We start from the raw sequence: 144,179 nt of genomic DNA, 5'->3' as shown, positions 1-144,179 counted from the left end.
GTACAAATTAAAGGGTAAATTCCCTTGAGGTCTGCAATCGTCCATCCAAGGGCTCCCTTATGTTCTTTGAGAGTATAAATGAGCATACTCTCTTATTTTTCATCAAGGTGAGAAGAAATCACCATTGAGTATGTCTCATCTTGACCTAAATAGACATATTTAAGATCGGCGGGCAATGGTTTTAGGTCAAGATGGTAGTGGCATTATATCGGCTTGGGGGAAGGTCTCAAATTGTGGTCTCCACTAGTTAATTTCAAGTGTCAAGGTCGCATCAAGCAAGGAATCTATCTCCCTAATCATGTCATCATCTAAATCAGGGGAGTGGGCCAAGCACATCTCCAAAGGGTCAAAGTATAGAGTTAAAGGTGGACTATCTTTCATGAAAGAATCGATCATGTTAACATTGTGGGTATCATCAACATCCTCTGATTGTTGGCTCGTATTGAAAAAAATGTTGAGCTCTAATGTCATGTTCTTAAAATATAAGTTCATAACTCTATTCCTACAATTGATAATGGCATTTGATGTATCTAGGAATGGGCGACTAAGAATGTCAGGAATCTAAGTGCTCATGTCCATGATAGGTTGGGTATCTAAAATGATAAAATCTACTGGATAGTAGAATTTATTGACTTGGACCAACACATCCTCAATCATCCCTCTTAGTACACGAACTGAACGATCAGTAAGTTGTAGTGTGGTCTGGGTGGGTTTTAATTCACCTATACCTAACTGTTCATAGACTGAGTAAGGGATCAAATTAACACTTACCCCCAAGTCAAGGAGTGCAAGTTCAATCCGGTGATTCTCAATTACACAAGTGATGGTTGGGCTACTGGGAGCTTTGTAATTTTGTGGCACATCTTGCTTGAGGATGGCACTTACTTTTTCTGTTAAAAAGATTTTCTTTTGTATTTGCCGCCTTTTGGTAGTGTATAAATCTTTTAGGAACTTGGCATATGAGGGGATTTGTTTAACTGTATCCAATAGAGGAATGTTAATCTTCACTTGTTTTAGAACCTCCAAAATATCCTGAGAGTTAGACAGAGGTTTTGGTGCAATTAGCCGTTAGGGGAATGGCGCAACTAGCTTATATGCTTTTTCCTGTTCGTCCTCTTGTAGAGCAATGTTAGGTCTATCACTCTCAACTTTTTCTGAGTCTTTAGGCTTTTCAGCCCTCTCCGGAATAGTTTCGTCAATTATCTTTCCACTTCTAAGAGTGGTGATAGACTTAGCTTGCTCTATATTATGCGAAGAGCTTGGGTCGCTTATTTCACATTGCGATTTTGGATTGGGTAAAGGCTGGGCTGGAAAAGTCCATTTCTCCCCAATCGCTAAGTGTGACTCAATCCTTTGCATTGACGATGCAAACATTCCCATTATTGTTTTGAGATCCAGGAATGCTTGCATCATATTCTGATTGAATAGCTCTTGGTTTTACATGAATTTTTGAACCGTATTCTCTTGAGGCCTCCTTTGATTAAGAAGTTAAGGGCCTCTTGAGGATTGGCCATTTTTCCATTCCTCCAACTGAAGTTTGGAAGGTTCCTCCAGTTGGAATTATAAGTATTTGAGCTGGGTGTGCTGAATGGGTGTTGGTAGTTGTTTATGGTGTTTGATTGCTCGTTTAACAACTCTTGAAACATAGGAATTGTAGGACACTCTTGTGTTAAGTGTATGTTACTAGCACAAATACCGCAAGCGACTTCTATAACCTCATTGGGTTTGACTGTTTCCACCTTCTTAAGTTCCATGACATCAACTTTTCTTGTGAGATTGGTCACCCTTGCACTTATGTCATCTTCTTCCTTTAAGATGTATATCCCTCCCTTCTCTCTTGACTGAGTAGGCTTAAAAGTGGTGAACCTTGGGGAGGTGTCCCAAGATTGCGCGTTCTCTGCGAGTGAATCGAGATAATCCCACACATCATTGGCCTCCTTGTTCATGAATTGACTGTTACACATCATCTCCACAAATTGGCACATGGGTGAAGTCAATCCATTATAAAAAAAACTTATTACCCGCCAGATTTCATAACTATGATGTGGACACGAATTCATGAGGTCTTTGAACCTCTCCCAGCATTAGAAGAAGGTTTCTTCCTTTTTTTGGGCGAAGTTCATGATTGTCTTCCTTAAAGTGTTTGTATTATGAAATAGGAAGAACTTTTTAAGAAATTCTCGGGTCATGTCAGCCCATGTGCCAATAGATCACGGTTTTAAGGAGTGCAACCATAACTTATCCTTCTCCTTCAATGAGAAGGGAAACAACATCAGTCTTACTGTGTCTTCAGACACGTTTGGAAAGTACAATGTGACGACTATCTCGTCAAATTCTTTAATGTACAAGTATGGACCTTCAGAGTCTAGTCCAAGAAATTTAGGAATGAGTTGTATCACTCCTGGTTTGAAATCTACGTTTGTTGCGTTAAGTGAAAACACCCTGGTGTAAGGTGTACTCACTCCCGCCTATTGTAAGTAATCTTGTAAAGTATGAGGCGGGGGAGCATGATGCACTTCATTCTCATCTTGAACCTCCTCAACTGGATGTTGAAGTTGATTTGCAGCCATTACTTCAATTAACTCAGAGGATCTTAAGTGATGCCTAATCCATTGACCAATAGGCAACCCTTCGACTAATCCTCATTCACTTAAGAAACGTCTAGTGTTGTCATAGACCCACTCGAGCATGAAACACTCATAGCCCTCAAGTTTTAAACAACTAAAATCTAAGAAAAAGAAAAGTACAGAAATAAGAAATCTGGAAAGAAAAGAAAGTTGGAAAGAAGTTACTGGATTGGAGTTGCTAAGATAGATTGCTATAAAACATAAAACAATGTTAGTTTCTTTTTTAAAAAAATTGAGAAATAACTAACCTAAAAACACACAAAAAAATGGCCCTAATCCTAAACTAATTCCAATACTAATCAATCTCAGAAAAATGTAGCCGAAGTCCCCGGCAATGGCACCAAAAACTTGTTCACAACCCTAAGTACAGGGTGGCGATGTAATAATAACTCAGTGAAACCGAGGTTGAATCCACAGGGACTTAACTTGTATGTATTCTGAAAATAACTAGAACTAGAACGAGAATAAGATCTAAACTAGAATCTGGAATAAGAGAGAGAATAATTGTGAAATAATTATCAATAATAAAAAGAAAACGAGAGCACCAAGGATCCACTTGTAGCTATTAAGATGCTACCTCACTTGATTCAATAAACATAACTAAAATCGAAGTCCTATCCTATCCAGTTGAATGATAGAGCAGTTAAACCAAATCCAAACTTTTCATTGAATTAGTTCCCACATGAAGTGCCATTGTGATGATCGTTGGGAATTCAACCATCCACCATGCCTAGGAGACAATGGTGGATTACAAATTTTACAGATCTCACAATTACAAAATAAGATAAGAAGATATCAAAAGCTTTTCAAGCATCTATTGTGATTGAAGTCACAATAAACCTTTCGCGCTTCAACCACACCAAAGCCTTTCTTCGGTCGGACCGAATTAACTCCTTTCAATCTTGGAGCTATTTGTCCACTTTCGGTCGCATCGAGCTGGGTTTCGGTCACACTGAACTGGGTTTCAATCTCATCGAGTTAGCTTTGAATTTCATTGCTGGTTGTTAGATTGTTTTGTGTGATTTTGGTCGCTCCGAGCTTGAGTTCGGTCGGACTTCTGTTATGGATTTTGTAATCTTTCCAATCCTTTATTTTTTCTTTGCACTTGGTTTTCTTGGATCTTTGGCATTTGAACTCTTCATTCTTGACCTCCAAATCTCCAAGCCTTACTTTGGTAATCTTTTGAGCATAAATCTTCCTTTTAGCATTAATTTCACCTTAAGCTCTTGAAATCACCTCGCACATGAAAACATGCATAATTAGATCAATTAAGCATTAGTATGTTTATAAAATCAAGGAATAAATATAGGAAAATATGTAATATTTAACACTCAACAAAGACCTTGATTGAGCTCCCAAGGGTGAGGTCACCTTTTACCCAATATTCTTCTTCTGCGGTCTTCACCTATCTATCCACCCTATGGTGAGAGAGGTACTTCACTACCTCGGAGTTGCCCCGAGGAAGCTGAACCCTAACATTTGGTGAGCAGTCTTTAGCTGATGCATTCTTTGGGAATTGGTTGGAAATTCTAAGCTCACAATGGATGAGCTCCTCTACTTGTATGAGGCTAAGAGCAGCCCTGGCTCTCATGAATGTTATTATTTCTCTTCTTGGCTGGGTAAGGGTCAAGACATTGTTACCAACAATCCATCCTCCAATAAGCCCTGGAAGAAAATGTGTTTCCTTACAACTGGAGAATGGGAGGCTCCTATAGCAAAGCTGGAGGGCTTACAAGCTCGGGTCCCTACCTCCTTCGGCCTCCCAGATCGGAACACATACCGAGCTATTACATATTAACTTTGTTTACTTTCTCTTTTAGTGCTGGTGTTTAGTTCTTTTCCTTTTATAGCTTTTTCTAGATCATGGCTTAGTCTTTCCATCTTTCATCTATGCAAGATTAGGATTGCTTGAGAGCAACCTGCTGCTCAGCGTGACTGTAGAAAGCTGGTCACTCTGCAGCTCTTATAGCAATTCAGCTTGCTCTAGCAGGTAAATCTCCTAACCTGAGTCCACTCTTGGCTATTGATCTTTTAGATAAGCTTTCACATGTACTGACTTTTCTTCATTGCCTTCACAACAATGTTGAATCGTCCTCACTCCTAGAAGAGGAAGCTTCTGTCCAAGGCTGAGCTGGAGAGGCTAAAGGGTGCAGGGAAGAGGGTGACCCCCTCGAATCCATCTCTCGCCACTCCTCTCAAAACTGTCGCCCCTACCTCCGACCCATCGACAAGCGAGGCACCTATTAGCACTGCTCCAATAACATATTCGGCTGGGACTAGAAGGAGGTGTTGTCGTTGTGCCCCCAACGCTCGTCCACTGGAAGTGGTCAAGCTGGATGTGCCCTCCCTTAAGGGCTAAGAGAGTTCAGGCAGAGGAGGCCCAGGGCACTAGAGGTGCTTCCAAGCACCACAACTCGACCCCCGAGGAGGCTGCTATGGGGGGCCCTTGTCTTCCTCAATTTTGAGGCATTTGGTCATGCTCCTGAGCTGGGGTAGGTCCAATTACATAAGGAAGTAAACTCGTTGTTGTTTATGTGTCCAGAGCATTTATTATCAGCAATGGGGAACATGGCCATTGAGGTATATTGGTAGCAAGGAAAATGTAGATTTTTTTGAAAATTTTCTTTTACTAACCTTTGTCTTCTCTCTGTTGCAAGATGCCCTCGAGATTATAGCCCTCCGAAAATTTTCTCTTGACCTAATGGCTTAGGTCAAGGAGGTAGACCACCTACTTAACATTGCCCGGACTAACCTTGAGGCGAAGGACCAGGAGCTGGTGATGGCCACGATGACTATGGAGGCACTTCGCAATGCCCTTCACTTATCCGAGGAGGGGCAGGAGGCCAACCTGTCCTACCTGGTAGAGGAATGTCAATGGTGTACTACCCAGATGGCCAGGAAGGATGAGTTAGAGGCCGAGGTGGTGGAGTCAAGGGCGAAAGCAATCGAGGTAGAGGCCGGTATCTCATCCAGAGACACAGCAATGGTGGAGGCTTACAAAGTTTCTTAGGACCATCAGGAGATGTTGGGGGAGGTCTTTAATGTCGGCTTCACCAACTGCCTAGAAGGGATCCAAGGGCGGTTCCCTGAACTTAGCTTATTATGGCTAGATGAAGAGGTAGGCTCAGCGGAGAATGTTGCTGCTATGGACGAAGTTACCGCTGGTCAGGTCCCCCCCAAGCTAGAGGGACCTTCACTAGTATAGGTGATTTTTTTTATCGGATTATTTGCTTTGGAAGGATTTTTTTCCTTTATTAATGAACAAACTTTTGTTCGTATATCTGCTAAAGTCTGACTTCTGCTTGTATGTATACATATAGTCGTCCCCCCCCCTCTCGAGCTAGAGGGACCTCCGTTAGTATAGGTGATTTTTGTTGTTGTTTTTTTTTTATATCGAATTGTTTGTTTTGTAAGGATTTTCTTTTCTAAGCCAAACTCTACAAGTACCTTAGGCATGCTCTGCATTTCAAGGATGAGGCAGGACTCATCCCTCTAAATCCTTCAGATGGTATGTCCCTTGTCAAGCTATACTGGTGACTCTGTAGGGTCCTTCCCAGCTCGGTTTGAAGGCACATGAGTCAGGCTCATTCCTATTTAGGATGTCACGCCCCAAACTTGAAAATTGGGCTCATAAAATTTTCGATCACCGAATCCGGCGCCGACAGCCTCCGTAGTACCCCATTCTCGGCTCCCAGCACCCATATATCAGGTTCTGATCCTGGGATCCTACAAGGAGGATTTTCCAATGTATATTTATCTTGTAAGAAGCATAACCACAAGTATACCCAATTCACAAAGGCAACATCATCATCACATATCCACTAATATAAACATTTGAATATAGCGCTAAAAGGAAAATACATGTATCAAAAATCAAAGCTCCAAAAGACAATTGCGCGTTCCAAGGTCAACGCTACTGTGAGCTAACGCCACCTGCATGCATCTATCGTGCATTAGCTTATAAAAAACTTAGAGGGTGGTGTAAGTGTGCGCGCAATATAAGCGTGCTCAGAATGTAATATCAGAGTAATACGAAAACATGCTGGTGAATCCATGAATACTATTAGCCTATCCAGACTATGTAATGCAAAAGCATAATAAGCCAATATCATATACTAAGGAAGAATTGAAGATCAACTATGCAATGCGGAGACATAGTAAGCCAAATATCATATACTGAGGATGCAATGCAATATGCAAATCCTAACAAGTCCACCAATACCGTCAATCTCATATAGGCCATATAAATGCAGAAACATAGCAACCCAAAATGTCATATGCCACGGATGCAATATACGGTGCGAATGTAATGACCAAGCTGGAGTGTGAAGTCAGGATGATAGTATGTAGTATTGCAGGCTATGGGGTCCATTACAAGGGATTTCTACCCAAACCAATCTCATACCTAAATTTGGATAGCTAAACTCATTGTGATAAACTCTTGATCTCAGGTTAGTCACACACCCCAACGGAAATCCTAGCCATTGCAAAGGTACACAACAATTAGTTGCGCACCACCAGCCTAAGTAGATAGTGAATGAATGAATGCATGATCAAAATGCTGAGTATATAAGTCCACATATTAGTATTGTACATCTCTGGGATCATCATCGGGGTCTAGTACACTCAACACTACCTGCCGCCCCATCAAGTGCACAACTGGTTAAGTAAAAGAGACCTCACTATCTGCCTGGCTAGTAGTTAGCCAATATCTACCCAACACATTGATAGCTAACCCATTTATGAGCTGGTCAAATTTAGCCTACCTATGCCTACTCCCTCAGGCGAGTAAGGCCACACCCCATTCCAACCGACCACGACACAGTGGGAGACGTGGCTTACTGCTATTTGGAACTCGGACGCTTATGTATCACTCGGTCTAAACGTTGGAACGTCTTCTGGCCACGGAGGTTTAGGGACTTTCACCCAGGGACATTTATGGCACCCCATGTAGAAAAAGATTTTTGGTGTCCCATCTTGCCATCCACGATATGCTTGTGGAGGCCACAACTCTAATGTCATCAGGGCATACAGTAGTCATATCATAAAATGTAAGATGCATGAGTCACACAGTCCAATCATACATCAATCCTGTGCATACTATGCGCCCATGTGGGATGACTCCACCTATTAGGGAGTCCCATGAACAACCAACCCTATGGCATATGCAATGGTCAACCACATCTCATAACAAACATGGAGATGATGCTTATGGGCATATATCATGATGATATGCTGTCACATACTCATAATCGGTATTGATAACCGGCACCGATAATCAACATTGATAATCGGCCTCGATAATTGACATCGATGATCAGCATCGGTCTCAACAATCGGCCTCGATAATCGGCCTCAACAATCGGCCTCGATATCCGGCCTCGATAATTGACCTTGACAATTGGCCTCGACAATCAGCCTCGATAATCAACCTCAATATTCAGCTCGATATCTAGCCTCGATAATCGACCTAACAAAGGGCCTAAGGAAAGGTCGAAATGTGGACATTTAACCATCATCACCCATCAATGAGGACATTTAACCAACATTGCTCCCAAGGACTGGTCCAAATAGAGCCACACGCATAGTGGGCCCATGGCCTCACACAAGGGCCCAATATACATCACCATGGGCCTTACTCATGGGCCTAATATACATCAAATGGGTCGCAATACATGGACCTCATATACATCAAATGGGCCACATCCCATGGGCCTCAAATACATCACAATGGGCCACAACCCATATGCCCCAAACACATCGTAATGGGCCTCTCATACGGGTCCAATATGCATCACATCAAGGTGGGCCTTAATGGATGGGCCACAAATACGTCACATTGGGCCTCAATGAATGGGCCATAAGTACATCACATTGGGCCTCACGAATGGGCCGCAAATACATCAAGGTGGGCCTCATGGATGGGCTACAAACACATTAAGGGGTGGCCCATACAGCGCCATCCAGATCGACGGTGTGCATACACAGGACAAAAATCGAGAAGGGCCCACGCGGCACATTCATCACGGTGTACACTGCACAGCACTGTCTAGACGGGCGATGCAGATATAAAATATACATCATGGTGGGCGTTACACAGCACTATCCAGACGGACAGTGCAGATGTAAAATAATTACATCAAGGTGGGTCCCATGGAACTTACTGACGTCACTACATCAGCTTATTTAGCTGGTGTGGGTACTCCAGCCAATCCGCATCCCAGATAGGTGGGTCCCACGTAGGCCCACCATACAATATTATTTTTATAATATACATATTATATTATTAGTATATAATTTATATATTTTTTTTATATTTCAAAAGCCCAGCGTCCAGGCCACCTGGACAGTTAGCCTGGATATGAAGCATGTACATCTTGGTGGGCCACACCGTCTAAGTGGACGTTGTAGATAAAACACATATATCAAGGATGGACCCACGTGTTGGGTGCACACGTCGCCAAGGTGGGCCCCACATGCTAATGGATGGATGATTTGAATTTAGCATATGCCTCATGCTAGTCGGGTCCTGCACGGATGGACAGCACAAATAAAACATATATATCATGGTGTGGATCCCACCGTCCATTGCTGGACGGTGGTGATAAAACACAAACATCAAGGTCGGATGGGATATTCAGCACTATCCGGATATGGACAGTGTGGATAAAGAATACATACATCAAGGTGGGCCCACCCCACACGTGTGGCATGTGTGGGTGGGTCCCACATCCTGAAAAGGACAGTTTGGCTTTAACCATACCTCATGTGGGACCACAGGACTTGCTGACGTGCAGTACAGCAGCTTATTGCTACGTGGAGGTACTCTAGCCCATCCGCACCCACCGTCCTTTGATTAGACGATGTAGATGAAAGACATCAATATAAGGTGGGCCCCACGTCAAATGGTTGGACGGTATAGATGAAACACATACATCGTGCGGGACCTAAAGAACTTGCTGACATCATCAGCAACTATGATGGATGGCTGGATGTAACGCATGCATCATGTGGGGCCATCAGGGCTTGTTGACGTCCTACCAGCATGGCAGTCGTGCTATGGGTGGTGTCCACATAGATGGACGATAGATACAACACATGCATCATGCGGTACCCACCGTCCAGCTACTGGACGGTGTGAATACAACATATACATTAAGGTGGGGTCCACATGTACGTAGCCCACCCTGATCCCAATAGGCCGATGTTTGTGCCTAACATCTCCAGCTTGCTGCTGGATGGTACAGATACAACACATAAATCAAGATGGTCCACATGTGTGGACGGTGGATGAAACACTTACATTAAGTGGTCCCATGTGTGGACAGCATGGATAAAAATACATACATCATAGGTGGGCCATGAAATGTGGGAAAAAGAGAGAGAGAGAGAGGGAGAGAGAAAGAGAGAGAGATCGGCATAGTGGAGGGATCCTGCCACTATGGGCCCCTCTTGATCACAACACATACATCAAAGTGGGTCCCATCATAAGCGGGCCCTTAAATGGAAATCAACGGTGGATCACCAACCTATATCACTTCTTCTTTAGCTCCTTGGACTCCTAAACTCCATGGCTTCAACTTTAATGGAAGATGGTGGAGATTGAATGGCTAGGATGAGAGATGAGAGGGGTAAGAAGTGGGCCACACACAAAGCTCTTCTCTCCTTAGGAAGCTTGGACATTTCCCTCCTTTGGGTTGCTTGGAAAGAGTGAGAAATGAGAGAGAGATGTAAGGGAAAGGGATGGGTGTGATGGGTGAGTGATGGGTGTACTTGACTTGAGGGGTATAGGTTGTTTGACTTTGGAGAAAAGAGAGGTATGGGTGAGTGATGAGTGTACTTGACTTGATTGATGTGATTGATTTGACATTTGGTAGAGATTCTCTTGCACGGCATTTTTCTCAAAATAAATGCGGCCCACAACTCCTGGCCTGGGTATTGCATCTGCGCGCGAGACGCGGTATTGGAACCGCGACGACAGCGCTGTCTCTAGGGTACAAGTTTCGAGTCGAATTGACTTAGATATACGAGATGCGACTCAGGGTCAGGAGAAAATGCCAATTATAGGTCACGGTTTACCAGAATTCGACAGGAAGGATCGCGGGAGTCTATGGAATGGTACGGTCTAGGATACAGGTCTTATAAGAGAGACCTCTCAAAGTACTAGGTCTCTCACCCCTGAATCTTCACTGCTTCACCCTTGAATTGTACTGTCGAGCAGCTCTCTATTGGCAGGTGGCAACTCTCATCTGCGCGTTGTTTCTGAGTTCCTCAAGTATGTCGAGACTCAGTAGCATTTGTGCATCGTTCTCCTCTGGCCAGAATAGTTCAGTTTGGTCCGAGGGCATCCCGATTTCCACTAGGACCATTACCTTTGCACAGAAGGCTAGTGAAAATGGGGTGTCCCTAGTATTCATTTGAGCAATAGTCTGATGTGCCCATACGGCATGCGGTAACTCCTCAGCCCAAGCTCTCTTAAATTTCTTGAGCTTAATCTTGAGGTGGCTCTTGACAATTTTGTTAAACGCCTCCACCTAACAATTAACTTATGGTTGCTAAGGTGAGGCGAAGGTGTTACAAATGCCAAGCTTCTCACATAGTCCTCGGAACCTAGCGTTGTTGAACTGCCTGCCATTGTCAGCAACAATAGTGTGGGTATACTGAATCTGTAGATGATGTTCTTCTAAATGAAGTCAATCATTTTATTTTCGGTGATCCGAGCTAAGGGCTCAGCCTCAACTCACTTTTTGAAGTAATAGCGGGGACGATGCCAAACTTGGTGTGCCCCTTACTGGTCGACAGGGGTTCGATGATGTCGACTCCCCATAGTGAGAAAGACCAAGGTCCGCTCATTAGGGTCAGCTACTCAGGCGATTGTCGTGAAACCACCACAAAGCATTGACACTTGTCACATTTTCTCATAAACTGCTTAGCATCCTCATATATAGTAGGCCAATAATATCTCTGTCAGACTTTTTTATGTGCCAATGCTTTCCTTCCCGAGTGGTTTTCGCAGACACCTTCATAGATTTCTCTCATTACATACTCAACATCTTCTTGTCGTAAGCACTTCATGTAGGGTAGCGAGAACCCTTTCTTATATAGGATGTCTCCCAATTTTGTGTACCGAGCATATCGATATCTAGTTTTCTGAGCTTCTAGTTTGTCTTAAGGCAACTCGCCCTGTTGTAGGTAGTGTACGATCGGATCCATGCAGCTCAATTCATGGTTAACCATAAGGGACACTTTCTGGTCGGGATGATTGTTGCTCGACTCATGTAGGAATTCAATCAGGACAATCTTAGTGTTGTCGATATCAATGGTTGAGGCTAATCTAGCCAAGGAGCCAGCATTGGCGCTCTTGGACCTTGGGACTTGTATGATTTTATTCTTTTTAAATTCCTTGAGTAGCTCACGAACCCTGGTTAGGTAGGCGATTATCTTTTTGCTTTTGGCTTGATATTCAGTGATCACTTGGTTGACCAATAACTGCGAGTCGCTGTAGATTTTCAGTTTTTTTTGCTTCCATTACCTTATGGCTAATCGTAGACATACTAAGAGTGCCTCGTATTCGGCCTCATTGTTGGAGGCTTAAAAGCCATATCATAGCACGTACTCAATCTTAACTTAGTTGGGTGAGGTTCGGATAATCCCCGCTTTGCTTTCCTAGGCATCCAAGGATCCATCTACATAGAGGGTCCGTGTTTATGGTGTTGCGCTCTAGTCGATCCCCTTTATGGGCGGCTAATCTGTAGGGACAGTAAATTCTGTGATAAAGTCAGTGACGGCATGCCCTTTGACGGTTGTCTGAGGTTGATATATGATGTCAAATTTGCTGAGCTTAATCACCCACTTGGCGTGTTGGCCCGATGCCTTAGATTTTAGTAATACTTGGAAGAGGGGCTAATTAATCAGGACGATGATGGTATGTGCCTGGAAGTATGACCTGAGTCATCGGGATGATGTGACCAGGGCTAAGACCAGCTTCTCTATCTCTAAGTAGCGCGTTTCTACGTCGACCATGGCTCTGCTCACGTAGTAGACTAGTCGTTGGGCACCTCCATCCTCCTTGACTAGGGTCAGGCTAACAACTGTTGGAGAAACAACTAGGTACAACAATAGATTTTCCCCTTGCACAGGTTTCGAGAGCAGTGGAGGGGACCCTAAATAAGTCTGAGCTGTTAGAATGCCTGCTCGCATTGTTCTGTCCAGGTCAGCTTCTTAGTCCCCTTCATCTACTTAAAGAAGGGCAAGCACTTTTCTGTGGCTCGAGATACAAATCTATTCAGTTCTTCCACTCTACCCGTGAGGTGCTAGATCACTTTTGTTGAGTTGGGTGAGATCATTTCTACAAGAGCCCAAATTTTCTCTGGATTCACCTCAATCCCTCTCTAATGGACCATGAAACCTAGGAACTTACCCGAGCTAACACCAAAGGCACATTTTCTTGGGTTGACTTTCATATGGTATCTCCTTAGGATCCCGAACATCTCTCGAGTTCGTCACGTGGTCCTCATCTATGATACTCTTGATGAGCATGTCATTAATGTAGACTTCCATAGTTTTCTCGATCTACTTGACGAATATCTTGTTCACCAGTATTTTATACATTGCTCAGGTGTTTTTCAACCCAAAGGGCATGACTCGGTAGCAATACAGTCCCGTGTGTGTGATGACGGCAGTCTTCTGCTTGTCGTGCTCGTGCATGCCGATTTAGTTGTATCCTTAGTACGTGTCCATAAAATTGAGGAGTGCATACCTAACAGGTAACATCTACCAACTATTCAATCCTTGGTAGCAAAAAACTATCTTTTAAGCAGGCTTTATTCAGGTCAGTGTAGTGCACACAGACTCACTATATCTATTGGCTTTTTTCATCAGCACCACATTAGCTAGCCAGTCAAGGTAGTCTACTTCCTCAATGAAGCCATCCTAAAGGAGCTTACTGACCTCCTCGTTGATTGTTGTATATCTTTCCATATCAAATGATTGTATTTTCTATTGAACGGGCTTGTGGTCGGAATCTACGTTTAGTCGATGGACTGTGGCTCTCGAATCTTTCTCGGGCATGTCTTGATGAGACCAAATGAATCCATAGCGTGTTCTCTTAGCACGTCTACTATCTCTGCTCGGAGTTGGGGTTTGAACAGTGACCCGACCTAGACTGTCCGAGCTAGGTATCTTCGGAAAGTTGTGCTGAGATGAGGTCTTCCATAGGTATTCCTCCTTGGGGTCAAGGGAGGTGACCCGCATCGTATGTTGTTGTGCTCTTGCTCAAAGAGCTGTCAAATAACATGTTTTGGCCTCGTATTGATCGCCTCGAATTCTACTGACCTCATGCTTGGTCAGGAACTTCATGGCGAGGTGGTAGGTAAAGACTACGGCTTGCATGGCATTTAAGGATGATCTACCCACAATTATGTTATACACCGAAGGGCAATCTACCATGAGAAACCTACCATGATGGTGACTTGGTTGGAGCCCTCCCCCACTATCATTGATAGAAGGATGCTCCTTTTTTAGGTCACCTTCTCTCCTACGAAGCCAAGTCAAGGGGTCCGCACAGCCCCCGGTCTTGATCTCCCCGCCCCCATCTCGTCAAAAGTGGCTTTGAATACAATCTATGTCGAGCTGCCTATGTCGACCAACATCTGATGTACCTTGTGGTTGGCAATGGCCATGATGACCATAAGTGCGTCATCGTGGGGGTGTTAAATCCCCCTAGCGTCCTCCTTTATAAAGGTGATCGTGCATGAGTCTATCATGGGTTCTTTCCTAGGGCAGCCAGTGAGGTTTAGTGTATCGTCCTCGTTGGTGATTCTTACATTCTGAACATGATCTCGTTGTGCTCGGCTTGAATCATCGTCTGCAGCGAGTCCACCAAAGATGGTGCAAATTTCCCTAATCGGGTCATTGTCATTGTGCTCCTCGCCCTACTCTTACTTAGGACCTAGTCAGTCTTCTCTCTGCCTAGCAACAAATTCACGCATGCATCCTCTTTGAATAAGGGATTCGTTCTCTTCCTTGAGATCGAAGTGGTCGGCTATGTTATGGTGATGGTTGCTATAGAAGTGACAATATTTCATCTTATCTCTTTTCTCTGGATTAGCCCTCATCTTATTTGGCCACTTCAAGATCTTTTTCTCTTTAACCTCCATGACCACCTGGTTAGGTGTAGTGTTTAATGGAGTGTACTAGTGAAACCGGCTTTCGGGGACTCGATTGGCTCAGGAAGTGTTGCTCTGGTCATCATCTCTTCTTCTTTTAGAGCTCGCACTAGATCCCTCCTTATTCTCCTTCCCCTTTCAGTCTCTTGTCGAGCTACCCTCACCCTGGATGTCTTTGCGGTCGCCGAACAATTCCTCGGCATTAAAGTATTTCTAGGTCAGTTGATTTTCTCGCCTGAGCCCAACCATCATTACTATAAGGGCTACTTTGATGGAATAACCATCTACCTAGGCGGCCTAGGCATTAAATTGGATGATGTAGTCTTTCAATAGCCCATTCTCCTTCTAGGTTACCGTGAGGAGGTGGGTTGCTAGCTTCCTTATATCCTTGCCCTCGATAAATTGGGTAGCAAAGGCAATACTGAACTAAGTGAACAAGCTAATGGATTTCATTTTTAAATTTTTGTACCACTTTCAAGCTGCTCCGATCAATTTCAAGGAGAATGCCCTAAACATCACAAGTCCAAAAGCGTCATGAACTTCCATCCATACTTTGAATGATTCAAGGTGCTCGGTCGGGTCTCCTAAACCTGAATTGGTCGATATCTAGGGCATCTAGATTCTAGGTGGAAGGTGGGCTTGCATGATGTCATTTGTAAATGGCGGCGCAGTCTGTTCGAGGAAGGCGTCTACATATGTTGGGGCTTTTTCTTGGCAAGCCTATTGGATATTATCGAGCTAGTCTCAGATCTCTCTAATTTCTACCCCCAAGGAACCTCTTTTTCTACCATAACTTCTGGGCCTTACCTCGAGCTTGTTGCCTCTGGTCCACGGTATGGTGTAGGTCTAACATTGAGCTCGATAGTTGTTGGGGTTCGCACTAAGGGGATAAGGCTTCCGCCAGCTCGGCCCGACCCTTAATGCAGCTTGGGGCATGATTGCATTGGGCGAGACTACTTAGTCGCCGCTTCCACCTCCTCGTATTGATTGGGTGGGGGCACCTGTTGCCTTTCTAACAACCTCTTGATATGATCTACATTGTCGATCATCGCTCCCAAATGGTTCTCGAGGGAGATGAGCTGACTAGCTCGGTTTTGAAACTTCTGCACCACTGCTTGTGAGGGTAGTTAGGATTGGGGCATTGACTGTGAGGTCTAAGCCTCACCGGACTTAGCCTGGCGGTTGGATATGGCAGCAACAAGAGCTCTTCCCTTTCTTTTAGCCATCGGAGAAAGAACAGGTGGTGGCTTAAGCTAGAGATGGTGAGAACTTGGATTTATTGTCATTCCCACATACGACGCCAATACGTTGTCACTAGAGTTTCACCAAACAAATGTAGTTGATCGTGAATGTATGAGCACTGATGGATCTACAAAGATCAGAGAGACGTGGACAATGGGGGGTGCCGGTAACTGGATGTGGACCCTCTGATGCCTAAGTTAGGCTGATATACTTAGATTTTGGATTAGACTATGGGTTTGGAGCATACCTCTTCTCATTTGGGGTAGTTGTAATTATAGGGGACTTGGACGGTTTAGAAACTATCATGTATTAATGGGATACGCTGGAGAGTCGCTATTTGGGTAGGAAACTGCTCCCAAAAGTGTTACCGAGTCTGCCTCTACTGACATGATCTTCGGCCAAGATTAGGTCGGGTTCTCTTTTTCTGGATTTGAGGCATAATAATCCCCTCTAGGTTACTTGCATCGTCTTGGCAGTGGTTGGTTGGGTCAGCTTGGAAGGCAGGGAAAGCTCGGATCTTGAGCTCCTTGTCTTACGGGTCATTCGCCTGTGTTGTAGACGTTCTTGGTGAGATGAATCTTTCCCCACCAAGCTCTGTCCTTGGACAACTCAACTCAGGGGCTTGTCCCTTCATCAAGAGAGTTGCTCATTCTGCCTCTAATCCCTGTGCTCTGAACAACTTAGCTCGGAAACCTATCCTAGGCCTTCGACCACCTCAGTTTGGACTCTCTTGTAGCTAGTCAATTGTTCTTTTCCGTGTGAGGGACCAGTTCAGTTTTCCCATAACAACACCTATTTTGAAACAGCTGGACTTTAAGAAAATATAAAGTGGTTTATGATTCTTCTCACGCTAGGATTACAACAGTTCTTAGTCAAGAAGAAAGACAAGTAGATTTCATCAGTGATAGAAAGAATAAATCTCGGCAAAACTACTTGACCTATGATCTGAAATATTCAGTTTGAGAGTTCATTTAGTCATCCCCATTAAAGAGAGCCATGGCAAATGAGCGGTCACTGTGAAAAGTCCAAATCCAACTGCTAGAGCCCCAATATCTATATTAAGGGCCATTTGGGAGCGTAAATAGATGTGAATAGGTGGTAATTGATGCATTTTGGGAGAAATGTTTTTGGTATTTATAAGAATCAAATACACCAAGGACTTCTTGGTTTTATTTATTTATTTATTATTAATTACATTAAAGCCATAGGATTTCATTTCACATGAATTTCGATTATCATGGATTTTCAAGTCATAGTCATCTCTCTCACTACCCATCTTTCAATTGCAAGCTATCAAACACAATTTAATGATTTTGACTACTGAATTCCAATAAATTCGAACCATAGGCTAACAAATGCAACTATTAATTTAAGTCACATGAATCCCTTGATAATTGCCAATCCATATAAAGCATAGGCTACCAAACGAACATCTGTTGTAATGCACCATTGTGCATTCGAGCAAACCTCCTGCTGTATAATCATGTTTAGAGATTAGCCAAGTCCACACGCGTGTAGAGCTCTATAGTCGTGCTCATCTACAAGCAAGCCCACGTGCGAATATGCTACACATGTGCAAGATCTGATGTTTCCATCAGGTGGACCACACCTTTTCTGGCTTAAGAGTCAGGATGTTTCACTGTTTTCGGTGGGCCAGAGTGTACAAAAAATTGGACCGCCAGAAAAGGAAATTTGTCCTGGCTGTTTGTTCGTGGAGGGGAGTTATTTGATACTCGGTTTGCCTATGATGCTCGATACGCAGGCACTTAGAAATGGCACACGTGTCATGTATTAATTCAAATTAAACAATTGGGTATTTTTCATTTTTAACCATCCAATAAATGTCCACCAACCAATCTGATAATTCAATAATCAACTAAGCACAAATTTTTGTTCATGTCACATCTAAAAACTGGTAAACGAAATTTGGACGGTTTACTTTGAATTACTTCCATGAAACTTATAAAATTTAATTTGTAAGTGCAGCGTATCATCCATCACACTTTGGCAGAGTATCAAGTTCTTCTCTTTGTACACTGTCGAATACGTGAGTAGCCGAACGGCCTGATTCATGGACGTGGAATGCCCAGGGGCACTGGAAATTCCTGTAGTGGGAAGCTATGTGGAACTCACATGCATGCCCATGTCAAATCCACTCCGTCCATCAGTTTTTCAATACCACAATAGTATAGGAATTTAAAAATCAGGCAAATTCAAAGCTCAAGTGAGCCACATGAAATGAAACAGTGGGAACGAAAACTTCCACTGTTGAAGCCTTTCTGAAGCTGACCATAATGTTTATATGCCATCCAAACCGTTCATAGGGTTATTACTGATCATTTAAATTGTAGGCACAAATATTGTCCCTGATACAAAAATTCTGTCGTCCCCACAAAGTTTCCAGTGGCAGCCGTTCAAAACCAGCTGTTTCGTCTGGTATGGCCCACATGAGCTTTGGATCTTCCTGATTTTTTAGATTCCTGCCCTATCGTGGTATTGCAAAACTGATGGATGGAGTGGATTGGTCACAAGCGTATCTGTGGACAGACTTCAGGAACTTCCTGTACCTGGGGTCACAGATTCAGTGTTCAAGGTCTAACGTCTAAACAGTGTGGAAAACCTGTGGAAAAGCTCGGATCTCACACGCTTGCCATTTGAAAAGCATGCTTGGTCAAGACTCGCGCGTGTGGGCTTGACAGATCTCTCATGCGAATACCAGCATCTTAAAATATGTATTATATTGCAAAATGAACGGTCACGATTAGCGTTGCCTGGAAGACTTGGTGGGCATTGTTATAGATGGTCTATATATCACTGGGAAAAATCTCGTCCATTGGATGGATTGTGTGGTTGCTATCCTGAAAATTGGTAGTTTAGCGAAGGGTCCACAATCAATGAGAAATATCAACTGTCCATGGGATTTTAGACAAGGGGGATATTTGCCATGATTCATGAAGGATGGGTCGAAAGGGACGTGTCTAGCTTCAACATTTTCATTGTGGAGGCTAGAAACCGTTGCTTAAGTTGTGGTGTCTCACACTCTTACACGTGGCATATTTTTACCTCCATCAAGACAGTCCAAACGGTGGGACCCCATGCGGATGTAGTAGAGTCCTAAATTCACAATGTATCAATTATCTTAACCATATGATTTGCCTGTTGAATTTGAACCGCTAATCATTTTATTTTTAGCCGTTGATTTGGTAGCTTCAAATTGGATGATTAGAATCGTTTGATCAATGTGAAACTCTAAGCTGTGCCCCACCAACATTTATCCGTACAATTTAAGACAGTCTGGATAGACATGGATGTACGGTATATATGCAACAGCCGGTGGATGAGACATCCAAACTTTAGAAAATGGTGGCAAACAACCACAATTATCAAGTCACCTAATAAGGTGTCTGTCGGTGCCATTATACGTACTTTGGCATTTAAAAATAAAAAATAAAATAAATAAATAAATAATTTTTTAAAAAAAGGATATAAAATCACGAATCCAGATGCAAATCAAAATACAATTAAGATTGGTTCGAAAATTAAAAGAGAAAAAAAGGCAGACACTAACAACTAAGGATGGCTTGATAGAGACACTGCATAAGTGAAGATGGTTTCCATCTTAGCTTCAAAGAAACACAACCACGATGAAAGATTGTTTTAGCTTAGAAGCAAACACATCAACCTCTATAAACCCGTGGAATTAAAACAAAGAAAATGGAAGTATTTTTTTTTCCAGCTGTGCTATGGCAGCTCGCTTGACGAGCCTTTATCATCTGACTGTCATTGCAAGTGTCAACGTTTCTATAATGGTTAAGATCTTATCCATTAATAGAGTGGACCAATACGAATGGGTTCCGGCTAAATTGAAGGGCAGATGTGTAAGCTCTTTGGAACCGATGATTACATCCTCTTGATGGACCTTTTTGACATGGCACTTTTCATAAATAAATCAATCACGATATCAATGGATAGAATACTTTTAACTTGAGAAGTTGAAAAGTTGAGCCCACGTACGATTGTAACTTATTTTATTGAATCTAGTGTCATTTGAGCACATTGCTAATTAAGTGCATTCTTCTTGTATCAGTATGAATGTGCAGATACATAGACATGTTGTTTATATAATAAACTCAACTGAAAACTTCTATCCTAACATTGTTTTGCTAGACTTGTAGATTTTCAATAAATTGAGTCAAGGATTCCCTTTGTGATAATTTTAGATTTCACTGTTCATAAAAATTGTATACTTGAATGGAAAGCCATGTATATTTACTGTGAGGATGAAGCTTGATCTTCCATCCCTTATTCCCTTCTAGAGACCTAAGATGGGAGGAGAGGTTTTTTATTATACGTGTAGATGAGGAAATTGTTGGCTCCCAGTTTGTTTTGGTAACGTGTGATGTGTGCGATGTGTGCGGGCACACCAGAACTGATTGTGCGGCTCGATTCAAACCAAAAAACTTGACCCCAGCACTAAGATAAGCAGATATGTCGAGTACGATCGTATATCACTGAGACCTGAGAAGATCGGTCACCTATTCAACCACTCACAAGATAGTTATAAAATAATCAGGTGATTATCGCAGAGTGAGGTTCTTCCTCCGAAGATAGGTTGCACATTGCCTTCCGTACAAAAGGACTTTTGTATGCTGAAACAATCAAACAAAAAAAAAAAACTTACCATTAATCATATGCAGTGTTGTCATGTGCGACCACGCATTCGCATATGCATACACTAGAGTGGAAATTGCATATGCGACAATGGCATATGCGATTTTTGCACATATGCAATCACATATGCCACTCTTGCAACAATATGCGATAGAATACGCGACACATGCGATCGCATACAACATATGGGATCGTGTATTGGCCAACAATCAGAAATCTAACCGTTTGATTTTTTATTTTTTATTTGAAAATTCAGTCTTTATACATAGATAGCCAAATCCCCAGATCATCTAGACTATCCGGTACTGAATGTGGGACCCAGATCATCAAATCCCCAATTCTAAGACCTTATACATAGATAGCCTAGCCTATACCAAAACTCGTTTAACCAAACCCTATATTCTCGTGTAACTCATTGAGCCTATCCGGCCTATTCTATAGACACTGCATATAGAGAGTCGTGCCTAACCTCATGTCGGAACCTTAGGTTAACCCAATCGAACTATTCTCGAACATCTATTTTAGTGGAGGGCCCCATGGAGAGTGGAATTCGAGCTTAGTCTGTTTAAACATTTGGCTTATCAGTCTGACTGATCTGAGTAGCCTAGGAAACCTGAGAATCCATGCTTGGTTAGTCTGACCGATAGTTTTATTGGTTCTTGCCGGTTTAACCGATATCCCCAGTGGTCTTACCATTGGGCTCGATTTCTATTTTGTCAAATGCCCTAGTAAGTTGTCCACCCGAACCCTTGGTGTTATAAAAGTCATTAATTTCGACCTCCATTTTATTTTTCTCATTTCTCAACCATGGGAGAGAGAGTAAGAGAGAGAGAGAGAGAGAGAGAGAGAGAGAGAGAGAGAGAGAAGGTGATCTCAAAGCTCATTCCGTCGGTTGACTTCTGCATCCAGGTGATCTCCATCATTGTAGGCGGCTCTGGTCTCTTCTATCATAGAAATCCTCGTGTCCAAGCCATATAAACCTTGTCCCAGCCTAGCCCAAAAGTGGGCCTTCTAGCCCTTGCATGTAAGTTTTCCCCCTTGTCCTCATCTATTCGACAATTATTACTATGGATTCCTCACTGATTCCTTAGATTTTCTAAAATCCTAAGTCTAAGACTCACACATGTCTGATTCCATGTTTTTTGGTTGTCTCGAGGTACAAACCAACCACATACGTGTGCCGCACAATGGCATAGTGGTGTCCGATCGTCCAATTAAGGCCCGATGTTGACATTCGCATCATTATAGCTAGTTGATTTAGGTAATCTAGTAAAATGACTACCCTAATGGTCCTAATTTGGATTAATTCTGGTTCTAACTGCAAACTATGTTGATAGGATTAAGTTTTTCCTAATTTCCCTAGGCCCACAATCATAAAACCCATCGCTGTCGTGAGTCGCCCACGTCGAAGCGTTCATAGCCTAAAAACCCTAATAGCAATCAGGTACAGATATACCCTTTAAGATTTTCTAACATTGTAACTTGGTATCTATCTAGTAATTGTATATATAGTGGTTCCTTCTCGTGATGCATGATGTGTTGATATATACGTAGAATAATGTGTAGGTCACTTGAATAATGCTAACATGCTTGAACGTTGGGTGTATCACTGCGTTATTCATGTATAAGTTGCTCGGATGCTGAAATGGTTGTCTTATGCTGTGTTGAGTAGATGTATCCATCATTTATAAGGGCTTCGCATGTAAGTTAGCCATTGCATTATAAATTACTCTATGAAAACATGCCCTAATACTCATGGCCTAATCCTATGGAAGTAAAATGAACTTTTGGACACATCATGTTTCATGATTGGGCCATTTTATGGCTCGCCTAAGGAAAATCCTTTTTTGTTATTGTGTGTCCCTGGCTAGACTCTTAAATAAGGAAATCGGCTCTGAAGGGAATACACCTTTCTAGTTTCTTGATATCATTTCATATTCTACATATCATTACATTCTCTTATTTATTATATTCAATCTCTTATTATTCATTTTCTATATATCGAAATTAAATTCCAAGTCAAGAGACTCAAAATATTTATTTATTTTAGTTTGTTACAACTTACAACTTACAACTTATAAGAAGATCCATAAGATTCAACTTTCAAGAATCAAGAAGTTTGTTACAACTTACAACTTACAAGTTACAACTCAAAATATTTATTTATTTTAGTTTGTTCCCCATTGCATTTTTCTCTATTTACACTTATGCCTAACAGGTGTGGATGTTCAAGGCTCCCTCTTTCCTATCTCCTTTGGGATAAATATATATTTATAAGTAGTCTAGGTTTCAAAGGGAACACTAGTTACGGTGTACCTCACCTTTATGGGCTCGATATTCCCTACACTATCAAAAGTCTATGCAGATGCCATATTCATACACCTAAATTAACTTAATCCCTCTACTATCCGATGGTATCCATTATTGAACATAATCTTGTTCCAATTTAAGAGTTGAAGCAATGATGTTTAAAAATCCATCAAGCACTATAAAACATTTTCAATGGTTAAAATAAAATATAAATGGTTAAAAACCTCTAATTAAGCATTTGAAACCACATAAGTACCATGCCCGAATAGAAATCCTCTTAATGGATAATTTGGTCAGTAAGAACTAAGCATAAATGAGTTCCCCTTAGTAACCAATGGATCCCCATGTTGAAATAAATGGACCATGACTACATCCTTGATGTATCTACCCAACCATATCCATATGACAACTACTAATGTAACCTGGCAAAGTGAGCCAAAGCACACAATACAAGGACCTCATACTCCCCACACTTTCTCAAGTCTAAGGATTAATCAAAGCTAATGCATGACCAGGTCAATCTGATCTTGAAATGATGTTTCTCAATACCTCTAATTTGATAAAATCCTCCCATATAAGTTCTCCGCTAGGCCTAAACACAAGAACCTATATTTTGTGAAAATTCACATTCCTATGTAGAGTAAGGCCATAACATAGATATCTTGATAGCGAACACCTTCCATCCCAACTTGTCACTAGGTCCCTTACAAAAGATGACCAATTAATCTTTCACGGATTGCCTAATCTTACCTCTATGGTCATGAAATTTATGATGTTGATATCAATAAAACACAATTTTTTGTTAGCTACTAGTTGTTGTGTTCAAACTCACTTTCTTTATGGCAACTAGAGGAATCTCTTTATAACCCATAAAATATAGTTGTTTTTTTCCCTCACATTAATTATAGCATGCATGATAAAAACTAAAGGAAAATATTCCTTCTTTTCCTCATCATTAACAACATCAATTCCTTTCTTTTTGGTGGCCCACTAAGTAGACAGCTCTTGTGACATCTGGCCCTCCAATACTCGAGTATTTAACATCCTTGGTTGTCACTATTAGATATTTTTAATTTAGTATGCACTCACTTGAGCATATGCACGTGCGTAGGATGAGAAACCTAGGGAATTGGCAGAACCTTTACCTTTGGGAATGATGTCTGTAGTTGACCCGGTGAACTCGAATGACTAGGAAACCCCAAGTGAACTCAAACCTTAATAGCTCTCAAGTGAGCCAGTCATGTTCCGTAACAATCAACTAGACTATCCAGTACTGAATGCGGGACCCGGATCATCAGATCCCCGATTCTAAGACCTTATACATAGATAGCCTAGCCTATACCAAAACTCGTTTAACAGAACCCTACATTCTCGTGTAACCCGCCAAGCCTATCCGGCCTATTCCGTAGACACTGCATATAGAGAGTCGTGCCTAACCTCATGCCGGAAGCTTAGGTCAACCTCGGAACCCAATCGAACTATTCTCGAACATCTAGTTTAGTGGAGAGCCCCATGGAGAGTGGAATTCGGGCTCAGTCTGTTTAAACATTTGGCTTTTCAGTCTGACTGATCTGAGTAGCCTAGGAAACCTGAGAATCCATGCTTGGTCAGTCCGACCGATATTTTATTGGTTCATGCTGGTTTGACCGATATCCCCAGCAGTCTTACCATTGGGCTCGATTCCTATTTTGTCAAATGCCCTAGTAAGTTGTCCACCCGAACCCTTGGTGTTATAAAAGCCAATAATTTTGACCTCCATTTTATTTTTCTCATTTCTCAACCATGGGAGAGAGAGTAGGAGAGAGAGAGAGAGAGAGAGAGAGAGAGAGAGAGAGAGAAGGTGATCTCATAGCTCATTCCGTCAGTTGAATTCCGCATCCAGGTGATCTCCATCATTGTAGGTGGCTCTAGTCTCTTTTGTCATAGAAATCCTCCTGTCTATGTCATATAAACCTTGTCCAAGCCTAGCCCAAAAGCGAGCCTTCTAGCCCTTACATGTAAGTTTTTCCCCTTGTCCTCGTCTATTCAACAATTATTACTATGGATTCCTCGCTAATTCCTTAGATTTTCTGAAATCCTAACTCTAAGACTCACACATGTCTGATTCCACGTTTTTTGGCTGTCCCGAGGTACAAACCAACCACATGCGTGTGCCGCACAATGGCATGGTGGTGTCCGATCGTCCGATTAAGGCCCGATGTTGAAATTCGCATCATTATAGCTAGTTGATTTAGGTAATCTAGTAAAATGACTGCCCTAATGGTCCTAATTTGGGTTAATTCTGGTTCTAACTGCAGACTATGTTGATAGGGTTAAGTTTTTCGCAATTTCCTTGGGCCCACAACCGTAAAACCCATCGATGTCGTGAGTCGCCCACGTCGAAGCATTCGTAGCCTAAAAACCCTAATAGAAATCAGGTACAGATATACCCTTTAAGATTTTCTGGCAATGTAAATTGGTATCTATCTAGTAATTTTATATATAGTAGTTCTTTCTTGTGATGCACGATGTGTTGATTATATACGTAGAATAATGTGTAGGTCACTTAAATAATGCTAACATACTTGAACGTTGGGTGTATCACTGCATTATTCATGTATAAGTTGCTTGGATGCTAAAATGATTGTCTTATGCTGTGTTGAGTAGATGTATCCATCATTTATAAGGGCTTCGCATGTAAGTTAGCCATTGCATTATAAACTACTCTATGAAAACATGCCCTAAGACTCATGGCCTAATCCTATGGAAGTAAAACGAACTTTCGGACACGTCATGTTTCATGATTGGGCCATTTTATGGCTCGCCTAAGGAAAACCCTTTTTTATTATTGTGTGTCCATGGCTAGACTTTTAAATAAGGAAATTGGCTCTTAAGGGAATACACCCTCTAGTAACAATTAGAATGAGCCACTAGTTTTGGGGGACAATTGTGACTTATGCTATCGTAGTTGCGATCACTATAGGTATCTATAGGGGTTATGCACGATTGTAGGTAGACTCACATGATTTATATTATTAATCATAAATAGGAACATCGTCGGTTAGAAATGCATATCTTGAGGGCATGAAGATTTTACCATGTGCCTAACAGTATGGATATACCATCAATGTACTTTACTGGCTAGTTAGCTCATTATGGGGATTTTTGGTTTAAATACCCCATACTATGACGTGATTGTGGCATAAGCCTGTACAGACCAGATTTAAAGAATTGTAACCCCAAATCCACCTTTTCATTATTTAGAGGATGAAAACGCCCATTTTCCACAACTAAGCCTCGTATGGTGGGCTCTTGTATCAAAAAGTGAAAGGTCATTTTTAAAAGGATGTGGGTCCCACCTAAAGCTAAAATTTGGCCCACCCTTTGACCGATATGATTCGTTCATTTTAATCAAACAATCATGAACCGATGGAATGGTTTTTCTAGATATATGTTTAAAGCTCTTTGTGGCCCACAACTACAATAATTTGTGCATTAATTCTTAACTTTTTTTTCTTCTATGCAGTCCATCTGTGATGAGTTTTGCCCCCAAACTTGGGCCGACTAAATAAAATTAAAACCCCATACATGTGGACACAAACTTAGGCCAACTATATAAAATTAAAACCCCGTACATGTGGACAGGATGGATTTACTTCTAGACAACCCAATGGGCCCTACATAAGGTGTAGATGGATTCAAAACATGGGGCCCTTCCGCACGAGGGCCATTTGGCTGCTTCTTCCTTGTTTTTTTTTAGGAGGGGAGGATGGTGTTTTTTGCTTCTTTCCTTCTTCCTTCTTCTTTTCTTAACTTCCTTTATAGTTATTTTTTAGGTTTAAAAAAAAATTTGTATAAATGGTGGGAGTTTGTAAAAGGGAATAAGGTGTGGAAGAATATTGTAATTGATGAATTTTTATAATAGAAGAATGATTCAATGCATGCATTTTATAATGAAAGCATGTTGTAATGGATGAATGTGATGAATGTTAAAATGAATGACTATTGTAATAGATGAAGTTTTGTAATGGAAGAATGCTGAGATAGAAGTATGTTGTATGGTGGATCGTCAAGATTTACTGTGGATCACCCATATTTACTTTAGATCATTGATATTCAATTTAAGTTAGTGATGTTCACTGTGTACCACTGATATTAAGAGTAGACCGTTAATATTCATTGTGGACCACTAAAATTAAGAGTGGACAACTAATATTCATTGTGGACCGTTGATATTTCTACTATGAATAGCCGATGCTACTAAAATGGTCATAACTCTCTCATTACATGTCTGATTTAGGTGATCTTATTCTCATTGGAGAGATAATTTGATGAGCTTTCAAATGGCTTTGGAACCAACTCATTTAGATACCGTTTGATTGCCCAAAAGCGATCCCAAAGTTTATCAACATTACTGTGGATCGTTGATATTTACTATAAGTCATCGAACTAACGAAAACGATCATAACTACCTCGTTACATGTCCAATTTGGGTGACCTTATGCTTCTTTGAAAGGTAATTCGATAAACTTTCAAATGGATTTAAAATCATCTCATTTGGACATCATTTTACTATGTAAAAGTGGGCCTCTGTAAATATCAGTTATTCATAGTGGATGATGAACCTTGGGCTCACTTTTGGGCAATCAAATGGCGTCCAAATCAGATGATTCCAAAATCACTTGAAATTTCATCAAATTAAATTTTCAATGAGTACAAGATTACCCAAATTAGACATATAACGAGGGAGTTATAGCTATTTTCGTTAGATTGATGGTTCATAGTGAATATCAGCGATTCACGATGAATGATGAACTTTGGGCCCAATTTTGGACATTCAAATGGTGTCCAAATGATATGATTTTAAATTCATTTGAAAGTTCATCCAATTACATTTCCAACGAGTATAAAATTATCCAAATCGAACATGTAACAAGAGAATTATTGCTATTTTTGTTAGATTGATGGCCTATAGTGAATATCAATGATCCACACTGATCTTAATGAAATTTGAGCCCACTTTTGGGCAATCAAATGGTGTCAAAATGAGATGATTTTAAAGGTATTTGAAAGTTTATCAAATTACCTTTCCAATAAGTATAAGATCACCCAAATCCACAGTGGAAATATAAGTGGTCCACTATGAATATTAACAACTCACTCTTAATATCAACGGTTCATAATGAATATTGATGATCTACACTGAATATCAACGATCCATAGTGAAAATATTGGCGACTCACAGTGAATATGGGTGATCCACAGTAAATATTGATGATTCACCATGCAACATTTATCAATTACAACATACTTCCATCTTAGCATTCTTCCATTACAATAGTCATCTATGACAACATTCATTCATTCTAATATTCATCACATTCATACATTACAACATTCTTCTCTTACAAAATTCATGCATTACAAAATTCATTCATTACAACATCTTTTTATTATAAAAATTCATCTATTAAAGTAATCTTCCACACCATATTCCCTTTCACAAACTCTCATCATTCATACCAAATTAAAATAAAATAAAATAAAATAAACCTAAAAAATAACTTAAAGGAAACCAAGGAAGAAGGAAAAAAGGAAATGAGCCAAAAAAAAACACCATCCTTACCTCCCTTGAAAAAAACCAAAGAATGAAAAAGGAAACGACCAAATAACCCTCATGTGGAAGGGCCCCACATTTTAAACCCATTTACATCTTATATGGAGCCCACTGGACCCATCCACATGTATGAGATTTTAATTTCATGTTATCGGCCCAAGTTTGAGGGCAAAACTCATCATAAATGGACCACATAGGAGAAAACATTTCAGAATCAATGCATAACATTATTGTAGTTATGGGCCACAGAGAACTTCAAACATAAAACTAGAAAAACCCTTATGTTGATTTATGGTTGTTCAATTAAAAGGAATGGATCAGATTGGCCAAGGGTAGGATGAATTCAATTTTGGGCAGGGCCTACGTCTCTTTTTAAAATGACATTTTACTTTCCAAGCCGAGAGCCTACCGTATGAGGCACAGTTGTAGCAGATGGGCATTTTTATCATCCAGAAAATGAAAAAGTGGATTCAGGGCTATAATTCCTTAAATATGGTTCGTACGAGCTTTACCACAACCATGTCATAGTACGGAGCCATCTGGACCAAAACCCTACTATGGGTGTTGCATGTCAGCTAGACACGCATCTCTGACTTGGATTAGTACAAACTGGTTTGGCGATAGACTAGGCCTCTTTCAATTGTAGATATACATTCTAAAGCATAAAGATTTTACCAGGTGTCTAACAGTATGAGTGTACAATTGTTGTACTTCATTGGCTAGTTAACTTACTATGGGTGTCGCATATCGAGAATTGTGCCTCCACAACTTATATAGCTAAATAGGCCAAATTGTTGTGAACATGTTGTCGTGAGCAAAACATATTTGATTGAAGATACGCATCCGAGGCATGAAACCACTCTAAGTGCTTAATTAAATGACTTGCACTTTTAGGCATTTTACCAATTGATAGTATACTATGGGTATCCATTTTCTATTGAGGACTTTACCGAGTGACTAATAATGCGAGTGTGCATTCTCATACTTTTACCAACCGATTAGCCATAAGGGGCCACTCACATGTCGGCCCGATGCTTATTCTTAATCCTAGAGTCTAATTCATGTGGTGTATGTTTGATATGAACTTAATTCTTGTGGATATTTATTGTGTTGACTCACTTGCATCTCTTAATTGTGTGCATCAATAACATATAAAACTCGCACGTGAGCATGATTGTTTTGTTGTGTTGTAATACTTGGTTATTATGCTATAGGGATAATCTTGGGGGTACTTCACTATGTAGGCCTATGACACCTTTTATTTGACATATATAAGTGACTTAGGAGTAGGATGTAACGTCGAAAGAGCACAAATGAGAGCGTAGGGTTGTGTTGAGAGTCGTGAAGCTCTCTTCCTTCTTCTTCTTCTTCTTCTTCTTCTTTTTTAATTTTTTTTTAGGTCTTATGCCCTCTACATTTTGGACACTCTATTGTATATCCCCGATTATGGGATTTAACTTATATACTTGTTGGATTGTATTTTATAATTTTTTGATTTTGGTTATAATTATACTCGTCTTTTTATTAGCATTACAACGATTAATTGTGACTCTTATTGTGAATTTCGAGCCAAGTGCTAAACTGATTATCCAAACGCATGTGCATTTCCACCTCATGCATGGCTCGTGTTTAAGCTAAAACCCACAAACTCAAAAGTAGGGTTGTTGTACTCAAATAGCAGGTTCTGGGGCATTATAGCTCTCCTGCTTCCCTCTCTGATGATAGCCTTATAGTGTGATTTGGAGAGGATTCTCTGACTTACCCTTTATTAGAGATAAATCAAGGAGTGTGCCTTCTTCATAGAAGGATGATCGTCATTAGACATACATTAATCAAAGATCACAAGTAATATCCTAAATATTGAAAATTCTATTTTCATCTAAATGGGAAATAGATCTAAACATTCCAAATCTAAAAAGTTTTCAATTTCACTTTTGCCTTTCAAATGTACCAACAACACCTCATTTGGGCCAAAAACCAGAACATGCATGAGTCTCTTGTAGATGAAGCTTGTTGATGCAGTTTTATGTTTCACCCTTGCCAGACCACTGGACGGTCGAATACATGCACACAAAGAAGACAGAGGATGCCCTGACTGTAGTAGGGGGACTCTCTGATACATAAGTTAAAACTAGGAAAGTTGAGTCCAGTTGATCGAGTTTAGGCTGCATCGGTTGTACTTACCTTTCACCATCAGAGTGGCTCATATTTATAGCCTTCCAGAGTTAGTTATGTAGAGAGAGGTATTTCTCAATCATGGGCGCAATAGTCGTGTACATTTCTCAACCGTTACGCAAGATTTCAGGAGGGAAAGAAGTAGTCGAGATTCTAAATTATCTTGACAGAAGGTTGTGGCCGACATCGATGAGCCGAGGTTGACCATTCGAGCTGATCTATCGCGCTGATCCTTATGACTAACTTAAAAAGAGCATCCCTAGTCGGCCAAGTAGTTGTCTTGAATAGGTCGACTTGTATCCAGGCACCGAGCACAGAATTGGGGGCTTTCTTAGTATAGATTTTGTTTCCTCTTAACTTGTCATGCATGGTCGACCCCGAGCCGAGCAGTATGGTGTACAATTCCTGGGGAGTTGTGACTTGGCTTGGAAGTTCCTCGGAAGCAACCGATCAGAACTTACTCTTTCGTTCTATCGGGCGTTCGAGCCGATCAGCTGGATGGACATTGTTGGCCAAAAGCAGTACATCCACAGACCATAACATCAAACATCTACAGCAGCGAAGTCGACCAGCTTGCGGACGACGAAGCCGACCAGCTAGATGGACATTGTCGACCGGAAGGAGTCGATATGCTGCCCTTGACATCAGACATCCAAAGCAGCAAAGTTGACCAGTTCATTGAGAGTGATCAGGCCACCAAGACCGACTTACTTCTCTGGATATTATATATTGACGCTTCGTCCAATTCCAGACACGGCGGGGCTGGGGTCATCGTCGAGATCCCAGACCTGACTCACGTCTAGTATGCTCCATGGTTCGAATTTCACATGTCGAATAATGTTGCGAAATACGAAGCATTACTAGTGGGTCTCAAGTTAGCAGAAACAATGGGAGCTCGAACTCTCGATGTCTGCCATGACTCCTAGCTTGTCGTTAACCAGGTTACTGATGAATACCAGGCCAAAGAGAAAAGGATGATGGAATATTTGCAGAAGGCCCGCGAATTGATGGGAAAATTCCTCATATGTTGCGTTAACTTAATCCCCAGGTCGCAAAATTCTAAAGTCAATGCACTGTCAAAATAGGCCTCCACAACTGAGGACGATATCCCAAGGTCGATCCCGATCGAATTCTTGGCTGAACCAAGAATTAATGAGCCCGACCCGGAGACTGCTCCTCCGGTAAATGTGGTTCTAAGCTAGATGGACCCGATAATCGACCATCTTCGGGATGGCAGCAAATTACCCGAAGACCATCTTGGGGCACGTAGGCTCAAGTCTAGGTCTACTCGGTATAGGATGGTTGGAGATATCCTGCAGAAGAAAGGGTTCTCTTTACCTTACCTCAGATGCCTCCGACCTGAGGAAGCTGACTAGGTGTTGAAGGAAATCTATGAAGGAATTTGTAGTAACCATTCTGGTAGGTGGGCCCTCGCCCACAAGATTCTTCGACAAGGGTACTTCTAGCCAACCATTCAAAAAGATGCCAAGCAATATATGCAATGGTGTGAGAAGTGTCAAAGGTTCGCGATAGTCCCTCACCAACCTCTCGAGAAGCTGACTCCCATGACTGAGCCCTAGCCATTCGCTTAGTGGGGAATTGACATCGTTGGCCCATTACCTATGGGCAAAGGACAGACCAAGTACGCGGTCATCATAGTTGATTACTTCACAAATGGGTAGAAGCCAAACCATTGGTCAAAATCATCAAGCAGAAAATCACCGACTTCGTCTAGAAAAATATCGTCTGTTGGTTTGGGATCCCCCATACCATCATCTCGGACAACGAAAAACTGTTCAACAATGAAAGATTCTGAGGCATGTGCGAGAAGTTCGGCATTCGCAACGTCTACTCGTCACCTCGGCATCCTCAAGCCAATGGATAGATAGAAGCGACCAACAAGATCATAAAAAATCATCTCAAGACCAGGCACAAAAAAGCTAAGGAAGTGTAGGCCGAAGAGCTCCCTTACGTGCTCTAGGCATACAGGACCACAGTACGAACGACTACTGGAGAAATCCCCTTTTCTCTAGCCTTCGGAACAGAAGACGTCGTCCCAATCGAAGTGGGGCTCCCTACAATGCGCGTTCGGTCCTACGATGAGTCTCAAAACGCCGAACAGTTGGCCACAAACCTTGACCTCCTCAAAAAGACAAGAGAACGAGCACAGCTTAGAGTCGTGGCTCGGCAACAGCAGGTCACCCGATACTACAGTTGCAGGGTGAAAGTACGAAGGTTCCGAACAGGTGGTCCTCAGCAAGACCTTCCAAAGCACCAAGGAGACCGGTTTGGGGATCCTAGGGCCAAACTGGGAAGGGCCCTACAGGATCATGGGTATGCCCTGGCTCGGTGCTTATCGGCTCAAAGACATGGAGGAACGACATCTGCCACACCAATGGAACGCCGAGCACTTGAAAATCTACCACCCATAGACCGTCTAGGTCATGAATTGGGATCGTGTTCTATATTCCTACTAAAATTGCAATAAAGTTTTTTGGGAATGAGGAACGTTTCATTCAACATACTGCCTACTTCTTTATCTACACAGGCTACCAAGGACCTCCCTTAATGCAAGGGAAAATTCCCCTCTTATCAATAGTTTAACTCTTAAAGAAGAGGTTAGGCTATTAACCATTCTTATGAATGGTCCAACCTTTAGAGATGAGGTTTGACCATCAATCACTTCCCCTACTTAACGTGATCAACCACAACGTGGGGGAGAAACACCCCCCCCGGTCTGCTCGACCCCTCATAAGGAGGTTAGTAATACCAGTATCTACCCTATAAAGATTCATTAACTCTGCCCAGCTAATGTTTTGGACCTACCATTATAAACTACGTGCAACCTCGACGATTAGATATGCAAACATCTCAAAACAAGACAAGCCAATAACAAAATTTCCTTTTTTCATTTCATAATATTAAAGATTCAAAATGGGGGGGGAGGGGGAGAATGAGGCTCATTTACCTTGAGAAGAAGGCTCGCTGACTTCGGCCTTAAGCTGCGCTGGCTCTCCTATCTTGGGCCCCGGCCGTGAATGCTCCTCGGTGACTTCGTCGCTGAGGAGGGCATCCAGATTCAGATCAGGGCATAACCCCTTCACATCCTCTATGTAACATTCATAGCCGCAAGTGTAGACCACCTCTACTTCGTCGGCCCTTTCCTTTAAAGATTTATACTCCTCTACAGCAACAAGCTTGATCACAGGGATAGCCGCCTCAACCTCAGACAGCCGAGCAGTCATGGCCGCCTCGACCTCAGCCAACTTGGCTGCTGAAGCTGCCTCTATCTTCAACTTAGCAGTGTCGGCTTTCAGCCCAGCTGCATCAGCCTTGACAGAGGAAAGGTGTGCCCTTACCCTCTCCAGCCCAACCAAGGTCGAGTCACGGTGCAACTTCGTCCCTTCCAGCTCGATCAACACTAGGCCCTCCTTATGTCATGCCTTATTCAACTAGATCGCCAGAGCAGTCCGCTCCTCGCTAGACTATTCGAGAGCATTTTGCAAGGCCTCAACCTCAGCATTCTTCGTGAGAAGTATCACCTCCATTTGCTTGCACTCGTTCGTCACTTGCCTCATCTGCTAGAAAACGACTACGATTGCTAGAACGGATTGAAAACCAAAAAAGGTATGTTAACTAGACGAGAAACTAAAGTTAAAATAATATCAGTAAGAAGATATACCTTGTAGCAGAAAGAAGCCACGCTCATCAAAACTACATGCGGATGTGTGTTGACTAGCTCGGCGATCTGGTCTTCCGGAGCATGTCTGGCCGCCCAGTTGACCAAGCCAAACATGTGCTACCCAGGATGGCGAGAGACCGGCGTCCCCTCCTTGACGCCCCGAAGACTCGAGGTGCCACCCTCCTCTGCATGGGCTGGTACCACAAAGGAATCGGCTTCCTCAGCTACTTGGGACTCCGCCTCCATGGCCATTTGAGCCTCATCCCCTTCGGCTGTGTGAGCCTCGAGCCCTCGGGGAGCCTCTACAAGGACCGGAGGAGCCTCCTCCAAATCCACCACCTCCACAGTAGTCGGTTGTGAAGAAGTAGCCTGGATGCAAGTTTCCCGTGTCCTCTTGCCAGACGCAGCCGAGACTGACAGTCCTACCGAGAACCCCCCAGCGTCAGCGATCACCTAGAAGGTTGGAGGAGGCACCTTCCTTTACACTTCTATCTTTCTCATGACCATCTCCTCGATGGGAGGAGGACATATTCTCTTGACCGGTCTCGGCGGCTCAGCTATATTTGCAAAATAGAACACTATTAGTGAAAGTCCCTCCAACCCAAGCAAACCTACAGTACACATCTTACCAGAAGGGGCAGTAAGGGCAAGGGCAGCAAAAGAAATGGGTCGATCGAGCCCGAATCGTAAAGGGAGTTTCGGGGTAATCAACGCCCCCCAGAAGCGGACTTCTTCGTTCTTCACCTTTGCCCTGTCCGCCTACCTATGCAGTGGATCAGATAGGTCAGGACGACTCTTCAAGAATACTGCAAAAGCAGAACGACCAGCATAAGTAGAGAATAATAAGACAAAACATGAGAGAATCTAAGTTAAACTCCTTAGCAATATCCGACCTAGTGTGGCAAACTTGTTTGGGAGTTGGGTGCACAGCCGGGGCAGCTCTGCAATAGGCACTTCCTACTCTCCTAATGCCCAAAATGATTTATTCATCCAGTCCTTGTTGAAGGACAGAAGACTAAAGATGAGAGCGTGACCTCTATTCGCCCACGCCAAGAAGTAGCACCAGCTCAGGTGTTTTGGATGACACTTGGGCTAGTACAAGTATACGGACTCCTCGGTCATTAGCTCATTGTTACCGAGTTGGAACCAGAGGATGTATGTCGCCAAAAGCACCCTCCACGCATTAGGGATGAGCTTACCCAAGGCTAACCCCAAACCGGAGGTCACCATTCGCACAAATTGGTGGAGCGGAAGTCAAAAGCCTACACTGGAGGGCGATGAGGAAGATGGCCACTTCCCCTTCATCGGGATCTCGGGGACCTCACTGAGCACGGGGGCTCGAAGCCCTACTAAGTCTGGAATCCATAACTCAGATCTGATTCTGGCCATATCAATCTCCCTCAACGACGACCCTCCAGAGCCTACATCAATAGGCCGCTCAATTGAGATTTGAGCAACTACCCTCTTAGAAAGGCCCGAAGCCATCCTCCAGCTGCGTCCCAAGGGCACTGGAGAAGATGGTTCAAACAGAACCCTGGATATGGAATCAAAGCTTCCCCGATCTGAATCGCCCTCGAAGGTGTAGATTTCACACCCTTATCCGACATATCAAACATGTTGAGCAGTGAAAAGGAAAAAATGAAAAAAAAGAGGCAAGAGGAAGGAGAAGAATGACCAGAGAAGGAGGAGAAAAAAAAAAAACTCACTCTGGAAATCACCTAGTCCACAAAGTCCAGAGTAGGGAGCCAACACCTCCAAGCAAAACAAACTTAGTTAAACACGTCACCAATACTAATCACTTCACGTTACCCGGATCCTATCAAACATTGACCTCTTAAGGGCATATTGTTGACCATATCGATGCAACCTAATACGGTCCTAGATATACATGGGGAGAATCAAATTAAGAAAACTTCGTTGATTAGAGCCACTTTGATAACTAATATAACTGATTCCATCCCGAATTGAAACTCAAGCATCAACATGTGATCCTGTCCTCAATGGACCAATCTAAAGGCTCCTTGATCCAGGCCAAAGCAAGGTCAATCTTAGTCATTAACCAAAATTTCATATCTTGCCCACAATGTATAGTCAGCTTTTATCCAATATGCATGGCTTGTCCCTAGGAAGGGAAAAAAAAAGTTAATAATAATACTGAACAGCTAGATTTTCCCGAGTTGGTGAACAGAAATTTGTCCGAATTCTATGGTTAAGATTAAAGCCGGAAGTATGGTTCGGAAAGCCCAGGTTCAGGCTAGATCAGGGCACCACATATTAACTGGATTTAGACTTTAACCGAACTAGATCTATATAACTAAATTGGTACTAATGGACTAACAAAACTGGCCTGAAATTGGAGTCCAAACCAGTCCACAATTTGATAAAAATTGGCCCAGATATAAAAGCCTAAACCAGAATGGATATCCGGCCCATGGCTAAAGCCCCGTAATACAGATTGACAGTGGAAATGGACCATAAATAGCAATTCGTCAACGGCGGATACCATCATTGATGGTCTAAAACATGAACTTAAAACAAATAGTCTGGCCCAATCCAAAAACTTGAATAGTCAAAGCTGACTAGGAATCGTAACTAATAATCTTAAATAGCCTCCTGGCAATACACACCATATCCGTGATTCCTAACTTCTGCTAGCACCACAGTCCAGGAGAAAGCAAGAAAGGAGTATTGTTGAAGTCACTCTACCAAAGCTTGTTATTGTCACCAATGGCCATCCTCCAACTAGTCATGATGGAGATCACCAAACAAAGGCACTCAATATTGTTGAATAAAACAACTATGCCAAACCCAGCTTCAATACCGGTCTAATCATACTGTTGATCTTTAATATCGGCCCAACAGGACTCTTCATCTCCAATTTCAGCCCAATCAAACCGTTGTTCTTCAACATTGGTCTCATTAAGACCAACCTTTGATTTTCAATCCCTCCTAAAAGTCACCTGTGCTTATTATCCTAACCATCTGATTGAGTATAGGGCTAGGAAAATGAATGGTGAATGTTTGATTATAACATAGGTTCAGTAAAAAAATAATAGAGGTGCAGCCTTTGATTTGTACTATACATAATGTGGGGTCCACCTTTAGCTGCCACTTCTGAGATGACGGGCTAGGAGAGAAAAGGGGAGCAATATTAGAAGAGTCATTGGTAGAATGACTTAAGGTTTATAAATATAATTAGGTTATCCCTATTTAAGAAAATAAGCATTATGCATGGTATATAATTTTAACTTATGATCACATTTGAGTGTTCCAAACATGAATCATGTGATAACAGATTATTTTTAAAATCTATAATGATGTTCATAATGACACATAAAATTATCAAAAAAAGGGTAATCACCATTGAATAGAACTTATCTACACCGCATAATGGCAATCATACAATAATGAGAAATTGTCACCTTTATTGATCAATATCTATCATCTAGCATGCAATTATAAAACATTCCAGACAATTTAACTGGTGTGGAACTGCTAATTGTCTGATCAACTTCAACATCAGCCGAAGAGTCATAACAGCACTCCACTAGCAACTAGCCATTGGCAACATCAAAAAGGAATGCCCCACTTGCAATGATCAATCCGTTTGATGGTACCACAAGAAAAACAGAAATTATATGTACAAAAAAGGTGGCATCCACATGGGTTGCAAGATGGGACCCTCATAAAATCAGTAAATCATACCCAAAAAGAAAACCATTCCAATTGTCCATGGAACCAAAAGCTCCAAGAGCTCAAACATTAGAATTACCTGCATGACCCCAAGCCAAACTCAGGCCATTATATGTTCAGTCCTCATTTCAGATCAACATATAGGAATAATCATAAAGGAAGCAGGACTTATAATACCACAAACAGTTTAACATCCTTGATACAACCCATAAAAATTGTTACTTGTTGCACATGAACAATAATCCCCAACTCATAGATCAATATTGCAGAGTTGGTGGTGAACGGAGCATCAAGCTCAAAATATACACAACTGGATCTAGTAAACCTACACATCTTCAAATCTAAACTCTCATTTTGCATCAAACAAGGGTTTGATCTCTGAACCCAATTTTTGACACGGCATCCAAATGGGGCCAAATAGAAGTGCATTAAACTTTCCGGTAAACACTGATTAACTGAGATTCACAGGCAGTAGTAAAATGAGATAAAAATCCAGTCACTTGATGAGATAGAACAGTCGACCAGAAAGCCTCCTTCATGAAGAATATAATGGCTATGATACCACATGTTATCAGGTGGTTTCAATTTCCCAAGACCTTTATGCATCTGAAACCATGGAATTTTAGTAAAATGAGATAAAAATCCAGTCACTTGATGAGATAGAACAGTCGACCAGAAAGCCTCCTTCATGAAGAATATAATGGCTATGATACCACATGTTATCAGGTGGTTTCAATTTCCCAAGACCTTTATGCATCTGAAACCATGGAATTTTTAAGCCAAATGTCTGCCTGTTTGAGCTGCCATTGTGGTACCTTGTTGAAGCTTCAAGAGATCTTGGTTCTTCCTTCATTACTCTCATTTACAGCACTCTAAGATTGGGAAAGATGGAAATGAGTTGATGACTAGGACTCTGTGAAATAAAAGTGGGAACGAAAAGTTCTAACCCGTTGTTACTCATAAAAGTATCACACCTCTCTCGGAGTGACACACTTAATAAAAGTATCACACCCCTCTCGAAGTGACACACTTAATAAAAGTATCACACCCCTCTCCAAGTGACACTTCATAAAAGTATCACACCTTGCAAGATTCCACACACAGGACAAGCGTGATGCACTGTAACTTGGCTATAATGTTAGAGAACACAAGTCCAAAAGAAATTGTACTACACTAGGAGAATATTAAAAGTTTGGGGAGTCGTCTCTCTGAGGAATAAATCCCAAATGAAGAGAGTGACTCATGTATATAGAACTAGGAACATTCTATATATAGCCTAGGTATGATACTTGGTGTTCGTCCAATATTTCAACATCTCTGTAAACCTTCTAAATTATCCTTCCCAGGTCTAGCCAAGCTGAAAAGATATATAGTATCTTCCAAAGATTTCTACACACCTCTGTGGTGGTCTAATCGTTCATGATATTTCAAAGAAGGCAGAAGTATTTAAGGAACTTCGAATTAATCAAACGAAATAAAATTTATGAAATAGAACAACAACAACAACAACAACAAAAAAAACAAAAAAAAATAGTGAAATAACTGACAATTGAGGGGATTGCCATCAATCAGATGGTTTTCGTTGGGACTCTACGAATAAATAAGGGATCAATCTTGCTATTGTTTGTACGTCTATTGAAAACCAGAGATTTTTTTTCCTACTTCTTTATTGTAGAAATATCAGTACTCAACTATTCTGAGGGATTTTGTATGCTATGTCGAAAACTTGCTCACTTTTCTGATTTGTATGTTACCAGTAGGTCAAGAAAGATTCCGACCACAACAGGAAGCAAGATCGGCCACCATTCTCATCACTTTTCTGATGGTTGCAGTTGATGTTTCTCACACAAGCTATTCCACAATGCTCGGCCCAAGGCTTGCACAGTAAGCTCTCAGTTTGTACAAGTGGGACCCATGGCATAGTAATGCAAACCATTGTTTGAACAGACTTGCCACGGATTGCCGATGCCCGAAAGATCCCCCAGACCGAAACATCATAGCCAGAGAAGTGTAACCTTTTTTCTTGTTGCATTTGAGCATTATGTGGTGTTCTCTTTTTTAAGCATAGGTTTCTTTGCCACAAATTTAAGAATTAACCTTTCAAAACTGGGATGCATGTGCCAAAAACAGTGAGGCCCTTCACACCAATGGTTTAAATTAATCAACCACCGACCCCACTAGAATCAACTGAAAACACAAGGTGCAGCCCATACATTTGGTGGGAGAGAATTGTAACTACCACTTTTCACACTAGCATAAACACCACAATGAGTTCACAGAAGAATCCCAGCCAGCCACCACTTGCCTCTGCATAAGGCTGTAAAGGGGCTGGGCAGGCCCATTGGGCTACCAATGTCAGTCCACAAGCCAGGGTTGGGTCTTACTTTCAAACTCATGGACCAAGGTTGATGCTGATTTGTCAAGCCCAGTAAATGAATTGACTGGGAACTAGCTAGAGCCGATGACATTTGAGGCTGGCTGGAGCCTGAAATGAGGTCTGAATCTGAGCAGAGAATGAAAAATAACCGCAGTTCACATTATAGTATGAGATTCGCGTTGATAGCATGCATGTTTAGTGCTCGAGTGGAGCGAAGATGGTTAGTCAAACAAGGCATAACGCAATGGTCAGTGAAAGAGTTCCTAGACTAAGCTTGAGTTTGTGGTGTGTAGAATATCCATGGTGGAATCCACCATATCAATGGATTGGATCTTTTGAACCATAGGCCACCGAAACAGAGCAGAAACACAAGGGTACCATACAGTGGCTGACCCAAGCATTTATGCAATACCTCAACTGCCAAAATGAAAACAAAGACGTTGATCATCACAGAGAAAACTTGCCAAGAAATAAAAAAAGCTCTTCCGAATTTCATCATTTATATTCATGCTTTATAAAGCCATTGCCACCTTTCTTCATCCCTCCATTTTGTTGCAACAAAACCGAAATAGATACAACAAGTAGAAAGAAAAGATAAATATTATAATTTCCCCTCAGATTCAGTTTCTTTCCTTTTGATACAGGAAAAAAATAATAATCTTACTAGATCATGGCCCACCCCAGCCCACTCTTTTGGGGTGTGCTCAATGTTACAAAAAGGAACCCTAGCCTCGGATACATTGTGATCTACACAGCAGTTGACAAAAGTGAAACTCCGTTGCAGTTTTGATCTAAAGAAATGAGGAATACCTTCTAGTTGAAATCATTGATCAGATCAGACGTTGAACCGAAACAGCATTACATCACCTTCCTGTACAATGTAGTCTTTCCCCTCGGACCTCAACTGCATTAACACAAAATGGCCCATGTCAATTTCCATATGGTGGTTTTCTGCATGTTGACACATGAATGCACACTTATCAGGATCAGGGTTCAAAAAATCCGTATTTAATGCAGGTGTTGGTTTTTCAGAAAACCAACACATGTCGGCCAATATGAAATGTGATGGCCAATTATTCTGAATTATGCTTAGGATGCACGACTATTCTCTACATGAGTTTTTATAAAGGAATGCCGTAATGCAGGAAAGCTACCAGCACAGCACCTACTTACAAGTCCTTTCTCCCTTGCAGCTGCTAGCGAACCAGCTGCAATGAAATCATCATACGCCACCTGAACACACCCACAAATCATACTCGATTAGAACACTACAATATAAGGTTCCTGATTGAATTTGTGAATGAAGTGTCCCTTTGGTGTTCATAGTTCCAAGGTTGATAGGATGCACTAGGGTCAAAAATTGTTGAAATAAGAGTGGGAGTTTTGCCCCTCAGGCCTAAACCACATTTTTGGGCTGGTAGAAAGCAGAAAGCCAGCATACCCAAGGCAGGTTGGGTTTTCTGCACCGCCCCAAACACCAGACCCACTAGATTAGCTTTGGAAGCCCTGTCAACCATGATATGAAGTTACACCCAATGCAACCTAAAATAAGCAGCCACATACATGCATTCACTAGTCAAATCTTACAACTGTATCAGCATTGAAAAATCCTAATCACAGACCTTATATGGAGAATTTTATGAGGTTTCAGAATGATTTCCTTCAGAAACATAATAACTTATTTAGAAAGGCCACTCCTAAGTGCGTGTTTGGATAGAGAATTACGATGGTATTGTAAAGTAATACCCTTGCATCGATTGGATACGACCTGCAGCAGTTAAAATTTGGCTGCTCGATTATTGTGACGCTCCATTGCTGTATTTCACCTCTCTGCTGCCAAATCCAGGAGAGGATTATGCCCGGATTTCAAGCACAGGAGAATTGACTGCTGCAGAGTCTGGTGTTTGACGGTCTACAAATGGCAGTGCACATCTGCATGGCCTATAGGTTTAAACAGCCATTGCAAGTTTGCTTCTACTAAATGAAAACAGAGGGGAGAGGTGGAGGAGAAGCACTGACTTGGGATGATGGAGCTCCGAACACAGACCTGCAGCTCCCATCTCCGGTCACCGGTGTTCGGAATAGCAGGTGCGCAGCTACAATCACCTTCATCTCCGGCCTAACTCTCTTATTACGGAACTGAATCGCATTCTGTCGGCTTCCTTTGCCGTTTATGGGGCGAAGCCTCACCAGACGTGGTCATTGAAATACAGAAATGCACATAATCTGGGAGGGTGGCATTTTATCCACTTAAATCATGGCTAGATCATAACTGCCGGTGGTGGCTGTGGGTTTCTTACCCAATGCCCCTTATCAACCTAGCCCGTGTTTAACAGAGGTCACTTCTCCCCCATATGCACCGGAGATGGGGAAGACCTCACATGCATATCAGCCCTCCATGGAGGTGGTTTTTGTCATCAAACTAACTTGTGTAGATTTCCAGATCTGTTCATCGCTTAGGCCGAAACAACTGCAACCAGGGCCTCACAGGGTCATCTTCCTTTCCATGTAACTTTGGCCAATGTTCATTAACTAAAGAGATCGAACTTGCTAATGCTGCAATCTTGCCAATGCATGCTGAACAAGATGGCTATATTAAAAGAACGTGGTTATGCCCTTATCTGAACAACCACCATCGAGGCGTGCCACGCATAAGCAGATTAGATTGTTGAAATATCTAAATGCAGGTTAATGGGCTAGAATCTTGAAGTAGCCCTCTAACACATTGGTCTCTATGTAAAGAATGGATTAATTTAATGAAGCTGAACATGATCTGATTGATTTTACTCCATGCTATGCCTACTGGACTGTTGTTGCCAAACCAGTAACATGAATGGTTATGATGTCTTTTTATGTACCATTTATGGTTTACCGGGGCCAACTTGTGTGGGGAAGCCTAACGATGATTCGTGTGGGGAAACCTAACAATGATTGGATTCCTGCAGGTAAAGGTAGGAAGATGAGCTCCGTTAGGTCCCATAAGACAAAGGGGGGAGGGTGGGCTTCTTCTAGATCTTCCCACTCTGTAGGTTGGGTTTCCTGAGGAATGGATGGACGTCAACTTCTCACGGATTTTTGGACGTGGGACAGTGCGTGAGGTGGCTATTCCTAGGGTTAAGGGGTCAAGCTACCATCAAGGCTTTGCCTTTGTTAGAATGGAGCTGGAGGAAGATTGTACGAAGGCCATTGATGGCTTGAATGGTAAGAGGTTCAACAGGACAGAATTAAGAGTCTAGGTGGCCCAATTTGGGCCTAGTAAGGTTAAATAGTAAGGGGGAAAAGGGGGAGAAGAAAAGCCATGGGCCAAAATATCACGGTAAGGGGGTCGCTTTTGTTAGTAGTTCTTCCTTGGAGGTAGTGATGGTTGGGAACTCCCAGGAGGTCAATCCGATGTTGTTTAAAGGGGCGCTATTGGGGAACTTCAAGCCGGGTACCCTCGGGTCTTCTTTGGCTCTTGATCCTAATGAGGGTCGAATCTAGTCCCAAATCATGTTGAACTCATTATTACAAAGTGAGTTTCCTACCATCCCTGAGCCCAAGTTAGTTTTTGGTGTCAAAGTCGACCATTATTTTCAAACCCTGTGTCGTCAATAATGCTTGGGCCAATTTGAAATGGTGTAGGCGGCTTCCCTTGAGTAAGGATTCTCTTTAGTTGATCTTGTTCTTTGGCTTCATCTATCCCGTAATCTTCTTAAAGAGAACTAACTCCTTTGTCAGCTGGAGGAGTTGGTATTCTAGGTTTCTCTCCATCCCTCAATTACTATTGATCAGGCCGTGTTTTCTGGCCAACACAGTATCTGGTTAGGTGGGAGGAATGGTCCTTGTTTGGGACAGAGGTCGTCTGGTTTTCCTTATTCGATCTACCTCTTGAACTTTGGTTTGATGATGCCTTTGTGGCAACGAGCTCCTGGTTGGGCGAGGTGAGGATCATCGATGAGGCTACAGACTGTTGGTACGAATTGTGGTGTGCTAGGATCTGTGTCCGTAGGAAGAAATCCTCGCTGACCTTGGAGTCTATTGAAGTTAAGGTCAGAGAGGTCAAATTCTTCGTCCAGGTGCAACGTGTAGGTGGGGTGGTTCTGGTTTCAACCTCTACTTCCACCAATTTTCATGGTAGTAGGGCTAATTTTCCTGCGTATTCCCAAAGGGGGAACGATGTACGCGTTCCTGTTCTGTACTCCGCAATCCAACAGACCAATAGTCTCCCACATGCAGTTCGTTTGTGTCTCCTTCAAACTATGGGGGTTTAGGTGCCTGCGTGGAGTTGGCTCTAATAGTGTTCATGCTCCTTACAATTGTCTAATTGCATGGTGTCGTTGTGGCCATATGTCAATGATCGTAAGCGATGCTTATATGATGGGATAGGACCCTCTAGTAGGAGTGCCAAGATTGATTTCCCGGGGCCCCTTCGAGATCTAGGGTTGCAATCTTTGCCATGTGGAGCCTATCAGGGCCCACCCTAGTGTCCTCCCACTAGCTTCGTAGGAGTGTTACACGTCCTGTAGTGACAGTGGTTCCCGAGTAGGCGTCAAGCCAAATGACCTCAATATCTTTGTATGTGCTTCCTTCAGCATTTAATGGGTCTACTAAGTTGCCTTCTCCAAGAGTTGCATGTGGTCCCTGTGGATGTTGCCGCAAGCTTTAACGCTCTTTTTTGGTTCGATGCGTGCTCCTTTGCCTAATGTCATTAAAGTTGACAATTCGAGAGAGATTAATGTTGTTGCTATGTATTAATGGCGCCGCATACCCAACCTATCAGCATTAACCACATGTTTCGTCGGTTGTCAAGGGTGGCTAAGCCAACCCGATTGTCAATGAGATTTCTCTCCCACCTACCTAGATGATCATTTTGAGGAGAGGTCGACCAGATCCTCTCTCCCAATAGAGGGAATGTATTCCACCCCTCCCTGAATTAGAGATTGTTGCCGAGTTAAGTATGGTGGTGGAGTCAATTAATTTGTTCCATTCCTCTCATGACTCTTCTCCTTCTTTAGCTCTCAACCCTTTTAATTTGCTTCCTAGAGTGGGTATCCTCTACAGTGAGTGCTCCGAGACCCCCTCTCCTGGTCATTTAGAGTTTTTCTAGACCCCCTCTTTTGGGATCAGGATAGGGAGGCTCGTTACTGCCAGTCGAAGTTTCGAGTGGTCCTAGTGGATGCCTTGGTGGTCATCCCTTTTTGTCTAAAGTATCACCTCCAGGTCAGCATAAGTCGGACTTCCGGGTCCCTTAGTTCACATAATGGGGGCCTCCCCGGTGGTTGTTTCTAATGACTTTGAGGCACGAAGCTTACTCTGTCAGGAAGAAGTGGAGGTCCTTACTGCTATAGTTAGAGGGAAGAGATGTCAAGGATGTCCTTGGCCACGTGGGTTGACTATTAGGGGTTGTTTCGCGGATAAGGTGGAAGATTATGTCGAGTTATTCCTTACGGTTGAAGATAAGGGTATTAGAATCTCTCCAAAGATGTTTTAGCATCGATCTCCACAGTCTGGGAAAGGTTGTATAGAGAGGATTAATCTTGGTGTAGGTCCGAAAGGGAATTGGAGGGTATTCCTAAGATGGAGAGGAGTGGAGGGGTTAGGCTAGTACCTTAATGAAGATCATACCTTGGAATGTTTGAGGGTTAGGGTGCCCCGATAGACACATCTAAGTAAAAGATGTGTAGGAGATTTAAAGCCATCATAGTTGTTCTTCAGGAAAAGCTCCAATTGGATTCTGATAGAGTTTGTTTGAGGTCGTAAAGCGGTCGACTTAGTGGTCCTCAAGTCAGTCAGGTGGGCGGGTGGTATCATCCTCCTATGGCATCTGAGGCTTTGGGCTAAGGAGGATGTGTGGGTTAGTCGATTTTTAGTAAACGCAGTTTTCTGAGGGGTCTCTTTAGGGTTTAGATGGATCTTCTCTAGTGTATATGGCCCTAATTAACCTTCCTTAGGGCCCTCTTTCTAATCTAGGAGTTGTCATAGACTTATGATTGGTGGTTGCTTCCCTAGTGTGTAGGTGATGATTTTAATGCCATCCAGTTTGTCCATGAGAAGTTGAATCATAAAAAGGTTTCTAGCAGCATGAGATGTTTTGTCGATTGGATTTTGAAGCACGACTTGGTGGACCTCCCGATGGGAGGCGTGAAGTTCACCTAGTCTAATGGTCAGTCAGTCCTTGCTATGTCCCTTCTTAAACAGTTTTTGGTATATTATAGATGGGTTCAACTTTTTCCTCTTTCAAGGCAATGGGGCCTTCTAAAAATTGTTTCCAATCACTGTCCTATCCTTTTTGAAGTTGAGGAGATGAATTGGGGCCCCAAGCCCTTTCGATTTGAGCTTGCTTGGCTTGAAGTCAAAGGTTTTCAAGACCTTATTATCAATTGGTGGTCTTCATTCAATGTGTTGGGCTGGATTGGTTTCTTTTTATTTAAGAAGCTTCATTCGATGAAATCCAAGCTTATTGTTTGGAAGAAGGAAGTTTTCGCCCAACGTGAGCTAGAGCTGGATATTCTACTTAGCGAGATTTAAAATCTTCATGTCAAATAGGAATGCCGCATGTTGTCAGCCAAGGAGAAACCTTCTAGAGATAACTTATCGTTTTCTTATCGCTCCAGGTTGTTTGAAGAAGAAATAAAATGGCGTCAGAGATCCTAGAAATTTTGGTTGAAACTTGAAAGAGGGAGATAAAAATACTAAGTTCTTTCATGGGATATCCGGTAATCGGACTAACGCTAATTGGATTTATTCTTTAATGGTAGAGGGGGTTAAGGCTCTGATAAGAAGTCCATTTGTGGTGAGGCTGTGAATATTTATTTTTATTTTTTTGAGTTACTTTCGGATGAGGGTTGGGAAAGGCCGGTCTTAGAATCTTTCGACTTTCCTTCTGTTTCTTTGGAGCAGGCCAGCATTCTGGAAGCTCCTTCTTTGGAGCAGGCCAGCATTCTGGAAGCTCCTATTTGTCTTGAGGAATTGAAAGAGGCAGTGCGGACCTCGAGTAGGGATAAAACCTCAGGTCCTGATGGTTCTAGTGACTTTTTTCCAAACATTTTGGGATTTAGTGCAATATGAGGTGTTAGCCTTCGCAATAGATTTCTTCGATTCGGTCTCTGTCCCAAAGGAGTTAGGATGCACTTTCCTGGCCCTTATTCCAAAACTGGATGGCACAAATAATTTGAGGAACTTTAGGCCTATCAACCTAATGGTTAGCCCTTATAAAATCCTTGCCAAGGTACTTGGTCAACGAATTAGATTAGTTCTCTCTCTCTCTCTCTCATCTTGCCTTAACAGAGTGTATTCATCTCTAAGAGGCAAATTACCGATAGTGCCCTCATTGCCCATGATTGTACTGACTCTGTAATCGCATGGGAAATCGGGGGGTGGTGTGCAAGTTAGATCTAGAAAAGGCCTATGATATTAGATCTAGAAAAGGCCCATGATAAGGTTAACTAGGGTTTCCTTGATTATTTGTTAAGACAAATGAGCTTTGGAGATAAGTGGAGGAGTTGGATTTGTTGTTACATTTCTTCAGCTCCTTTTCTATATTAATCAATGGCTCCCCTTCTGCCTTTCTTAAAGCTTCTTGGGGCCTCAGGCAAGGGGACTCCCTTTCTCCCTTCCTCATTGTTATTGTTGCGAAAGCCTATCCAAGGGGCAATTTGAAGGGTTATTTCAAGGTTTTGAGGTCTAGAATTAGCCTATCCCTATCAGTCACCTTCAATTCGCAAATGATAATGTTCGGTTTTGTGAGGCCAATGATTTGATGGTGTCCTTTTTGCAGATAGCTATCAGGTGGTTTAAAGTGGTCTTGGGTTTGAGCACCAATCTCTGTAAAAGTGAATTCTTGGGCATTAATATATCTTTAGAGGAGATGAGTTACCTTGATGTATTCTTTGGCTGTAAAGTCATATCTTTTCCCTCCTCCTATCTCAGCCTCCCTCTCTGTCTAAGGAAGCCAGCCTCTCATATCTAGGACATAATGGCTGAACAAATGGAAAGGAAGTTGAGCCCCTGGAAGAACAGGTTGCCTTCTCTAGGGGGTAGGCCTACTTTTACCAAATTGAACCTTTCCAATCTTCCCCGATATTTTATATCCTTATTTTGATGCCCGAAGTCAGTGATAGAGAGTATTAATAAGCTTGGAAGGGATTTCTTGTGGCAAGGAGGTGCGGCAAAGGGTAAATTCCATCTCCTTAAATGGAGTGAGGTCAGTTGGCCCTATTCCAAAGGGAGTGTTAGGATTCAGAGGCTGGAGGAAGCTAATTTGGGCTTGTTGGGTAAATGGCTGTGGTGTTTCAAAGCAGAGGTTACAACTTTGTGGAGAAAACATTGTTGCTTCTAAGTATGGCACCTCCTCTAGTTGGTGGATCAGGGGCTCCTTATACTGGGCCTCTTTCCTCAATAAAGTTGTGGCCTGCGTTGCCCCCAAGGTTTTACAAGGTTATAGCTTTGTCGTGGGGGAAGGTTTAGGGTGAGTTTTTGGGACGACATCGGGTTTGGTGACTCTCCTCTGAGATCGGTCTATCCAGCCTTAGCTTTTCTTTGCCTTGAGGAAAACATTTGTTACTATATGCTTTTCCCTAGACATAGGTAGTGTTTGGGTTCCCTCTTGTAGGAGGAACTTGAATGAGGTTGAATTCAGTGATCCGCTTAGTCTTCTTTCTCGTTTGCAAGGGATAGCACCTTCCCCAAGATAGGTAAATGCTATGGTGTGGAGTTTTGCTAGTTCTGGAAGGTTTTGGCGAGATAGATGTATTAGCTCCTTTCTCGATCAATTCAAAGGGGTGACGACATTCCACGACTCATGTTTGATTGTATGGGGTTCCTTTAAGATTTTTGTGTTTGCTTGGTTGGCAGAGAGGAGCAAAATTCTTACCATTAATAACCTATGGAAGCATTCAATGATTTTGCCAAACGTGTGCCTCCTTTATCTCCAAGACGAGGAGTAGGTTGATCATGTCTTTCTTCATTGTCCCTTCGCTAGAGAAGTGTGGGCTGGTATCTTCAATCTTTCAACAATATTGGGTTACGCCATGTTCAATTAGTGCCTTGTTTAAGGTGTGGCATGCTTCAGGTGGTGGAAGTCTCGGGCAACATAAAGGGAGACTTGCACAGTTGGCAAGGTATTCCATAACAGTAACGATGGCCATAACGGCCACCATCGTAACTTTTACGATACAGGTCGTAGCAGCTGTTACCGCCCCATAACGGCCGTTACATTCTCTTTTTTAATTGGAAAACTTTTTTAATTGGAAAAAAAAAAAAACCAAAAAACCTATATATACCTCATAAGGTTGAAAAGAAAGTTTGAAAAACCTGTATCTACCTTATAACAAACCATTACGAGGCTATTATGGCCTTTACAGGCGACATAACGGGGCCATTAAGGGCAGTTATGAGTTATTTTTTCCCATAACGGTTGTTAAGGCAATTACGACCCCGTAACGTGTAACGGTTGCCATCGTTACCTTTACGTAACAACCTTTATAACACACCATGGTTGTTGGCCTTCCTTTGGATGGTGTGCCTTGAGAGGAATGCTTGTTGTTTTGGGAACCTTATAGCTTCCCGGTTGGGGGATTGTGATAAAGTTATGATGCATATATCTGCAGGGGTGGTTGGGTTGTTGTATCAATATTTTGAGGCATGGATTGTTTTCCTTCTTGTTTTGTTTTGTTTTCTCTATTGTTATGTTTTCTCTATTGTTTTGTTTGGCTTTTGTCCTTAATTTGCTTCATCTTTCAAAATAATAATAATTATTATTATTATTATAATTATAATAATAATGGGTGTAGACCAAGGTATTCTGTATCAGTAACGGTGGCCGTAACGGTCACCACCATTACCAATACGAGTATCGGCCGATACGGGGACGCAACGACCGTTACAACGTCTGTAACAGTTGAAAATTTTCTTTTGCCCAAAACATTCTGAAAAAATATCTACAATCAAGTAAATATTCTAAATATATATTCATTTTTTGTTTTGGACATGTTTATGATAAGTGTAACGATCCATTCTTTGGTCAGAGTGTTGAATTGGGCTATCTAGTGAATTTGTGAACATGATTATATCTCTAATGTTTACACATCACAATCAAGCACTAGAACTAGAAATCAAAAAAAGGCATAAACACTACTTTCTCAAATTTTGTTTTTTTAAAAAAGGCTATTGGAGCTTCTATTTGCTCAAATCACTTCAATCTACAATTTTAATATTAAAAACTATAGTAAGAGTGGTCGAAATCTATTGTAAAATGACCTGTGAGAGTTTTTGGAATGAGAAAAGTGAAAAAAATGAGAAGAAATTTTGATTTAGATGGAAAAAAAAGTGGTTGTTTTTCGACTGTTACGGGAGTAACGGTCGTTATGCCCCATAATGGCCTTTACGGCCATCGTAACGACCGATATGGTCCTAAAAAACCAACTACCCTGTTTCGCCCCCATATTGTGTAACGGTCGTGGTTGTTACCTATATGTATCGGCCTTTATGGGCATATTGTAACGGATATGGAACACCTTGGTGTGGACCGTACTAGTTATGTCTACTTCCGACTTGAGTATAGGAATGTGTATCCAGTACACATTGTCAATGGTCCTTATCCAAACATGGTTGTTTGTTGTAGTCCGCATTTCGGGTGAGCACTGACTCTGTTCTTTTCTTCTTTTTTTTTTTGGAAATACGAATGGTCTATATGATCATATCCAAACATGTGGATTCGGCCGCCACCATGTTACAGACCCTTCTAATGCCCTATCCAAACGCTGGGATTTGGCAACTGATTTATGCCTAAATCAAAGGACAGTTCAATAATAATAATAATAATAATAATAATAATAAATAAATAAATCAAAGGACAGCTGTGGTAATTTGTAATCATTGAATTATTATATTACAATACTGTCATGATTCGCTATCCAAACATGCCCCAAGTAACAAGGGCAAGGAACTTCTGAGAAACCATGTCCAATACTCCTAGGCATAGCCCAAATAAATAACAAAGCATTTTATGTTTAATTATTATTATATTTATTTTTCAGATACTTATAATATAAATAATTGATATATAGATTTTTAGTTTTTGGGATTTGGTATATGTAAATAATTAATATATAATGCATATTATTTTATTTTTGGTAAAGACATGTTGGCAAATCTGTACATACTCGTGTGGATTTTTTATTTTTTATTTTTTGGAGCAATTAACTAAGATTTATATTAAAAGAACAAAGGAGACAAAAGGAGCAAGACACTCTCAGAAATACATAGAAACAGATGATAAATGCAAAAGGACGGAGGGAGCTCGGTTAAATGAAGTGCTTAACCAGACTGCATCACTGATCCACATAAATAAGCACATTCATTCCCAATCTCCGACGCTAACAAATCAGCAGATCTGTGATGAGCCTATGCCCAGATGATAATTGTCCCTTTCATCCTATCCTGCAGCACTTTTAAGCATATCTGAATGCCCTTGAAATTTCTGGAATTCCTCTCTTTCCAAATCTCCCAACAAATAGTGAAAGGTTCCTTTCCCAACAATAGGACTGATGCTCCAGCTAAGAAACCATCGAAATCCTATTGACATGACTACTAGAACCAAACCATATACATGTGATTATTAAGACTGTCAAAATCTTACTGAGATGACTCCTAGGACCAAACCATATGTTATTTCTTCTGTCTCCTTTATCTTTCTTACTAATTATACTTATGTATTTTTCATTTAAATATATAAAACTTATTTCACTCTTATATAAACTAATATCTTGTAGAATGTACCTATCACTGTTACTGTGTAACAACAAGGACATGCCTCTATGTCGGGTTTTCCGAGTTCGCCATTTCTGACACATGCATCCATGATACCAGCAGATTTCCATGTCCAATTCACGAAGATTGCAACCCTTCTTTTTCTTTTTCTTTTTTCTTTTTTTCATTTTTTCCATCAAGATGAGGACCCATCCATCTAAACATGTTTAAATCCTTTAATTGTTTTCAAGCTTCAAGCATAAATATGATCCATTTCTCCCAACCCTTCTCTATCATGGGATTTTGTTATCTGCATTGGGAAGATGCAGTCCACTGTTATAGCTCCATGAGCTCTCCATCCGGTTTGTCTTTTGACAGCTCCTAACCTCTTGCATTAGTGTGTTATCATCTTTCACTAATGTATTTATGTCTGTTATTGATTACTTAATAGTGATTCACATGGCATTGTTGGTTTACTTGGAAGAAAATGTGGCACACCTGAGAACAGGCCATTCATCAAGTTGGGCCACCGTTACATTCCCTGGCATGAAAATTAGTATGATTTCCTATGTTTATGTCCTTTATAATCCTATACTTGGCTGACCTGATGAGTAGATCAACATGAATTTTTGGCTAGCAATAGTCCAAGGTGAGTCCCACCAGTGTTTGACGTATCGGTATCGCTACAAGTTTCACTGGCCGGGGATATGGAAACAATATCGATATCGCCAATAACCAGAAATGAGAGGAAACATTGGGAAAACATGAGCCAAACAGAGGAATTTTTCAGTAAAACTTCAATAGATGCTAAAATACACATATTTGCAAATTTAGGAATCAAAAAATTGCAAAAAAAATGCATAAATAATAAGTTTCGATTTAATGGGGGCCTAAAAGCATGTGTTGTTGTAAGAAATCAGTCTAACCATCCCATCAATCCCATCTAGCCATCCAACCTTCCCTCTAAACATCCATCAATATTTCAGAATATCGACAACACAATATTTTGCGGACAAATCATCAAATTTTGGAAAGGGAAACAAAAGATTGTGGTCTTGATATCGCCCATGTTACGATAACAATAATATCGGAATATTATCCTCAACAATTTGAACACTGCACACAACCATGTGCCCATAAATAATTTTGAAATGTAAGTTGTTTAATAAACAGATTTTTTAAGATATCGATACATTGGCAATATTATCGAAATATCACTAATACACTAGCGATACAGGCAACACGCCAATACCTGGAATTTACACAGTTGAAAATATTGGCATTTCAAGTGACACCTGGAATTTACACGGTAAAAAATAGTGGCATACATTGGCGATTCTTAGTGGTGTATTGCTAATGCCTGAAATTTCTAATACTATCAATGTTATCAGCGTCACTACCAGTGCTATTGGTATTTCCGAACTAGAGATATGGATAATATTGGGGATATTTCGATAACATCAGGGGTACTCCGAACAAAGGTCCCACCTACACGGATCTCGCACATTGTACGTCACATTAGCTTGTGTGCTGCAAAGAAAACCCTCAATCTCACGTGAGAAAATCATGTGAACACCACTCCAGATTTTCACACAAATTGTTGAAACTCCAAAGTGCAATCAGATTATTTTCAGGTTAGGCTTGAAATGAGAGCAACTGCAATTTCAGGGCTACTTCCTCATCATGAATACTAGGAAGCATCATTACAATTTGGCATTTTCCCTTGACCAAATTGAATGTTTGCAATTCAACTGTGCATGTAGATGCAGCTTAAAGATATATCTACCATACGCTGAAATGGAAAATTAAACGGTATGTGGATAGCTCTTACAGTCTCAGCTCGAATGAAGCCTTTTTCAAAATCAGAATGAATTACACCAGCTGCTTGTGGTGCCGTCATTCCTAAATGATCAGAAAGAGTACAAAAGCCTTGTCATGATGATATACTGGCTCAGAACACAATTGGTCATGGATATACTCAGGGGTGTCAATGGGCTGGGCAAGTGTTAACCCAAATCTGACCTAATGATAGAAAGTCTGGGTACCAAAACTAGAAGCTTATCAGCCTTGAGCCTGGCCTGATATGCAATGTCTATATCCACACTATAGACATGCAGCAAAGAGACATACTAATGCACATTATTATTAACATGGCCCAGCCTGACAGGAGCTAACAGACCAATAAACTTGACCTGAGTTGCCTCTCTACTTTTAGACCCAACATGGAGATCCGATGTTGGCACCCTTGTACTTAATAAAATAGGGAACCAGATCCAACCTGCAAGTATAGTCCATGCTTTTGTTTCCTGTAAATAACATGGAAATGAATTTTTTTTTAGCAATGGGAAACAGTTTCGAGGATTGCTCATCAGATGTGACGTACAAGTTTTGAGACTTTCACCTTCTCTCCTGATGTAAAGTAAGTGCGAAGCCCCAAAAGTTGATACGTTGCTCTTATAAGGGTCCCAAGACCACTTTCATCGACGCCAAGAGATTTTAAGTACTCATTTCTTTCTTCAGGTGAAAGTTCAGTAAGCTCGGACTCAACCTGTACGACACATTCATGCTATTTTAGACAAATCAGCTGTACAGGTTACAAAAAGCATCATCAATGCTAAACTCATTGGACAAAACATAATAGGTAGGTTTGCACAGTGCTGATTTTTATAGAAGGTGAGATAGGACCAACTCCAAAAGAGAGTGCCAGGAAGACATGAGTTCAGTGCAAATAGGATATAACAGGTACAAGGAATATCAATGGATGTGTGACTGTACAAGGCATCACTTTAAGCAAGGATATTGGTACTTACATTTTCCTAAATGTTTAATAAGAAGCATGCAATTTCTTTTGTTATCATTGTAGGATCTTTAGGTCAAGTGATTGTTTGCGCTTGCTTGTGAGCGCATGCTCGACATGCTTTTGCGGATAGATTTATGATAATGTATGCATACCTATATGCGTGTCAATTTTCTGGATGAAAATATAAATAATGTAAAACAACAAAACACAACTTCAAACTACTTTCATAAACAGTTCTTTTTTCTTGAAAACCAGCTTGCGTGTTGTGTGAGTTTGCCTTTCTGTAAAGGTTATTTGCAATCCAAAAGGCAACAAAGAGTGATGGGACAGCTCAAAATGTAGGTTTGTAGGACTCTCCTACGATGGGTCAAGCTTGGTTTGTTGTATGGTGCAGGACATGAAATTCAAATATGATGTGCAAGATTTTCAGGCTTTGTATCACACTAGTTCAGAAACAATTACACAAAATTCCACATCCCACACAAAAGTTCAAACACTCAATCAAGGGGAATCTTATGCGGATCCAAGCCTACACATGCTAGGGCCGGATTAATCAAAATTATAAACCAAATAAGAATCAAAGGAGGTTAAATTCATCCACACATGCATAGAAATAATTCCCCCAATCCAAGGGATTCAGAAATTTCAATTCGGGGAACCCTAAGGTTGAAGAAAGGGTATAAAATTGGGGATTTGAATAATTTAGGGTTAGGTTTAGGGATTTTAGGTGAAAGAGGAGTGAAAGAGAGGAGAGAGACAAACCAAAAAAGTACCACACGTGTAGATAACAGCAATGGCCCAGACGCACGTGCGTGTGATCCCGGCCGCACATGTATAGGGCCCACTATTCAGAAAAGGGTCAGCTTGGCCCTGGTCAGCCAGGGGTAAACTCCAAAACCCCCAAATATCAACTCGATCCGATGCACGGTTTGTGCGTGGTGCTCCACCGAATTTTCAGCCCTCCTGCAAGGCCAGATTCCAGAAATCTGCTGTAGAGAGAAAAACGGCTACAATAGAAGATGGATTAGAAGCGTAAATGATTGTAGGATAAGAAAAACATGGATGAAAGAATGTAGGGACAAATTGGGATAGATGTGACTTCGCACCACAGTACTTAGCCCTTCGATGAAGGGAGGGCTTCACACCCAATTGGATTTCCACAACTCGAGAGCTTAGAGGAGTAGGAAAACGCAAAATTTTTATTATACTTCAATGAATAAAAAGAACAACAAGGGGTGTCTATTTATAGGGAAAACCCTATACCCAAAAACTCGCGCCATGTGCGCAACCTATTACTTGGCGATGAAGTAAACTAAAATAAAAACTAATCAAAGACATCTAAAGCGTTCATAATATTCTAAATAATATAAATAAACAAAACCTAAAGTATGAACTTAATTCAACTAGTGGACCACGATCATGAGATCTCATGATGGGCTTTGCTTGACTATCGGGCCCACTCTCTTGAACTAAAACTCCGTCTTCTAACTAAGAGGCCCTCCCTGGACGTCGTCATCAAGCCAGATCGGCGGTGGGGCCCTCCCTCTCCTTCCGTACATGCGTAGGGGACTGCGTGCGTGCACGTAATGTCCCCATCAATTCTCCCCGGTTGCGAACATTTCGCCACTGGCGAAATAAAACTCCCGAACCGCTCCAAGATGTCAGGATCAAGTCTCGGAAGCTCCTCCTCAGTGAGTCACGTGTTGTCTGGAGTTGGGCGTGACTTCCCTTTAACCAGGTACTTCTGAAACCCGCCGTCCGACGTTGAAACTATCTGATAGTCCAAGATATCCTCTATTTCCTCTCTGGGTGCGTGAAGGCTAGGTATGGGAGGTAAAAGGCTGGGAATTAAGGTCAAGAAGAGTAGATATGGAGGTAGAGGCTGGAAAAATGGGCCGGGACGGATAGGTATAGGACGTAGAGGCAGGGAAAATGGGTCGGGAAGGGTAAGTATGGGAGGTAGAGGCTGGGAAGATGGGTCGGAAGGGGGCCATGGATCAAGGGAAAGGTCTACAGAATTAGGATGGTTAAGCGAAAGGCTGGACAATGCATCAATGGCCCCTTGAAATGCAGCTAGATCCTCCACATTAAATGTGGAACTAATTTCCATGGAGGGTGGAAGATTTGCCACATACGTATTGAGACCGTTTCGTTTTATAATTTTGAAAGGTTCAACGCTACGCGCATGTAACTTACGAACGGCCCCTGGAGGATACCGCTCGGACCTGATGCGGACCATCATAGAGTCCCTTACATTGAATTCCTTGAAACATTTATGCCGGTCTGCAGAAATTTTGTAATGTTCATTACTAATAGTGATCTTCTGCCGGATTCTTGATGCCATGAATGAATGTGAAGCACAAAAGACTCTACAGGCTCTGATGGCCTATGGGACAGTGATATAGGGACAATATCAATAGGTTTCTCAGGTTTATAACCAATAACGACTTCATAAGGACTGAGACCTGTGGACCTATCGACAGAATTATTAAACGCAAACTCGATTGTAGGTATTACGGTATCCCATGTTCTGGTGTGCTCTATATCCCTCCTACGGGGAGACTCATTCGGCAGATCATCAGGACAGACATCATGAAACTCATCCACTACCAGAACAGCATCAGTGGGTAACTCTACACTAACCTCTAGTGCACTCTCTCCAGCCACAAGGCCGCACATGTTGTACCCCTCAAAATAGTAGTCTTGATGTCCCTCATGGGGTGGGTGCACGGGTGCACGCCCATAACTGATTCATTGGCCAACTCCATTCATTGCTCTATCCTCTTGGCCACCTGCCTGAGATTAGACATCCACCTCAATGGTGGGGTTTGTCCCGGCAGAGGCCTTTAGTTGGGTAGTGCGCACATCAAATTGATCAAAGCGTTGGTCTATATGTTGTTCTAAGCGCTTACCCACAAACTCGATCTGCTGGGACAGTTTGTTTAGTGACTCTTGCAATCGTTCCATGTTTAGTGTAGGGTGCAAACCAACCACGACCCGTACGTGAGGGCATACGACTGCTAACTCCACCTAAGACTTTCTATGACGACTATATGCAACTAAATAGGACTAAATGATCCTATGAGACTCTATATGAGGAAAACTACATAACGCTACCAAAATCCTGTAATATAGCTGTCAAAATATAAGTTTTTTTTATTATTTTAAGAAAGAACCTAGTTTCTAAAAACGAAAAGGGAAAGTTTTCAAAAAAAAATTAAGAAAGTTTCTAAAAAACAAATTAGGAAAGTTTCTAAAAAAAACAAATTAGGAAAGTTTCTAAAAACGAAAAGGGAAAGTTTTCAAAAAAAAATTAAGAAAGTTTCTAAAAAACAAATTAGGAAAGTTTCTAAAAAAAACAACCTAGTTTCTAAAAAAAAAAAAAGAAAAAGGAAAGTTTCTAAAAACAACCTAGTTTCGACTAAAAGATTAAGGAGAGTAAACTAGTTTCTAAAAGAGAAAAAGGAAAGGAAATTAGTTTCTAAAAACATATTAAGAAAGTTTCTAAAAAACAGAAAAGGAAAGTTTCTAAACCTAAAAATAGAAAGCTATGTTAATTTCTAAAATATTTCAAATAAGGGGATAACAGAAAATTTCAGCGGCTTATTTCAGGGTTTATGGACCTCTAAACAGCCATATATGATGAGAATTGATGCGTAATGGATATAAACAACTAAACCCTAAACATGTAATGCATTCCCTTATAAGAACCCTAAGCTCTGATACCAAATTTGGTGCAGGACATGAAATTCAAATATGATGTGCAAGATTTTCAGGTTATATTACACTAGTTCAAAAACAATTACACAAAATTCCACATCCCACACAAAAGTTCAAACACTCAATCAAGGGGAATCTTATGCGAATCCAGGCCTACACATGCTAGGGCCAGAGTAATCAAAATTATAAACCAAACAAGAATTCATCCACACATGCATAAAAATAATTCCCCCAATCCAAGGGATTCAGAAATTTCAATTCGGGGAACCCTAACGTTGAAGAAAGGGTATAAATTTGTGGATTTGAATAATTTAGGGTTAGGTTTAAAGATTTTGAGTGCAAGAGGAGTGAAAGAGAGGAGAGAGACAAACCAGAAAAGTACCACACGTGTAGACAACAGCAATGGCCCAGACGCAAGTGCGTGTGATCCCGACCGCACATGTGTGGGGCCCACTATTCAGAAAAGGGCCAGCTTGGCCCTGGTTGGCCAGGGGTGGACACCAAAACCCTCAAATATCAGCTCAATCCGATGCACGGTTTGTGCGTGGTGCTCCGCCGAAGTTTCAGCCCTCCTGCAGGGCCAGATTCCAGAAATCTGCTGTAGAGAGAAAAATGGTTGCAATCGAAGATGGATTTGAAGCGTAAATGATTGTAGGATAAGAGAAATATGGATGGAAGGTGGGGGCGAATCGGAATAGATGTGGCTTGGCACCACAGTAGTTAGCCCTTCGATGAAGGGATAGCTTCGCACCCAATTGGATTTCCACAACTCGAGAGCTCAAAGGAGTAGGAAAATGCAAAATTTTTATTAAACTTCAATTAATCAAAAGAACTACAAGGGGTGCCTATTTATAGGGAAAACTCTATACCCCAAAACTCGCGCCATGTGCGCAACCTATTACTTGGTGATGAAGTAAACTAAAACAAAAATCAATCAAAGACATCTAAAGCGTTCATGATATTCTAAATAATATAAATAAGCAAAACCTAAAGTATGAACTTAATCCGACTAGTGGGCCATGATCATGAGATCCCATGATGGGCTTTACTTAACTATCGGGCCCACTCTCTTGAACTAAAACTCCGTCTTCTAACTAGGAGCCCTCCCTGGACGTCGTCATCGAGCCAGATTGACGGTGGGGCCCTCACTCTCCTTCCGTACATGGGGGGGGATGCATGCGCGTGATGTCCCCATCATTGTATCAGGCCCAAGGGCTCAGCCGATGTCAAAATTCAAGCTTGTTTATTAATTGGGCCAGGCTCGGCTGTGTCTAAAAGTTCTTCAGCCCATTTAGAGTTTTCAAGGACATTTTCATCTTGGGATGGGCTCAAGCCGGTCTGTTTTGAACTGTATGAGTGCAGGTCAGGTTCAAGCCAAGGTTTTACTTTTTGGACTGGGTTTAGAAAGAACATGACCTGGCCCGTCGACAGCCCTTAAACAGTATGAACAGGTTGCCATTTATGTGATGACATCACCATGTTTGTCATTTTGCAAATGGTGTGGCAAACTCACACCGTAATGGACAAACAACGCAATTGGAGAATAACTTCCAACTTATGTTCGTAAAGAAATTAAAGAGGCGCAAGTGAGAACCCAGAGAGACACGTATAACAAAACCATTGAACTTCTTTGTAACCTTGTAGATATATTTCACAGAGCAAGCCAAAAGGCATCTCTACACATACATTTCTACATGCAACCACATGTTCCAACTAGCACATGCGAGTGATATCTGACCCATGCGACAGGTTGGCCCCAGTGTGGCTGACCTGACCCAAAGATCACCAGAACTCAGCATGTGGATGTACGGAAAAAATGGAGGGTTTAAAAAATGACAACAGTGCACATTCAATGTTAGCATGTAGCCTTCCTGATGACTGGACCAGACTGATTTTTAGGCAAGGACATCTAAACTGCAAACCCATCTAATGCATGGCTCGGGCCAGGTTGGCAACTGCCACATGTAAGAGCATTTGAAGAGGCATATATGGGCTTAGCAAAACTCTATTTCTGCAAGCAGGTGAGGTATTCATGGCAATCCAAAAGTCGTATTGAATTTACATCTAGACTCTGAAGTACTCTACCTGTGCCGAGATTGTTACCAGGCCTGATTGCAACTCAGATGCAAGGTTAATCACATCTCTGACATGAGGATTGTTACCAGGTTCAGAAAGATCAGATTCTGCAACATTAGCTACATATATGATCGGTTTCATTGTGAGTAAACAAAGATGCCGTATAGACTCCTTTTCAAAATCTATTAAAGCAACTGATCTAGCTGGTTTTCCATCCATGAGTGCCTGTTGAATTCTTTCCAGTGCAGACCTTTCTGCTTCCTCCTGAGGTTCACATAAAATTGTAATCAAATGTCATGGAACAACTGCATACACTTAAAAAGAAAATTTTAAGTCTGGACCAATGAAACTTCAAACACATGGAAAATATTTTAGACATCAACATTCAAAATCCCGATAACCCGATTCCAGTCTTTTAAATAGCAAATAGTGTGTAGCATATCGTTCGCCCCTTTGAAGCGTGAAGCGTAAGCTACATACAACTTCTGGATTTTTAATCGAGGTGCCTGGTTGCACCAATGTCATGATATTCTATACCGGATTAGACTGATTAATAATGAAATTTAACAAAATTTCATGATTTTAGGTGCAATAAAATGCAACCTAAAGTAATAAGAAAGGGAAATGATTAAGTATAAAGGTAAAGAAAGAGCAATGAAACTGATTTAATATTGTTATTTAGATTATTTTACTGAAAGCATTAAAAAGGTTAACTAATTTTTATTGAAAATGGAAAAATGTAACAAATCATTGAAAACATCATGTGAGCTACATAGCATGTAGCGTAGTCTATATAGCATGTAGCGTATGCAAATTATGATGTAGCATAGGCTACATGTGACGTAAGCTATTTTCATGAGCCACATAGCGTTAAGGCTATGCTACGCTACATAGCGTAAGCTACACGCTACATAACATAGCCATTTAAAACACCGCCAGATTCAACTAAATCTACAGCAGGCTCAGCTAAAATCAACGAACAGTGGGCTAGCAGAATACAGATTTAACTCAATATTTAATAATATTTTGAATTACAATATAATTCATTAGTTCAAACTAAATAAATACAGAAATGTTAAACCTTTAGAACTAAATAAAAACACAAAAATGACCCTATCTTTTAAAAATCCAGAATAAACATTAATATATTCATGCCTAGAACTGAATCACTCCAGTCAACCAAATCATGGCCAGGTTTCGAATTGACTCGATGAGTTTTAGAGCTATGCTGACATATATTACCTTCAGTTTTGATGGTGAATCTTTCCCTTTGCTCTTCTTGAGTTTCTCCATTCGTTTCTCAATCTGCATTTCTTGTAAAAGACACAATTCAGTCCCATTAGTTCACCTCATTCCTAGCATGTTTTGATTAACGAAGTTTGTGTTGATAAGGATTATCAGTATGTGGGACTTTCAAATAGTGTGAAGATATTCTCAGGGGGTGTTTCTCTAAAAGGAATTATTTTCCTTCAAATCCTTTTGGATTTTGGAAGGATCTGAAGATGTGGGACCCCCAGCTCCATGTCATCAGTATCCTGGTCATTTTGCAGGAACACCACACTTCCAAGGTTTTTCCTTGTCTCCCGGCCAGAAGGAAAACCATTGAGTTTTCTGGATTCTTTCGCCACAAAACAAGTAACATGCCAATAGGAGCCCCACTTGTCAGAACATGTTGGAATTGAAAACATGTTTAATTCATCAACATGAACACCCCCCAAAAACATTACTCGAATGAAAGTTACCTTAATTGCATAAAACAAGTTCTAACTTGCATACCTGATCTAGGTCAGAGAAAACCAGCTCTAAGTTGATGACATCAATATCTGATTTTGGGTCGATTTTCCCATTCACATGAACAATGTCATTATCCTCAAAACAGCGGACAACCTGATAAGGATAGAGCCTATGAGCACTGTCATAATTGCCAATTTTGGATAAGGGGCAGAGTCTGTACAGACAAGAGACCATCTCCTTCATTGGTGAAAACCATGGGATACCTCGTGAAACGAAGGTGATAACCCACTAACTGGTGCAGGTTCCTTTGTTTCCACAAAGGTAAGCCCACTGAGCATGCATCAACAAAACCAGTCAAACTTTCTTCAGGATCGAAAACATGGTTTTGCTTTTGACTGCTCCCAAGAATGGATGCTAGTATGAAATAAATGAAAAACGTGATGGATGATCAAATTGTAACCACCAAAAAGAAAGAGATATATGAAAACAAACAGAACAATTACAGGAATTTTGATTTCAAAAAAAAAAAAAACCTTGACTTCATCTAAGCAGTTATATTTCCATAAAATATCATAAACATCACCAACATGTGTTTCTAGCATGGCTAATAAATTGGTTAATTTCTCTTAGTACTTAACAGGAACACCATGAAGTGCCCTTTCAGAAAATAGAGGTTAAGTAAACATAACAATCATATGCACCATTGCAAGTTCACACGTATATGAAGCTTGCATAACTAATTTACTTTTGGGATGGAAGAAAAAGAGAAAGCTGAATACTATTGAAAAACTTAACTCTAGAGAGAGACTTGCATTTGAAACAGACCATGATAACAATCGCCTTTGGGGTGATCGGTAGGATAAAGGAATCCACAGGGACCATTTACACCCTTTCTTTTTTCTATTGCACTGAAGCAAAACCATGAAGAGTCACGATGGATGTCATTACAAGTTATACTAGCTTTTCAGTTCACTTCCGTAGCAAAATCCATTCCGCTTCTAGCAAAGAGCAGCATTGCGATGTCCAGTAAAGGATATTCGAGTATACAGCAGTGTCCAAGTGATGGGACATAAGAAATATGCAGACAAAAACATTCTATTGGACCCGACTATTGTCTGCATTCAGCAAGATTTGCAAAATATTGGCGACTCATCCACTGTACATGTGACATGCCAGTACGGCAATCGAGAATGTACAAATTGCTGACACTGTTGGGGATGAAGCATAGCCAAAAAATCACAAAGATAAACAATCTTAGTCATCTGAATTTTCCCGTTGAATTAGATTCATTGACCAACTTATTTTTACCCACCCATTTATCGGCTACTAATTGGCAGTTAAAGACCATTCATTCAGAGAAAATGCTCCATCCAAAATGGTCCAAATACTTGGACAGTCTAGAATGACATATATGTATGCCATGTGTGCTATGGATATGGATGTGTAATAACAATTTAAAAGAATGGCTACAAACACCAAACCAGTGTTTGAAATTGTGAATAGCATTTAGCATAGTAGTCACCCTTCTGAAGCTTGAGGCATAAGCAGATAAGCTACATAGCGTGTAGCATAAGATTCCCACAATGGGCTCTCCCATTGTCTTATCTCAGGTCTCTCAAAAGTGATTGTTGAATCAGACTCCCAGCTGGCCATCAATGTTTTAACGAATTTGTGCATCCAGGCTGGAAATGGACCTACTGGATCCACAAGATTGATAGATTAAAACGTTTGGGACAGGTGCATTTCGCTCATATCTTAAGGGAGGGTAACGCTCCAGCGGATGCCATGGCCCGTTTGGGAAGTGGTAATCAAACAGCCGCCTGGTTTGCTCAGTTTTCTGCTCTCCCACCTGATGTTAGGGGTCTTCTCTTACTAGACAAGGTGGGTCTGGGGTCGATCAGGGAGCACTAGGCTTTTGTTTCCCAAGTTTTCTCTTGAATTTTCTTTTTCCTTGTTGTTAGTCATGATAGGCACCCAGGTGTTTATTTTTTGTGCTCCTGGTTAGCCCGAATGTACATTGGCTGCTTGATTTGAAATGAAATCATACTTTTAACCAAAAAAAAAAAAAAAAGCTACATAGCGTGTGGCATGAGCTACATACTGCTAGATTTTTAATCAAAGTTGCGCTTGGTTGTACCAATTTCATGATATCCTGCACCAAATCAAACTAATTAATAATGAATTTTTAACAAAATTTCATGATATTTTGAGCACTCAAACACAACCTAAAGTAATAGGAAAGTGCAATGATTAGTTAAAGAAATAATAACGAACTGATTTTTAATATTGTTGCTAATACTATTTTACCAGAAGCACTGAAAGATTTTTTAATATTGAAAATAGAAAAAATGTAACAAATCATTGAAAACATTAAGTGATATTAATATTGTAGTGAAAAATAACTTGCCATGTGCTCTACGTACAATGTAGCATAGTATAGCATGTAGCATATGCAAATTATCATGTAGCCATAGGCTACACGCGACTTAAGTTATTTTCATTAGCTACGTAGCAATGAGGCTAAGCAGGATATGTAGTGTAAGCTACACGTTACAAAGCGTAGCTATTTAAAACACTGCATAAAACATAGCCCATCCTATGTTATTTAGAAAAGAATGTCTAAGCCAGGCCAAGTCTATTGATTTCTATGCTCTCTATGCTTAATAGGAGCTTTTTATAAAATTTAAATAAATAAATAAAATTAAAAAAAATTAAAAAAAAAAAACTATAAGGAGAACTACATTAGAAAGAAAAGCCCCAGAGAGCAGCTACAAGCTTAAAACATTACAAATAAAACCCTGCCAAGCACCAATAACCCCTCATTTCCCATATTCGGAAACTCATCCAAGGCCAACGCCCAAGTACTAACTAGGCAATTAACTCTATCGATGACTTGGATAAGCAATTCACTTTTATTATAAACATTCAGTTGCACCACTCCCCTCCAAATGTCCCAAAGAATGGTGAGGAAACTGATTCTCCCTAACAACTTCCCCCTATGGCCTGCCCAAGCTATTAGAAGCTGATCCATATATCCCAGCATTGACTACACGACACTATACAGACTGAAGCGCCAACCCAACAAACCGAATTCAAATGGGCACTGAATAAAGAAGTAGCTGCCATTTTCAGCACTCTTCAAACTAACAAACATCCATTGATCAGAATCATATTCCTCTGCTGAAGATTGTCGATTATGAGAACTCTCTCCCAACCAGTGTTCGAAGTATCGGTATCACTACAAGTTTCGCTGGCTAGGGATACGGAAACAATATCGATATCGCCGATAATATCGTTGATAACCGGAAATGCAGCAAAACATGGGGAAATTGGTGGAATTTTCAGCGAAACTTCAGGAGATGTTAAAATGTATATATTTGCATATTTAGAAATAACAAAAGTGCAAAATGAATGCATATATAACAAGTTTCCATTTAATGGGGACTTAAAAGCATGTGTTATTGTAAGAAATCAGTCCAACCATCCCATCCGGCGTATTTAACCATCCAACCTTCCATTCAAACATCCATCGATATTGCAAAATACCAACAACACGTGATATTTCACCAAGAAATCACCAACAATTGGAAAGAAAACGAAAGATTGTGGTCTCAATATCGGGCATGTTGCGATATCAATACTATCGAGATATTATCAATGACAAATTGAACACTACATACAACCATGTGCCCATAAAAAAAAAAATTTAAAAAAATGAAATAAAAATTTTCCTAATAAACAAATTTTTGATGATATCAATACATTGGCAATATTATTTAAATATCGTCAATACACTTATGATACAAGCATTACCTAGAATTTACATAGTCGAAAATATTGGCGATACATTGGTGATATTGATGCATTGGCAATACAAGCGACACGTAGAATTTACATAGTTGAAAATATTGGCGATTACATTAGCGAATTAATACGTTGGCGATACTTAGCGATACATTGCTAATACCTAAAATTTCTGATACCACCAGCGTTATCGGTCTTGCTACCAGTGTTATCGGTATCACTGAGCCGAAGATAAAGATAATATCGAAGATATTTCGATAATATCGGAGATAATTCGAACACTACTCCCAACCAACAAGCCAGCCAAATGTGATAACCCCAAGAGGAACCTTCACCTTTCAAATCCCAAGCAGTCAGAGATCGTCCCATTGACCCAAAATATCCTAATAAAGAGACTTTACAAAAACTTCACAAATGGGTCCAACAACCAGTGTTCAAGTTGTCGGCGATATTATCGAAATATCGCCGATAATATCGGTATCGCTAGTCTTGCGATACCGAAACCCCCTTATTTCGTTTCTCTTTGGATTATCGGCGAAATATCGCAGATATCGGTGAAAAATCGGAGATATTGGCGAAAATCCTGGATTATCGCCGATAATATCGAGATTTTCGCACTGTAGCTACCAACCACGATCCCTATCACGGGAAAACTGTGGCCAACAACCCATAAATCCGTGAGAAAACTCCTCTTTGAAAAAATCGAAAAAAATATCGGAAATAAGAAAACCCCTCTTTCGGAAAAAATATCGGAATCGAGAAGATCGCCTACTTGTTGATCAGATCGGAAGTTGGAGCTCGGAAGAACGCATCGATCAACAGCACCCGGTGCCATTCCGTTCGGATTTTCAGGTTTGGAAATCCCCTTTTTGCATCAACCCTCTTTCAAATATCTCATTTCTTCGGCGAAGATATCTCTTCCACGAAATTTTGGGGTTTTTTTTTTTTCTTTTCGTAAAGAAAAACCCGTAATAGATATCGGGTTTGTTTTTTCTTTTCTTTTCTTACCAGCCTAACGAGGCATGCGCACCTACGCACATGCGCACCTTTGTACACGTGTCATGGGAGTATAATCCGGACGGTCCATGTGATGCGGAATCACCTGAAACCTCGTAGGGGCAAATTTCATAACGATCTAAAACTCTGGTAGGCTATAGAAAAGAGAAATGCAAATCAATAGATGAAACATTTTTTCTTTTTTCATGGCCCACCAAAGTTTTGGATCAAAGTAAAAGTTAGGCCTTACAGGTTTCATGGGGTTCTGCATCACGTGGACCGTTCAGATTTTATACTCCCATCATGTATGATGGCCCACCAAAAAGTTCGCACCAGTTACGTACGAACGCAGTGAGCATATATCAACCCATTACGCAGAAAACAATCCGCGCGTGTATAAAGGCAGCCCGGCCACCGCATGTAAGGCCCACCATGATTTATTTATTTTATCCACTCCGTCCATACACGTTAAAAGATAATTTCAGGCCTTTATATAAAAAAATTTGAGGCATATCCAATGTTCAAATGGACCACACCATAAGAAATAGTTGAATTGAATGTCTACCGTTGAAAAATATTTGGAGGGCCACGTAAGTTTTGGATCAAGCTAATATTCGTGTTTTCCCTTCTTTCGTGTCATTTTAAACTTTTGAATGGGTTGGATTTCAAATAACGTTATGTCCAGCCTTAGGATAGTTTCAATTGTAGGAATCACTCTTGAACTGTTTTCTGTGGTGGGGTCCAGTGCAGATTTTTATCTACCTCATCCTTTCGCTCATGGCCTAAAATGATATCTCAAAATGGATGGACGGTGTGGATACAACACATACATCGTAGTGAGGCCTACAGAACATGGTGACGTCACCTCAGTAGCCGACCGCTACTCAACCTGTCAGTATCTAAGCCGCGTCCACGCGGATCGGAAACGGATTGGCTATTCCCCTGCCACCAGCCATTGCACTGTGGGTACCACCATGATGTATATGTTTCATCCATGCCGTTCATCTATTTTTATAGATAATTTTACGGTATGAGACCAAAAATGAGGTATATCCCAATCTTAAGTGGACCACATTACAGGAAATAGTGTTGAATGAACATTGACCATTTAAAACTTTTTGGGGCCCATGAAACTTTTTGGGGCCATCCAATGAACATCTCGCCTCTTTTTTTTACTGTAAACATGTCTTTGATAGTATATTAGATCCATGAAAATGGTGGGACACACCATGATGATCAAGATGAACCGATTTTTGAGTGGGCCACAACTTCAAAATCAATGGGCAGCCGATGGAATACTTAGTGTACATGTGTGCCAGCCAAAAGAGTGGATTGATCTGATTTTCATTCCAGTTGATCATCATGGTGTGGTCCACCTTTGGCACGTAACCAATTTTGTACAATTGTGACACTTTTGCTAGAAAGAAATCATTGTATCAGAAAATAACATCCAGGCAGGCCCTAGTTCAGTTGAATGGGGATAATTTCTTTAAATTTCTACTCAACTTCTATTTTTGGGCAAAAAATAGAAAGCTCCAAAAATGATATTTTGCTGATTGGGTCAGCGCATGCTTTTTGGCCCCCATTAAATGAAAACTTTTAATTTAATATATTCTTTTTGTAAATTTTTTATTCCTAAATATGTAAATATATGTGTTTAGGCATGTCCTAAAGTTTCATTGAAAAATTCCACGATTTTCTCCATGTTTCCCCCTTTTTTTCTGCATTTCCGGTTATCGGCGATATTATCGGCGATAACGATATTATATAAATATCCCAATAAAGAGACTTTACGAACACTTCACAAATGGGTCCAACAACCACATTCTCTTATCCCCAATTTGATGATTGATGACCACATAATTAAGCAACACCATTAGATTTTGATACCCTTCCTCCTCTTCCTCATCTGAATTCTATCTGAAAACTAGAGCCTAGACGAACACTGTTGCCTAACCTCTCTAAGCATACGATGATTCTAGCCTATTTGTGTGATCCTAGGTTATAGAGCCTTCCAAAGGTGTCACAGAACAGAAAATCACCAGTTCACCACACCATCTATCTTAATCTGATTAACAAACCATTTTCAACATCGCAAGCAACTCATTGAAGGACAACTTTCAAAAAAGACAAGACTACTCACCAAATTTTGAAGCTTCTATATCTCAACGACCTTGGAGTGCATCTATCATTATCATGAATTTCATATTCTGCCACTATCACTCTTCTCCATAAGGCAATTTCCTAGATTCTTCTCCAACTGCCATACCTATTTGCCAATAGCACTTCAATCACCTTTCAAAGATTTCTGACAAATGGCACCCTAAGATTGGTCAATAGACCTTCCAAGTCATTAAGTGGAATTTGTGTGTTTCCTCTGCTACTTGCCATAGAAAGGCTTTCAATTTTTTTTTCCAAACTAGTCATCATACTTGAAAGACACTATATTAGCAAAACAAAGAATGCGCCGTTGCAGCCCATAGCCACACTAATGAGAGTAATCTGCTTTAAGAAATATATTGTGCTTCGATTGGTATGAAACTTATAACTTAAGCTCAGAACTCCTGCAATTGGACATCGATGCTTTTGAAAAACTAACCAATACTTAGATTCTCACAAATAATAATAAGCAAGCTGAATCTTTTCATCCACCCAAGGAAACAATCAAACTAAGAGAAAAAGAAGAATTTTAAGCATGTTCTAGAAATAAATAAAATAGTAGCCTATTTCAAAAAGAGGACACAATTGTCAAAACATAACATCTAACTCATATAATCAAACAAAATAATTTCACAAATACATTTAACTTTAAGATTCCCATGCTACTCGAATAGAATCTCTTATGGAAAATAAACAAATGACCTACTCCATCTAAGATAAAAAGGAACTTAATTAATATTGGGGAACCGCGGAAGCAAACCCCGAATTCAAATCACGCAACGAGAAACAAACGCAAACAAAGCACGCACAGGAACACATGATTTTACGTGGAAAACCTCTGCGGGAAAAAACCACGGCATAAAGCGACAAGCAAATCCACTATGAAAATGAAAGTACAAGAGATGGAATCACTTACAGATGCGAAAACCTTTGTTTTGTCCCTTCCAAACCCAAGAATCGATTTAGTCCTCCTTATTCTTACCCTAATCTCGCAATTACACCCATAGATATAGTGTTACACCCAAAATAGGAAACAAATCGTGCAATTACGCAAAACTATGCGCGTCGTCAGTTTAAGGGCATGTTTGTTTGGATGTATTTTAGGGGACTTGCAACCTATTTTACACTTTTTAAGCATTTAATTACACACTACAGGAATTTGTGATGGAAGGGATGCTGCATGACATTGACAGCAACAACTTTTAGCTACAAAAAACGATATGGGCTCTGTGGGTCCCACCATAATGTATATGTTTTATTCATGCCATCCAATCATTTGGCTAGATCATTCTAGGGTACGCCTCTAAAAATGAGACAGATTCAAAGCTCAAGTAGACCACACTATGAGAAGAACCTTTAAATGGTTTGTGTTCAATCTCTGGTATTTTACGCAGTGTGGTCCACTTGATCTTTGAATTTGCCTCATTTTTGGGCCCATGCCCTAAAATCATCTGTACTAATGAATGGATGAAGTGGATATAACAGATATATCATGGTGGGGCCCACCAGGCTTTGGCTTCGAATTATCATAAAATCTAATCCAGGCAACTGCTCTTCACTTTCAAATGCATGTGGTATTGTTTTATGTATGCATTTAATGCTAATTTGAAATAAATTACATGAAAATACATGTAATTACATCAAACCAAACAGCCCCTAAGAATCGATCGTTGGTGGAGGTCCCCCGAATTGAAGCATGGTGAATCTCTTGAATTGGAGAACAATCCTTTGCAAGATTGGATGAATCTTACACTCCTTTGGGTATTGTTTGGTTTATAATTTTATTCGATCCAACCCTAAACTTGTGTAGGCTTGGACCCCCGTAGATTCCCCTTGTTGAATGTTTGATCGTATGTGGGACGTGAAATTTTGTGATTGTTTAAAATTAGTATGATCTAAAGCTTGAAATCTTGCATGTCATATTTAATTTCATGTCCTGCATCAAATTTGGTATCAGAGCTTAGGGTTTTTTTTTTTTTTAAGGGGAATGCATTGCATGTTTAGGGTTTAGTTTATTTATGTCTATTTTGCATCAAGTCTCATCATATAGGGCTGTTTAGGACCCATCATTCACAATATGGGCTGCTGAATTTTCTGTTGTCAGAAAATCCCCAAATTTCATGGCTAAATTTTTATTTTTATTTTTTAGAGGCAATGAACTGAAAATGCATTAAAAGAGGGGAACAAAAACAAAAGAGAAAAGCAAAAGAGAAACTAGAGAAGCAGAACTGCTGAGATAGCAGAAGGCTCCTAACCACCTAAAAAACTAAGATCAACACTATTCAAATCCTTTACATTAACAGCCCATTCTAATACCATCTTTTTAGCCCTAGCCCCCACCCCCTTCGCAGAAGACGATCTATCATTGAAACATCTTTCGTTTCTTTCTTCCCAAACAGCCCACCAAATGGCAAGAATGGCCATGCGCCAGATTGTCGATTTGATTTTTCCAAGCTTGAGCCCATTCCACGCAATCAACATCTTCGTGGCCGACTCCGGAACGCACCAGGAAACTGAAAATAGCTTGCAGAAATCAGTGAAAATGGACGAGATAAAGGAGCAGTGTACCAGCAAATGGTTAACGGATTCCGCCTGACACATACAACACAGGCAAATGTTGACAATTTGCATGCCTCTCTTGGTCAGATTATCAATAGTAAGAATTCTATTATGAGCCACTAGCCACCCGAAACATCTGATCTTAGGAGGAGCTTGATAGTTCCAAATGAAAGGAGTCGCATCACGGTGAGAACGGTCCGCAGGGTAGATAGCAGCATAGAGGGACCTGACTGAGAAGACCGCGGACTTTTCCAGCTGCCACTCAATACTATCGGGCTAAGAGGAGATGACCTTTGATTTAGAGATGCAATCATGAAGAGCCGTGTATTCGTCAGCCTTGCTGTCATTGAGATTTCTGATGCATTTTGTCCCAAACAAAGTGGACGGAAGTGAAATAGCCACATCTATTAATAAGAATCTCTCTGTCAGGAGAGAGCCAATAGATTTGCGGGAATAAGAATTTAAGAGGCTTTTCCCCAACCCATAGATCTTCCCAGAATCAAGTAGCTGAACCATTGCCCAACACATACCTACTATTAGCAATAACAGGGTTTTTGGCTTTAAGAATTCCTTTCCAGATGTGGGAAGCCTTGTAATACGAAGATTCTTTAGGCCACCAATTCCCATGAGATGCACCATACTTACCTTTAACTATCGAAATCCATAGGGCATCTTTATCCGACGCAAATCGCCAAGCCCATTTCCCCAACAATGCCTAATTCATTAACTTCAAAATCTTGACATTCGCACCTCCCTCATTGAAAACTTTGCACACTTGTTTCCATTCAAGTAGATGAATCTTCCTCTGATTTTCCTTGCCAAACCACAGGAACTCTCTTCGAATTTTCTCCATACTCTTAAGAACCGACCCCGAGCATCTGAACAACGACATGAAATAGAGGGGAAGACTAGAGAGGGCTGCTTTGATCAAAGTCAACCGACCACCCAAAGACAGATACCGGCATTTCCAGGATGCCAGATACTTTTGAAATTTACTGGTGACCCTATCCCACATGCTCTTCGGCGGGGATCCCACTGATAGGGGCAGACCAACAAAATATGTTGGGAAGGACTCAATACGGCAACCAAGCATGAAAGCAAACTTCTGGAGAGACTTTTGCGGGACATTAACTCCAAGTAATTCGATTTGTTCAGATTGATCCTTGACCCGAAACCGCTTCGAAACAGCGTAGAGCAATGAGGAGGTGCTCGATTTTCTTGTCCGAAGCTTCAGAGAATATAAGAGTATTATCTGCGAACTGTATATGAGTTGGGGGGTCTGTCAGTCCCGGCATTGCAATACCACGAAGGATACCTTGCTTCTGACCTTTCTTCAACATTTGGGACAGCGCCTCTCCCACAATAAGAAATAGGAAAGGGGAGAGAGGGTCCCCCTGCCGCAATCCTCTCGAGCTTCTGAAAAAACCTCTAGGCGAACCATTTAGAATAATGAAGAAGTGGGCCGATCCAATGCAAGCAGCAATCCATCTTCTCCACTTGGCCCCAAAGCGCATCCGAGATAGCATATACGACAGGAAATCCCAGTCCACATGGTCATAGGCCTTGGCAACATCTAGCTTACAGAAGACACCTTTATACCTGGACTTATGGTAGGTGTGCAGAACTTCATTGGCAATAAGAGCACCATCCATGATCTGTTTGCCTCTGATGAAGGCATTCTAATTGCTGGATATGAGGCTCCCAATGACTTTCGACAACCAAACAGATAAGACTTTCGCAAGAATTTTGTAAGGACTCCCTATCAGACTAATCGGCCTGAATTCGGCAAATGAGAAAGCACTCGCCACCTTAGGGATAAGAGAGATAACGATGGCTCCAAGCCCTTTCGACAATCTTCCTCTTGTGTAGAATTCGTGGACAAACTGAAGAACGTCATGACGCACGAATTCCGAGAAAGTGTGATAAAAACTGATCGGGAATCCATCTGGACCTGGAGACTTGTCCCCTCCCAAAGCATCCATGGCAGCCTTAACCTCTTCTTCAGTAAATTGGGATTCCAATAGATCAGCATCAGCTGCCTGCAGCCTATTAAACGAAATATTGTCTAATGTCGGTCTGACCCAGTTATCGGACGACAGAAGCTCTTTAAAATGAGAAATGGTGAGATCTTCTATCTCCTTTCTATCCTCGATTCTGTTGCCTTTATCGAAAATACTGAGAATTGCCTTAGCCCGAGAATGCATATTGGCCATTTGATGAAAGAACTTAGTGTTTTTATCCCCTTCTGCAATCCATTTGACTCTGGATTTAATCCTCCAGGACGCTTCTTCTAGAGCTTTATTAGAAAGGTCCTAAATGATGGAGATGCACCTGACCAAGACCTCTTTCGACATCAGAGCTTCTTTGGACTCAAAATCAATCCTCTGAAGCTCAAACAAGAGAGCTTCGATATCTGCCTCTCTCTTCTGAACTTCCTCCCTACGCCATTCCTTCAGCTTCTCCTTGAGAATTTTGAGTTTGCAAAGCAACTTAGGGCCAGCAAAGCCCTTTACCTGGAAAGACGACCACCAGTCTATGATCTTCTGTCTGAGACCCTCTGAGTGGAGCCAAGAGGAATTGAACCTGAAAGGTTTCGGACCCCAATTGTCGTCTTCAACACTTAAAAGAATCGGGCAATGATCAGAAGTGGTGCGCGGCATGGCAATTTGCTTGACAGTTGAGAATGTCTCGAGCCATTCAAGAGAGACGAGGACTCTATCCAGACGGGATTGAATAGGAGATGCTCGACCGTTAGTCCAGGTGAATCTCGAACCCAGGATCGGCAAGTCGATAAGCTGCGCTTGTTGAATCCAGTCGGAGAAGTGAACCATGGCAGCGGAGGGCCTTCTGCTTCTGGAATGATCCTCCGGAAAGCGCATAACATTGAAATCACCAACCGTGCACGACGGTCCAGAGGACTGTCTAACCTACAAAAGCTCATCCCAGAAATCTGCCCCGAGGGAATGACTATTAGGCCCATAAATAATAGACACAAGACATTGAACAGAGGAAGACTTATCTTGAAGAGTAACTGTCAACAAAAAGGTGACCGTAGAAGAAGAGATGAGGTCCCATTTAGAAGATTTCCAAGCGACGAGAATACCACCCAAACTCCCCACCGCATCTACAGTTAGCCACTTCGCATCATTTGCCTTCCACAACGTTGCCAAGAGATTATCTTTGAAATGGGAAACCTTAGTCTCCTGGAGACACAGGACGTCAGGATTTTTCCTACTGATGGTCGCCTTAATGAGACTCCTTTTATGCTTGGAGCCTACCCCCCTTATGTTCCAAGAGATTATCTTCATTGGATCACTACACTTCCCCAATTACCCTGTCTCCTTGATTTGGAAACGGAAGCTGAGATAAACCCTACGTTGGCTTCAAGCCATTGCAATTCGCGGGAGCTTGAAATCTTGACCAAGTGTTTAGCTGGAGTTGTTCTCTTCTCCATGGGTCTACTTCTATTTTCAATGCATTGAAATAAGGCGATGTAATCTTCCAGCCTATCCCTGAAAGACAAAACTAAGGGACCTCCCCACCTTTCCAATAGCCTCTCGTATCCACCGTTTCTTCTGGATCTTGGCCAACAGATCAGATATGTTCGTTTTCGATGTCGATGGTTCAATTTGAGGATCAGCTATCATCTGCAGCCAAGGTGTCCCGTATCGGTATCGGTTGGCGTAACGGTGCCCTCCGAAACCGATACGGATACGGGGGCGTAACGGCGATACGGGGCCGTAACGGCCCGTAACGGCGCAAATTTTTTTTTTTTGCCAAAAAAATATGAAAAAATATGGATTAAATCCAGAATATTCTAAGCATTCCAAATATGCATTCATTTATAAATTGGAACATGTTTATGGTGGTGTAACGGTCCACTCTTTGGTGAGAAGTTGTATCAGACTGTCTGATTAATTTTTTAACCAGGTAACTTGAATTTGACTACAAAATTCATATATTTAATTTTTTAAATATGTAATTTATATACTTAACATCTTGATATCATTTCTCCCAATAGTTCTTTAAAAAAAATAAAATTAAATTCAGGTAGATGGCGTTGCCAATTTGGGGCTGACTTGGAGGACCAATTTATTCTCCAAATCAGCCTCAAATTCATGCCATTTATTGTCATTATCCCACTTATAAATTGGTGGACATTTATTGGATAGTGAATCATAAAATAAAAATAAAAATCAAAAGGCCCTATTTTAAAAAATAAAAGTTCACAAATTAACAATTAAAACTATTCAAATAATTTGATTTTGGCATTGTGAGTTAGCAATTGCAGTCCATAATTTAATTGTCAAATTTCAAGTTAATATATGTCTCGTGTACAATTTTTTAAGGTTTGAATTAGGAGGGACTCGGATGTAAAGTGCAGCACACGTGTCAAAGTTTTTTGGGCCTCACCCGTGATGAATGTGTTATATCTACACCATTCATCCATTTTGCCAAATAATTTTAGGGCATGAGCCCAAAAATGAGGCACATCCAAAGCTTGGGTGGATTGCACCATAAGAAATAATAATAATTAAACGTTCACCATTAAAAATTTATTGAGGGTTAGAAAAGTTTTAGATCAAGCTGACATGGGTGTTTTCCTTTCATCCACGTCAATGTGACCCAATTAACAGGTTAGATTGAAAATAAACATTACAGTGGACTTTAGGAAATTTTTAATGGTGAGCATTCTATAACCACTATTTCCTATGGTGTGGTCCACCTGAGATTTGGATATTACTAATTTTTTGAATCCTGACTTAAAATGACGTTGCAAAATGGATGGACGATATGGATAAAATATATACATTATGGTGAGGCCCACTTGGGTCTGATATGATTGGATGGAAAATAAACGTTACGTGCGCCCTAAATTATTTAACCGTGAAAATCATTATCCCTGCTGCTATTTTTGGTGTGGTCCAGATGATCTCTGGATATAATTCATTTTTTGGCTGGTGCTCTAAAATGATCTCTGAAAATAGGTGAACGGTGTAGATGTAATAAATACATCACCGTGGAGCCCATATAACTTTGATCTCCTTTGAACCGTTCGTACAACTCGGAGCTCGAGGAGTGTCAGCGCTCGTCTTTGCGTGACACGTACCGCAGTCAGCTGCGGCAAATAAAAAAAAGACAGAGAGAGAGGGAAACGAAAAGAAAAAAAGAGGGAAAGAAAGAAAAGAAAAAAAGAGGGAAACGGGAAAGAAGAGATTGGGAGAGAGACAGAGAGAGAGTGAGAGACAGAGAGAGAGTGAGAGAGAGAGGAAGAAGAAGAAGAAGAAAGGAAGCAGCCGCAGCTGCTCGAGAAGAAGAAGAAGAAGAAGAAGAAAGAGAAGAAGAAGAAGAAAAGAAAGGAAAAAAAAGGTAAGGTTTTTTTTTTTTTTTTTTTCCAGGGCCCGTAACAGCCGTTACGGGTCTGTAACGGCCGTTATGGCCCGTAACGTCCCCGTAACGGCCGTTACGGTCACAGAATTCCATAACGGCCGTTTCGACCCCGTATCGCGTAACGGGTCCCACCGTTACCGTTACGTATCGGCCGTTACGGCCGAAACGTAACCGATTTGGGATACCCTGTCTGCAGCGGTTCCGCCATAAGAAACTCAGTAGACATATTATCTTGAAAGAGAGTGATCGAACCCATGTCCAACGCGTCAACAGACGGGAGGGAGGAAGCAGATGGAGAAAGGGGCGAAGACGTCCGAGATTGAATCTCAGACATACTGCAGTTAGACGGAACTCGAGTATCCGAAAGATCATCAGAGCCAGAAAATAGACTTGGATTGTAAGGAGGCATGGGTGTGTGACAGCTAGAGGAGGTAATGGCTAACAGGAGGAGGTAATGGCTAACAGGAGAAGCAATGGAGGTTGGACAGCAAATAGGGAGTTGTCTAGGGTCGGGTCCAGATCCAAAGTGAACCCGCTTGACATCAAAGGCGAAAGAGTACTAGCCTGGGCATCTGCCACCTGTCCTTGGTCAAGGCGTAAATAGCCCTTTACACCCTCCACGTGTCCCTCACAGAACACCTTGCTTTGCGAGAAAGCAGTCACAACGATCTCCCCAATCTCCACGCGTCCCTCGCGTCCTCCCTCTGCGCGCGCCACACGTCCCATGGCTGAATTTTCTATTAACAAATTATTTAGGTAGTTATATTGTTGGAATTTTAGTAGCGTTGTGTAGTTTCCCTCATATAGAGTCCTATAGGATCATTTAGTCCCATTTAGACGCATATAGTTGTATTAGAGGGTCTTTGAGTTGAGTGAGTGGTTGTATGCCCACACGTACTGGTCGTGGTTTTGGTTTGCACCCTACATTAAACATGGAGCAAATGCAAAAGTCAATAAACAACATAACTCAGCAGTTTGAGTCTTTGGGTAAGCATTTGGAACAACATATTGACCAACTCTTTGAACAACTTAATGTGTGCGTTATCCAACTAGAGACCTCCACCCAAGCAAACCCCACCATTGGGGAAGATGCCCAATCTCAAGCAGGTGGTCAGAAGGATAGACAAAGGAATGAGGGTGGCCAAGGAATGGGTCATGTGCGCGCACCCGTGCACCCACACCCCAAGGGGTATCATGATCATTATGACCCAGATGCGCAACTCTTCAAGGGAGTTAGAGTTGAGGCCCCTATGTTTGATGGCCACTTAGACCCTAAAGCTTTTCAAGATTGGTTAGCAAATATGGACCACTATTTTGAGTGGTATGACATGTCGGATGCTCATCGAGTATGATTTGCCAATATGAAGCTTGTGGGCCAAGCAAAGAGGTTTTGGGCTACTGTGGAGCAAAAGAAAGAAAGATGGAGGGAGCCCCTTTCTCTTATCACTTGAGGTTGGTTGAGGAATGACAGTCTCTTCGACAAGGTTCCATGAGTGTGGCTGAATACATTGAGAAGTTCGAAGAGTACTTGTCCCGATGTGAGGTTGAAGAGGATCCCGTACTCACTCTTGCTCGATTTAAGACGGGCCTCCGTTCTGACATTAGGAGAGAGTTGCTCGCCAAGGACATAGACACTCTTGAACAGATGTATCAAGTAGTGTTGGAGGTCGAGCAATACCTCAAAGCATCTGTGGAAAGGCGGTTTGAATTTCGTGATTCTGGCGCAAGGCCAACCCTTCTAGGGCTAAGCCCAGCACTGGATATTAATACAAGTCTTCCAATAATTTTCAGTCTAGGCCCAAGGATGATAAGGGTAAAGGAGTTGTCGGGTCTAACTCACGCAAAAGTGATACGACTAGGTGTTTTAGATGTCAGGAGTTTGGTCACTTTACCCACCAGTGTGGCACGAAAGAGGGCACCAAGGTGTTCCTTATTGATGGGCAAGTAGAAGTAGTGCCCCCAGAAAGTGACAGTAAGGAGGAAGAATATGAGCCAACAGAAACCCCTAGTGATGAGGAAGAGGGAGCACAAGAGTCTACGACCCTTGTAGTTGTGCGTTGCACCTTTGCACAAGCCAAGAATACCGACGATTGGCGCCGGAACACGATCTTCTATACTTATATAAAATGTGGTGATAAGAGCTGCAAGATGATCGTGGATAGTGGTAGTTATACCAACGTGGCATCAACTAGCACTGTGAGCCATTTGGGCATGAAGCTTGAAGCCCATCCTCAACCCTATAGAGTGTCTTGGGTTGATGAAACTTCCATTCCAGTCTCACACCGTTGTCTTGTTCCTATTCAATTTGGATCATATAAAGACACTTTGGTGTGATGTTCCCATGAATGTTGGTCATATTATTCTGGGTAGGCCTTGGCTCCATGACAGAGATGTTACCATATTTGGCCATTCGAATGTGTGTACATTCTAGTTTGAGGGCAAGAAAGTCAAGCTAAATCCACTTCCACCTAAGGACACAACTGGAAAAGAGTCCACCACAAAGAGTGGTGTGAGCAACTCAAAAGAATTGAAGGAATCAAAGTCCAAGTCTATGTCTCTCCATATTCTAAATGTCAAAGACTTTGAGCAAGAGTCAGACTCGATAGTGCACCAAATGCTAGAGTAGAATTACCCACTAAGGCCATTCAGGTAGTGGATGAGTTCCATGATGCCTTTCCTGAGGATCTATTGGATGAGCTCCCCCCTACGAGGGATATAGGGCATGCCATTGATTTAGTCCCTGGGGCAACTCTACTAAACCTCCCTCATTACAGAATGAACCCAAAGGAGCATACAGAGGTGAAAAGACAAATTGATGAGCTCCTAGAAAAGGGTTTCATTCGAGAGAGTATGAGCCCGTGTGCCGTGCCCGCCCTTCTTACACCTAAGAATGATGGCACAGAGAAGATTTGTGGTGATAGTAGGGCCACCAACAAAATCACAGTCAAGTATTGGTTTCCCATACCGTGTCTTGATGACATGTTGGATATGATGGCCAACACTACTATCTTCTCGAAAATTGACCTCAAAAGTGGTTATCACCAAATCCGTGTACGCCCTGATGATGAGTGAAAGACGGCCTTCAAGACGAAGGATGGGCTATACGAGTGGCTAGTCATGCCTTTTGGGCTAACTAATGTCCGACAATGGATTCTAGAATGTCGCGGTATAAACCTTGCTAAATACACCATTAAACCGATTGGGTATAATGATCTGTGGATCAAGCTGCATCCGGGGCTTCTTCCGGACTTGTTCCTCATTGCAGGCGTATTGCATGTGGACGGACCAGTCCTCAAAGTTCAGAAATGGGAAGACTTTTCCATATTCAGCAAGGAGAATATCTGGGTCCAAATTTGGGGAATCCCTCTCGAACTGTGGTTCGACGAATTCTTCATTGACGCTTCATCCGTACTCGGCTCGCTCCTGGAGTTAGACCTCAAGACGAAGATCGACGCAGAGTTGGGGGTTGATTAGGGCGTGGGTGAGAAGAAGCAAAGGCGATCCACATCCTCCCCAGATCACCGTCTCCGTTGACGGTCAACTGATTTCCTTCCCAGTCCTATAGGAACCAGATGGCGAGCCTTATCCCAGATGGGGTGACTACTGGAGAATGAAGGACCTTACGCTCGCAGCTTAGGAGTCGTCCCCACCTCAATTTGTGGAAGGAGTTTCATTTCCATGCTCCTGCGGAGCAGCGCCCAATACGCAGCATCAGTCAGCCATCCGAAATCGGCTCGTTGTCAGCAATCTGACGCCTAGCGAGACGCATGTCGAGGCCGCCGCTCCCCTGCCTGTTTCCCTCGAGAACCGGGTCAGTCGAGGACTCCTCGACCAGGGGGTTATCGAGGCACGAGCGCCATCCCTTCGATTTCAGCCATCCAGTGGGACACGTGTCGCCGTCCCCGCAGATTCGATTGCCCCTCGTCCCGCACGAAAATCGAAATTCTATTGAGATGGCGTGCCCTAAAGAGAGCGAGACACCATCGTCTCCCGCCGTCCAGAGTGACACGTGTCAAGCTGCCCATAATCGCGCCTACCTCTCTCGATCCTTGCGACTGTCGAGGACGCCTCGACCAGACGTGTCTAACAGAGACGCGGCCAAGTCAGCAACCCCGCTTTCCTCAATCCATCCATCCTAATGAAAAAGTTAATGACTCTTCGCAGCAACCACATAGCAATTACAGACCAGATAGGTTTGGCTCATGAAGGTTCGGTTCGGGTTTCGAAGAACCCGTCGAAGGCTTGGAGGGGCCAGATGTTATTTCAACAGAGGACACATGTGTCGATCCGGTTGATGCAATCTACGAGCCTCCCACGCGGTCCCATACCCTTGCTTTGGTTTCCAAAGCTATCACTTCCCTCTCTCCACCCTATTCCCTACCCCACCCTTCTCCTCATTTCAGAAAGAAGCGAGAACAGAGAATCCCAGCGCGTGCTCTGAGCCTCCCGCCTCCTCAGTTGGGTTATGATGCTATGGATCTCCAATCATGGACCTCCGAGAACCCACCTACCCCCCCTTCTTCTCTGTCCTCCCTCCTCTCTATCCAGGATTGGTCTGACATGGCTCTAATCTCCCTATTTCAGGACGGTTCTGACGGTGGGATCATCGAAGCAGAGCTTTTGCAGATGTGCATGGGCCACCCCTCGAATCAGGAGGAAACCGCCGCAACAGAGTCGGTAGAGGAGCGGGTGCAAACAAAGTTGATCAACTCCATTCACAAGAAAAAATGGATCCGGGATGATCTCGGGCATATTGGCAGAAAGGTCGGGCTCTCTTTCGGTGACAATCCCGAGGATTTCATTGCATTGTTCCAGTGCGTCGAATCTCGGGGTTGTCCCCTCCCGGTTTCGAAATCCCCCATCAAGCAGCTGGTCAGATCATAAAGTAATAGAGAATTCCAATGTCGAGAATGGCCCTCCTCGATGATCCAAGAATCAACCCTAGAGGTATTTCTCCAGGGGAGACGGGGTAGATCGGTTTCCAGATGAAGATTCTATCCTGGAATGTGAGGGGAGTCGGGTCTAAGCAGAAGAGGAGGCTCATCAAGTTCTCCTGCAACACCAAGAACCCAGACGTCCTTTGTTTGCAGGAAACGAAAGTTGGCTAGTTCTCCGACTTCCTCATGGGTTCTCTCTGGAAGGTCAGGAATGCGAAATGGGTAGCGCTCGAGGCGATCGGCAGTGCAGGAGGCGTCCTTGTGGCCTGAAATGCAGACAAGTGGTCCTTATTAGATAGTTGGGTAGGCTCTTACTCAGTATCGGTCATCCTCCAAGATGTACCTTCCGACCGTCAATATCTCACTGTTTCGGTCTACGGCCCCAACATAGAAGCAAAAAAGAAAAGATTTCCTAGAAGAGCTCAGTGCGACTCGAAAGCGTTTCTCAAGGCCTTCCTGCTTAGCTGGGGATTTCAACATGATCAAGTCTATAGAGGAAAAATCTCATGGAAATAATTTCTCCGCGAATATGAGAATGTTCTAGGCCTGGATCGACGACCAAGAACTTGTTGATCTTCCACTGTTGGGCTCCCGTTTCACTTGGACAAATGGGAGGGCCTCCCCACGCATGTCCAGATTAGACAGGTTCCTTCTTTCCCCAGAATGGCTCGACGCGTTCCTGCCCGCGTCTCAATCAGTGCTTCCTCGCACGACTTCAGACCACCGCCCCATCCTTCTGTCCGTTGAGGAGCCCAACTAGGGCCCAAAGCCTTTCCGGTTCGACCTATCCTGGCTCAACATCGAAGGTTTTCACTCCCGGGTTGCTGATTGGTGGGGCAGCTTCAAAGTGGAAAGTTTCGCAGGCTTCAAACTATGCTCCAAGCTCAGAATGCTGAAAGAAAAATTAAATCAGTGGAAGTTAGTGGAGCTGTCCAAACAGAATATCGAGCTCGAGCAGATTGTGGCGGGGATCTTAGCCATTGATGCAGGTATAGAAGACCGGACTTCCTCCCTGGACATCCTCTCTAAGCAAATTCAAATGATCCAATCTCTGTCTGCCAGAGTTCTCGAAGATGAAATTGCATGGAAGCAAAAAATCATAGGCCAAATGGATAAGGGAGGGAGATAAGAATACCAAATACTTCCACAGTGTGGCAAGTATGCCTGCCAGAGCCAATAAGATTAGCAATATTATAATGGAGGGAGTCCACGTAGAAGACAAAGACATGATAGCATCCGTAGCAGTTGATCACTTCCGTTCGCTTCTCCGGTCAGACGAATGGCACAGGCCTCGGCAGGATAATCTCCATTTTGACTCAATATCAAAAGAAGAGGCCCTTCTATTAGAGTCTCCCTTTTCTGAGGATGAAGTAAAAGCAGTAGTGTTCAGTCTAGGGGGAGATAAAGCTCCGAGGTCGGATGGCTTCCCAATCATCTTCTTTCAGGCATTCTGGGAGCTTCTGAAGGAAGATGTTATGGCTTTCTGTCTTGAATTCCATGCCAGGGGCAGATTATCGGCTGGTCCTGGTGCCTCATTCCTCACTCTCATCCCAAAATTCCCATGAGTTGCAGCCTTCAAGGACTTCAGACCGATCTGTCTTCTCGAGGACCCATACAAAATCCTGGCAAAGCTTCTGGCAGCCCGGCTGCAAAAGATGATAGGCAAGCTGATTTCTGCTAATCAGTGTGCTTTTATCACTGGGAGACAGATCACTGATTGCACCTTAATTGCTAATGAATGTCTGCACTCGAGCCACCTCTCAGGATCAAAACTTCTCCTCTGCAAGCTTGACGTCAAAAAAGCATATGATCATGTCGTCTAGGGGTTCCTTCAGTATCTCTTAAATCGTATGGGCTTCCCAGCCAAATGGAGACAGTGGATTGGCGAGTGCATAGGTTCGACTCGATTGTCTATCCTTCTCAATGGTTCGCCAAGAGGTTTTTTTCGTTCCTCTAGAGGGTTGAGGCAAGGGGACCCCCTGTCCCCGTTCCTGTTCCTATTTTTCGGAGAGGCCCTGTCAAGAATGCTCCATCAAGGTCAAAACGCTGGCATCCTAAAAGGAATCGGCATCAAAGGTCTCCCCTCACCTATATCCCACATCTAGTTTGCTGACGACACCTTGGTGTTCTGCGAAGCCTCTCAGGAATACGTCGATAATCTATGTACGACCCTTCGATGCTTTGAGACAGCGTCTGGCCAATCGACAAATCTGTCTAAATCCAAACTGATTGGGGTAAACATGGACAAAGCTGAAACCGAACGCTGGGCCTTATCCCTCCACTGTGCGACGACCTCCCTCCCTTCTTCCTTCGCCGGCCTGCCCCTGTGCATAGGAGCGCCCCTCAAGGCAGCGTGGGACAAGGTCCTCAACAGGATAGGCTCTTATCTGGCCAAATGGCAATGTCGGTTCCTCTCTCTGGGTGGTCGTCTCACGCTGATCAAGGCTTCCCTATCCAATCTCCCCCTCTATTTCATGTCCATTAACTGTTGTCCTAGCTCGGTAATCAAATCCATCGATAAGTTAAGTATGGACTTTCTCTGAAACAGTAAGTTGAACAGACCCAAATTCTATCTCATGAATTGGAGGTCTGTATGTCTCCAGCTTCAATCCGGTGGAGCAGGGGTAAAGAATTTGAAGCTAATGAATCAGGCCTTGCTCAGGAAATGGTTTTGGAGATTAGGGGTGGACGACAGGAGTCTATGGAATCAGGTTGTCGAGTGTAAGTATGGAAAATCAGGGTGTGGTTGGTGGTCTAAAGACTCCTCTGAGTATCGCATGTCGGCCCTGTGGAAAGGGATCCTATCCATGAAGGAAAAGGTCCTAGCTGCAATCAGTTTTGAGTTTGGCAAAGGTGACAGAATCCATTTCTGGGAAGACAGGTGGTTGGACAAAGCCCCCAAGCATTTTCCGCCTGGCCCCGAATAAAGCGGCGCAAGTTGCTGACTGTTATTCGGTGGACAATGGTCAAGTTGTGTGGCAAGTGCAATGTCGGCGAAATCTCCAAGATTGGGAATACCAGGAGTTCGTTGATCTCCTAGCCTGTATTTATAGAGCGGTGCCTTTCCCCTCAGCTGAAGATGCCCTCCTCTGGAACCTAGATAAATCAAAGGCGTTCTCGGTCAAGTCCTATAGGGAGTTGGAGAGGTCGTCCAATGTGCATCTGCCCCTTTTCACGTTCATATGGAAGTACATGATCCCCCCAAAAATTAGTGCCTTTGGATGGTTGGCAGGTAATAAAAAGATTCTGACGATGGATAATTTGAGGAAAAGAGGGATGATCTTGACAATCATATGTTTGTGCTGTATGAGGAATGAGGAATCAATTAATCACCTCCTGATCCACTGCCCATTCACTCTCCCCATTTGGGCTGAGTTTTGCTCCCGCTTCAGTGTGTGTTGGTGTTTTCCGAATTCGGTCGATCTTCTTCTCCAAGCTTGGCATGGAGTTCGGATCGATAAGCGTAGAACTAGATTGTGGCGTATGGTGATCCTCGTTGTTTGGTGATCTGTCTGGGAAGAGAGGAACGGCAGATGTTTTCAGGATTCTGCTTCCCTTCCCCCCGTTGTTGCCTCAAAGGCTAAACGCCACATTATAGAATGGGCGGCCCAGTCGAAAGTATTAAAGTGCTATGATCTTAATTTTCTAGGTGTCTAGCCCGAGCTGCCTCCTTGGCAGCCCCTCTAACCCTCTTTTGTATTTTCGTTTCTGTTTTAATATATTTGTTACCTTTCAAAAAAAAACACCTCAACCATTTGAGGTAGGTTTGTGGGATCCTTAGAGCCGAGAATTTGTACGTCAACTTAAAGTAGTGTGCGTTTATGTCTAGCAGTGTTATCTTCTTAGGTTTTGTTGTGTTAGCTGAAGGTGTCTCGGCGAATCCCGAGAAGGTCAAAGTTATTGTCAATTAGCCTGAACGCCGCAATATTCACGAGGTGCATAGCTTTCACGGCTTAGCCACCTTCTATAGACGGTTCATTCAAGGCTTCAGTTCCATTATGGCTCCCATCACGGATTGCATAAAAAAAGGAGAGCTTCAATGGACGAAGGCAACCTGAAGGCCTTCAAGGAGATAAAGGTCAGGATGACCGAAGCTCCAGTCACGCGACTTCCGGATTTTTCAATAGTTTTTAAAGTCGCATGCGACGCATCAGGAGTCGGCATAGGAGGAGTACTTAGTCAGGAAGAGCACCATGTCGCCTTTTTTAGTGAGAAACTAAATGAGGCGACGCAAAAATACTCCACCTATGATAAAGAATTCTATGTGGTAGTGCAGTCGTTGCGTCACTGGCGTCATTATCTACTGCCGTAAGAATTCGTCTTGTTCTCAGATCACGAGGCATTAAGATATCTGAACACTCGGAAGAAATTAAATCCTAGGCACACCAAGTGAGTCCAATTCCTTCAAGCGTACACTTTTATGCTTAAGCACAACGCCGGTGTAGAGAATAAGCCTGCCGACGCGTTGAGTCGTCGAGTCGCGTTACTCAATTCCATGAGTGTCGAAGTCACGGGGCTCAAGCGTATCAGAGAGGATTATTCTGAGCGCCCAGATTTTAGAGTTGTGTACGCGTCGTTGTTGGAGAGTCCGTCAGGAGCTAGCAGTGAGTACTTGATAGTGGACAGATATTTGGTTAGGAGTGACCCTTTGTACATACCCCGCACTTCCCTCCATAATTTTATTATCAGAGAGTTACATTCAGGAGGGGTTACGAGTCATTTTGGTCAAGACAAGACCATTACCCTAATGGAGGATAGATTCTATTGGCCAAGCCTCAAGCGAGACATAGCCAAAATTATAAGGTAGTGTTGTACTTGTCAACTGGCAAAGCAGGAAAAACAAAATATGGGGCTATACACACCTTTGCCAGTTCCATTTGCCCCTTGGCAGGACATCAGTATGGACTTCGTGCTTGGGCTCCCCAAGACTATTCGGAAACACGATTCCATATTTGTTGTCGTGGACAGTTTTTCTAAAATGGCTCACTTCATTCCTTGTTCGAAGACTTCTGACGCATCTCATGTTGTCAAGTTGTTCTTTAGTGAGGTTGTCAAACTTCACGGGTTACCCAAAACTATAGTATCTGACCGTGACATGCGATTCATGAGTTATCTTTGGAAGACACTATGGCATATGATGAATACTAGGCTCCAATTTTCTTCTACCTACCACCCTCAGACCGATGGTCAGACTTAGGTGGTCAATAGGAGCCTAGGAAATTTGCTCATGTGTTTTAGTAGGGGAGCACACCAGGACGTGGGACACTGCACTACCTATCGCTGAGTTTGCATTTAATAGTTCTATCAATAGATCCACAAGTTTAAGTCCTTTTGAAGTCATTACTGGTTATAAACCTAGGAAGCCCATTGATCTTGTCCTTATGTCCCTGTCTCATAGGCTATCAGAGTAATTTGCTCACAACATTCATTCATTGCATCAAGAAATCAGGCGAAAGATCAATACTAGTAATGAACATTACAAAATTTCTGCAGACCAACATAAGCGATTCAAGGAATTCAATGTAGGGGATTCTATGATGATCCGCATCAGGCCAGAGCGGTACCCTTAGGGAGCCGTTCATAAATTACACGCGCGTAGTGCTGGACCATTCAAAATTATAAAACGAAACGGTCTTAAAGCGTATGTGATAGATCTTCCACCTTCCATGGGAATTAGTTCCACATTTAATGTGGAGGACCTAGTTGCATTTAAGCAGCCCACTAATACATTATCCAGCCTTTCACCTAACCATCCTGACTCCCCAGACCTTTCCCTTGATCCATGGCCCCTTCTCGACCCATCATCCCAGCCTCTACCTCCCATACCGACCCTTCCCACACCTAGAGAGGAGATAGAGGATATTCTGGACCATCAAATAGTATCGACATCGGACGGTGGATTTCAGAAGTTCTTGGTCAAGTGGAAGTCACGCCCAGCTTCAGACAGTACGTGGCTCACTGAGGAGAAGCTTCAGAGACTTGATCCTAACATCTTAGAGCGGATCAGGAGTTTTGCTTCGCCAGTGGCGAAACCTTCGCAGCCGGCGAGAGTTGATGGGGACATCATGCGCACGCGCACACCCCCCACCCTACGCACGTACTCAAGGAAGAGGAAGGCCCCACTATCGATCTGGATCAACGACAACATATATGGAGGACCTTTTAGTTAGAGGGTTATGCTATGGAGCATTGGAGTGGACCCGATCATCATGTAGATTCCACCATTGGATCTCATGATCGTGGCCCACTACCCAAGATGTTCTAGGATTTTGAGTTTTGGTTATTATCATTATTAGAAACATCATGAACGGTTTTGATTGCATAGATTAGTTATTATTTTTGTTACTTCATCTCTAAGTATTAGTATGCGCACTCGCGGCTTTTGGGGTTTAGGGTTTTCTTATAAATAGGCAACCCCATGTAAGTATTTTTTATTGAAGTTTATGAATAAAATCTTGCGTTTTTTCTTCTTCTCTACCCCTCTGAGTTGAAGAAGCTAATTGAGTGATAAACTCTCCCTTTCCTCGAAGGGCTAAGCCACAACCATCCCAAATCGTCCCACCTCCTACTCTCCACTTCCATCATCTTCCACAGCCCTCCCATCATTAGTTTCACCTTTGTTTTATGCCCAAGTTTTCCTCCACAGCAGATTTTCAGATTCTGGCTCACCAGAGCGGCTAAAACTTCAGCGAAGCACCACGCACACACCGGGCAGCGGATCGACACAAAAATTGGTGTGAGAGTGGGCCTCCCCTGGCCGACCAAACCCTAGGAGTCATTTTCCGATTCCGTGGGCCCCACACACGTGCGGACAGGGACTCACGAACGAACTCCTAGGTCAGATTGCTATCTGCATGTGTGAATCGTCTCAGGTTATGGATTTATTCTCTTTTTCTCCTCTCTCGCCTTAAATCTTCAACCCTAACCCTAGATAATCCCAAATTCCAAGTATTTTCAACTTTTGCAAACCCTAGATTTTCTACCAAATTGAAACATGGTGAATCTCTTGAATTGGGGAACAATCCTTTGCAAGATTGGATGAATCTTACATTCCTTTGGGTATTGTTTGGTTTATAATTTTATTTGATCCAGCCCTAAACTTGTGTAGGCTTGGACCCCCATAGATTCCCCTTGTTGAATGTTTGATCGTATGTGGGACGTGGAATTTTGTGATTGTTTAAAACTAGTATGATGTAAAGCTTGAAATCTCGCATGTCATATTTAATTTCATATCCTGCATCACATTTGCAGCCCTAGAACATAGATCATGAAAAAGAAAGAAGAATCCAGCAACAAAACCCACAAAATAAGAGACTACGACGCCCATCTCTCACAAAGGGATGTCGTACTACCCCCAAACCTTAACGAAACTTCATGATTTTTTTTTCCTGGTGATTGCTCTTGATCAATTGTACCTACCCCTTAAAGAACTGCTCAAAAACCCTTCAAAAAAATGCTACAGAAGAATAAAAGAAATCTGGACTTTTCCTATTTTTTCTTCATTTCCTACAAAAACACTACAAAAACCACTCCAAGCTATGCAGAAAACTCTTCATTATTCCTCTAAAATCCAAATCTAACAAATCCCAAACTTCTGCTTCAAAAACAACTTCATGTTCTTACACTGCTAACGTCATGTGCATACGGACAACATCATCAGTGGGCCCCACTGCCGCAAGTTGCAGTCAGGTCCCAGATCGGATGCTCTAATACCAGGTAAGAAAAATAAATAGATAAGAGAGGGAGAGGAACGGCTATATCTACATATATATATATTACTCGAAGGGAAAAGTTGCAGTACTCTGTTGGGTATATAATAAACATACACATGCACGCGCACAAATATACATATACTTCCACACGATCAACATTGGAAACATCTTAACATCTTTTTCCAATTTATAAAGAAAAATGCGCTAGTAATCAAGGTATTCCATAACGGTAATGGTGGCTGTTACGGCCACCACCTTTGCCTTTATGATATAGGTCATAATGGCCGTTGCAGTCTCTTTTTTATTGAAAAAAAAAAAAAAAAACTCAAACAACTTATATCTACCCTATAACGGACTGTTATATCCTTTAGGGGGTCATAATGCCGGTTATGGGTCATTTTTTTCCATAATGACCATTATGACCCCATGGGATAATGTGTTGTTCATACAAATATGCAATTTGAATATGCTTGGTTTATTCGTTTTTCTAACCAATTCTTTGCCTCTATTCCCAACTGGTTTTTTTTCATTGGGGGAAAATTATGGTGCAATACCTACTATTCTTCAAGATCAAGTCAATGAAATTTATTCTAGCTTTCCTTTTAATAAATCTTGTCCAACTAAGTTTAAAATTTTACTCTTCTTTTCCAAATTCGGTGTTCCCTGGATCCTCAAATAGGATCTATCCATCTCCAATTCTTTCCCACTTTGTCAACAAATTTTCTGCTGATGGGACATGTATTATTATAATCATGTGCTCTCTTCAAAATCTCTTGCTCCCAACCTCTCAATCCATAAAAGTTATTTCCAAATTTAAAGAATTCCTTCGAGATCAAATTCTCCTCAAGTCCCCTTCTCTATCCAAGGAAGAAGTCAATTTAAAAATAAATGGAGCAATTTTGTCCTTAGACAAAAATTCCTCCTCTCCTTTTCCATCTACCTCATATTTCGCTAATGAAGGCAATTGCTACTGTATTCCCCTCAGTTCACTACTTCCTTCCTCTCCTTTGTTAATCTCCTCAATGCTTCAAGGTTGTGACATGGAAGACAAATTATAGGCAAATCCAGGAAGTGTCCATCAGCCAAAGCTTCTTCAACTTTATCAGAAAAACTAGAGCATCTTCAACTTCATCAAAAAAGCCAGAGCATCTTCAACTTATCAGAAAGCCAGAGAATCTCTTTTCGAATTTCATTGCTTCTCATGTTCGAGCCCAGACTTCATCCTCTTTGAGCACCACCTCTCATGCTCGAGCCCCGGACTTCATCCTCTTTAAGTGCCACTCCAGTTCTCCCATCAAAATGGGATCATAGCAACAGTGGAGGCATTGAGTTTCTTTTGTGGGTGTATGCAGCAGTATTCTAGCATTGGGTGATATTTGTTAAAGCATTCATCATGTTAGTGCTTTAACAGATATGGGGAGCACAAGAGATGATGGTAGTCCTACATAAATTGGAGGAACTTGCCTTAAAAACCATCATAAAAGCCAACTCTTTCACTCGATCTCAAAGTATTCAAAAACAGTTACATAATGTAACAATAATGGTAGGAACCAGTATGCGCTACGCGGCCATGACAGCCGTTATGAAAAAATGGCTTGTAACAGAAAAAAAAAAAAAGGATACAAATTTTTTTTCTTTTTCTAAAGGCTATAAGGGCCTGTTACGGGGGTCATAAAAGTTGTTATGGCCCATATCGTAATAGGAATTACAGTGACCGTTACGGCCACCATTACTATTATTGAATACCTTGCTCGTTCTTGTCTAGCCTAAACCCAAGATAGGTTTAATTTCTAGCCCAGAACTGTGCCAAAGCACCTTAATATGTATCTGAGATTCAGCATTTGCCCCTTGTTGGCCTAAAAAAATGACCATGTCATCGGCAAATTGCAAGTGAGATAGCTAGAGATCAATTTGGTTGACTTCAAAGCCGTAGATTAAGCCTTCCTCCCTTGCCTTGTCTAGCAATTTGCTTAAAGCCTCTGTTATCATAATTTTAAATATAAATAAATAAATTTTAAAAAGAAGAAGAAAGGATAGGAACAATAGTTCCACCTACCTAATCCCTCTCGAGCCTCCACAATAAACCCTTGGGACCATATGGAGAGAAGACCCCATATCAATCCTTTCCACATGACAATTTAGTGCCATGTGGTCAACCACGTGACATTAAACCAATCTAGCACATTCATGAATCCATCTGCGCCACTAGACCCCAAAAGTCATCCTCCAAAGCATATAACTAGAAAATCCCAATCCACATTATCATAAGTTTCCTCAAAATCGATTTGGAGGATTTTGTTGATTATTATTGTTATTATTGAAAGATAAGTATGGGATCAAACCCCAAGGTCAGGTATTCAAGCCCATACTTGCTTTTCAAATAGAAAAAAGTTCACTTCAAATTGATTTTGAATAAAATTCCCGACTTACCACTTATGTGTCTAGAGTTGACACAATCATGGGCAATAAGAGTCCCGTCAAAAATCGACTTCCTATAAACTACAATATGCTCCCAAGCCTTTTTTTTCTTTTTCTTTTTCCTTTTAGCAATAAAATCCTCCTGAGCCTTTACGCTAGCACTTTGGCAAAGATATTCTATAAGGCATCTAGTAGGCTGATAGATCATGTTGAAGTAGACAGCCTTCAGTGTACTTGCGTTGTACAACTTAAAGAGTTGTCTTAGAGATATCTGAGAGGATATCATTGGATCGTTTAGGATCCTTGGAGAAGGAGATGGACTCCAACATCTTCCTAAGCCTCTTTTTTTTAGCAATAACATCCTCCTGAGCCTTTATGCTAGCACTTCGGCTAAGATGTTCTACAAGGCACCTATTAGGTTGATAGATCATGTTAGAGTGGACAGCCTTCAGTGTTCTTGTGTTATACCATACTTAAGGAGTTATCTTAGAGATATATTAAGAGGATATTATCAGATCTCTTAGAATGCTTAGATTTTATTGTATCTTAATGTAATGCTTGTCTCTGTTGTATGTTCAAGAATATAAATAGAAGAACGGAAATATAGAGAGGATCATTAAGCTCTCTTCTCCTCTCCTATTTCCATTCCCCTTTCTTTTCTTTCATATATTCTTCCTGAACTACATGGTATCAAAGATGTGTTTATGCGTCCCTTTCCTCCTCCCCTGTTATCTTTTCCCCCTCCTTTCCTTCCATATCCCCTTTGCACTTTTTTTAATCTTATTTTGAGTATCCATGGGCCCCTTTAGGTTCTCCATTGGGGTCGTTTTATGATGATTAGAGGGAGTAGATCAAGGTATTCTGTAACGATAAAGATGGTTGTAACGGCCACCACTATTACCTTTACGATACAGGCTGTAACAATCACTATGGCCGTTACGGTCCCTTTTTTTATTGGAAAAAAAAAACTGCCGAAAAACCTTTATTGGGCCCATTATGGACATCACAAGGCCATTATGGCCGTTACGGGTCTTTTTTTCATAAGAGCTGCTACGACCGTTATAACTCCATAACGTGTAACGGTTGCCACTGTTACCTTTACGTAACGGCCATTACAGCACAACGAGTAGATAACCCATCATCATCATAGGAGTATCCCCATCATTGTCATGTCTCACCGCAAGTGCATCAATGCACCTGTAGCTCTCCACGCTTATCAATAGGGCCCTACATCACAATTGGACAGCACGGTAGGTGAAGCACACCCTCCAGTCATCGCAGCAGGCCTGACCATTCCACTGGTTCATCCAGCATGACAGTACAGCTTACAAACCTATCCAGAAGATCCAGGAAGGCATACCAGATTCTCCACCGAGACAGGCCAGCCCCACTAGATGGACCAGCAGGTCCAGCTAATCCTCCATATCAACCGAAAGGCCTAGCCAGCCCAACCAGTCCATCCAGTTAGTCCGGCCACCCTCCCCAGACAGACCAACAGATCAAGCCAGTCCTCCAGATCGACTGGAAGACCATGCCAGCCCCTCCGGTCCATTGAGAAGGCTCAGCAGGACCATCTGCTGAGAAGGATCAACACCTCAGGTCAAATTAATTATGTTTATTATTTTTTTATGATGGATGAACATTTGGGTGTCAAGCAAACGGTCCAAATTGCAATAGGAGAAAATTATCATCCCAGAGTTATGATCACTACAGTTAAATTGGATGGTACAAATTGTTTAGAACGGTCCCTGTCCCCAGAAATGTTCATAGGGACCCAAAAGAAGCTAGTACACATCACTAGAAACAAGATTAAAGAAACAGATAAAATTCATTAATAGAGTAAGAGGTTGTCTTCAAGAATAAAAGAATATATTGGAAAAAGGTATTATTTTTTTATATATAGCATTTTTATCGGTAATAATAACTTGATTATACTAGGGTAAGACATTTTCAAATACAAAAAGCTGATCAATAGAATCCTTAGATTGCTGGTTAACTAATAAAGCATCCTGCAAGATCTGGCATTCTGGCTAAAGAAATCGTATAGGCCCCGAAAACTCCAACGTGTCCTCAATAATAAAAGTTTATCTCTATGGACCCAAACTCCTCATCATTCCCATAAAGAGAATCCCTTTAGACAACGACCTTAGCCAACAAATATTTATGAAACGTCTTAGCCCTTATAAGAGTGCATAGGCTTGGGCTTCATCTGAACCTCTGAAAGAAAGGGAATTGGTAAACATGTAAGAGCAAAAAAAATATATACCATCAAAGTTTGAACACTAGGCATCGTTCATGGACAAAAATGCATTTCATTATTTTAGAGCCTGTTCTGGTGTACCCGAGTTAGGAATAGTTTCATCATTTCTGATTTACTCAGCTCGCAAACCAAGAAAATTGGCCTCTGCAGCGCTGCCACATCCAAGCAATTTCATTTTTCCACCTTAATTACCAGCAGGACACCAAAAAGATAAATTGCTTAATCTCTCTCATGGGCAATCTGATGCCAATGAAATCATTTATTGGGAAATGGTGGCCACATCAAACGAGCACTTAACTCTCTTTAATATTATCTTCCTGCAATCACTCATCACATTAGATACTCAGCTTTTAGTGGTGGTATAAGCAACACTTTCCCTCATTCATGAGTATTGTCAAAACTTTAGTCAACTAACTCTTAGAATTTCAATAATTGAGAGGAACTCCACAAATCATGGAGAACTTAACAAAATTTCAGAGGCAGATTGTTTTTAAAAGTAAAGAGGAAGTAGAAGCAGACCAAGCAGTCACAGGGAACCTACATATTGAGTGACAAACCTGAAGAATGGAATCCACTTCACGAATATGTGAAAGAAATTTATTCCCCAAGCCCTACAATACAAAGAGAAAGATGATCATAAGCTAACATTCAGAAAGGTATGTGCAATGGAATTAGGAACATAATGTGTATAGTAACCTTGAAAATGATTTTGGCAACCACAGAATTAAACAATAACAAGCTGGAGGTATCAACTTATTTCTTAACAATAAACCATCCTTCAGTATCATACATCAATTTGCATGGACATGGATGATACAAGTATTGGAACCTAAGACCAGTACAGAATCTCAGATTCACCAAACCCAAAAAAAGAAGATTGTATGGATTCGGTAGTACATTTTATCTATAGGAATTGTGGATAAGATAATATGTTTTATTTAATTTTCAAAAAATGTATACAAACAAGGACCCTTTTAGTAGAGCATAGTATAGTACCTCATTACGAATTTGCCTTTTTCAGTAAGGACTAAGGAGTTATATGATGCTTGGATTATTTTTTATCGACGGTTATGCCATAATGATTGAGGTGTAGATTTACCATTCAAATAGAGAGAGAGAGAGAGAGAGAGAGAGAGAGAGAGAGAGATTGAGGTGATCATGATGGGGACATCAGAGGACCTACTCAGGTGTACAAAAAACGGAGACGACCACCCACATCAGCGCAGCTTTCTTTGTGGATGAGAGGAGCTCTATATGGGGCCCACCGGGCCATTTTGAAGACCCACATGCATTGGACGTGCATCACAAAAACCCCACTTTGAGGTGATGCATGTGGGCTACTTAGGAGACCATTTGAGTCATAGGATTTATATTTCGTGTCGATTCGACCGTTGGATCTTGTCGATCAGGCCATCGGGCTGCCAGATCTTTCTGATCTGGGCCTCTTGGACTTTGATCTTGCTTTCTTTATATTTTTTGTTGTTTTTAGAAGTTATTTGATGGTTGAAATTGATAATAAATATTTTAGTTTTCTTATTTTAGATGATGAGCCACTTCACTTAAGTGGGTGGCATAGTTGTAATTATACTGAATTTTTAATTATAAAAGCACAAGGGTATAGTTCCAACCCTAGTGGAGATTTAAGAAGGAAAAGAGAGAGAGAGAGAGAGAGAGAGAGAAGCTCTCTTGTGTGAAGGAATTTTCCTCATTTTCTAGGGTTTTTTGAGAAACTCTTCCTTCCAATTAAATTATGGAAGGGTAGAAGCTTGTTTGGTGGTACAATCCCCAAGGTACATCCTTCCTCTCTATCTTCTTCGAAAGGTACTCTTCTTTTTCTTTTCTTATCTTCATTTTTGTCATTCCATTACAACCTTATAAACCCCAGATCTTCAATTTTCTATTTTTCCCAATTTCTAAATTATTAATAATAATAATAATAATAATAATAAATTAATTCCAAAATCCCCAATTCCCATGAACCCTAATTTTTCAAATTTCATATTTTCCTCTTCCTAACCCTAATCATAAAACCTACAAATATGTCCCTTGAATGTAGAATGTGTCTATGCTAAATTGGAAGTTCTAGCATTCTATCGGGCTTAGTTTTAATTGATTTATGTGATTTCTTAGCATGCAGGCATGTGATTTAGATTAAATCAGATTTTATTTCTTATTGTTTACTCTTAATTACTTGATGGGTTAGCATCTTTTGTTAATTGAATTACTTTATGGACTCTTTCATAATCTTCACATTGCATGCTAGCATTAAATCATATATCCTGAATCAAATCATTTATAATTATATCATATGTATCGTAATAGTGTGAACGAACACAAACCTTTATATGCGTATCATACAGGTTCCTTGATTCAACACAATTTGAAAGAATTGAACTAGCATTGAATAAATTGAATATGTATCCCTCATCGATGATCCAATGCTCCACTTGTCGCAAAAATAAATAAATAATTAATTAATTAATTAACAAAAAAATATTGATGATCTCTCTTCTTGTAACAGGAAATATAGCAAAATAAATGGAAAAGGGATAAACATGTAGAACTACACCACCAAGAAAAGCCTATGGAGTCACGCCAAAGGGACCTACTAACCTAGTCATCTAGAGGCATCGCACCACCAGACTGTTTTGACAACAGCCGAAATATCAGCCAATGTCTCAATTTTCCCACATGTGTTATACAATATCTTCTTGGAATAGGCACTTTACAAAATATTGACAATAATATTGTTGACATCTGCTGACATATAGCAATATTTGCAATATTCTCAATATTTCCCACAATATCTGTGATATCCCCTACAATATTTGTGACATGTCCATGGCCATGCCACCTTGGACCTAGAGTTCAATCTTTGTTCTATAGGAGGGTTTTCTTCCTCTTGTTTATAGTTGAATAAACTAGAAGAATGCTGGAAATTAATTTGATCCCTTTTCAGCAAGGGTGTTGGTCATTACATTTACCCTCCTCCCGACATGGGCAAACAAAATGTTTGTCCTTGACGCTAAATATTGTTGCCTCCATGTGGATTTAAGACTAAGGTATAATTTATATTCTTTTTTGTGTTTTCTTTTTTATGGTTTGTGCTTCATTACTTGTATTGTATGACATTTGAATGATATGAACTCATCTGGAAATAATCGCATCATTTATGGCCAACAACACATTGTTTTGTTCCCTAAACAATGGAAAACTATTAATCATAGCTTTTTGTAATGTTTTGAGTTATAAGTGTGTAATCACGTGCCTTTTAATCTCTCTTGAAGTTTCACTAAAAATTCAACAATTTTCCTAAAATTTTACACAAACTGTTATACTTTGTGATATCTGCGATGTTTCCCGAAATATTCCTCGATATTTCCTATTCTTGAAGGTGCGACACCAAGTGTAATATCATACTTAAAACATTGCCAATAGATTGTAGAAGAATCACACTCCTACACTAGATCCCATAACACAAACTAAAATATAGCTCTTATTCAATTAATATTCAAGTATCAAGCATTGTTTCCTATGTATAGCACAATAGGCTTAGTTATAGGCTCCAATCCCTCCTTAGAAGCACCTAGAAAAAAGCATCTAGAATATATTTGTTCTAATCTCCTATTAGCCCCATATAATTTTCTTTAAATGGTCCAATTACATCCTTCCAATTGCTGATAAGAAAGAAACTAACATCAAACAAGGAAACCTAAATAAAGAGTTCCAATCTATCTGGAGTCCAAATCTCCTCATACATGAAATGTATAGAATACTTGGGCATGTTCGGTTTACGTGTAGAATCTATAGATCCTTATCAATGGTATAGTTGAACTAGTTGACCGCAAATCCAATTGGTTGGTGAGTTGGGCCACCAGATTGGATAAGAGGCTCCACATATCAATTGGTGTGGTAGATTGGACGAGAACAACCATCCAGGCCCTTGATTTGGTCAAAACAATCAATCAACCTAACATATACCTTTGATGTGGCCCAAAACTTCCATCTAGACAGTTGTATAGTCCAAATCTTTAAAATGAATGCTTGGATAGTGATGTAAGCCTATGGCCCACCATAAGGCCCAACATGTGCTGATTTTAGGATGTTTGTTGCAAGATTTGGGGCCTAAATGTCAAAGATTACATTCATCATTTGCAGAAGATAGGGGACTGATGTGGAAGATATGATTGAAGATTTTGGGAGTTTTAGTATATTTGTTTTCACTATTTTAGGCTAAATCTTTGTTGGGGAAATTTTTATTATCTTAAATATATTATAGACTAATTTCAAACCAATCTAATAGTTGAGGGATTTTCATTAAAGATTCACAAAGGCTGACTCTATGAGGGGGGAGAGGGGGTAGGAGGTAGGCATTGCACATTTTTTGAGTCGTGAGTTTTCTTAAGTATTATAAGAGAAGAAGTTTGATTACCAATGAAGTTATTTCTCCCTCTCTACTCAAATTATTTTGACGAGTGTATACTCTTGACCATTCTTTGCGATTCAGGTGTCAAGATCCCATTGACTCAATAACCGGGTTGCATCATTTTGATACCAGAGTGGGTGATCGTTGGGTGTTTTCAACTCTACATCATCTCCTAATGACTTTGAAGGGGGTGACACGAAGAGTTTGTGCAACCTAGTTGATTCACGCACTCATAGAGCAAGAAGATCAACTCTCCCATACAGTAAGCAATTTCATTAATCAAGTCAGAAAGCTCCGATGAGGAGAGAATCTGGATACCGAAGTTGAAGCAAGTGGACACGTAGGGGAAGGCCCCTACTAAAGTCCTAACTAACAACAAGCAGCCCCTGCTTGAGAAAACACCAATGATCGAATTCTTCAATTGTTAGAACATGACAGAGAGCCTAGGATTAAGGTAGCAATTCCGGAATTCCATGATCGTTTACATTTTAAGCACTTTATCGATTAGCTACGCAAAGTGAAAAAGATGTTCTAGTAAAAGGAAACCATAGAAAATCAGAAGGTTAAATTAGTACCAATTAAGTTTTCTGGTCATGTGATAGCATAGTGGGACGATCTCCAAGATGAATGAATCTATAAAGGTATAGTGTAACGTCTCGGAAAAATCCGTACAAAGACCCGAGTATCACCTCAGGCAGAAATCACTCAGGACCAAATCCTTTAAGAAATTAGACGAGAATTAGCTAGTGCTACACTAGAGTACCTGTAAAAGTAGCACTAATCACTTTAAATATGATCTGCAGGACCCAAAACGTGTAGAATCGTTAACGCTACATTACCTTAAAACTTATGATCCATCTCAAAACCCAGTTGCTCTTGGGAGCACTTTGAAACTCCGTATCAGACCTGAACCGCACGTCGAAAGTCCAACTACCGCGAAACTAGACGGTTATGACCGCATTTCTGGACTTGACAACCACCTCGGAAATCAAGTCCTAATTGTATCCAGAAACGCACAACTTGAGCCCGGAGCGAAGTGTGTGAGAAACGCGAATATCTTTAGAAAATGAACTGAAACTTAAGTGAATTGAGTCATTCACTTAAACTGAAACTAGTCCGCCACGGTCGATCTGTAAATCCGATCGGACTGAAAACTCAGCTTGACCTAGATTCAATGTCAGGGAGCTTAAGTACGACCGCACGCAGAAAAGAGGCCTCCAGAGCAGCTCCGTTGGACTGAAACAGACGCCCTTTGGATATAACCTAAGTATAACTTGGCCCTGGGGCCATTTCCATCAGTCCTGGGCCTATATAAGGGTCTTAAACCCTCTCTCCCTTTACATACGAATTTCTAACCCTAGGTGAGAGAAGAGAAAAGAAAGAGAAGGAAAGAGAGAGAAAGTGAGAGAGAGAGAGAGAGTTGGCATTTGTTCCGGGGATTCAATCCCGCCGCTCCACGTGTTTAACCACCCTTCTCGTGTCGCTATTCCGACGATTCCGATTCCATTCTTAGGTAAGAAAACCTAACCCTAATCTGTTTTAAGGTTTCCAATAGTGTAAATGGTAGAATAGCTAACATATTCCCTATTATAGGTTGTTGTGGTGCCGTAGACAAAGACTTAGCTTTTAAACTGAGTTCGTTACGAGTCTACCGGCGAAAGGTGCGGACTATAAATGTTTAGGTTATGGTTTTCAAGGCTTTCAATGTTAGTCAATGATTTATAACTGACTTGAATGATACCACATGCTTAGATGCGATGTTTCCCGCACTTTACACATATATATGATCTATGTTGAAAATAGTGAAATCCATGTGTTTGTTGATATGCTTGAATGAATATGGAATTATGATTCGTGCTTGCCATGATTATTGATTGTAAATGTATGATCGTTGTATACGTGGCATCTCCTTGTGAAAGGATTTGTTATAATATGTGTTTTAACTAAGTTATTACATGTATGTAATATGTGTAGTTTAAGTGTTTGATAGAATGCCTCAATGAGGAACTACTTGTTAAAAAACATGTGATGAGGGTGTTGAGATAGGATTCTCAATTCCCTTAACCATGGTTATAGTCTTCCTTTATGTATCCTATACACTACTACGTGCTTTATGGTTGAAATGCCTATGTACGCTAATATGCACACTATGTGTTCGTTGAAATGCTCAAATGAGACTTATATTTAAGTTGGTTGCTACATGTTGTTTTGGACTAGCACATACGTATTCCTATTGTATTTGGAGTGTGTTTAGGACTATGGTATAGTCCAGGCAATCGGTAACAGGTCCTGGATTGGTGACTGAGGTTGTTTCGCCACACCAGACGTGTTCGATGAATTCAAGCCGTACTTGGGTTGTCGACAGTGGTTAGGCCACACGGAGTGCTTACGCACTCCATGTCGATCGGCTCAACGTACGCTCGTACTAGTCGAGCTCGTCAAGTAACCCGATTGACCCGATGTATGTTCACCATGTATAGACGCTACTGCTTGAACCTAAGGTACCAAACTCACCAGTGAAAACTCCGTTAACCTTGGTACCTTGATCCGCTAAGACTCATGAGCCGGACATGGTGGTATGGGACACCGTGGTCGAGCTGTCGGCCTACGCTAGGGCGACGAGCCTCCCCATAGTGACCAGTGAACAACACCGCCTCGTGAGCCGAATACGGTGGTATGGAACACTGTATTCGAGCTGTCGGCCTACACTGATCAGGTGACGAGCCTTTTGTAGTGACCTCGAGCATACTCTGAGACTGCGTTGAGGCGACGAGCCTTTCTGTAGCAACTAGAGTATAAACTAGGCCTACACAGATCAGGTGACGAGCCCTTTGTAGTGACCTATAACCACAACATCGTATGAGATGTACTAGGACTGACGACCCTATGATGGATCATTGTTCGGGAAATGATATAAGGGAGGTACCTTAGCTTCCCAATCCTGCTGTATGAAAAGGTCTAATAAGAACTCGGTAATCATGTTCATGCACCGCATTGCATGTGCCTTTGGCGTTGGAGTTGAGCACTGTGGAAGGGATGCATGTCGCGACCATGAGATGAAGTTCGCAGAGGGAGTGTAGGCGAGGGCATACATCATTAATACATAACATCCTTGCATTAACCAGAGTACTTAGGAATGCTTGTTGTATTGCTTTATCATTACTGCTTGACTGAATTGATAACATGTTAACCTTTGCTTTATAGCTCCACTGAGTTGATCACTCACTCCCACGTTCTGGGACGGTGTTGTACACACCAACCAGACTCTGTCTTAGCTGCAGGTGGTGGCGATGCCTACGAGGCGGAGCCAGACTTCGAGGATGACGAGGAGGCATTCTCCTACATGCAGTTATCGGGCGGGTTCATGTGAGTCGTGTCCTGATCGCCGGGGCTACAGGGACACTGACTAGATGCCCTTACACTGTTATTCTGTATTTTGGAGCACACATGTATATTCATTTTGTACATTTTGGGAGTATACATGTATATATTTAACCTGGTAACATGATCACACTTCGGAGACCTACTACAGTTCATATATCTTATACATGTATTACAGTCTTCCGCTTGCAAAACTCACTTGTCTCTGGAGTATGATATGCTGTTTTGGTATAATCTCATTCATGTTTAATGCACTAATACGGACAAAATTTAATCATCATTATCTATGTTGCATAAGTGATGTGTTGGAACTTGGGGAGTTGGGCCTATGCTTGACCCCCGATTTTCAGGGCGTTACATATAGAAAAAGTAAATTATTAGAAAAAGATGAAAAACAAGTTAAAATAGAAGTTTCTGCCATTTTGTTGGTTAAAATGGAAGTAAATTTTGAGGAAAGGATAAAAAAAGGTCATGCCCATGACCTCTATCAAAAATGTCATAACAAGAAAACAAATCGATGAATGAATTCACCAAGGAATTCCACACCTTGACATCACAGGCAACGTTTCGTGAGTATGAAGACCAAACGATTTGAAGATACCGTAATGATCTTAACCCAAACATTAAAAAAAAATAATAATAAATAAATAAATAATAAAAATGAATTACCTTTCAAAGATGTATTTAAGATGTCTAATACATACATACTTGCATTAGAAGCCAAGGAGATAATTAATTGAGCACTTGGGAGAGAATTTGGTGGCTCACAAGGACCATCCTCAACAATGGGGCAGCATGTAACTTCCTACATAAGGCGACCACAGGGACTCCCACAAGTCAAGGGACGATGAGCCAACATAAGTCGATGGATGATGTGTCATAAATGTTTGGACGATTTGCAAATTCAAAGAGGAAGAACCCATAATTAGTTTTTTCTAAATGTTCATTTTTTGCTTGGGGACTGCCTCGAAAAAGCAAAGAACTTTGTGTAAGCTATCAAGCTAGGTCTAATCAGCTTCACAAAATAACAAGGTATCATCGGCAAAGTAAAGGTGGATCTTTATAAGAGATTTAAGTTATGGATCTTCTCTTCAACCTTAAAATTCTAGAGCTTTTTCTTACAATTTCTTACTTCTTAATTGGCAGGACACCAAATTGATCTATAACTTGTCTGAAATGCTTTTATGGATGGTAGTGATCATGTTAACCTATACTCTTTTGTCACATATCTAAGAGTCTTGAATTCAAAGTTTTGCTCTGTATGTATTTGTTTGTTGTTTTTCTAGGGTTTCACTATGTGATTTTAAACTCAAGAGTTTCTTTTATTCTTCATATACTAATGAAAAACTTATTAAAAGATTATTTTTGAAGGCCTCAATAGGAATTTCCACGTTATGACTTTGACTTTAAAACATGGGTGTTTATGCTTTATGGTCACCATTATTTTGAAGTCATCGAGTTGGTGGCAATACTTCGGGTTTATGTTGATTTGTTAATTATATGATGGTTTGCCTCCAAAAATTACTCCCATAAGAGTTCATCCTAACTTTCTTATTGTGGCCGTATTGCACATTTTCCACAAAATGATCGATTCAAATCTTCGAAAAACTCAGCACATGGATGCCAATGGAAGGACACTTCATAGATTGACATATGCAAAACGAACTCATAAGTTCGAATGTGGGGTAATGCAGGTATTTGGTCAAGTCAAAGGGGTAATATGGTTACTCTTTAATTTGTAGTCAATTTTTTCAAGTTAAAGCATAGGTATGACTTCGTCAAACCTTTAAAGAAATGAAATGACCATATTTAGCTAGATTTTTATTAAAATAATGTCAAGCAATGTCTTGTAATAATATATTCAACACTTACCTACAAATTATGTGGAATAATAAAATAATAAATATTTGATCATATATCCTATTTTTCAGATTTTATGAATATTATTTCAGATTTTTTCTATATTTTGTGTAAAAGATAAAATCCTATGATTTTACTTTTTTCAATTTATGATTTGCGATTTCAATCCTCCTGTGATTTTACGATCCAATTTGACTTTCAAAACATTGCTTGGGTTACCATTTACTAGCACTGAAAAATGGGCTAAAGGCTAAAGCTCATACATTCCACCATCCAACTTCTCCATTTTTATCCCAAAGCCCATCCTCATTAGCATTAAGTTAACAAAATACCAATTTACATGGTCAACAATGCTTGTCAGTTGTCACATTGCTGCATGTTGTATCTTTGCAACTTGAAACCTGAATCTTATGAGCTAAACAATGAAATGATATTCGTCATTACCTCTCCTTGACTGGCTCCTTTCACAAGCCCAGCAATATCTACAAATTCTATAGATGCTGGGACCGCTCGTTGAGATTTGCTGAGATCAGAAAGCACATTCAAGCGTGGATCTGGAACTGCAACAATCCCAACATTGGGCTCTATCGTGCAAAAGGGAAAATTTGCAGCTTGCGCTTTTCCATTCTCAACCTACAAGAAATAAAATGCTTTATGCCAATGATCTCTTTATTCTGTAGTTAGGAAGCAAGCACCAATCATGAAGAAGTTAGTTAAGAGGCAAAAGTACTAGGAAACTACAATGAATTGATAGCAATGACAGTCCAGAAGATTTTGATGCAGTTGGATGCTCAATTGAACTGGATTGCGATGGTTTGATTAAATATAGAGGAAAGATATCAAAATGGAAGAATCACAATTTTAATTCATAATCGTGGCCAATCAGTGTCCGTAGTATGGTGTCCTTACATGTATGATACCACACTATGAACGGTCGCGGATTGCGTCCTACCCACGCCCGTCTCTAGCCACGAACGGGCAGTTCTGTGGGCAGGCCCACCGTGATGTATATGTTTATCCACACTGTCCATCCCTTCTGCCAAATCATTTTAAGGTATGTGCACAAAAATGAGGCAGATCCAATGCTCAAGTGGACCACACCAAAGATGACTCTTGCATTTAATGCTTTGTGCATTTAATGCAACCCAAGCTTATTATTTGGTGTGGTCCACTTGAGTGTTGGATCTGCCTCATTTTTGTGCACATAATTTGAAATGATTTGAGAGAAGGGATGGATGCTGTGGATAAACAGATATATCATGGTGGGCCCACCCACAGAATTGCCCGTTTGTGGCTAGAGATGGGCGGGGGTAGGATGCAATCCGCATCCACTACGAGCATGGGGGTCTAAAAGCACATAATGTTGACTCAAGGAAACATAAGAGAAACATGGGCAAAATAATGGAATTTTTCAATGATATTTCAGGAGATGCTAAAATACACATATTTGCATGTCTAAGAATTAAATAATAGCGACAAAGATGCATATTTGCATATTTAGGAATCAAATAATAAGTTTTCCTTTAGAGGGGCCTAAAAGCATGTATTGTTGACTCAAGGAAACACTGGGGAAACATGGGGAAAATAATGGATCCATCCATTCACGCACGCGCGCTCGCGCGCACACACATGTATGATCCATGCATGCATACATAAAAACACACGTGTATGATACACACACACAACCATCCATCCATCCATGCATCCATCGATCCATCCATCCATCCATCCATGCATGCATGCAAATACACACATACAAACATGCATTTCATCGTACAACCATGCACCCATTAAATAAATTGACATGTAAATTTTTTTAATAAACAGATTTTTGGCAATATCGATACATTAACGATATATTGGCCATATTATCAAAATATCGCCGATACATTGGCGATACAAGCAACACCTAGAATTTATACTCCAAAATATTGGTGATACAAGCGACACCTAGAATTTACATGGTCGAAAATATTGGTGATACATTGGCAATATCGATACATAGGCAATACTTCGTGTTCTATCGCCATTACCTAGAATTTCCGATACTACCAGTGTTATCAATATAGCTAAGCTAGAGATACGGATAATATCAGAGATATTATCAATATATCGGGGATACTCCGAACAATGTGGCCAATCCATAATTGGAAGTTGTGTTCCGATTTGTGGAGAGAGATTTTATTGTGTATGCATGTGCATGTGAATCTTGTTTATATATATCCATGAGTACCATTCTAAACTCCTTTATTAGTCATAAAGTGTGTGTGTGTGTGTGTTACCCCTTCCGATACTAACACCTAAGACTCTTGTCCCTCACATTTGCTCTTCTTCCCTTCTCTCCTTCCTTTCCTCTTCTCCTTTTCTCTTTTCCAACTTCTGCTACTTAGTATCAAAACCTCCTCACAACAGGGAGAAGCTTTCTCCTCGAGACCACTGCTAACATCAACACACCATGCGGTTGATGTCAGCACCTGCATGTAGAGGGGTCCCCTTAGTGGAAAAATGTACTACATTAATAGAGAACATTGCTTGAGGTGATTTGTGGTGATTTTTCGAGAATTTTTAGTTTTTAGAGTGTCTTTCTAGAATTAGAGGAATGGTCTGACTATACCGGGTTTTTTTTTTTTCATTGTGCCGTTCAAGGGGCCTTCTCGAGGAGGTCATTGGTTGTCATGTTTGACACATATACTTATTTCGGATCTCCCGGAAGTGAAACCGCGGTGATTCGTGGAGATTTGAAGCTTTGGTGATGATTTGTTGAGTTCCAGCTAGCTCTAAAAGGGGTTGTGTGCAATGTTGGGGCTGTTTTTCCCCCTTTTTTTTGGAATTGGTGGTATGTTATAGCATGGTGAGGAAGCAGTGAAGTGGTTTGACCCTTTGTGAGACCCCTTGCTATTAGATTGTGCCCTGCTTAGGGGTATGATAGCTCACAGTTGTTTCTTGAAGTTATTATCCCATGATAGGATGTGTAGATTCTCATTTCGGAGCCACAAGGTGAAGCTAGGCATGCATAAGGGTCCATGATGAAATTATCAGGAAGATGATGAAATTATTGTCGATCTGAAAAATGTTATCAAGAGATTGAAGCAAAATATTAATTGAAAAGTCAGTGAAGTAAGATAACCAATATTTAAAATTAGGGTTGCAATTTTCAAATGCATTACATATGTCACATATGTAATACTCACTACTTTATCTTTCATTGGTTGAGACGTATGCATTTGCAATAGGTAGCTCCACAAATCACGGCTTCATAATAGAGTGACAAGTTGGCTCCATAATAGGAGATATAACCATTCAGCCAAAAAGAAACAAGAAAGTAGATGTCCAAAAAGGGTGGATTAAAACAAGACGAATAATACTTTGTTCACTTTTTTTCCTTTTTTGGATCTTCAATTATTCAACAGCACCTCTGACAAGCAATGTTTTAAATAGTGAATAGCATGTAGCACAGCGTTAACACCTTTGAAGCATGAGGCATAAGCTATTAGTGTAATTTATACATTACACGCTACTTCTAAAACTTTAATTAAGGTTATACTTGGTTGCACCAAATATCACGAAATTTCATGATATTTTGTACCAAATTAATCATGAAATTCATGATATTTGGTTTAACAAAACACAACCTAAATAATATGAAAATTAGGGCAAAGATTAAGTATAAAGATAAAGAAAGGTCAACAGCATTGATTTAGCTCTGTTACTTGTATTATTTTAATAAGATCATTGAAAAGATTAACTAATTTTTACTGAAAATAGAAAATTGTAAAAAAATCATTGAAAACATACATTGATTTTAATGTTTAGTGAAAAATAACTATTAGTGTAAGCTAAGGTACGCTACAAGGCATAAGCTACACGCTACATAGCATAAGCTATTTAAAACACTGTTGACAAGAACCTACTTGGTGGGGATGAGATGATCAGAAGATGGACATGTGAAGCGGTGGATTAGTGGAAACTTATAGAGGGTTGATGGCATGGTGTGTCGTAAAGGCCATTATAGGGTTGTAAAGACGGTTATGTAAAGGTAACGGTGGCAACCGTTACACATTACGGGATCGTAAAGGTTATAACAGAAAAAATGACCCGTAATGGCCGTTACAACCCCCGTAGCGGCCCGTTAAGCCTCATATAAAGGCCGTAACAGCCCCATAATGAACTGTTACAGGGCCAATACAGATTTTTTGGATGTTTTTCAATAAAAAAAAAAGGGGACCGTTACACCTCGTATCGTAAATGTAACAGTGGTGGCCATTACGGCCACTGTTACCATTACTAAATACCTTGGTTCATGGGGCAATTGATCAATGACCATAAAAAGCCAATGAGGCAACCAAACGAGGGCAATGAGGCCATGAGACAATGAAGCAAACGAAAAAGGTGCAATGAGATGATGAGGCGATGACATGAGGAGGCAATGGAGATCAAAAGAGGAAGTGAGGTAGTATCGATCAGAAGGGGGGTGGTGAGATGGTCAAGCAGTATGGTGGAGTGGCAGCAACAAACAGCTTGTTCTAATACCATGTAAAAAAATAGAGAAAATTGTATTTCCTAATAAAGAGACTAATGAACCTACGGTTTTATGAGCCTCTATGACCATAACTAGGAGGAATCTAAAAGATCTATGAAGATTTTGGACATTTGAAAGACTGTATTTACAAGAAGGCACTACAATATATTTATAATATTCCAATATAGTACTTCTGCAATAGTGCAGCAGTGACTCAACTTATCCCTTTACAAAGAAAAGGTTGACCTCAAATATATATATATATATATATATATATATATATATATATATAAAATTCTCACAATCGAAAATCTCCAACTCAAGAACTTTGCTCTATCAAACATTTGTTGTGTTCAACAAAGGATGAATTGTACCATTCTTCTTTCATTGTGAGGCAACGTGGAATGTTTGCTGTGTTCAACAAAGGATGAATTGTACCATTCTTCTTTCATTGTGAGGCAACATGCAAGGTCTGTTGTGTTAAAAAAAGGATGAATTGTACATTCTTCTTTCGTTGTAAGGCAACATGGAAGGTTTTTTATTTATTTTTCTAATTATTTGACTATCTCTTGGGTTCTTCCTACCTTTTAGAATAATCATATTAATAATTATTACCATTTTTTTATGACGATAGGGTGTTTCCGTCCCATTTTAAGGTGAGGCTAGTTCGTGCGGATGCCCGCAATCCACGTGCATCGGGTAATCCCGGGGAAGGGAATCAAACTCGCGTCTATGGGGAGCAAATCCACAACGTTAGCCATTCGCCCAAACCCGGTGCAGGTAAATATTAGCAAATCTTATTATCGCATGGCTATAGGGTCCTTTCAAGCCCAAAGGAGTAGTTTTGATCTTACCTCATTCCCGAATGTGTATTTAAAAAGGGCAAAACAGGAGGAATTTCTATAATATCCAGTTGTCATTATAACTATGTAATAGGCTATTACATAGTGCCTGTGGGAGTTTTGTGCTCTCATTGCTAGTCCCAATTTCCCCAAATAAAGAACAATTGTGTCAGGTTGAAAGCCAGTGTGAAACTTTTGCTATATTTTTCATCATGATGAGTATCCAATTGTCATTATGTGTTGCAAACATGGAGTCAAATCTCAGCTGAAACCAATCAGTCTTGGTTCCACTAGGATATGAATTGAGTTGCCAGACCAAAACAGAACAAGTTGGGACTAGTGTTATCAAAATCGTACAATTCATATCGTATCGCATGGGTGTACGATTTGAATCTTACACCCAAATCGCAAATCCTAAATAATCGTATGATTATCATATGAATCGTATGATAATTGCATCGAATCGTACGATCATTGTAGATTGCATAAAGGGGCCCAAAAAATACTTAAAAAATCAATTTATTATTGTTTTTATTCAATTTCTACACTTATGAAAGGTATAAATTTTTAAGGACTCTTGTATGTTTTTTCTGGTAAATTTTTTAAAAGACAACAAAAGAAAAGAAAGGAAAAAGACAAGAATCCTGATCTACATTTTCTCAATTGATAATATCAGGATATGTATAACTTTTTTGATACATGTTGATGGCAAATGGATGATTGATGCATTTTTAATCTTTTATGATTTACTTATATCTTTTCATATCTTTTATATATATATTTTGTAAATTAGAAAAAATCTTACGATTTACGATACGATTTGCGATTCAATACGATTCAACCCCTCTTACAATTTGCGATATGGTAACGATTTTGACAACTTTGGTTGTGACAACTTGTACTGGTTTCGGTCTCCAAGCGAGCGGCATCCTATAATCACGGTTGCAAAGTTAAAAATCAAAAACTGCACTATACCTTGGGGAATTTCTACCAAGGAATTAACAGGTGCTAGCGGCTTGGAGGTGGGTAGAGGTAGGACGGTCAATGCATATTGTGGGAATGCACAACCACCGACCATTCTCCTTTTACTCATCCATTTTATGGCCACCAAACAGACATTCAAATTGTTTTATTGTGAGTTTTGTGTTAGCCTTCATACATAGTGGGGTCTGCAATTTTTATGGTTTGGATTGAGGTACATGCATGTGAAATGAACAAGGGACATGCACATGATGTGATATGCCCTGCCGGAGCATGGTATGAATCCTCTTTCACTTCAGCCAATGTTAGGAACAATTATGGTACAAGTGTCCAGATTTGACATGTGTATTGAGATAGTCCAGATGATAAAGATGGCACCTAAAAAGTTGCTGCAAGCGGCTATTCTATTATGTTCAATTTTCCCACCATATGATATATAGTAGTGATTCATCCATGGTAGACAAGGCATACATGTAAGTCAATCCAAACCTCTGAATCATGGCCACATTTTGGGTGGATCATATCATGAATATCACACTAAACAGACGATCTTAATTGCCCAATAACAGCCATTTAAAATGGACTGCCGACAATTCTCTTTTCATGGTCCATTAAAGGCCAACAATTAGATAGTTAGGATCATCCAAAAAGTACATATTTATCTGGATATGTTACATGGACCCCATGATTGGGATGGTCTGGATTGCAACTATATGCACGGCACGGCCTGCGTACTGGGTATAAGCTGCCACCAATCAAGAAATAGTGGAAAATGCATGTGGTAGTATCACATCTCGCCTTTCTACAAATGTTTTTACCACACATGCAATTTACAGATAATCCCATTTCTTCACTTATACGCATAATCAACAGAACAGTATATTATAACGGCATTGAAAAAAAAGAGAAGCAGAATGAGGCAATCATGGATGGAATTCAATGAAAGAAGAGAGAGAGAGAGAGAGAGAGAGAGAGATTTCTTACGACGGCATTGAAGAGGGTGGATTTTCCGACGTTGGGGAGTCCGACAATGCCAGCTTTCAAGCTCATGCTGATCTTTGATGACGAGGAGAATCTCCTGCCTCTGTTTAAGGAGAGGTAATGAGGTGGGAGAGATGGAATTCTGCTGGAGAGAAATGATTTTGATGGAAACCCCAAACCTAGGGCTGGAAGGAGATTTTGAAAGGCGATTTTCGCCATTGCTGCTGCTGCTTCTGAGGGGTAGAGGGTTTATCGCTTCTGAGGGGTAGAGGGTTTATCGCTTCTGAAAGTGGAGGGAAATGAATGGCATGGGAAAATCTCTTCAATAGAGAAAAACTACTGATACTCCGTTGGCGAGTGATAGATGATACGCAGGCACTTGGTAGAAAATTGAAATTGCATACACGTCATACAAGTAAAACTGTAAAGATTATGTTGACCAGACGGAAACGGATTGGCTACTCCCCTGAGACCAGCCAATGGCTGGTGGTCGGTGTTATGTGGGACCCACCATGATGTATGTGTTTCATCCATGCCGTCCATCTATTTTTAAAGATCATTTTACTCTCTGAGTCCACAAATGAGGTACATCCAAATCTCAAGTCGGCCACATTACAGGAAACAGTGTTGAATGACGTTCGACCATTAAAAACGTTTTAGGGGCCATAAAAGTTTTGGATCAAGCTGATCTTTTCTTTTTCTCTTCATCTGGGCTGTATGACCTAATCAACGGATTGGATGTCAAATAAATAGTATAGTAGGCCTTAGGAGGATTTTAATGGTGAATATCCAATCACTATTGTTTTCATGTGGTGTGGTCCACCTGAGATATATATCCCTCTAATTTTTGGATAAATCCATAAAATGATATGTAAAAATGGATGAACGGAATGGATGAAACAAATACATCATGATGGTGCCCATGGAGCACCGACCACCAGCTAGGGAGTCAGGTGGCGGGGGAGTAGCCGATCCGTTTCCTGAGGATGTGTCATTTTATTATAAGAAATTGACCATAGTGGCCTCAAAGTTTGAGTTAATTATCTAAAAAACTTACACAGTTCATATATCCTAAGAGTGACTTTCTGACAACTTTTGAAGATTGTTTCAGACGAAAATGCCCGTCTCTAGTTCAGGAGTCATACGGTCCTGAAGTGAAATAGAAGTCACCTGCTGCTCCAACGCCCAAGAAAGCGACGAATCGGCTACTCCCCCTGCCGCCCGCCAATGACTAGTTCTCGATGGTCGCTGGGACCCACCACCATATGTGTTTCATCCATGCCGTCCATATATTTTTTTCAAATCATTCTATGGTATGAGACCAAAAACGAGGTATATCCCAATCGCAAGTGAAGCACATTACAGGAAACGGTGTTGAATGAGCATCACAGGCCATTAAAATGATCTCTCTCATTTTTGGGATCAAGCACTAAAATGATCTGTCAAAACAGATGAACAATCGTGCCTTCCACTATAGAAACAAATGAATGGAATGGATGAAACACATACGTCATGATTGGGCCCATGGCTGGTGACAGGGGGCGTAGCCAATCCGTTCTCCCCCGGAGAATACCGCAGAATATATGAGCTTGGAAGGGCCAAATGTCGCCTTTCACACACACCTTTTACGAACCTTCTTCTTCTTCTTTCATTTTCATAGAAAACTGAAGATCCAGGGACTAACTGTCAGAGAGGGATGTTGTTTGTCCTCGTCTGAAATTCTCTTCCACTACGAGGTCCGTATTTTATTTTTTTGTAGGCATTTTGATAAGGTAAAAGAAAATCAGAGTTGAGAAGGTTCTTGTCACGTGAAGGGAGACTACTGTAGGGCACACCTCAATCAAACATCCACCATTGATAGTAGAAAATCACGACTTCACGTTTTCAAACCTTCCACCCTCCAAGAAATCAAACCTCGGCCACCGACAGTAACATGAAAACCACAACCCTTCATGTATTCAAAACCACGACCCAGACGAAGGATCGTGGTTTCCATGCACATTGGTTCTTGGTTGTCATGTTATAAGAATCATGCTTTTCACATGCACATGAGTCGTGGTCATCATGTTACATGGGTCGTGGTTAGCAGATGTTATGGGTCATGGTTGTCATGCCAAATGAGTCGTGGTCGTCATGTTATACGGATCGTGCTTTTCACTGCCCTGTGAACCACGACCCATTTCGGTTGAAAACCATGACCCTTCAAGTGGTTCGTGGTTGTCAATCACGACACCTATATAACATGTCAACTACGATGCAACATAGTGGGGCCAACGAGTTAGGACTTTAACGCATCCCTTACAACCACGACCCTTATCACATGACAATCACGACCCTATATGATATTCTATTGCACCCAAAAATATCATTATATGTAAACTTCGTAAGATGACTATAAAATCAATAAGTGAACTTTCATTTAATTACAAAAATAACAGAACAAGGAAGAAGAAGAGTGACTGGATAGGAGCTGCAGGTGGGCTAATTTGAGGTCTTCAAATCTTTTAGCGGCCTCAGCTTTCGCTTCTTTTGCCGCGTTGTACCTCTCGATCCAGTGCAGCCTTTTCTCATTAAAGTCCTGCTCGCAAGACCAAGCGGAACAACACCACTTGATATCTCTGTCCGTCTCAGAGAAATTATCTCCGAGTTGCCAGAGTTATGAAATTGTCTTAAGAGTTTACTGTGGAGGTTGTTGATCTTCAGGAAAATCGACAATATCCCTAAGAAAAGGAAAAGGATCACACATAAAGGAAGAACACGAGAAGGACTCGATGCCTTCTGCGAATATCTCCTCTATTATTTTGATTGAAAATGTAAAGAAATCCATGAATGTTGAAGGTGTTGTAATAAGGATTCTGGTTCGAATTGACTTGTGAAAGTAATTTGAAACTCAAGTACCACTTTTATAGGCTGGTGAATGAGTGGTTAATGTGATTAGGATGTCGGTGCTACTGGTTTTCCAATGTTAGGACTACCATTTTCGGGATTACGGGGAAATAACGAAATAAATGCGATCTCCTGAAAAAGAATGTGACGATATTACCGAATGGGTCGTGGATATGACGAACAATGGGTCGTTGTTGTTATCCACAATGAATCGTAGTTAGGAACCACCACCTAGTGTGTATGACAACCACGACCCTATCACGTGATCGTGGTTCACATACACATTGGATCATGGTTTTGATGAATAATGGATCGTTGTCGTATATGGGTCGTAGAACGTGGTTGCCAACTACAATCCATATTCTTTGACAACCACGACTCATGTAACATGATAACCACGACCCATATCAGCTGACAACCACAACCCGTCCTACATAAAAACCATAACCCATATAACATGACAACCATGACCCAAACAAGTTGGGCCTTGCAATTAGGATTCTAGGTCGTGGTTAATGTGATTAGGATGTCGTGTGACTAGTGGTTTTCCGATGTTAGGAATACCGTTTTTCGAAATTATGGGGAAATAGCGAAATGAATGCGATTTTCTGAAAAAGAATATCACGTTATTACTAAATGGGTCGTGGATATGACGAACAATGGGTCGTTATTGTCATTTACAATGGATCGTAGTTGAGAACCACCACCCAGTGTGTATGACAACCACGACCTTGTCGTGTGATCGTGGTTCACATACACATTGGATCGTGATTGTATTCCACTTGTATCGTGGTTTTGATGAACAAGGGATCGCTGTTGTATATGGGTTGTAGAATGTGGTTGCCAACCATGATCCATATTCCGTGACAACCATGACCAATGTAACATAAGAACCACGACCCATATCAGCTAACAACCACAACCCAATGTGGATGACAACCACGAACTAATATAGATGATAACCACGACCCATTTAAGATGACAACCAGTATTCTGCATTTCTGACAAGTTGTACGCATTCAATTTTTTGGTAGATTAACTAATATTGGAAGAGTGTGGATCGTAGGCCTATATCATGCTATTATGATGAAGAGAGTGTATATGATAAGAGAGTGTTTACCTACGATGGTGGAGACTCAAAGGGATTTGTTATGAGTGATGATATTACATATCGATAGCTGCTAGATAAAATGTATCAGATTACGAAGACTGCATCGAATGAATTCAATTTGATAATTAAAGTTGTGTACGGTGATGCACTACATGGATTCCTCCGCCCACATATAATCAAAGACGATGAAGATCTTGAAGCATATATGTTATTATGTGGACAGACTCTTCCAATACAAATACCATTGTATGTAGCGAAAGTGAGGCGTTGTCCTTTCATTGAGGATAACAACATATATTATACTTTACATTCGAACCTATCGTCTCCTCATTTGCAACCTGTAAGAAATGATCAGATAGTCAATGATCCGATATACCTGACCCTTCAAGTAATGATAGATATCACGATCGATGAGTCAACGATTGTGATATCTAATGGACCACAACAGTTCAAGAAACAGAATTTCAATTTGTAAAATCAAGAAATAAAATTTTCCAAAGAATTATCAAAATATTCATATCCAATGGACCACAACAGTTAAAACCAATAAGTTTCGTAAACCAATTATTTGTCATTTTTACTTAGTGTGGGCCATTGATGGCTCGACACGTGTGGTTATTAAAATTTTCAAAGGAATCCATCAACCATGAACAATTTAAACAGATTAAATCTGATTTATGATGAGCTCAAAGACTAGAACAAGATGATCGACGATTGATGTTATGCGTTGAGAATCATAAGCGAACATTTCGCCTTTGCACCCTAATTTCTAATGTATGTACGTGTGACATATTGATTCAGTACAAATGGAGATATGCGGGGTCAATAGTGATATGTAAATGTCACCTAAACTGATCATCATATGTAGTGTGTGTGTGTGTGTGTGTGTGTGTGTGTGTGTAGGTATAACAAAGAAATAAGATTTATCATATGGATGTATGGCCCACGTAGTTCTCCATACGCCTCATAACTGTTTATTTCGATGTGGTCAACTACATCTGTAAGTAAAGTTCATATTTTTGGATAAAGATTAGTACATATTCAAACAACTAACAATTAGTGTAGATTGAAAATTTACATAAGATCTGTCCCATAACAGAGAGATAATCAGAGCTGTATGAGACATACCAGCACAACACAATAAATCCGGCACTGACCTACCTTTTCATCATTACCTCTTTTTACGTGTCGAGGGCATATTGGTCCATAAAATTTGACTACCATGATCCATATATCATGACTACAGTGATCCATATACAAAGAAAATCACGATCTATATTGTCATGTCAACTACGACCCATCGAACATTAACACCACTACCCATATAACATAATAAACCCAATATAAAATTGTGGGCTAAAGAGTTGGGCTTCAACACAGCCCCTTGACCAGGGGTCGTGGTTGTCACTGAATATAGATCGTGGTTGTCGGGTCGTGGTTGACATGAGGTAAGTGTCGTGGTTAGGAGTAGAAAATGAGAACCACGACACATATCACATGAAAACCACGACCCATCTCAACTGACAACCACAACCCATATAACTTTATAACTACGACTCATGTAAACCAATCCGAACTAGTAATGGAGTAGATATTCTAGTGGAACACACCATAAGATATCTCTAGTTCTCATGTTATATGGGACGTGGTTCTCGTGTGATATGGGTCGTGGTTCTTATGTTATATGAGTCGTGGTTTGTTAAATGGGTCGTGGTTTTCATGTGATATGGGTCGTGATTTTCAGGTTACACAGGCTTTGGCCCTAAAATGAGAACCATGACCCATATAACATGACAACCACGACCCAGGCAACATGACAACCACGACCCATATAACATGACAACCACGACCCTTATAACATAACAACCACGACACATATAACATGACAACCATGACCCATATAATGTGACAACCACGACCAATTTGGGACCCATATGACAACCACGACCCATATAGCCTGTAATTCCTGCTCCTGCAGTCTATCAATAGTCATCTTATATTTCAAAAATGTCAGGCTAGCTTTGGTATGGATGAGTACGTTACATTTCTAACTTCGATGGACGGTAAGGATCTTATGTGCAAGTCATGCCATAGTCGTGCAGATGGGCACGTTACCAAGTTAGTGTAATGCGGTAAGGGTCGTGGTTGTAATGTGGTAAGGCTCGTAATTGTCATGGGTCGTGGTTGTCATGAGGTAAGGGTCATGGTTGTCATCCAATATGGGTCGTAGTCTTTATTTTATAGGCTTTGACCTTAAAATGAAAACCGCGACCCATATAACATGACAACCACGACACATATAACTTGACAACCACGACCCAGGTAACATGACAACCACAACCCATATCACATGGCAACCAAACCACGACCCTTATAACATGACAACCACGACATATATAGCATGACAACCACGACCCTTATAACATGATAACCACGACACATATAACATGACAACCATGACCTATACAATATGACAACCATGACTCATTTGGGACCTATATAACAACCATGACCCATATAACATAATAACTATGACCATTCCCTTCAGAATCAACGCGATCCCTCGGAATCAGCACCACACTCGCTCTTTTTCAGAAAATCGCTTTGATGTCACCACTTCCCTGTAATCCCTTCGGAATCAGTGCGACCCTTTGGAACTTTGACAAACCTATAAAAGTGGTACTTGGGTCTCAAATTACTTTCACAATCCAATCCGAACTAGAATCCTATTGCGACACATTAAGCATTCGTGGACTTCTTTGTTCTTTCAATCAAAATAATGAAGGAGATATTCGAAGAAGCCATTGAGTCCTTCTCACGTTCTTCCTTTATGCGTGATCCATTCCCTTTGTTCAAGGATGTTGACTATCTTCCTGAAAATCAACGGCCACCATAGGAAATTCTGAAGACACTTTCTCAATATAGTTTTTTAGCTTGCTGAGTGCTCGTTGAGGATTTTTGTTCTTCATACTGTATTGTAATCATGGTCATGTTTGTCAGCAACTTTAGTTTCTCTTCTGGCAGCGACAGAAGTTAGAGTGCAGCTTTAGCCTCTCTTCTGGCAACGACAGAAGTGAGACTGCAGCTTCAACTTCTCTTCTAGCAGTGACTGTGTTATATAAGTCGTTGTTTCCCCTGGAGTCGTGGTTGTTAAAGTAAGACATTCTCAACAGAGTTTTTCGGCTCGTTGGATGCCTGTTGCAGAGAATTGTTATTCATATTGTATTGTAATTATGGTTGTGGAGGACAACTCTGTACCTCAATGACAGAAATAGTATGCCTCTGGTCATAAATGGAAAATCCCATGGGTCGTGGTTATCATGGATCGTTGTTGTCATGTAATATAGGGTCGTGGTTCTCATGTGATATGGGTCGTGGTTGTAACGGTTCGTGGTTGTCATTATATATGGGTCGTGGTTGTCATGTTAGATGGGTCGTGGTTCTCATGTTAAATGGGTTATGGATATGACACCTTTTCCTATGATGTGATACAAATGACTATTATATTTAAATGAAATTTATGATACATGGTGAAAATATGATTCCTTATCAGATGGATGGAAGGGATCTCATATAAACATTGATTATAGTTGTCAGTTGATATGGGTTCGTGGTTGTCATGTTATACAGGTTGTGGTTGTCATGCTGCATGGGTTGTGGTTGACATTTTGCATGCGTCATGACTGTCATGTTGGTAATGGATCGTTGTTGACGACCACGACATTGAGTGAAAGCACGACCTATAGAACATGACAACCACGATCTATGTCTCACGAAAACCACGACCTATTGTTATGTACACTATTTTCATCTGTGTGTCGTGGTTCAAATGTACAAAGGATCGTGATTATTTTCCACATTGCGTCGTGATTGACATGATACATGGGTCTTGACAACCACAACCTGTTGTTGAGTTCATGATTTCCTCTATGGGTTGTGGTTCAAATGCACAACGGATCGTAGTTATCATCCACATTGGATCGTGGTTAACATGCACAAAGGTTCGTGAATCAATAAGTATATTACAGTTCACATTACATTATCACAAACAATAAAATATTAAAAAATCCAAAATAAGAAGTCATCATCAGCCTCAGGCTCAGCATACAGGGATGAAAGTGCATCGACGCTGATTGTGATCTATTCGTTTGCATCTCGAGTATCTGGGTGCTGGCCTATCTTTTCCTTGGGATGTAATTCGAACCTTTTTCGGTTTTGCAATAGATCTTCTTGTTTCTGGAGGCTTAAAATTCTCACATAAAACCTTCAATTTGTCTACAGTGGAAGGCACGATCGTTCATCTGTTTTAACAGATCGTTTTAGTGCTTGATCCCAAAAATGAGAGGGATCATTTTAATGGTCTACGACGCTCATTCAACACTATTTCCTGTAATGTGCTTCACTTGCGATTGGGATATACCTCGTTTTTGGTCTCATACTATAAAATGATCTGGAAAAATATATGGACGGCATGGATGAAACACATACATGGTGGTGGGTCCCAATGACCACCGAGAACTAGCCATTAGATGGCGACAGGGGGAGTAGCTGATCCATCGTTTTCTCGGGCATTGGAGAAGCAGGTGATTTCTACTTCACTCCAGGACCCCATAACTCCTGAACCAAGGACAAAGGCATTTTCGTCCAAAACAATCTTCAAAATTTGTTAGATGGTCACTCTTATAATATATGGGATGTCATAACTTTTTAAGTAATTGACCCAAACTTCGAGGTCAATATGGTCAATTTTCCTTTTGTTATCTATCCGTGGGATTGGTAGACCTTGGACAGTCAAAAATGAAAGGTATTCAACGGCAGCGTTTGTTGAAACAAGTGTCCGCAAATCAGAGGTTAGTATTGTTCAAACAATTGTTTAGTAATACCTACGTTTAATTTAAGTTAATGCATGCTGGGTGTATTATTTATAAGTGCCGGTGTATCAAGCATCCCCGGCTGCCCGAGTATCATATAACTCCCATTGGAATTCTTATTGAGTACTGTCCGGACGGGGCCGCCGCAGTAGACTAATGCGACCTGCCAGGATTTGGTTGGCCTGAAACGTGGTACATGATCAAACAACTTTGGGAGCGGATTAGGTGAGACGCCAGATCCACCGAGTTGGGTTGGTCCCATGACTGTGGGGCCCACTGTGATGTATGTGACTACATCTACACCGTTCATCCTTATTAAAAGCTCATTTTAGGGCATGATCCAGGAAATGAAGTAGCTCCAAATCTCAGATGGACCATAATACAGGAAACGGTAATGATTGACTATTAAAAACTTCTCGTGGGCCACAAAAGCTTTGGATCAAGATGATATTTGTGTGGTCTCTTCCTTTAGGTGTTTATGGCTTTATCCACAGGTTGGATGCCAAACAGGCATTTCGGTGGAATCTATGAAATTTTAATGGTGGGGATTCAATCACGACTGTTTCCTGTTGTGTATTCCACCTAAGATTTAAGTTAGCTTCATTTTTGAGATCACGCCTAAAATGAGCTTTCAAAATGGTTGGACGGTGTGGAATTAAGGCACATACGTCACCGTAAGCCCCACCGTCTGGGGTCCCACCCACCTCGGTGGATCGGGTGTCTCACAAAATCCACTCCCTGCCTCATCTCTGATACATGATTGTGGGCCAACCAAATCCCACCACGTGCTGTCCATCTTCCGACCGCGTCCTGTGGGATAGTACCCAATCTGCATCCCTTTTGTTGTTAACGATGGTTGAGGCCTCGCCTGCAAAGGTCACACGTGCGACTTTCCAACTTTTCATAAGGTGGGCCCCCACGGGCATGCACTGCCCAGAGCATCTTCTCAGCCCATCTGGTAATAAAGAGTACAAAAGATGGACCGTGATCCGTGTTTGTATAGGCTGTTCCACACCTATATTGAATGAAGCTACTTGATCGGCGGATCATGGCATATCGATGCCTAGCTGCTTGATGAACGGCAATGAGCCTCCATGATTTCGTCAACTGGGCTGGAGTATGTAGAAAAAGCTGAGGTGGGCTAGCCCGGCGCTACCTGTTTCCACGCTGCTCTAGGGCAGCCTTCAGGTCTGGAGCTGTCATGTACTTTCGTAAGGGCCCAACCTGTGAGGCCATACTTACCTGACACAAAGCAACATTATTATTAGGGGTGCCAGATGGGTCGAACTGCCTAGCCCTCCTGGGCCAGGGCCTGAACTGACAATTTTGGGCCAAGGGCTGGACCCAGGCTTCAATGCCCACTACCATAAAGGCATGGTGAGTGACCCAACGTGGCCCATTCGCCTGGCTCAGTCACCTTGTCGACCTGCATAATACAGAAAGAATGAATGGACGTTTTAAAGACACTTGTTGCTTTGCTGGTAGTCACATTCTGCGCGTGTAGTTTAAAGGCCAAACAGTTACGTGCTGGAATCTACAAGGATTAAAAAGAAGAAGAAGAAAAAAATAATAATAATAAAATTTTTTTAATTAGAATATTTCAAACTTCATTTAACTTGTAGGGTAGTCCATCCTTATTTGGCCACGTACGGCATCTTCAACCTGACTAGTACTAAGGCCAAGGATTCACAAACGAAGGTCTGCCCACTGCCACCCTAATTGGTGGGATGGTAATCGGCACATGGCTTCATTTAAGCCCAGACCCGATTACTTTGGAGTCATTTTATTGTGGTGGAACTTCCCAAGTTTCAGGGTGACTCAATATTTTACTTAACAATCTATTCTGTATCAATTACTTGAATGGTTAGGACTACGGCTGTTACTTGGCCGAACATAGGAGTAGGCTTCAGTTATTTTTTGGACCATTCACTGAAATGATATGTAAAAATTGACGGATGGTGTAGATATACAATATATACATCAATGTGGGCCCCACTGTCTAGGAAGCACTAACTATTGTGTTACTAAGGTAACACCTGATCTATTCACCACTATTCTTTGGAAAGGAATACTTTTTTCCGGAGGTGCCAACTGAGGCCCACTCTTTATTATTATTATTTTTTTATAGTTAATTTTAAGTCTCATGACAAAAAAATCAGGTTGACTTATGATTCAAGTGTACCATACCATTGGAAAATAGAAACAGTTGGGCGACATCCCCTTGATTTTTACTCCACCCACTGTGCTGAGCATGTGAAATCCACTTCAATCATTAGATTCCATACAAAAATCTAGACATAAGGCCCAATAACCAGGCCCATACATAATCAAAGTGGGCCATACCTAGGGAAACAGTACAGAGGGTAAGCTTTCCCTGTACATGTACACTGTTTTCAATTGTGGGTCCACTTGAATCATTGTGGGCCTGATTTTTGGGCCTTGGGTCTAACATGAAGTGACTCACCTGATGATTGGGATGAATTTCACATCAACGCCGTGCTGAAACCCACTCACGTTGGCAAATCATTTTCCTCTCTGAAATAATTTTTCTAAAGATGACATTTAGTAATATTAATTAGTACTTAAATTAGGTAATTAGTTAGACATACAACTTAGTTGTGTGTGAGCATTACTCCATGTGTGTAATTTGCTAGGGATAGCTACTTGCGGAGACAGGTCTGACCCACCCCAACGTTAGAACTAGTGGACTTCTTGTCCGACATTTTTTCGGGACATGAGCTTTCCAAAGGATATGTAATAAGCCTGGACTAGCTCGTCTAGCCCCAACTCCTTTTCAACCAAACAGCCCCTATATCCAGTAAGCCAGGATTGCCCAATGCAAGATCCAAATAAAGGCCCTTAGCTAATGTGTAGGTTAGTCCTAAGATCATGAGATACCTCGAACATGCTTAGCTTAGTATGGTTACATCCTGACTCACGCATGTGCCAAGTGACTCATATTGGCTTTTCTTCCATTGAAAGGGCCAATCATTATAAAATCTCCCAATTATATATTTGCAGGCAACCAATCAAAAGGTTAGAATCTTCTCACTTAGTTTTTTTTTTTTTTTTGGATATTATCATTTTTATCAGAATGGGAACTTCAATCACGAACCATGGATCCCACGATAATACTTTTGTTGATGTGAGTGACCTTTTTTACTAGGTAAAATATCTCAAGTCCCATGCAAGTACACCTACAACAACCAATAATGCTTTAAAACTCATAGTCAACAGTTCCAAACTCTACATCAGTGAGATGGTTAATACAACTGTTAAACAGTACACGGAGGATTATACCACTTCCAAGCACAAGCAAAGAAGGGATCGAAGCATCAAAAGTGTTCAACTAATAAAATCCATGCTGAACAATTCAGTGCATTTGATCCATCTTCCATAGCACCAGAGATGTTTACACAATAAGTGCAAGAGTGGGAAGAAAAAAAAAAGAAGGAAAAGAGCTGAAGCCTTCCAGCAACTGTTGCAGCAGACGAGGTTGGCAAGAAAAGGCCCATCACATAGGTATGGCAAAACGAGAGTCTATACTGAATAACGACTTCATGATAGGTAATTATAAAAGATTGCATAAATTGTGGAATGTGGGAATGTGTGAGAGGTGGTTCTTATGGCTTCCAATGGCATCCAGCTAGTCCTCTAGAAAGAGGAAGAAATACTTTAAAAGGGCAGAAACAATAGTTGAGCATAAAAACTCTGTTGTCATAAACACTCGCAACAAATTCAGAGTCTGTGACAATCCACATAAAAGCCAGATTATCCATATGAAATAACCTGAAGCAGCATATGAAACTGCGTATTATATGTTTCTTTTGCTATAATCAAGTTTATAACATACAAGAGTTGTAGGTGCAAGCCCACTGTCAACTGTTGTGTTTTGTGTTTCAAAATAAATTAAAATTATTTTTAAATTATAGATAAATTTCCTTCGAAATTTTCTTAAAGTAACAAAATTATTTTGTTTTGTAATGTTGTGGGTTTAGGTCCACGTCAAATTCGCAAAAGAAATATGTTGAGTATATGAGAAGAGTTTTTTACATTGGGCTAAAGCCCCTTTCGGAGAACATGTGAATTTGGTTGTGTAGGGGGCTATGGCATAAACTACACGCGCCAGGCCGTGGACATGGTGTGTTGCGCATGCAAGTATACTATTTGAGCATGCATTCAAAAACTTAGTGCATCTATTTTCTGAACTTGCAAGTATTGCTTTTGATTTTGGTTTGGTCTTAAAGTTAAGTAAACAATAATGGTTCGAGTCTTAATACATCGAATGCACCAGTGTGATGAGACAACAATTGATGGTATCCTAGAAGTTGATTGTCCACCGTTTTTATTTCACGGCAGACATCGTCCAAAGGAAGGCAAATCAACTTCAAGCCATGTGATTAATCATGTCTCAATTCCGATAAGTTCTATTATTCCTTTAACTCTATTTTCTTCTTCCTTATTATTATTATTATTATTATTATTATTATTTTGTTATCACAGTTTATTATTTCTGAAATTTCAAAATTATGAATTTACATTAAATTCTAACAATCTTAAAGTTAATCTTCTGAGTTGTACAAAATTGAATTGTTCAAAATTGAACCATTCTTTGAATGCCATTTTAAAAAGTAGAAAACTCACTTTTGTTTTAGATACATTGAAAGTATCATGTATTGTTTAATACTTTTCCAATATGATGCCAGTAAAGAATATGATGTGAGGGGCGACAACAAGTGTAAAAATTACATCTTGAATTCCATTTCGAATGAATTGTTTGATGCTTAAGCATCATATGCATGTGCAAAACATATATGGTTTGTTTTGGCAAAGAAATACATGTTAAAAGAAGTTGGTGTTAAAAAACATGTTATATACTCTTTTTTAAACTTTTAAATTATAGATAATAGTCATGTCTCCCTTCATATACCCGAGTATTAAAGTCTAGCACACAAACTTATATCTAAAGGAGTAAAAATTGATTATGCATTTCTTGGAGGTGCTCTAATTAAAAAAAAAACAAACTCACACCCTCTAAGAAAGAATACAAAATTAAAAAAATAAAGCATAAGAAAGATGAGATGTCTATAAAAAATATTATTGTTCACATCTGAATAGAAGAAGCAAACATATATGATATCAAAAGGAAAATGCTATTGGTAATGCTTCGAATGCTAATTTGATTAAAACTGAAAGTGCCCTGATTTGTTAATTAGCATGAGCGTTGAGTTAGCTAGACAGAGGAGCCCCATATGAAGATTGATCAAGCGATTGTCTCAACAGGATGTGTGCCTGAACTTGCCACAGGTAAATCTTAGCATCACATCCCATGTCCCAAAACACCAGGTAATTAAAACCCTTAAAAAATTAGAAAGAACATCTTAGGTTTTTGGTTAGAAAACTTTTTTAAAACTTCAGAAAAATCTTTAAGTTTTGTATCTTTGTCGATTTATCAATACATGGTTTAATAACATCGAACCTTGTTATCGATGTCCTCGAATCTCAGTCGATATTATTGAAATGAGGACATAAGATGTCCAACAACCACAAAAATCTCTGGACAGAATTATCGATGTATCGATAAAGGATTCGATATCATCGAAATTTGAATCTCGAGTCCATTGAGTAGACTCGATAAAATCGACATCAGGTCATTTGTGTCCAAAGTTTTGCTAAGGCATATTATGTAATCTTCGATATATCAAAGAGCTCCTCGATATCCTCAGAATTCAAATTTCGATGATATCGGAAGCCCTTCAATGATATCGGATTGGACACACATTTTTTCAGCAAAGATTTTCAGGTTGTCTTTCTTGGATTGAGGGTCACTTGATAAAATTGATATTCAAATATTGATCATATCGAGGCATGGTTGATGTCATCGAATATGGACACAAACTGTCCAGCAAGCTTATAAGAAAATTCCTTAAAATTATCAATGAATCAACATTGACCTCGATATCATCGATATTCAAATTCTGATGATACCAAGCGATGCTCGATCATATCTTTTTCCTTGAAAATCTTCAAAGGCAAGTCTCTCACATTTTTAAATGTCGAGGAATCGAACCTCGTGTCGATAAAATCGGAGTTCGAAATCCGATGACATCGATGCACGTTCGATTTCCTCGACCAGCTGGCAAAAGGTTTCAAAAGCGTTTGACATTTGATTTCGTGTCATCGAGCAGCCAGTCGATGCTATCGAAAGTATACGCTCGATGATATCGACCCTGCTCGATGATATCGAACTCTGTAAAAAATGTAACTATTTTATATTTGTTAAAACCTTTTGCCTATTTAATGAGAGCTTGCCCTTGGTTGTTGGATAGAGAAAATAGAGAGTGCTTTTGAGTTTTTAACCTTACATCATATACCCTAAGCCTTTTTTCTCATAGAAGTTCATCCTCCAATCTACCCTCATCATTGACATTCAATAGAGTGGATTGGGGAATGAACTTCTGCATTCAAGGATCCTACAGCTACCACCTTAATGACAAATCATTAAGCTGGGATGCCTTGAATGGATAGATGATTAGAATCGCTCTATCTCCCTTATAGGAAAACATTTAATAGAGTAGGATTCTATCATAACCTTGACCCAACCCGTCACTATGTATTGGTACATCTTCTGAGTTGCGGATTAAGGAAGCTGAAGATTCTTCATCATCAAAGGAGGAGATCTTCATCAACACGCTAAACGGGGCTCATTTACTTATGTGTAAGTCATTAGAGTCTAGAGGACCCTTGTGACCATTCCTTCTTAGGATTGGTTCTAAGGTGTTTCTCCCTCCTTGCAAGTCCTCATAGGAGGCCTTTGACGGGAGTGTACGTGAGGGTGCTTTGTGTTGACCCTTGCTCTGTGGAGAGTATAAACACTTAGATCCTTATGAAGGTCCTTGGCTAGTGTTGCCTAAAAGTTGGGTGCTATGTGTTGACCCTTGCTCATGGGAGCATAAACAGTGTCGTGTAGACACGTTGTGTTAGCCTAAGTGTAGGTTGTATTGGTTATACGTGAACCTAATTTAAAACCTCCGGTTTGAGGTGAACCTGTTGTGAAACTTCCTTTAGTGAGATCCGGTACACTCAAGGGTTAAGTGAAATAGCGGTGAAGATCGCTTTAGTTGAAGTAGGAATATGTCAATATGTCCTAGAGGGGGGTGAATAGGACTTTTTAAGGTTTTATGATTTATTTAAAATCCTATTACACTAATCCTAACAACAGACACTTGTTAAGATTACTCAAAAGTAACTCTACTGGCTTCCAAGCCCGGCAGAGGATCCAATCACAAATTATTTAAGAAGTAAACAATATTCAACTAGTTGATGATGGATATGACTGTGTAAGTGTGTGAGGTGTGATCACAGATATTAAGATATGAAAATATTAAATCAAATCACACAAACAAAAGAATAGTAATCTCAAACACAGTCATTTTTATAGTGGTTCGACTACTTGTCTACTCCACTCCCGGTAACCACACTCAACCCTTGAGTGTTCTAGATTTCACTAAGGAGGTTTCACAGCGGTTCACCTCAAACCTAAGGTTTTAAATCAGGTTCACCTTCAACCTTTACAACCTACACAGAGGCTGACTGTTTATGTTCTCATGAGCAAGGGTCAACACGACGCACCCACTTTTAGGCACACTGGCCAAGGATCTTCCATAAGACCTTATCAGTAGTTTTACACGGTTTACCTCAAACCCAAGGTTTTAACTGGTTCACCCCTAACCAAATGTTTATGCTCTCCACAGAGCAAGGGTCTACACAACGCACCCACTACGTACACTCCCGTCGGAGGCCTCCTAGAGGACTTACAAGGGTGAGAAACACCTTACACCTAATCCTACAAAGGAATGATCACAAGTGTCCTCTAAACTCTAGTTACTTACAAATAAGTAGATGAGTCCCATTCAGCGCATTGACGAAAATTTTCTCCTTGTTGATGAAGAATCTTCGACTTCTTTAATCCACAACACAAATGATGTACTAATACGAGGCTTCGGGTTGGGTCAAAGTTAAGACGGAGTCCTACTCTATAAAATGTTTTCTTATAAGGAAGCTAGAGTGATTCTGGTCATGCATTCAAGGCATCCAAACTTAATGATTTGCCATTAAGGTAGTAGCTGAAGGATCCTTGAATGCGGAAGTTCATTCCCCAATCCACTCTATTGAATATCAATGATGAAGGTGGATTGGAGGATGAACTTCCTTGAGAGAAAGGGCTTTGGGTATATGATATAAGGTAAAACACTCAAAAGCACTCTTTACTTTCTCTCCCAGCAACAATAGACAAGCTCTCTTTATATAGGAAAAAGTTTCTAACGGATATAAAATGGTTACATTTATGACAGAGTTCGATATCATCGAGCATGGTCGATATCATTGAGCGTATACTCTAGATAGAATCGACTAGCCGCTCGATGACACAAACCCAAATGTCATACGCTTTTGAAACCAATTGTTAGCTAGTCGAGGGAATCGAAACACGTATAGATGTCATCAGATTTCAAACTCCGATATCATCGATGAGAGGATCGATTCATCGACACTTGAAAATGAATGAGGCTTGTCATGAAATATTTCAGGTTTACAAGAATGATCGAGGGATCTTCAAGATTATCGAAATTTGAATGTCGATGATATCGATAAAGTGTTGAGGCATCGATAAATCAAAAGGATTTTCATTTAATCTTGCTAGACAGTTTCTGTCCCTGTTCGATGCCTTCGAAACCTTACCGATATCATCGATATTTGAATATCGATTCTATCGAGTGCCCCTCGATCGCAGATAAACAATCCTGAAATAATTGCTGGAAGACTAGGTGCCCATGACCGATAATATCGAGAGCCCTCCGATATCATCGAGATTTGAACTTTGATGATATCGAGAATGGCTTCGATATATCGATGCACATGTGATTTTCTTAAGTAAAAACAGGGGTGCTCGATATCTATCTGTCGATATTATCGAGTCACTTTCGATAGACTCGAGATATAAATATCGATGGGTAGATCGATATATCGATAAATCAGTCCAGAGATATATATGGTTGCTGGACACTTTTGTCCTCATTTCGATGATATCGTTTAAGCATCGAGGACATCGACAGAGTAGGTCGATTCTATCGAGAAGTGTATCGATAAAATTGACAAAGCAAGAAAACTTAGAGAATTTTCCAATTTAGAAGAAGTTTTCTTAACTTAAAAACCTTATGATATTTTAGTTTATTTTACGGGTTTTATATACATAGTATTTTGGGACATGGGATGTGAGTCTTTGAGTTACTTGAGGTGAGCTTGCACACATCCTGGTTGAAGAAAATGCTTGAATTGATTTTCTTATGAGGCTCTGCAATCTGTCCAACTCAACACTCACACTAATTGACAAATCAGGGCACTTTCAATCTCCCCCTTTATCAATTACGTGATAAAATACCAAAACACCCTAGAACAGTATCTAGACAAACACATCCTAAATTGTGTGTACATGCATTTTACACAATTTTACAATTTCTAGAGTACCCATGTACACAACTAGTATCTGCTCCCCCTTACTGCAGACTCCCCTTTTCTTGATGCAGCTGCTCCCCTTGACACCTGCAACACCATACTCAAGAAGATATACATATTTTGATGGGGTGTTTGAACTGTTCTCCCCCTTTTTGTTAGTCGTTGACAAAGATAGCATTATAGCAGATATTGACTGAAGTTTTAAAGACATGTAGGAGAACACACAAATATAGATGTATAGAGATAAAATCAGTTTAAGCATACATCATTCTCAGAAAGTATGGATGCACATCAGATCAATTAGAGCAGTGATTAGAGTAGATAAAATATTCATGAAAACCTCATGCACTCTATATTAAAGACTAGATAAACAAGGGGATCTGAACATAATTACGGCAGTAATGATGAGAATGATATTCAACCATATTCAATCAATATCCAAAAAAAAAAACATATACTGCCCAGGGTTGGTAGTTGTTTAGCATTCATCCCAACCAAAAACTATCAAGCCCATTCATGGGCAACCACAATCAAACATCAGTTTTTAGCCATCCATGGGCAACCAGAAGTAACCAGTAGCAGCAAGCCCACACGGGGCATATATAACATCCACAAAAAAATTTGTCAAACTGTTAGGAGGCTGTCACATTCACTCATGAGAGTGTAGAGCACCAAAAAGATACCTATTCTCATACGCTGAGATAAATGTGGGTGAATGTGATAGCGTTCAAAGTCCCGTACTATGGCGGAGGAGCAGAGGTAGATGACACCGTATCGTCTCGATGACAGGTGATTATCTCGACCAATTGTTGCATTGTTTGCTGCACTCCTTGGACTAGCCGTTCCAAGACTGTAAGCCTCTCGTGCATTGAGTGGACATCCCTTTGAATTGCTCCAATCCTGTCCAGCTTGAACCGTTTGGCATACCCGAGCATTGACGTTAACAGTGCTGGATCGGGTGCAGGAGGTTCATCTCTGCCCATTTTAGTCCCTTCCATGGGAGCATCCCCTTCACCTCCACCCCCTTCTTCTTGAATACCTTCTTCTGGGTCCTCAGGGTACTTGTGAAACTTCAAGTCCATTCTCCGAATGTTGCTTTTGTTGAAGACTTGGAGAGGGAGTATCGGATTAGTGGTTGTTGGGAAGCCAATGGCATTGCATATCATGTTTATGATCCAGGGATATGGCAGATGAAGGTCCCTAGATGTATGAATGGCGTTTACCAACTGATAGACAAGCAGTGTCAGAAGACAGATCTTTATCCCTTTGGCGATTGAGTACACTAGCATGGTCATGAAACCTGTGAGATCGGACAGGTTGGTACTTCTGGGATATATATTTATGGTGAAAATACCGTATAAAACTCGAAACCTTGGTTCCATGTACCTGGATTTTAATGCATTCCCTTGATACCAAGGAATGTCCCTATCATGACAGAGATATTTAGTGACCTTGGACCGAATTTCAGGATGTTCGAGGCCCATTTCGGGGAGACCATCGGGTGACATTTTCAGCCCTAGGATGTTTGCAATTATAGCAGGAGTGATCAGTATATCATCACCATCAATAGACACCATGATAGAAGGAGGATTAGACACGGGTGAGTGACAAGCGGCAAAGAAATTCTAAGTCCGTTCAAGTTGATGCGGTCCCCCAAAGTCAAGAACTGGTAACCAATCTATGGCGGCGAATATTGGTTCCAGATTATATGGAATCAGACAACTTCTGTCGACTCTTCTCTCGGGAATAACCTTTCTCCCAGTGAACTTTTTCAAAGTCGGATTAACCTGTACTAGTGGGGGCACCTGCGCCTTAGACTGGGGTCCACGCTATCTTGTGTGTTGCCTAGTGGGGGTCCCACGTTCTGGGGCCCTTACTCTTTCTTTTGGAGTAAGCACCTTTTGTCAAGCGGATCTCGAAGATTCACCTGGACCCGACACTTTTCCCTTGTCTTTTCCGATGTGGACAAAAAGGATTTAAAGGTATTTGGGAAAAAGGAACACAACCCAATTGAAAAAGAAATACCCAAAAAAATGGAATCTTGATGATTAGAAGGGTATTACCTGATTTGTTGAACAATTGGGGTAGTTCGTCGAAGATCCGAGTGGTCCGGTCGAGAGAATTAAGCAGGAAAGAAGAAAAGAAACCCTTGAGATAAAAACCCCTTTTTCGCGCTCGACCGGTTTATATCGGGCGACATTTGTCGATATCATCGATCCTCTTCTCGATGATATCGATGGACCCTGATCGATTTTATTGATCTTGTCTTTGATATCATTTTCGATCACATGACTTTTCTTATTCTAAGGAGGCGTCGATGACATCGACCATTTATCGATTAATCGATAATGACATATCGATAGTTGTATCGAATGTGAATGATTTTTCATTTTCAGCATTCAGATGACCCTTCAAGTATACTTTTAGTATTTCTATGAATCAATAGTATACTTAGCAAAATTATGTACAATCACTGTACACAACAAAATTATAAACATTTAAATGTTTATATACAAAAGATTTGAGGTAAGGAACCTCAGATATATCATTTGAAGCTCAACAAAATTTGCATCATTTCAGCAAATATCCAGATCTAGATGCATGACCTGGACTTATCTTTCTATGCTTGACATTTCAGGGTATAGAGTTCAGTTTTTCTTTCACTATCCATTTTGAGACAGAATTCTTTACTGTGGTAGATTTAATTTTTATATTTATCTCACCCACTTGATCTAGTGATTCCTTCATTCTGTCTTTCTTTTTAGGTGGTGATGGATGAGTGTTTCTCCTAGATGGACTTTTGACATTCTGTGTTTCTCCGGCTGGGTTGAATTTACCAAAATGATTTTGACCGGAGTTATATGAAGTCCTTCTAGGAGTTAAGCATTCAAACTTATAATGACCCATATCACCACATAAATGACAAACTGGAGAAGTTCTCATATTGCTACCTGAAGCAGCAAGTTTTTCAGTTGCTGGGGCTTTATTTTCAGTTTTCTTTTTAGTTTTTTCATACCCTACGCCACTCTTGTCTTTTCCTCATCTTCCCATCCCTAACAACTTTTCTAGCTTTTCACCACTCTGGGAAAATTTGTAATTTATTTTAGCAAATTTTCTGGATTTCTCTAAGTCATAATGGAGTGTGTGATTCTTATTCTTGAGTTGCTCATTTTCATCTTTTAATAATTCAACTTGTTTTATAAGCTTTGATGATTTCGTTTGTAGGGATAGATTGGCTCTTTCTAACTTATCATTGTTTGAGTGATATTGCTGTAAATCATTGATTAAATGTGTATTAATTTCCAAGGTTTTGTCCAAGTCTTTTTGCAGTAATTCCTTTTTGTTTTCAGACATTCCAAGTCTTTTAAATATGTGGATGCTATGAATATGGAGTTGATTATAAGCAGCTTGCAGTTTATCCTTTTCTATCTCTTCTTCTTCTCCAGTTTCTTCATTATCAGACAAAAATGATTCAGTGGCTTGCTGTTCTTCCTTGTTTTCAAATTCCATGGGGATGATTGGAGCAGTGGAGACCATGAGAATTTTCAATGATTTCTGATCTCCATCGCGCTTTGAGTCACTAGATTTTGAATTTGACTCTTCTGTATCATCCCATGTGGCGGCCATTGCCTTGCCCTTAGTTTTTCTGTTTGGGCATTCAGTAGACAGGTGTCCATACTTCTGACAGGCATAACATTGTGGTTCTTTGGCCTTTTTACCAAATTTACCTGCAGAAGGTCTGTTATCCATATTTCTTCCTTTAGAAGGACGACCACGATTCTTCTGAAAGAATTTTTTGAATCATTGTGCCAGCAAAGCCACTTCCTCATCTTCATCTTCCTTTTCACTTCCACTGTCCTCATGTGTTGTTTTCTTTGAAGTTTTTAGGATAGTTATTTTGAATTTTTGGGTTTGTTTGAAGTGTAGTTCAAAGTTTGTAGGGAACCTACCAGTTCTTCTACTTTCATCTCGTCTATATTCCTATACTCTTCAATAGTTGTAACTTTGGGATTAAATCGTTCTGGCAGTGATCTCAGTATTTTCCTACAGATTTTAGGAACCAGAACTTTTTCTCCCAAACCACCCATGGAGTTGCAAATGATGTTCAGCTTAGTGAAAAACTCCATAAAGGTCTCATGCTCTTCTATTCTGAGACTTTTGAACTGTGAAGTTAGGAGTTGCACTTTAGATCTCTTCACAGTGTTTGTGCCTTCATGGGTTGTTTCCAATAGATCCCATGCTTCTTTGGATGTCCCATACATACTAATTTGATTGAATATATCTTGGAACACGGCACAGTAGATGGCGTTCATGGCTTTAGCTTCAACAGTCTATTTTTTTTTATCGAACGTCGTCCACTTTTCTTTTGGTTTGGGTTTTGTGATGGTTGTGCCACTGTCAAGTACAACTTGTTCAGATGGTGGCACATATCCACTTTCAACTATATTCCAAACATCATGATCCAAATATCAAAGAAAGTAGTGCATCCTAGCCTTCCAATATGCATAATTTGATCCATCAAACATTGAAGGTCTAGGGACCGATGAGCCCTCTCCTTTGGCCATATTCCCAACTTCAGTCAAGATCACTCTCTAGGTGGTGAAGCCCTTAAAGAGAGACCCGCTCTGATACCAATTGAAATAGCGGTGAAGATCGCTTTAGTTGAAGTAGGAATATGTCTATATGTCCTAGAGGGGGAAGAATAGGACTTTTTAAGGTTTTATGGTTTATTTAAAATCCTATTACACTAATCCTAACAACAGACACATGTTAAGATTATTCAAAAGTAACTCTACTAGCTTCCAAGCCCCGCAGAGGATCCAATCACAAACTATTTAAGAAGTAAACAATATTCAACTAGTTGATGATGGATATGACTGTGTAAGTGTGTGAGGTGTGATCACAGATATTAAGATATGAAAGTATTAAATCAAATCACACAAACAAAAGAATAGCAATCTCAAACACAGCCATTTTTATAGTGGTTTGACTACTTGTCTACTCCACTCCCGGTAACCGCACTCAACCCTTGAATGTACCGGATTTCACTAAGGAGGTTTCACAGTGGTTCACCTTAAACCTAAGGTTTTAAATCAGGTTCACCTTCAACCTTTACAACCTACACTTAAGCTGACTGTTTATGCTCTCATGAGTAAGGGTCAACACGACGCACTCACTTTTAGGTACACTGTCCAAGGATCTTCCATAAGACCTTATCGGAGGTTTTACACGGTTTACCTCAAACCCAAGGTTTTAATTGGTTTACCCCTAACCAGATGTTTATGCTCTCCACAGAGCAAGGGTCCACACAACACACCCACTACGTACACTCCCGCCGGAGGCCTCCTAGAGGACTTGAAAGGGTGAGAAACACCATAGACCCAATCCTACAAAGGAATGATCACAAGTGTCCTCTGGACTCTAGTTACTTACAAATAAGTGGATGAGTCCCATTCAGCGCATTGACGAAGATCTCCTTCTTCTTGATGAAGAATCTTCGACTTCCTTGATCCGCAACACAAATGATGTACTAATATGAGGCTTTGGGTTGGGTCAAGGTTAGACGGAGTCCTACTCTATAAAATGTTTTCCTATAAGGAAGATAGAGTGATTCCGGTCATGCATTCAAGGCATCCCAGCTTAATGATTTGCCATTAAGGTAGTAACTTGAGGATCCTTGAATGCGAAAGTTCATTCCCCAATCCACTCTATTGAATATCAATGATGAGGGTGGATTAGAGGATGACCTTCTTTGAGAGAAAGGGCTTTGGGTATATGACATAAGGTAAAACACTCAAAAGCACTCTCTACTTTCTTTCCCAGCAACAATAGACAAGCTCTCTTTATATAGGCAAAAGGTTCTAATGGATATAAAACGGTCACATTTATGGCAGAGTTTGATATCATCGAGTAGGGTCGATATCATCGAGCATATACTCTCGTTAGAATCGACTAGCCGCTCGATGACACAAACCCAAATTTCATACGCTTTTGAAACCAATTGCCAGCTGGTCGAGGGAATCGAAACACGTATCGATGTCATCGGATTTCGAACTCCGATATCATCGATGAGAGGATCGATTCATCAACACTTGAAAATGAGAGAGGCTTGTCATGAAATATTTCAGGTTTACAAGAATGATCGAGGGATCTTCGAGATCATTGAAATTTGAATATCAATGATATCGATAAAGTGTCGAGGCATCGATAAATCAAAAGAATTTTCGTTTAAGCTTCCTGGATAGTTTCTGTCCTTGTTTGATGCCCTCGAAACCTTACCGATATCATCGATATTTGAATATCGATTCTATCGAGTGCCCCTTGATCGCAGATAAACAATCCTGAAATAATTACTGGAAGACTAGGCGCCCATGACCGATAATATCAAGAGCCCTCCGATATCATTGAGATTTGAACTTCGATGGTATCGAGAATGGCTTCGATATATCGATGCACATGTGATTTCCTTAATAAAAACAGGGGCACCGGATATCTGTCTGTCGATATTATCGAGTCACTTTCGATAGACTCGTGATATAAATATCGATGATATCGATGGGTAGATTGATATATCGATAAATCAGTCCAGAGATATATATGGTTGTTGGATACTTTTGTCCTCATTTCGATGATATCATTTAAGCATCGAGGACATCGACAGAGTTGGTCAATTCTATCGAGAAGTGTATTGATAAAATCGGCAAAGCATGAAAACTTAAAGAATTTTCTAATTTTAAAGAAGTTTTCTTAACTTAAAAACCCTATGATATTCTAGTTTATTTTACGGGTTTTATATACCTGGTGTTTTGGGACATGGGATGTGAGGCTTTAATTTACTTGAGGCGAGCTTGCACACATCTTAGTTGAAGCAGATGCTTGAATTGATCTTCCTATGAGGCTCTGCAATATGTCCGACTTAACACTCACACTAATTGACAAACCAGGGCACTTTCATTGAGTGCGTCCGATGGAAGTGGAGTAGACAAGTAGTTGAACCACTATAAAAATGACTGTGTTTGAGATTGCTATTGTCTTCCATTAGTTATGTGATTTCCTTAAATACTTTCATACTTGATTATCTGAGATCACACCTCACACACATAGTCACATCCATCATAAATTGATTTGCATATTGTTTATCTCTCAAATAGTTTTATGATTGGATCCTCTACCAGGCTTGGAAGCCAGTAGAGTTGCTCTGTAGTAATCCTGATGCATGCTTACTTATAGGATTAGAGTGATAGGATTTTAAATTGTCATAAAATATTAAAAAGTCCTATTCACCCCCCTCTAGGACATATTGGTATATTTCCACTTCGACTAAAGCAGTCATTACCACAATTTCAATTGGTATCAAAGCGAGTCTCTCTTAAGGGCTTCACCGACTAGAGAGTGATCTTGACTGAAGTTGGTAATATGGCCAAAGGAGAGGGCTCATCGGTCACTAGACCTCCAATGTTTGATGGATCAAATTATGCATACTAAAAGGCTAGAATGCATTACTTTTTGAGATCTTTGGATCATGATGTTTGGGACATTGTTGAAAAAGGATACGTGCCACCAACCGAACAAATAGTACTTGAGAATGACACAACTATCACTAAACCAAAAGCTAAAGAAAAGTGGATAGCATTTGATAAAGAAAACCAAACTGTTGAGGCTAAGGCAATGAATGTAATCTACTGTGTTGTGTCCCAAGATATTTTCAATCAAATCAGTATGTGTGGGACAGCCAAAGAAGCATGAGATCTGTTGGAAACAACCTATGAAGGAACAAGCACTATGAAGAGATCCAAACTACAATTCCTAATATCGCAGTTTGAAAGTCTCAGAATGGAAGAGCATGAGACCTTCATGGAGTTTTTCACAAAACTGAATATCATTTGCAACTCCATGGGTGGATTATGTGAGAAAGTTCCGGTTCCAAAAATCTGTAGAAAAATACTAAGATCATTACCGGAACGGTTCAATCCTAAAGTAACAACCATTGAGGAGTGTAGAAACATAGATGAAATGAAAGTAGAAAAACTAGTAGGTTCCCTACAAACATTTGAACTACACTTCAAACAAACTCCTAAATCCAAGACTTACTGTCTTCAAAACCTTAAAGAATACAATAACTGAGGACATTGAAAGTGAAAGAGAAAATGAAGATGAAGAAGTGGCTTTGTTGGCTCAACAGTTCAGAAAATTCTTTTAGAAAAATCATGGCTGTCTATTTAAAGGAAGACAGATGAACAACAAACATTTCACAGGTAAATATGGTAAAAAGTCCAAGGAACCACAATGTTATACCTGTCAAAAGTTTAGACATCTGTCTACTGAATGCCCAAATAGAAAAACTAAGGGAAAGGTAATCACTGCCACATGGGATGATATGGAAGAGTCAAACTCAGAATCTAGCGACTTAGAGAGCGATGGAGACCAGAAATCTCTGAAAATTCTTATTGTCTCCACTGCCTCAACCATTCCCACTGAAACCGAGAATGTTAAAGAACCGCAAGCCACTGAATCATTTCCATTAGATAATGAGGAAATTGAAAAGGAAGAAGACGAACATGACAAATTACAGGATGCTTACAATTAACTCTACATTTATAGCATCAACATCCTTAAATGGCTTGGAATATTTGAAAACAGAAAGGAATTGCTGCAAAAAGACCTGGATAAAAGTCTGGAAATTAATACACATCTAATTAATGATTTACAACAATATCATTCAGATAATGATAGACTAGAAAGAATCAAGATCTTCCTTAAACCTGAGTCTGAAAAACTAAATAAACAGGTTGAGCTATTAAAAGATAAAAACATGCTCCTTCAAAATGAAAATCACACACTCCTGTTTGATTTAGAAGAATCCAGAAAAAACTTGTTAAGTTAAACTATAAGTTTTCCCAGAGCGGTGAGAAATTAGAAAAACTCTTAGGGATGGGAAGACCGGGAAAGGACAAGAGTGGCTTAGGATATGATAAATTCAAAAAAAAAAATCAAAAATGCAACACCAATGGCTAAAAAATTTGCTGCTTCAGGAAGTAAAATAAGAGCCATTCCTGTTTGTCATTTATGTGGTGATTCTGGTCATTATAAGTTTGAATGCATGTCACCTAGGAGGACTCAACTGAATTCTGGTCAAAATTATACCGGTAAATATAGACCGACCAGAGAAACAATACAAAATGTCAGGAGTCCACCTAGGAATATGGATAGAAGAAATACACATCCATCACCACCTAGAATGACTAACAGAATGAAGGAGTTATTAAATCAATCGGCTAGATTAAACAAGAAGACAAATGAATGTGGAAACACGATTCAGTTGCCTAACTTGATTAAAGAAACTACCACAGTTAAAAATTCTGTTACAAAATGGGTAGTAAAAGAAAAGAAAAATTACCTTGTTACTCACTCAAATCATATAACAGGCAATGACACTAAGTGGTATCTGGATAGTGGATGCTCAAGACATGTCACAGGTGACAAATCCCTCCTTTCAAATTATTCAGATCTCAATGATGGGATAGTCACCTATGGAGACGAAAGCACCGCTAAGGTAATTGGACAGGGAATTATAAAAGGAATAAATTTGCTCAAAAATGAGAATGCCTTTTGTATAAAAGGATTAACACATAATCTTCTGAGCATTTCTCAAATATGTGACAATGAGCATGTGGTTACATTAAACAAACAAGAATGAGAAGTCCCTAACCTATTAGGAAAATCAGTGATGAAGGGTTGTCGCACAAATAACCACTGCTATGTCATTAAAGGCAAAAGAAGAACTGATCCATATGCCTAGAAATATTGAGCACGGAGAAACAAGTCCAGGTCATGCATCTAGATTTGGATAGCTACTGAAAAGATGCAATTTTTGCTGATCTCCTAATGATATATTTCAGGTTTCTCACCTCAATCTTTTTGTATATAAACATCTTGATGTTTATAATTTTGGGTTGTACAATGCTTATACAATTTTTTGCTATATATACTGGTTGATATAAAGAGACACATTATTATACATAGAAGATTGTCAATATGCTGATGAATGAAAAATATACACGTTCGATATGTCTGTCGATAAATCATGTGGACTCTTAATTAAATCGACTAAGAATCGATATCATCCATGCCTCTTTGGAATCTGAAAAGTCACATGATCGAGAATGTTATCGAAGATAGTCTCGATAACATCGAATGGGGTCCATTGATATCATTGAAACGACGTTCGATGATATTAAAGTATGTTGCCTGATAAAAGGCGGTCAAGCGGGAAAAATCGCATATTTCTTCTAAAAATTATTTTTCTTTCTCCCTGCTCATCCCCTTCAGTCGGACGTTCATCAGTGGGTTCTAGACGTTCTTCAAATCTGGTAATACCCCTTCCATTTCCTCCTTACATCAAGATTCCATCTTGCTCCTTTTAAGGTATTGCCTGATTTTCAAAAGAAACCCTGCCCCTTTGTCTCCAAACTCTTCAAATCCCTTTCTGTGAGTATCAAAAAATGGGGAAGGACAAAGGGAAATCGTCCGATCTTGGAGAATCCTCATGATCCTCCAAACAAAAAGTTCTTGCTCCAAGGGAAAGGGCAAGAGCTGCTAAACGTGGGACTCTCACTAGCCAGCGAACACGGCAGACCACATGCGGTGAGTCCTAATCCGAAGCACTGGCCCCTCCTCTAGCACGGGTGAATCCTGCGCTGGCCGAACACACTTGGCGGAAGTTAGTTTTTGAAAGAAGGGTCGACAGGGAATGCTTACAACCCTATAATCTGGAAGCCCTGTTAGCCGAAATTGGATGGCTACCTCTACTCAATTTTGGTGGTCCTTGTCACTATGAACTGACGTACAATTTGTTTACTTCCTGTCATTTGCCGATGTCTGACCCTTCGTCCATCACGGTTTCTGTTGATGGTGATGATGTTGAGATTTAAGTTATATTCCTTAAGATTATCACTGAAATGGAGAGCTAGCAATGTCTTAGAGGGGAGGTGAATAAGACAATGCCAAATAATCAAAATAAAAGCGGAATATGTAAATAATACAAAGATCTCAATTGCTTGAGTATTGAAACCTTGATTCCAAATAATTCATAGGACAATCTTCACCTAAAATATTAGGCAGGAGGACCTTATTTCACGAATGTCTTTAAAATTAAACCTTTAAACCAGTAGGAGTATATAAAATGATTACAACATTCACCACAAAAATGAATTAATAAAATACATACAATCACTAAAAATAATAAAGCATTCACCACATGACATAAGGAGTTATAGTAGTTCGGTGCTTAAAAAAACACACATACTCCACTCAAAAAATTACTTCCCTCATAATTTTGTCTTTCACTATAAAAAGGTTTTCACAAGGTCACTTTAATATCCTGATACAGTTCCTTGTGATTTTCATGGGCTATCACAATAAAAACCCAATTGAAATTTTCACAGGTTATCTCAGACGCAACCTCAACTGAGATTTTCACAGGATATCTCAGAAAAACCTAAACAGAGTTTTAGAAGGTATACTTATCTTCAACTGTAGAAGACGTAGCAAAAACTTTTAACATAAGGACTTCTTTCTTAAACATAGATGACGCAATATTCAATCAAATAGAAAGAGTCTAGGGTTCTATAGATTTTAATTATGAAAAACTCAAATGTTACTTAATTCAATTCTCTTATATCTTAAAGAGGAGTATAGTTTACTCTCTTAAATTAAGACTTAAAAGATTTGAGAATAAAGGGAATTGAATAAGCTATTAAAATACATTATGAATACCAATAAATTGCTTGCCAAGGGCTTGAGCTTCTTTCTCTCTTGCAGAAGAATTATGATAATAATTTTATGCAATTCGGAATGAGAGAAAGTTTCAATTTATAGGGAAAGAAGTTAGAACTTCGGCTAGCTCGAGATAGGCTTCGACTAGCCTGAGTTCACCAAATTTTGTTTAAGGGATTTTGGATTGTGTGGGATAAGAATTATCTAAAATTTGGCTGGCTCGAGGTCAAGTTCGGCTAGTCGAACATCGCAATTTGGCTAAGTCGAACTTGCCCTTTAGTTGGTCGAATTCTCCTAAATTCTAAAAGATGGTGTTGCTGAAATTTCACTCGAATTTTCTCTGACTGGCCTAATTTTAAGCTTGGGCTAGCCAAACCAAAAATCAAGCTAGCTGAATTTTCAACAAAAGTTGTTATTTTGCTTGGGCTTGAAGTTGGGCTAGCTGAGGAAGCTTATGCCGACCGAACCATAAGTTAGGCTGGCTGAATTCTAGGTAAAAACATTTGTAAAAACCCATGATAAAATAATTTTAAATGCACCTAGTCCTAAGGACTTTTTAGGGTTTATACCACCTGAGATATATCAAATATCTGAGTCACTTTGGCTTAAACTATGTCTCAGACTTCATCTTGAATATGGGTGACAATTTCGCGATGATTTCTTTGAGAAGCTGTGTTGATCTTTTCTTGAACATAAGCCGATCTTAAGCTTGATCTTTTCTTGACCATAAGCCGATCTTGAGCTTAATCTTCAGGTTCTACCTTCAAGTGCCTTTGTCCCATGAAATTTGACAACCTATTTGTGCTCAACATCCTAGTACTTACAATTACTTTAATGAGGATTCTAACCTCTATTATAAAGATGCTCTTGATTTCTACCATTCTTTAGAGATTAAACAATAAGCTTATTGGTATATGTAACACCCCATACCTCTGGTACACGAGTGTTACCTCTTAAACCTATATCAGTGAAAATCAGGATGATTAACTAGATAACTTGAACCTAACATATGCAGGATGGGGCTCCTAGTCAATGTTGAAGTCATCCATCGGGGGTTGTAGGAGCCGAGTTGAACTCGACATCAGTTAGAGAGGTAAACCCAACAAACACTTCAAATAAAAGCAACTTATAGATCACTTAACCAAGTCACGTTGGGACGATGCATCTACTATCAAATCTTGAGGATTTAGTAGTGGCCAACCAAGCACTCAAAGTCTCCCAAACCCTTGTTTAGTCGTCGAAATGAATTCTCAGACCAATCGACCATTGGGTCAAGATGTATGGGCCAAACAAGACCTGGAGCGTGCAATACGGCCCACCTGGGCCTCACATTCACCCCAAGGTGGGCCAAGGCCCCTACATTTGGCTCCTAATGCGAACAGATGGAGTGGATTTGGTCACAAACATCATAGTGGACCCTTACACAGTGTGCGAGTACACCTAGTGTGCTCACGCGCGATGTGTACTGGAACATTGGGGACAGTCAAACGGCCTTTGACCGAACTTCTTTGCAAAATTTCAGAAATCCTCTCGCCAACGGCCATTTTAAATCCAACAGCCTTTAAACTCCAAAGTGGCCCACCCTGGGCACTTTCCGAGCCATCCAAACCATTTATTTGACTCATGGGCCTTGCCTAAGCATAACCATATAAGCTTTTAAACCCTTGTATAGGGATAAGAGAGGTTAGATAGAACCATCCAAAAACTAACAAGTGGCCAAGATTTGAGGCGTGGCACCAATTAGTGACCGCATGAACGACCTAGGATTGACCTGGCCATGAAATCCCAGCCATCCGTTTGTCTTTGGGAACCATTTTCTCCCACTGTCAAAAATGGTCTGGCAAGGGAAAAAGCTAAAAGCAGTTATCCCTCTTCGGGAAAGGGTTATTGGCGTGCTCATGGCCGTCCCTAGGGCCATGTGGAACCATCCCATTCCTCCACCTCAGGATCGGACGAGATGAGAGTGAGAAACATCTCATCTCGTGAGAAAGTGGTGAGAATCGGGCGATCTCATGAGATAAACCCAAACTAATATTTAGGGTCTAAAAAGTGGGCCTCATGTTGATTAGAGGTCCCATCTAGTCCACTCAAATAGACCAGATCATGTCAAACTACACAGGGTAACAATTTACCATTAAAGGCCACTCATCTTCCTAGATAACCTATCCAAACGAGATCACGAGATGGGCCCTACCAAAT

The 144,179-nt window shown here is 40.7% G+C and overlaps 1 protein-coding gene across 8 annotated transcripts; it reads right to left on the bottom strand.

The window, feature by feature from the left end:
• Positions 1–37,875: 37,875 nt before the first annotated feature.
• Positions 37,876–112,182, bottom strand: LOC131248570 (uncharacterized). 8 transcript variants are annotated; one of them, XR_009172304.1, is made up of 13 exons: positions 111,828–112,182; positions 104,946–105,134; positions 95,392–95,445; positions 62,640–62,750; positions 62,106–62,168; positions 60,873–61,127; positions 54,669–54,815; positions 54,546–54,573; positions 54,099–54,169; positions 41,710–41,773; positions 41,351–41,444; positions 39,111–39,246; positions 37,876–38,242 (listed from the first exon to the last, which is right to left on the bottom strand). XR_009172304.1 is itself a non-coding variant. In XM_058248920.1 (12 exons), exons 1-11 carry the CDS (start codon positions 112,041–112,043, stop codon positions 41,376–41,378), a joined length of 1,263 nt encoding a protein of 420 aa, XP_058104903.1. In that variant the 5' UTR covers positions 112,044–112,176; the 3' UTR covers positions 37,876–38,242; positions 41,351–41,375. The 8 variants fall into 8 exon arrangements, 4 of the variants coding, with proteins under 4 accessions (XP_058104903.1, XP_058104926.1, XP_058104915.1 ...); XR_009172306.1 differs by having other exon boundaries at positions 41,706–41,773; positions 111,828–112,180; XR_009172296.1 differs by having other exon boundaries at positions 41,714–41,773; positions 111,828–112,176.
• Positions 112,183–144,179: the final 31,997 nt, after the last annotated feature.

This window comes from Magnolia sinica, chromosome 1 (genome assembly GCF_029962835.1).
Source record: "Magnolia sinica isolate HGM2019 chromosome 1, MsV1, whole genome shotgun sequence".
Taxonomy (NCBI): Eukaryota; Viridiplantae; Streptophyta; class Magnoliopsida; order Magnoliales; family Magnoliaceae; genus Magnolia; species Magnolia sinica.
Note: the sequence above shows the minus strand (reverse complement) of the source record. Positions and strands in the feature narration are given on the sequence as shown.

Coding starts and splice junctions, on each gene's coding strand:
- LOC131248570 (XM_058248920.1), bottom strand. CDS start 112,043: ATGGCGAAAATCGCCTTTCAAAATCTCCTTCCAGCCCTAGGTTTGGGG. Junction 54,816..60,872: donor TGGTAACAATCTCGGCACAG/GTAGAGTACTTC, acceptor TGTGTCGTACAG/GTTGAGTCCGAGCTTACTGA. Junction 41,774..54,098: donor GCTTCATTCGAGCTGAGACT/GTAAGAGCTATC, acceptor GGGTGTGTTCAG/GTGGCGTATGATGATTTCAT.